Below are 116,073 nucleotides of genomic sequence, written 5' to 3' on the forward strand. Positions count from 1 at the left end.
TTCAAAATTCTTAGTCTCAAACTTCTGTGATCAATGTCGCCTTTAAGCACACCCACTGTTCAAACAGAACAATGTTCACTGTGTGATTTTGACAAGCAAAATTAACACCCACGATTATCCCTTGGAACAGTTATTTGGGTAGCTCTCGCACTTCATTATTTCTTTTTCGAAAGTGCGGTAGTTTTGGATAGATAAGAACGTTAGCAACAGACTCTCTTTTGGGAGACATAAAGCCAGGATTATGATTTACAAGAAGAATTGTTACTTACACTCCACTGAAAAATTGCTTGAACAATAGATTTAAAGAATTAGTGGTAGACATTGCAGACGTTTCTGCCGTCTCTGTAGAGCAGTCATTTGTTGCAATGGTGCCATTGCAGCAAAATGCAACGCACGGACGAATCTCAAAACGTTGTGTACACGGCAGAAATTGATTCTTATTTTATTCGTAATATAAAGTTGAGAAACAGCTTAATGGTAAGAAAGATATAACTTATAATTAACAGCTCAGTTTCCTAACTCTTTCTGTTATTTTTATAGGGATCTTTCCGTGCTGTTGTGCTTCAAAAAGCGAAGATAGTTTTATAATACCTGAGTATCTTTTCAATGAGGAAGAGAGGGAAGCTTCTGAGAGAAGATACAGGGAATTGTTTCAGGATGACGATCCTCTTTTAAGTGAGGACAGCATCTCACTTCGTATTGCCAAGGAATCGGATGGGAGTTCATCAGACACCTCATTTTATAGTGCCTTTGAGTTTCTGGATTTCTCCAGTAACAAAAAACAGGAAGGTGACTTTTCCGAGGAAGACTGGAAAAACTGGATGAACGAATTACTTCTTAGGGTAGAAGAAAACTTAGGGGAAAGGAACGAGGCTGATCAGCAGCCACAGATCGACAATAATTTAGGAGAAAACGAAGAAGCGGCAGAGCCAGAAAATGAAGGCGTTATTGAGCCTGAATTAGAAGTTACTTTTTCAGAAGACTCTCCCGTTATTCACGAATATGTGTAAGTATTGTAAGAATTTCTTTAGATCATAATGAGTTTGGGATGTTAGTTTCATACTATCTGTGTTTTTTTGGTTGTAAAGACATCACCTGCACTGTTCTGAACAACGGAAAAATATTTGCCGTGCTTACAAAGATTGTGAGGTTGCATTTTATAGCAAAGAGCCCGGCTGTCATTTCTGGACCTTTACTTATTTAGTGAACATCTCTTTTTCAGTAAATGAAGCGCATTAAGAGACGAAACCTTTTCTATTTAAAAGTTATACAGTGAGAACCGCACCCGCATCCTATTTTATTCAACTGCAATACGCGCATTTGAATCTATGTTACTCTCACACACCAACAAATCTTATTTATTTTTGCTCTTGTAAATCTCAGTTTTAAGAAGAAATTAATTTATGTTTCCTTCCGTTTGCAGCGTCTGCAAGAAGCAGTTGGAGTCCGATCAAAAACACTACAGAGCAATGCAGAAGAAGGAGAAGCTACGACAGCAGCTCGATACGTTATATGAGCACTACACAGGGCTAAGGTTGCCTTGGATACAAACTCCAAAGGATTGGATCGTGACCCCAAGTGGACTTATAAAGAAGGAGGAGGCCACATTGTTCGAGGGCATCCGCTTTAGCCTCGTATTTTGGAAATGGAGACGCACCGAGCACATTAGCGTGTGCCCTCCTTTGGGCTACCAGAAGCCGTATTGAACTTATCTACTTCCATCCGCATCTGTTGAAGTGAGAAGTCAGGCCACTTTGTTGTGCCAGTCATAGAGAGAAAGAGGAAGAGAAAAGGCCAATTAAATAATGGAAACATAGTTAATTTAATGCAGTCATCTGAGTTTTGTTTGTTTTGAATCTTTTAGGATTCACTTACAAACGATTTGCGAAGATTATATTATTTTCTGCTGTAGAAGTCTATGACGTCTCCCCACCATACATTTCCCGTGCAGCATCAGTTCACGAATGGTTTCCTGGATTTTTTCCATTCCAGTATTTAAACACTCGAATGGCACGAGTCTTTTACTATTCTGCAACCAGTCGGTCTCTATACAGTATTAGCTGCCAAACGCACATGGACAACCCATCAGGAGAAACAGCCTTTTTGTGAATTCGATGGTATCAGTCTAATCGATGGTATTAGACTTCTTGTAGTCTAATACGTGTGCTTACTTGTCTAATGAGTTGAGTTGTACACCTAAAAATCCCCTGACCTTCGTGCTTTGAAGCATGCAAATAAAGGAATCTACCCATCATGACTTTGGTAATAACTGTCCGTTAGAATCAAATTCAAATTGTTTGACGAAGTTACTGGCACAGGAATTAAGTGTTTGTCAGAGACCAATACAATTTTAGGGCTGGAATTAAAAATTCAGAGTCGTCAATTGTTAGTGGAAATGTACGTTTATTAAGTAGTTCAATTTTTAAGACAAATCGAAATTTGTATATAACCAGGCATCATCACTATATAACAATATATTTTATACAACGATGGACAAAAAAATGAAAACACCAAGTTTTTCCTTGAGCGTCAGGTCATGTGGAAATGTGTGGACATGTGTTTTTGTAAAGGGCGGTTCCTAGAACGTCAGTTCAACTCCACCTCGTATCTCTGTGAAGAACATTATCCCTAGAAATGGACCAGATATGTGTGTGACGTAGGTTTGAGTGCATTATGTGTTTGTTCTGTTGTTGTGTCTGGCCGCTTGGCTAACCCGGAATCACCTGGACAGATGATTTTGGGTACTCGTCCACACCACTGCAAAGTGGGTCAGTCCCGTAGTGCTCGTACTTTTTCAATTCGAGACTCTGACCCACCTGATGTTGCCAAAAGGTGAGTCAGATTCCTCTGGAACCCACTCCAGTCGGAAAAAAAATGAAAATAATAAAATAAAATAAATAATAATAAAATAAAATAATGAAATAAATAAAGAACAAGAAATAAACGTGTATATATATTTTAAAAAATTTAAAAGGGGGAGGAAGTCTTCTGCCGTCTCCCACTTCAGTACTAATTGTTACTCTCAGAATCTCAGCGAACCACTTGTCGTCTTCTTTTAAATACTTCCTTAGCCAATTCTTGCAATTTCTGAAAAGTTGCTCTGGTGGAGAGAAGATCCTCTTTTTCCCCAGGATGGAAATTAGAAACACAGCCCTGCATTTGTAATTGTAAATCATCATAATATGGACAGTCATAAAGTACATGCTTCCAGTTTTCTACAGCTCCACAAGCACATAAATCTGTACGATAAAGTCCGAGTTGCAATAATTTTACATTGAGGGACCCATGTCCTGTTATAATATATGAAGTTTCCATTCCCATAGAAAACCATGTGCTTGTCGACTTATTTAGTAAATATGTTACTTGTGGTATAAAACTTCTTGTTACGACTCCCGTTGAGGAACTATCCCATCTGGTCCGCCAGAGTTTAATCAGGTTGTTCCAACATTTTTTTCTTCTCTATCTTTGGATTGGTCTCTAAATTGATCTGTATATTTAGATATATAGTTCGTATCTCCCTTTTAATTCTGCAGCATAATCCTCAGAAAATAACATATAAATCCAGTGCCATGGTTCCAGCTGATACTGCTCTGCAAGCACGATTGACGACAACTAATACTGATTTTTGTATTCAATAGTAAGAAAAAGTGGGTGGGACATGCTGTATGAAGTAATGACATTTTTATATGTGGCGTACACATGGTAAGAATATACCCAGATCTTTGACATAACGTGGCCTCGACAGTGTCCCCCTCGTACAAACTACTTGGACTCCCTCCAGTCACTATCTGGCAGAGTAGAGGTAGAAAGATTATACACTAGCTGATCCAGAAGCCTCCTAAAGAGTTACTAATAGGTTCGGTCCGGTGTACTAACTAGCGGCCGGCATGCGAACACCGTTTTAGAACTGTGCCTTCGAATGTGAGAAAGATTGGATCTCGCCATGATGTCCATCATAACCTCAAAATTCATCAGTCATACTACATGATGGATACCGATCCCGAACTTCAGATATCAAATTCCACCATTCTGATTGCCAACAATATCAGATTTTTGGGATTAATCCTGGGCATCAAGTTAAGCTTCTTTGAGCACATTAAATTTTTGCGTGCTGCCTGTCTCAAAAAGCTGAACATGCTAAGAGCTTTATCTGCCCTGTCTTGGGAAGCAGATCGTACGACTTTGCTGCTCTTATATGGAGCACTGATTCGATCCCGTTTGTATTATGGTGCTCCAGTTCATGATTCTGCTCGAAGAAGTGTATTTCGCTGGCTCTATCCTATAAAGCACAATGCACTGCAGATTTCACTTAGTGTTTATAGGACATCTCCAACTCATAGTCTATATATTGAAGCTCATTAGACCCCTCTATACCTCAGTAGAAGAATGCTTTTACTTAAATATGCAGCCAAAATAGAAAGTTTCTCTCCCCATCCCTTTCACCGAGACCTCTTTAATTCACCACTACTCAATCTCTGTAGAAATAAAATAAGTAAAATAAGACAAATAGGACTACGACTCCTTAAAACAACACAGAATTTGAATTTTCCTCTCCGGAATAGGTAAAGAATTACTCTCAATCACCTTGAACTACCCATTCTTAACTAATCCACGATACTTAATTTCTTCAATGGAGAAAGAATCGTCTACCGACTCTCAATGTGCAACAGCTCCATGCAAACCATATGCAAAACTATGGTAACTTCTTGCCAATATATACGGAAGGTTCCAGATCTCATTCAACAGTAAGAGCAGCAGAAGTGTTTCCCTCTGCTGTCATATCAGCTTCTCTTCCACCTGAGTACAGCAACTTTTCAGCGGAATTATATACAATACAATGAGCTCTAGAAAATTTGACTCTTCATCCATCTGCAAAATATTATTTTACACCGACTCTCTCAGCTCAATTACAGCAATGCAAAATCCCTCTCACAAGAATCACCATCTTTTAAATCAAATCAGGAGGTTGCTGTTGCAAAATGAAGATCGTCAGCAACTAGTGAAAATTTGCTGGATCCCAGCACATTCGGGTATAAAAAGGAATGAACTGGCTGATATACCTGTGCTAAAAATTCGTCAACTTTAGACTTAACTTCCATCTTTACTCCAGCCTCTGATTATGATATCATAATTCAAGAAGCGTGCCATGCAGACTGGACAGAGCAACGGCATAACCAAATGAACAATTAACTTTTCCAGTTGACACAGGACCCTCGAGCATTCAGACAGCATGGCGGGAAGAAATGGTACTGGCACGGATGAGAATAGGACATACTCATCTAACTCATCTCCATACTCACCAGCGATGATCCTACTCAGTGTCTACACTGCTCAGAACATCTAACAGTCAAACATATTTTGATTGATTATCCACACTGTCAACAACATTGAACTTAAAACTTTACTCTCTTGCCACACACACATTGATTTTTATTTATTGATATATGAATATATGTATATATGAATCTTTTTTAAAGATTACCAAGCTACTCACTTTTTTGAATTTTACCTCTTTCATGGCGCACTATAACCTTGTCGTTTTTTGGGCCATAAAAAATCAAAAACAAATCAAATCGAAAAAAATTTTGGCTTTATGCTCTCCAGGACGTGAATCGTAGTAGCGCCATCTGGAGACCAATTGCTATCTCCGTATTGTAGTACCTATACGTAGAACCATGGTAACATTCAGGTAACTGGGAACAGTTGCATTTTAAAAAGTGAAATTTGTTAGAAGTGAAAGTCTTCGAATGAAACGTGGAATTTTGTTGGCAGACCTTGAAATTTGCGCGAATGTGAGGACCGTGGCTTTAAAGGTGAGAATACTTAAAACATTTTCGTATAATTCTTCTTGCTTAAATAAAAAGACCGATATTGTCAAGGCACCCGGAAATGACTACAGAAACAGAATCATGGTATAAATTAATGAGTCGTATCCCGTTTTGGTAGTAACACGAAATATCCAACGGGGGGAGGTCAGGTTTTGCAGTGTAAAGTGATTTCCCTTAACTTTTGAAGGAGGTATTTTGCAGTTTAGTAGTAGTGTCTGTTGGCCATAAGTTTCAATTCAGTATTTGTATACTTTTGTTCTCTGAACAAAAATTATTCTTCTTTCAAGAAATGCTCTAAGGAGAATAATTTGAACGCTTTAACTTAAACCTATACACTTATACGTACTTCAGAATGGCGTGCTTTGTAAATATACAGTGCCTTCTAATTTTTGCTGTTGGTATTCAGTTTCCGTTCTGATTGTTCACTGCGTTCGATGTCAATATATCTTCCAGTGCAGTGGCCAGAATCGGAACCCCCTTACGAATTATTTCATGAACTTCAATGCAGACCCCACTGCTGACTGAGAAGAAAAGACTCACTGCCCACCTGACGCAAATATAACAAGTTAAGTGGGAGAACTCTGTCAAGGGAGAGATCACTAGGAAATTCCTCCCCAACGTAGGGAAATTACATCCAAAGACCCCGCTGTGGTTCTCACCGGGTCCAGATCCATCACATGGAGAATTCAAGACAAAACTCACAGCCCTGAGCATCACACAGGACCCTACATGCTGCTGTGGAAAGTCTGAGAGCTAGCAGCACCTCATGCATGATTGCCGGCCGTAGGATGACCTTCCCTGCCGGCTCATCTCCAGGATCACCTTCTTGCCCAGAGACAAAGGAAAAGCACCTACTCGACTGTAAAGAGGAATACATTGCATTCTCCAAATTCACAGAAAACCTCTACATGAAGAGACGCACCCTTATCGTACAACAACCAAACTGTGACCAACAACAATAAAACAAAACGGAAGAAACCTCCGAAGACAGGCCAAATTCAAGCTGAGTATGCAACAGAACTGATAACGACTAGGTGTTATGACCGCTGCATCGGGAGAACTTACCGACTTTACTAAGAATAAAGGACACGGCTTACATCCGTATGAATGACCTCAACCCTGGACTTGTGAAAGGAACACACCGACCTGGACTGTGTAGCTTCGCTGCCACCAAGCCATATTGGCGAACAAAATCGAGCACCTGACTCGATTACTTTAAACCCAAACCCAGGCGGGGAAAGAATCCTGACCCTGTCACCCCTCTCCCTGCCGACCCTCCTTTTCTATATGGTGAGGCATGGGCATGCCTCACCATATACCTTAAAGCAACGCGAATGGGGGGAACCCCTGGTGCCGCTTGACACCAACATACTCTACACTTTATATTTTCCAGTTTCTCAAACGATCTGCCGCAGTTTCCTGAAGTTCTGCTTTGTCAGATAAATTTTCCTTCTGTGTATTAGTGTCCGGTTTCTTGAACGTTGTCTCGACAATTCTAAGCATACTGTATTCACGTTCCAATTCGACAAAACCCTGCTCTGCGCAGACGACGTTTTGAATATCGACGAACATTTCCTTGAATGCTGATCCCCCAGCAAACTTCCAGTGGAGCGAAATTAACTAAGAAAACTTATCCCTTATTCTAAAATCCAATCCTGTCTTATATCTAGAAGTAAGTGTGCCCTCATGTCAAACAAGAAATGCGGAATTCTCTTTAACAACACTAAAATTTCAAATCAAAGTTCGTGAAATTTGAGTGCCTCTTTCCCACCCCCTCCCCCAAGTAGCAGTTATTAGTTCCTTTCTTATTTTTGTTCACATTACACAACAGTCCTCATTAAAATGTGTAATATATTGTACAACAATTTTCATTAACCTTCAATGATTAATGAATACTTTGTGAAATACATTAAAGTATTTTCAAAGTATTCATTTAATTTATGATTTAATTTAATTCATTTAATGTATTAAGGATTTCATTTTTAATTACACTAGTTTACAAATTTAAGTTTGTTCACTGGGGTTTGAATTTCAATAGGTCCTACTGCCGAAATATGTTGCTGTGGTTTCAAATATGACTTTGATTTTTTTCTCTCACATCACAATTTAAGAAATAAAAAAAGTATAGTTTTTTACGAAAGTATATAACTTATTGTATTTAGTAATGACAAATTGATAGGATTACATTTTCATATACAAAAAATACGTAAATACTAACAAGTGTTAATCAAAATTCTGAAACTTTCATTAATCAGACCTTCGTCTCTTTGTTTGAAAAGAACGTTTAATTGTTTTTCTTTTATGTGCCCCTCGACGTGGGCACCTGTACGTGGTGAGGGGACCTCCCAGTGACGCTGCTGGACTTCCAGACTAGCATCACTGGGATCTAACGCCCATACCTTGGTTCCAGGGTTACATCTTTGGAATCCGGCGTGTGCAGCCGTGCGCCGCGACCCGTGGAAGCGGAAAGGGGGATCCTGGTGGTTGAGGGGCCCAGCCTTAATACACCACTTTGGCCCCTGCTTCGACGAGACGGGTGGTCCCGGACCGGCCCGACTGGGATCAATCGGCGGGTGGTATTACACTGCTAGGGTCAACTGCGTTCCAATAAGTCTCCCTCCCTTTGGTCCTGGGACGGGATAAAGACCTATTGGAAACGTGGGTATGGTGTTCTAAGCGAACTCGGCGTCCCATTCGTGTACGCAGTACCTGCTAGTTCACGAGTGGGCGCCCCCTCGTAGGGCTCCGTGGTGGGTGAGGTACTTAGGCATCAGACACTTTTTCTTTACTCTTATGAGTAATTTAAATTCTATTTCTTCTGGGGCCCCAACAAGGCCCCTACCTAACCGAGACGAAACCACAGAAAATACTTGTGCAAAAAGAGCCAGAACTGAGGATACACCACCATCTGTCACACCGCTTTTCCTCATTCTCCATTCCACCGGAGAGCAGGCACTCGGGAAAATGTCACCCTTTTTCATCCAGAAAGGATTAGAAGGGTTGACAGGATCCCCAAAATCTGTCAAAAGGCTACGTTCTGGAGACATTTTAGTTGAGGCTGCAAGCCAAAAACATGCACAGCAACTACTGAAAGCCACATCTTTAGGGGGATTACCGATCATCGTTACTCCCCATAAAACCTTGAATTTCTCACGCGGTGTCATATCAGAGTGGGATCTTCTTCATGTTTCTGAAGAAGAGATCTGCTCTGAACTTAAAGAGCAAGGAGTGACGGCTGTCAAAAGAATATCGATGCGGAAGGATGGGAATCTCGTCCCTACCCGAGTTCTCATCGTAACGTTTAACACCCCACGGCCTCCAAGTTCCATAAAAGCAGGCTATTTAAACTGCCCAGTGAGGGTTTATATCCCCAACCCACTGAGGTGCTTTAAATGCCAAAAGTATGGCCACTCTCAAACAGCTTGTCGTGGCAACCCCGCCTGTGCTCGCTGTGGTGCTAAAGACCATGAGAGCAAGGAATGTTTAGCTTCTAAGCCAAGTTGTACAAACTGCCAAGGGGAACACCCTGCATACTCTCGAGCATGCCAGCGGTGGAAAGAGGAGAAGGAAATTCCAAAACTAAAAACAGAGCTAAACATCTCCTATCAGGAGGCCAGAAGACGCATCCAACCTATAAATAGCGCCAAGCCCTCATATGCCCAGAAAGCTTCTGGGAAAAGTACCATTGGTACTCAGACTGATATGAGTATTCCACCAAGGGAGTCTTTTACCCCCATTGCGCGCTATTTATTAAGTTCCGAAAAGCCCACCCAAAAATCACAGTCAGCCGCCACTGCTATATCCGTACCTCCTACTGCTCCACCACTTCCAAAACAGAGTACTAAAGAAACCAAGAAGAAAGGGGAGCAGACATCTACAATTCAAGAGACAATGGATGTCGAAAATAAGGAGGTACAGGACGACTCTGTCCTGGAACTCTTTGCGAAAGACGAAGAAGAAATGGATACAGGCCAACGTCCAGTCTTTCCAAAGAGAGATAAACCCAGGACTGAGAAAATGAAGCCCTCAGCCCTTCGGAAGCCACCAGACGGACCCAGTAAATCAAAATAATGGGTACATTTAAATTTCTCCAATGGAATTGCCGTGGATTTCGTAGAAATAGAGATGACATCAAGGCCCTCCTGAGTAAGCATGAACCAACTTGCTTTTGCTTACAGGAGACATATTTAACGGCAAATGAAGATCCTTACTTACGTAACTGCTCAGTTATTCGCAGAGACAGAGCTGGGGATGGACCTGCCCACGGAGGAGTTTCTATCCTTGTGGGTAACCACACCCCCTTTCAAGCTGTGATTCTTACCACTAATCTAGAGGCTGTAGCAGTTCGTCTTACAGTAGGGTTCCTACTAACTGTTTGCTCCATTTATTTGCCACCTGGGAACGACACCGCCCAGGCAGACCTTGATGATCTCATTAAGCAACTGCCACCCCCTTTCCTACTATTAGGGGATTTTAATGGACATAATCCGCTGTGGGGTAGTTCTGACATCAACAGAAGGGGTCGGATTATCGAGCGATTGCTTGAAAACAATGATCTGGCCCTTCTAAATGTGGGATCTAACACCTTTTTCCACACGGCTACCCGTACATTTACTGCTATTGATCTTTCCATCTGCTCCTCTTCCCTCCTGCCTCTGAGTACTTGGGAGGTTGAAGATAACCTTTATGGTAGTGATCACTTCCCCGTGTTATCCACCATTTCAAATGGGAGACAATGTCACCAGTCGAGGATACCACGTTGGAAGATCGATCATGCCGACTGGAATGCCTTTCGTCATCTGGCAACGTTTAATACCACCATAGTCAGCCAGGAGCCAATTAATGAGGCAGTAAAAAACGTCACAGAAAGTATAGTCCAGGCAGCAGCAGTTGCAATTCCCAGGACATCGTCCCGTTTTCCACGTTTTCCAAAACCATGGTGGAATGGAGAATGCACAGCGGCTAGGAAGGCTCAAAACAAAGCATGGGGATTTTTCCGCCGTTACCCCACCACAGATAATTTAATAGCCTTTAAACGTGCACGTGCCAAAGCACGGTACATTAGACGTCAGAGCCAAAAGGAATCTTGGATCAAATTTACATCTTCCCTTACAAGGGCCGCCAATCCCAAAGCCATCTGGGACAAAGTTCGGAAAATGAAGGGCAAATACAACTCACACCCTTCATCGATCCTGGAACATAATGGATGTACAATTGCAGATCTAACTGCAATTGCAAATACTCTAGGGGAGACATTTGCTAAAGTGTCTTCAGAAACAGCTTACCCCCCAGAGTTCCTCGCACACAAGCAGAGAGCAGAAAAACATCACCTAAAGCTGTCCTCTAACAATCGCGAGGAATACAATCAGCCCTTTACACAGTGGGAGCTGAAAGCAGCACTCTTACTCTCCAAGGCGAGTGCTGTTGGGCCAGACGACATCCATTATGAGATGATTAAACATCTTTCATCGGAATCCATGGATCGTTTGCTCTGTCTCTATAATAGAATCTATATTGAAGAGACATTTCCGGACTCGTGGCATGTGGCAACTATCCTTCCCTTTCCGAAACCAGGAAAGGATCCAAAAACACCAAACAATTACCGTCCTATTGCTCTGACGAGCTGCTTGTGCAAGATTCTGGAAAGAATGGTCAATGCTCGTCTCTTGTGGTATTTAGAAGCTAATGACCTCCTTTCCAGGATACAGTGTGGCTTCCGAAGGAATCGGTCAACACTTGACCATTTAATCCGCTTGGAAACATCTATACGTGATGCTTTCCTAAAACGTGAGCACCAGGTGTCAGTTTTCTTTGATATGGAAAAAGCGTATGACACGGCTTGGAGATATGGAATTTTAAAAGATATATATAACTTTGGTCTTAGAGGACACATTGCCCTCTTTATCAAAAACTTCCTTACAGACCGGTCTTTCCAAGTTCGTGTGGGATCCACCCTCTCCCGACCATTCTGCCAAGACGAGGGAGTTCCACAGGGATCAGTTTTAAGCGTTACGCTTTTTGCAATCAAAGTTAACTCTATAACCGAACAACTTCCTCCTACCGTAAACGGTGCCCTCTTTGTAGATGACTTTAGCATCTTTTTGCAGTCATGCAATATGAGGGTCATCGAAAGACAATTGCAGCATGCCATAGACCACGTCAACTCTTGGGCAGTGACTAATGGTTTTAGGTTCTCGCCACAGAAGACCGTTTGCGTACACTTTTGTCGCAAACGGAACCTTCACCCTGAACCAGAACTTAAACTCGGACAAGACATCATTCCAGTAGCACCTGAGACAAAATTCTTAGGGCTCATTTTCGACAAGAAGTTGACATTTTTACCTTACATTCGTCAACTTCGGACAAGGTGCACAAGAGGGCTGAATCTCCTACGCTCTATTTCCTCCAATAAATGGGGAGCAGACCGCTCCACTTTGCTCAGCCTCTATCGTGCACTTGTCCGATCTAAACTAGACTATGGGTCCCAAGTGTACACATCGGCTAGAAACAGCGTACTTAGATGGCTGGACCCAGTCCACCACCAAGCCATCCGAATTGCTACTGGAGCATTTAGAACATCCCCTGTCCAGAGTTTATATGTTGAAGCATCTGAACCACCACTGTCATTGCGACAAAAGCAATTGTCTTTAAAATATACTGTTAAATTAAAATCCCTGCCAGACAACCCTACGTGGACGTCCGTTTTCAAGCCACAATGGGAAAACTTATATAACACTCGTCAGACTGCCAATCGGCCTTTTGGTATCCGTGTCCAAGATCTGCTCAGAGAGCTCGACATCACGGTAGACAATGTTGCCCAATCACCAAGGCAATCACTTCCACCCTGGCATGCTCGCATTCCATCATGCGACTTCTCCCTTAAAAATTGGGGAAAGTCCACAACTCCATCTTCTGTCTACCACCAACTCTACGCTGCCCACCGGACCGAATATTCCGACTTCTTGCCTATCTTCACTGATGGCTCGAAGTCGGAGTTGTCTGTTGGATGTGCTGCTATCTTTCCAGGTCTTTCTATATCTGGAAAGATTCCCCAACAATGCAGCATATATACAGCTGAGTTGTATGCTATAGAGTTAGCCTTGGACCACATTAAAACCCATAGGTACCAAAAGTGTATGGTGTACACTGATTCTCTAAGTACACTGCAGGCTTTATCGGGTATGAGGTATAATCCTCATCCATTTGTGACCCGGATTCAGCAGACGTTGCATTCCTTGTTTGAGTGTTCATTTGACATTCGTTTCTGCTGGATTCCAAGCCACATTGGGATAGTGGGAAATGAACTGGCAGATGCTGCGGCCAGGTCACCCGAACCCCAAAACAGTTATTGCCTGTTAGTCCCCTATACAGACTACAGGCAGTTAATACACGATAAATTACTGTCCCAATGGCAACAATCCTGGCATGAGCAAGTCACAAACAAGCTCTATCAGATAAAGCCTGTAATCGGACATTGGCAGTCTAGTCTGCGCAGGAATCGCAGAGAGGAAGTTGTATTAGCTCGGCTCCGCATAGGACACAGTCATCTTACACATGCTTTTTTGCTGAGGGCAGATGACTGTCCTATGTGTGAGAATTGTGACACCTATTTAAGTATACGCCACATTTTAACCGAGTGTCCACGTTTCAGACACGAACGTGATTTTTATTTTACCGCTTTTAGTCCTCTGGCTGAGCCTTATACACTCAGTCAGATTTTATCCGACAATGACAATGTGTCTGCTGTTTTTAACTTTTTAAAATCAGTAAACCTTTTTAATCGAATTTAAAATTCATTTAGCATCCCTTTGTTCATATGTTTTGTACTGTTACTCCTTTTATATCTCGACATGGTGGCCTAACTACTTAGGTCACTGAATATTTTCACTTTTTATATATGACCGGTATTTGGCGCATTATAGCCTCAGTTGCTGATGCGCCAATAAACCCCAAACCAAACCAAATCTTTTATGTGCAGTGCCAGGTTTCTCTCTTTTTAGACACCAGCAGTAGTCGGCCATCATGCTTGTATTCCACCTTCCCTGGTACCTCTGCTCCATTTCCTTTATGTCCTGATGGAATCTCTACCCTTTTTCTTCGCTCATCTGTGCAAGAGTTTCGGGGGAAAAATCAAGGTGGGCATGCAAAAAGTGAATTTTGATGCTCATATTGCAACCTAAATTGCGAAGCTTTTCGAGCATATTTTGAACAATTTTCTCATAATCCTGTGATTTCATTTCCATTAAACTTTTAAAAGCAATCCAGGCTTCCCTTTCAATGTCAGTCATAGTAGTTTCAAACCGACAGTTTAAAACCAATTTTCTATTTTGGGGACCAATGAAGATATCCTCCTTAAGTTTTGCGTCAGATAAACCGGGAAATTTACTGCAACGGTACTTAAAGCAGCTGCCATTGTTATTCAATGCTTTAACAAATTGCTTCATTATGCCTAACTTAATATGCAGTGGAGGTAAAAGTATTTTATCTGGCTTCACCAAACTTTCGTGAACATTATTTTTTGACCCCGGTGTAAGATTGTGCCTCCAAGGCCATTGCTTCTTTGTCCAATGCAGCGCTTTAGCTCTGCTGTCCCATTCACAAATAAAGCGTGGCATTTTAGTGTACCCACCCTGTTGCCCCAACAACATACATAACACTTTTATTAAGTCTCCACATAGTTGCCATTCGTGATCTTGATATTTACGTTTCTCCAGAAGCAACTTTAGATGGTCATAAGTTTCTTTTAAGTAGACTGAATGAGCAACTGGCACAGATGCGTACTTATCTCCATTATACAAGAGAACACCTTTTAAACTAGTCTTAGAAGAGTCTATAAATAGTCTCCATTCACTAGGAACATATGATGGAGCTCCTAAGGCACTTGTTAAACCAGCGATATCACTGCAATGTACGAGAGGACCTTCTTGTGAAAAATACTCTATAAACTCCCTTTAACGATTTCTGTACCAGGAAAATGACGTACCTGGAGAAAGTAAGTTCTTCGCTTGAAGTCTGGATCCCAGAATTTCAGCAGCATACTTTGGAAGACCCAAGTCCCTTACTAAATCGTTCAGTTCGACTTGCGTGAATTGCTGTGGCGTTAAAATATTTTGTGGTTGATAACATTCCTCTTCACTAACCTCTTTAGCTTCTGCTTCGGTGGAAGAAGATGTGGACTCCAAAGTTTCTGGTGGAGGTTTTACAGGCAGATCAAGTCCATGCAGAACCGGTCTGGACGGTAGAACTGGATATTTCATAACCTTTCTTTTTATTTTTTGAATTGTAACCTTTAACGTCACATACACAAAAGTAACATTCGGCATGGCTTACTGGCTCGCGCCACACCATACGAATAGCAAACGGCAAGCACACCTTTTTTTTCTTGACTCCATTTTCTAGGATGTTCGACACATGTATGGCATACTTTATGCGGTACCCACGACTTATCCCGATCCCCTAGTTTTAGTCAAAGTATGCATAATACGAGTTTTTTAAAAAAATCGGTAATATTTCGCCTCTGCTTTACAGGAACAAAACAACCACACACGGTATGTAACAAAATATGTCGGGACTGTTTATGCACTTTGTGGTTGCCATCCTAAAAGAAAACTAACACACAATGAAAGCTCACGACGGATTTTACAGGAGTACTGTGACCGCATAAGGGATTGCTACTTATGTACGCTCTGTGGTTGAGTGGACTGTACAAACAAGTGAGTGCATGCTCAGACAAGTTTAACCCTAACTACACACAGGAGTCTCCCAGATTCCACTCGGAAAATAAAATTCTGGGAATAACAGATGGGATGGAAGAGCGGGGTGGGGGTTCGTGTACCTTCCTGGGTCAGGGTCGGCTACCTTGCAGTGTGTGTGTGTAGTTACAGGTTAAACATGCACAATCTGTTGTATTTGAGGCAAATATTTGATATGGTTTACGAATATAGGGGTATACCATTGCGAAACTATAGTTATGTACACATTTGCGTATAATAACTATTTTGTGAATGAATTGTGAAAAATCTTTACGTGATAGAAACAAACGGACTTCGGTTTAGTAATCAGTAAAGATGCATACTTAACTGCCACATGCTTTTACTCAAACCCCAGATAAACTGTAAACCAGTGCAATGTATGTTGGTTATCTAAGATGCTCGTGGAGCGTTTTCAAACGATGATTCATTTATTTTCTTGATTTGCCTTTGCAGTTCTGTATACTTCTCTTTCGCTGTTCTGCAGTCTTATTGTCTTCAACTGTGTCTGTCTGTCTGTCCGCATGTAGCAATTTGAGAATTTCAAGGAAATCCATCCACTGAGGTGAACGAATTTTCCTGGAATTTATATTTGGTTCTTTCAAAAAGATTTGACGTTCAGCAATTTGTTTTTCCCCAGACATTTGGACACCACTCGAAGGAAAAGTTGGTACCTGGGACGCCATCAATACCAATTACGATTCCAAGTTTCCCTCCCCGTATAGAAACAATGCGAGAAATTTGTAACATCATATATGATCCTTTTTAAAATTTCAGGACACTTAAAATATTCTTCCGTGCTTTGTACGTAATCTCCTGTCCACCGTTCTTCCCCACCTCCTAAAAGGGGAAGGAACCAACACAAGAGTATTGGTGCGGAAATCTAACGAGTTTAACCGAGGAAGAGAAGACCATAAGACTACCCTACACGTGGTGAACATAACATGGTGAGGTTTCGTTAAATGCTTCTTTGGTACATTATAGACGATTTTAGGAAAATTGTTCGATAACATTACGTAATTATTACCGTGAATGATTTTCGCAAAAGTAATATTGCGTTTCCTGCTCTACAACCTCAATACTGTCTGAGAGGGATGCTGTTTTCCTCTAGCCCCTCAACGTGGGCACCTGTACGTGGTGAGGGGACCTCCCAGTGATGCTGCTGGTTTTCCAGATTAGCATCACTGGGATCCAACGCCCATACCTTGGTTCCAGGGTTACACCATTGGAATCCGGCGTGTGCAGCCGTGCGCCGCGACCCGTGGAAGCGGAAAGGGGGATCCTGGTGGTTGAAGGGCCCAGCCTTAATACACCACTTTGGCCCCTGCTTCGACGAGACGGGTGGTCCCGGACCGGCTCGACTGGGATCAATCGGCGGGTGGTATTATACTGCTAGGGTCAACTGCGTTCCAATAAGTCTCCCTCCCTATGGTCCTGGGACGGGATAAAGACTTATTGGTAACGTGGGTATGGTGTTCTAAGCGAACTCGGCGTCCCATTCGTGTACGCAGTACCTGCTAGTTCACGAGTGGGCGTCCCCTCGTAGGGCTCCGTGGTGGGTGAGGTACTTAGGCATCAGACATTTTTTCTTTACTCTCATGAGTAATTTAAATCCAATTTCTTCTGGGGCCCCAACAAGGCCCCTACCTAACCGATCAGATGAGAATGACACCAATTCTGCCAAAAGAGCCAGAACTGAGGATAAACCACCATCTATAACTCCGCTTTTCCTCATTCTCCATTCCACCGGAGAGCAGTCAATTGGGAAGATGTCACCCTTCTTCATCCAGAAAGGATTAGAAGGGTTGGCAGGATCACCAAAATCCGTTAAACGGCTGCGTTCTGGTGATCTTATAATCGAAGCTTCAACCACAAAGCAGGCAGAAAGAATGTTAAACGCGACATCCATAGGGGGAATACCGATCAATGTAACACCCCATAAAACTTTGAACTCTTCACGCGGTATCATTTCAGAGTGGGATCTTCTTCATGTCTCTGAAGAGGAGATCTGCTCTGAACTAAAAGATCAAGGAGTGACAGCTGCCAAGAGAATATCAATGCGGAAGGAAGGGAATCTCGTCCCTACCCGAGTTCTCATCCTAACATTTAACACCCCACGGCCTCCAAGTTCCATCAAGGCAGGGTATTTAAACTGCCCAGTGAGGATCTATATTCCAAACCCACTGAGGTGTTTTAAATGCCAAAAATACGGACACTCACAAACGGCTTGTCGTGGTAACCCTGCCTGTGCTCGATGTGGTGCGAAAGACCACAAGAGCATGGAATGTTCAGCTTCTAAACCGATCTGTGTAAATTGCCAACAAGATCATCCTGCCTACTCCAGAGCATGCCAGCGGTGGAAGGATGAAAAAGAGATCCAGAAATTGAAAACGGAGCTGAATATCTCCTACCCAGAGGCAAGAAAACGCATTCAACCAATAAATAGCGGGAAACCTTCATATGCCCAGAAGGTTTCTGCGAAGTGCACTATCGGTACGCAGACTGAGATGACTGTACCACCAAGAGAGTCATTCACACCGATTGCCCGGTATTTATTGAGCTCACAAAAGCCCACCAAAAAAACGCAGTCAGCTGCCACTCCTATATCCGTACCTCCCAATGCTCCACCACTACCAAAACCAAGTGGTAAAGAGCCAACAGTAATAACAGAAACAATGGATGTCGAGCACAAGGAGGTACCGGATGAATCAGTCTTGGAACTCTTTGCAGAGGAAGAAATGGACACGGAACAGCGTCCATTCTTCCCCAAAAAAGATAAAGCCAAGACTGATAAAATCAAGCCCTCAGCACTTCGGAAGCCGCCTGATGGACCCACCAAGCCAAAATAATGGCTATATTCCTACAATGGAATTGTCGTGGATTCCGGCGAAATACTGATGACATCAAGGCCCTCCTGCAAAAGCACGAGCCAGTTTGCTTTTGCTTGCAGGAGACGTATCTAAAAACAAATGATGATCCCACCATGTATAACATCACAATCTTTCGTAAGGATAGAATTGCGGATGGTCCTGCTCATGGAGGAGTGGCTATCCTTGTGAGTAATCAGACCCCAGTTCAGCCCTTGCTAATTACATCCAGCATAGAGGCTGTAGCAATTCGCCTTACAGTGGGATTTTTATTAACAGTCTGCTCTATTTATTTGCCACCTGGGACTGACATCTCCCAGGAAGACCTACCTTGATGATCTTGTAACGCAGTTGCCACCCCCTTTCTTACTTCTTGGGGATTTTAATGGACATAACACCCTGTGGGGTAGTGCTAACATCAATGGAAGGGGACGGGTCATAGAGCGTATGCTCAATGACAATGCCTTTTCCCTTGTAAATACTGGAAAAAACACCTTCTTCCACATGCCTACCCGTACGTTCTCTGCCATTGATCTCTCTATCTGCTCCCCTTCTCTACTCCCTTCTCTCACTTGGGAAGTGGAGGAGAATCCATACGGAAGTGATCACTTCCCTGTGCTAACCTTGTTACACAGTGGGAGACCATGTCTTCCTTTTAGGTTACCACGGTGGAAGTTTGATCAGGCTGTCTGGAATGCCTTCCAACATCAGGCAAATTTTGACCTCAGTACAGTCAGTCAGGAGCCTATCAGTGACGCAGTAACGTACATCACAGAAATCATTGTCCAAGCAGCTGCAAATTCTGTTCCAAAAACATCTGCCCGGTTTCCACCATATCCCAAACCTTGGTGGAATTCCCAATGCACAGCAGCAAAAAAGGCTCAAAACAAAGCGTGGGGGATATTCCGTCGATATCCTACCACTGTTAATCTAATAGCCTTCAAGCGTGCACGAGCCAAAGCACGCTACATTCGCCGTCAGACTCAAAAGGAATCATGGATCCGTTTTACATCATCTATTAACCAGACTACCAATTCTAAGGTAATCTGGGATAAAATCCGGAAAATGAAGGGAAAATATACATCCCACCCTTCTTCAATCCTAGATTATAATGGATGCGCTATTGCAGATCCAACTGCAATAGCCAATGCTCTTGGGGAAACATTCTCTAACATCTCTGCAACATCTTCGTATTCCCCAGAGTTCCTGGTCCTGAAACATAAACTGGAAAAACAGGGTCTTAATTTTCAGTCTAAGAACATCTACTCCTACAATGGGTCGTTTACTATTCAGGAACTGAAAAGAGCCCTCACCCTTTCCAAAGCAAGTGCTGTTGGACCAGATGGCATCCATTATGAAATGGTTAAACATCTTTCACCAAAATCTATGGATTATCTGCTCTCTCTGTATAATAGAATCTTCATTGAAGGGCAGTTTCCGGATTCCTGGCGCAAGGCAATCGTTCTTGCCTTTCCTAAGCCAGGAAAGGATCCAAAAGTCACTAGAAATTATCGTCCTATTGCTCTGACTAGCTGTCTGTGCAAAATCCTGGAGAGAATGGTCAATTCTCGTTTAATATGGTACTTAGAATCGAATGACCTTCTCTCCAATATCCAGTGCGGCTTCCGAAGGAACCGGTCCACTTTGGACCATCTTATTAGACTGGAAACATCCATCCGGGATGCTTTCCTAAAACGCGAACACTTGGTGTCGGTGTTCTTTGACATGGAGAAAGCGTATGACACAACTTGGAGATTTGGCATCTTAAAAGATCTGCATAGTCTGGGTCTTAGGGGGCAACTCCCCATTTTTATTAAAAACTTTTTAGCCAATCGATCTTTCCAAGTTCGTATGGGATCCTCACTCTCTCGTTCCTTTAGCCAAGAGGAGGGAGTACCACAAGGATCAGTCACGCTTTTTGCCATCAAAGTAAATTCCATTACAGAACAACTTCCTCCAACCGTAAACAGTGCCCTCTATGTTGATGACTTTAGCATATTTTGTCAGTCATGCAACATGAGGGTTATTGAAAGACAACTGCAGAAAGGCATTGATTGTCTCAACTCCTGGGCACGTGCAAATGGCTTCAGGTTCTCGCCGGAGAAGACCGTTTGCGTACATTTTTGTCGTAAGCGTAACCTTCATCCTGAACCTGAATTAAGGCTCGGACAAAATTCTATTCCAATAGCAGCAGATACAAAATTCTTGGAACTCGTATTTGACAAAAAGTTGACCTTTCTGGATCACATCCGTCAACTCCGAACAAGGTGCACAAGAGGGCTGAATATTTTGCGCTCTCTTTCCTCTACATCTTGGGGTGCGGATCGATGCACCCTACTACGCATCTACCGTGCACTTGTACGATCCAGACTAGATTACGGGTCCCTGGGATACAATTCGGCCAGAGACAGTGTACTTCGTTGGCTGGATCCTGTCCATCATCTGGCTCTCCGTACTGCTATTGGAGCATATCGAACATCTCCAGTCCAGAGCTTATACGTCGAAGCAAACGAACCGCCGTTATCGCTTCGACGTAAGCAGTTGTCTCTAAACTACGCTTTAAAACTGAAATCCCTGCCAGACCACCCTACGTGGCTATCCGTTTTTGAGCCACGATGGGAAAATTTGTACAACACCCGTAAGACTGCCAACCGACCTTTTGGTATTCGTCTCCAAGGGCTACTCAAAGAACTTAATATCAAGATAGACAAGGTTGCACAAACACCAAAGCAACCCCTTCCACCCTGGCATGCTCATTTCCCGGCATGTGACTTGTCCTTTAGAAATTGGGGAAAGTCGGACACTCCATCGTCTGTCTACCTGCAGCTTCATTCAGCACACCGAGTTGAACATTCTCACTTCGCGCCAGTTTACACAGACGGTTCGAAGTCGGAATCATATGTGGGATCTGCTGCTGTCTTTACAGACACCACTACATCGGAGCAGATTCCCTCTGAATGCAGTATATTTACTGCAGAGCTGCACGCAATTGAGTTAGCCTTGGATCACATTAGTAAATGCCAATACCAACGGTTCATTTTATATTCCGACTCTCTTAGCATGTTACAGGCCTTAATATCTGTGAGATATAATCCTCATCCAGTTCTGTCTAGCATCCAGCAGAAGATTCACTTTCTCCATGAACGTGAATACGATATCCGCTTCTGCTGGATTCCCAGCCACATTGGGATTAGGGGAAATGATTTGGCTGACGCCGCAGCCAAATCAGCAATTCCCAATAATAACCACTGCCTGTCAGTCCCCTATACAGACTACAGGCAAATAATACACGAAAAGATACACTCCCAATGGCAGGACTCGTGTGGAATAGACAGACTGGGAATAAATTATATCGTATAAAGCCTGTAATTGAACCGTGGCAGTCAAGTCTGCGCAGGAATCGTAAGGAGGAAGTTGTTCTTGCCCGGACCCGCATAGGACACAGTCATTTGACTCATTCGTTTTTGCTGAGGGCTGATGACCCTCCTATGTGTGAGTCCTGTGGCACAATTTTAACAATAAGACACATTTTAGTTGACTGTCCAGATTTTAGCAATATCCGTTTTACCGCTTTTAATCATCTGACTGAGCCGTATACACTCTGTCAGATTTTATCCGACAATGACAATGTGTCTGCTGTTTTTAGCTTTTTTAAATCAATAAAGGTTTTTACTCGCATTTAAAATTTATACGTTATCGTTACTTCTTTTATTGATAAGCTTTATATTATATATCTGGACATGGTGGCCTAACTACTTAGGTCACTGAAAGGAGAAATTTTTATATATTACCTGGTCTTGGCGCATTATAGCTTTAGATGCTAATGCGCCAATAAAATTCAAATCAAATCAAATCAAAATCAGTTTTCCTCTAGAACTGTGGCAAAGGTTATCCGCAAATTATGGGCTAATTTTGGTTGAATAACAAATTCAACTTGAAATTCTGCCAAAGCAGTTAACTGTACTTAACTACCGTGGATATAATTGAACTTGCGCACTCTTCAAACGTAAATTGTGTGTTCTGTGGTCGATTTTATGTTTGCTGGACCAAAATCCTGCGGTTCCAGGAGGAAAAACCTTCTCCTGAGAAAAATCGCCCAGCCACGTTGTGAAAAAGACCATAGAAATTCCTCACGTCATCGACGGATTGGAACGGAAGTCTTTTCCACCCAGTGTGGGAGGACGGCGATTGTACCAGCTGTGCTACCCACGAGGGCTGTCCCTGAAATAAGCTATAGACCCCTTTTCCCGGGACCGACTTATATAATTATTTTTGAATGAATCGACAGGACATTGAAAAAAAAAAAGTGAGATTCCGATCAGGTTCGGTTTACAAGGGGCTAGGACCATTCCGAGTGGACTTATCGAACAATTCTAAGCCTACTGACCACTGGTAGAATTGGAAAGAAAACGCGCGTGATAATTGAATATGTGAAAGAAATTATGAAAATGTTTTAAATCGATTTATTTTTGTTTTCTGCGTGTTCCACATATTTTCGAATTTCTTACAAAGAAAACTAAACTGTTATTGCCGCAGGTGATGGTAAGCACAAACAAATGGAGGTTATTGATAACACTTGCTGATCGTATATAGAAGACATGTGGGTGTTACCTTTTTAATGTACCCACCTACAGATAATTCTTCTTCAAAATCTCTTAAACGGAAATGATTGGAGGGAAGGCATTCCTTGATTTTTTTTTTTTTTTTATACATTTTTAAATTCCAATTTAGGACCTTCTGAATGCCATAATTCAAGATGTTTGAAGGAAGGCGTTAATAATCTAAATACTTTTGAAAGTTATATGCGTTCTAAAAGAAACACGTGCAGTAATGTAAAGTAATATTAAATTCGCCCCAAAATGGGATGGAAATTATTTTTGATTAGGCTGCATATTCAGAATGTCACAATCCCCCTACTCTCGCAAGTATCACTGCCTTTATCAGTCTTAACTTCTTTGAATCACCGTTGAGAAACTTTTCTCAGTGCATTTATGTTTATTTGAAGCTTTATCGATCGGCGTTCGCAATAATATACGAAGTTTGAAATTAATTTGTTCTTTGACCCTGCTTGAATTTTGATATTTCTTAGAATCAATTGCAGATCTCTTTTTCTATTTTTACTGAAAACACTCCATCATCACTCGATATTTCAACTGCTTAGCGATAATAATCTGATAGTTGCGCCCTCGTGAGTAGCACAGTTGGAAGAATCGCCGTCCTCCCCACACCGGGTAGAAAATACCCGAGTTTGAGTCTCAGCGATGACGTGAGGAACGATTACGGGGTTTTTTTCACAATGTGGTTGAGTTAGTCGGTCTCAGACGAAGGTATCATTGTTTTTCATCCAGAAAACAGAAAATCGACCTCAGAACACACGCAATTTACAGGCAATATATACAAAACAGTATAACCTTAGTCGCTGATGCTCCTAAAACCCAACAACAACTGACAGTTATGATGATTTGCGTTTATTATTACATTTGATTGTATCTTAACTGCTTTCCTTTGGACTTAAAGCTCAACACGGCGCACCAATCAAACCCCCTCCTCCACTCGCTCTCTGTACATCCATTATCAGGCCGAACAATGGTTCTTCTGGTGCCTGGGGGAGGGGAATTTCTGCGTCCCCACGCACAATCAGCAATAGAGTATATCAAACGATTTGACCCTGGAAATCCCTTAGAACTGTCCCAGTTTCCCACAGATAACTTTCCCGACAGTTAAACCTGAATATAACCGTTTTTCAGTTGGATTTTTGGTCCTTGTACTTGCCATGAAGGCCTGTCAGTCATCTGGATTAAGATCCGAAGCCGTATGTCGGTACTCTTTCCATGTTCCGCCTAAAAAGGCACTGCCCCTCTCAAATCGCTGAGTTTCCTTTCTCCAGATAAGCAACGCATTCAATTCCTTTTGTCAAAGGCATTTACAGAGGTTTAAAAGGAATTCTACAGCAGGACTTGTGAAACGAGTTCAGTTGTTTCAGAATGAGTGCCGGTCTAGCTAAGCCACGAGGCATCCGATATTGTACCTGTAATCTACTTATATTCTACGAAATAATATCCAGTGCTTCAGTATAATATACGATATATGGATAGCCTATGTGTATGAAGAGGGGGGGTAAAAAAGAGAGATATTGGGGGATTTTCTTTTAGTTCGGTTTTAATGAAATTAGTGAAAGCGCAGTAAATCGTAGCAAACCAGCCAAATAAAACATTTTACGAAAATTCATCCACTGAGAGTAGACTTATTCCATGCGGATGGACAAAGAATTAATAATAGCCGGATTTTTATTGAACCGAATTTAATGAAATTTCGGTTAGATCAATTTTTTTTATGAAAGAGCCCAAATACAAAATTTATTGAAAGTCTATCCACTGGGAGTAGACGTACTACATGCGGACGGACCCTGGCGCTTCCATAACCCGGTGGGAAGAAGCAGCAGTGCGTAGCACAACTTCTTCATTAGACCGGGGTTCGAACCCGTACCCACCAAATACGGAGGATGCGGAAAGGTCAGGGAATGACCACCGCATATTCTCCGAGCAATATGGGTTGCTAATGCTCCTAAAAACCAAATAACAAACAAACAATAACAAGCGGACGGACAGCTATGAGGAAGACAATAGCATAGATGACAGCACCTAATAAAGTTCATCCTTACTTGAAACATACCGAAAATCATTTTTATATTTATTTCCTTTTGTTTGAGAGCATTCGGCAAGAGATACACCATCAGAAGAGTCCACGAAGAATCTACCATTTTTAACCGCTTCTCCACTGAGACATCGCATATCGCCATGGATACTATCAGGTGATTGCCGAGTACTTGATAAAAAAGACAAGGGTCATTCAAACAGGCGCACTCTTCATGAAGAAACAGCTCCGAGGAGGATATTAATTGAAGATAACGCGTTTCTAGATTTCCCAAAGGCCACTGAATACTTGAAACAGTTGTACATTTTGTCTTTTGATCGATTACTTCCAATGAGGGGCAGCTGTTAGATATTTTAACAGATTTCCTCCATCAGCTTCAATACAGAATGCTGCTTCTTCAACCAGTAACAGCAATGAGTGTAAACACGAGCGCTTTATCACACAGATAGCGGCTATGCAATAAGTGCTCGTGAGCTTAATTTTGGTCGAATTGAGCGAGGTTTTGGCATACAATCATAGATGGCAGCACTAACGGGAAAAGGTTTCCAAGCAACGCATACACATATCGTATTTGCTAATGGCCTACAACACGGTGATTATCCCCAAGCGATTGTTGTCTGGACGTATCTGAACCCTGGTGCACTTATCCTTCAAGTGGATTCCTCACCATAAGCTTGCTTGTTTGCATCTCGAGCATAACTATTCGACATCTTTTACCATAGAAAGAAACTAATCCAATAAAATGCAGAGAAACACGGGCAGCTCCATTATTGCGCATGTGCAGCGATTACGAAGAACAATTTTTTTTTGGACCTCGTGTAGCAAGTAGATGAAAACTTCGTTGAGGGCACTGAAAGACCTAGTAAAGCATGTCCTCAATACCATCAACAGCGATGCAACCGTTGCATTTCTGCAAGTGGAGGAGGAGAGAACTTTTAAGCAGAATATCATCGAGTCCATTTGAGCTGTGAGTTTGTTTCCTCCCAATTTTCTTTGTTCTTCCGAGGCATATTCTTGTGTACGTAAAGGGAATATGAAGTAGTACGTGTTTGCTACATTTTACACTCAGAAACTGCTAACGAATGCATGGTACATAGTTGAATAGTGCACGATCATTGTCCTCATAATTCCAACACATCCATGTCGTCTCGATTTCTGCGCTCCCTAAAAATTTCTAGTCGAAGCCGAACAAAGAAGTTTCAAAGAAGATGCAGTTAAACTTATCCGGACTTCCACACGTATTTGGTTGAAAAATAATTCCTCGAATTATTTCTCGCAACCTTCAGCAATAAATCCGGATTCGGTTCCCGTTGACAATGTGAGGAACTTCGAGACTTTTCGACCTTAACTCAGTTGGCTGTTTCAGTGCGAAGGTGAAGGAGTCTTCATCCCACAAACAAACGGCATTTAAAACGCGTCACCAAGAGCTTCTTGACCTAAATTACCATGCGGTAAACTAATCCTTATCTGCTTATGTATTCCTGGACAGATGTAATGCCAGAGGAGTTTACAATTATTTTCTATAGCAGCTGAACGCGACGGTTGTTACTGCAACTGACTCCGTGCGCGTGCATAATTCTCTACCTGTATGGTATCCACAAAATCCTCTACCAAGGGGATAATAAAGAAGATTAACACAGTCGCTCTTAGAGCTTGCGCATACGATTTGTATGATTCATACTTGTTTTCGCAGAGAAATAATTGCAAAATATGGCAGGGGAGGCAGCCCGTGAACTGATAGTATCTGTCAGTTATTTTTATCGAGTATTTCGTTCTGATATCCTTATCGGAACAGAACATTGCAGCATTCCTCAATGGGCTCAAATAATTGGCACCTGTTGCTTAAAGAAAAACAATTCCGATTCTGTTCGTAAACCGGTGTTACTGCGCTATCCGCACGGTTATGCAACGCGAGCTTGGAAAGGATGTTGTCACGTGCTGTTATGTTGCGTCATGTACTTCCAACTATCGCCAACAGCGCATGTATTGCGTCCGCAGATGAGATGACGCAGCTATCCCGGATAAAGGCTCATTAAGCGCCTTCTGTGTTTTCAGTGAATTCCTGTCGCTGTTGAGAGCATTTCGATAAATTTCCTCAGGCACGGAGTTCGAGTCCATCTCCACGATGGAACTATTCGAGATTGGCGTTCCTGGTTGGTTGTTATACGTGGTGCCGCTGTTGGCCTTGGTTGCTTCGTACTTGTAAGTACTCTTAGTGTGTAATAGTTAGTTCTGAGAGCATCGGCGTTTAATCACTTGTAAGACAGTCTCACAAATATACTTCTCTTAGAAAGAATGGTTGGTGGAAGCACTTCAGGAATAAAGAAAATCATTACGGAAATATTTCGATTAGTGGGAGTAAGCCTGGAAGTAGGGCATTTGAGGAATATGGTGAACAATGATATGGTATAGAAGTAGGTTAAAATTAAGTTCTCGACAATAGTTTAATCCTTCTATTACAACTTGAGGACGCGGCACTTCATGAATTTTGGAGAGGGCATCTGTATGGAGATGTTCAAAGGTATGGTCAGCAGGAGATCTGTCGATAAAGATGAAAGAGTTCCGTTGTTTGGGAAAAACAGGATGGGAGTTATGGACGTATGGGAAGAGCGAGTTTAAAGAGTAACACCGTGGTTGGGTCAGGTTTAAATTAGAAGGGCCTGACGTAGCCGAGTGGTCAGGAGCGAGAGTGCATAGCACGCGTTCCTTGAGTGGACCGGGGTTCAAGCCCGTGACAACTAAATACGATAAATATTTGCATTGACGATTTATTGTAAACTCTACTAACTTGGTTGTCGTGCCGGAGTATAAACAGAAAGTTCAGTTTATAGGTCGAGATAAGTGAATGAGGAGGAAATAAAGTTTCGCGCTAAAAGTTGAGTGTTGTTGTTGCTGTTCTGAGTGGTTGCTGTTGTAGTTCTAGGAGAGTTTCCAGAACTGGGTTAAAGAGAGACGTCTCAGTGTTAGGAGAGAAAGTATCGAAAAGAGTAAAGTAAAACTGTACTTCTTGTCCAGTCACTCCTCAAGCAGTAATGTTATTAGGGAAAGTTTAACTTATCTGTCGTCGGGCATCTTCCTTTGCTAGAAGTTGATCTGGAAGGTGGGTAACAAACCAAGACAGTCAGTGCCCCTGACTACTACTACTGCAGTGGCAATTTCCTTTAGTACTAACAGCCCACTGTTCCCAAAATAAGAGTACTGGAAGAACTACATGGCAGATTTTAACTAAGAAGAGAGACTTCACCGCACTCCCTGGAAGGAATCCGCACAAAGAGACCTTGAAAGAGAAGGAACAAAAGTCCTCTGAACTGTGTTGTATCGGAAATTATTCTACTCTAAAATAACATACAACTTTGTATATTATTTTAAGAATACTTTGTAGATTATAAGAAAAAATTAAGGGTGAAGTTGAAGAAATTACAAGAAATATATAAGGAAATGTTTAGTTAGTACTCGATTGGTTGAAGTTGTAAAGCTAATTGAGAGATGGAATTGTTAGATATTGAGTTAGGTGGTGCTGATGAAAATAAATAAAAATATATCACTGTAAAGCCTTTATTTAAAAACTATAAAAATACATTTATCAGGTGGCGCTGGCGTCGCACTCCAACGCCACTTGAGCGTTGCTATGGATACTACTTAAATACAGCTTCTTCCAGCAACACTTCTTTTGGCTTTTTCATTGTCAGTGTTTTTGATGCACTGCTTTTATCACTTCCCACATCGAATTTTAAAGAAAACTTCTTTATAGATTCATTTTGTTTTTTAATATCTAACGCAGTCTATTAAAAATACCAAATTATTCGGCAATTTCTTTTTCAGAAACATAATTTAAGTTGTTCTATCACTTTGAGCTTGTTAATGATAGTTAAAGTACCGTGTTCTCTTTTTATTCCACTTTTCAAATCTCGACATCCCAAACGCATGGTCCAACTCTCTCTGCGCAGTCAGAGTGACTCATCTACTTTCCTAAATCCCATGTTTTTCAAAGTACTCAACCCTGAACAGAATTTTTCATATTTCTATCCGGATTAACTATAACTGGATTAGAGAGTTTACTGTAATAGCATGTATTAAAAGATTAATGAGCAAATGACCGATTTAAATGTAAATGAATACTAGTTCTGTGTATATTTGTAAGCAGTTTTTTGTAATTCATCAGTTATAACGAGATATGTGCTATCTTTATAACTTTGCATGAAATTTCATTTCAATAATAGACTTGAAAGTAAGGCTAACCTAACTTAATCTAAACAGTGCATCGCGTGAGTAGTGACGTCATAGCTTCTGGCAGAAGAATAATTATCAAGTACGATTCCCCGTGGGAAAATTCAATCGAATTACAGTTCTGGTCGCCATTATAACTTTTCATACAGTTGTACGAATAGTTCTAATGATGGAAAATGTGGCTGGCCCTCCAAAAATGGTCTGGAGACCTTCTAGTTGAGATGAGTGAACATAAGCACTTACAAAGACTACTTAGAATATCTACATTTGGTGGAATTCCCACAAAAGGTTACCCCACATACCACCTTAAACTCCTCTAAAGGGGTAATAGCGGAGTGGGATCTCCTTAACGTTTCAGAGAAGAGATCATTCAAGAACTAAACGATCAAAATGTCATACATACGAGAAGAATAAACATCAAGAAAGATGGAGTACTTACTCCTACTCGGACAGTGATTCTCACATTCAGTACACCAACTCTGCCATTAACCGTAAAAGCTGGTTATTTGAGATGTAAAATTAGACCTTACATTCCTAACCCAGTCCGCTGTTTTAAGTGCCAGAAGTTTGGGCACTCCAAAGCAGTCTGCAGATGTGTTACCACCTGTGCCTCAAAAGAGTACATACACACAGACTGCACTACTGAAACGCAGTGCTGTCCAAATTGCGAAAGAAATCATTCGACATACTCAAAGGAGTGCACCCAATGGCAGAGGGAAAAGAAAATCCAAAAATACAGAGTTGAAAATAGTGCCATACCATGAGGCAAAGAAACAGTCCACTAAATCGCCTTATGCATCAGTTGTGCAAAAGCCACAGCGCTCTTTAACAGTACAGACTAATTGCTCAGTTTCTCCAAGCATATCAATATCTGACTGGGCAAGATCAGTCCTTTCCTCACTGAAAGAAAATTCTACGCAAAAGCAAAAAAGTCTTTCAATAAACACGCCACTGTCAATACCGCCAGATAAAACCTCTGTACAGCACCCAATAAAACAAAGTTCTGAAAGAGAGTCAAAAATCTCGAACCGATACCATGGACATCGATACAAAATGAAATGAAGATGATACACTTATCGAAATACATGCAGAGGAAGACATGGATATCAGTAGACCAATATTCCCAAAAAAAAAAAAAAAGAAAAAACAAGAATAGACAAGCGTAAACAAACTGCATCCCGTAAGCAAACAGATACACCTGATAATACTCAATAATACATAGAATTGTACAGTGGAATTGTCGCGAGCCAACTTAAATGACGTTTATGATCTTATTACAGAATATAAGCCTGCTATTCTTGCCTACAGGAAACAAATCTGACCCCCCCCCAAATATCTATAAGCATAAAACGTCATATAATGATTAGAAAAGATAGGAACAACTCTAATATAGCTCATGGAGGGGTGGCAATGGTAGTCAACTCCAGAACTCCTTTCAGACTTATCCCTCTGAAAACAACATTAGAAGCAATCGCTGCACGAGTCAGGATCGGGATAACAATAACAGTTGTTTCCTTTCACCCAATCGTTCCTACACTTTTGCTGATTTAGATGGCGCCTCCGTGGGCAGGAGCAGCAGTGAGAGCACAACCTCCTTGATTAGAACGGGGTTCGAGCCCGTCACCACCAAATACGGAGGATACGGAAAGGTCAGGGAATGACCACCGCTACGGAGCAATATGGCCTTAGTTGCTAATGCTCCTAAAAACCAAATAACAACAACAGCTGATTTAGATGATTTAGTCACTCAGGTACCACCACCTTTTTGTATCTTGGGTGACTGGGATGGGCACCATCCCTTATGGGGTTCTTTACAACTTGATATGAGAGGTCAAGTGATTGAAAAAATTCTTGAAAGGCACAACTTAACGTTGTTAAACAATGGCAGTCACACATATATGCATTTCTTCTCTAGGTCAACTTCTGCAATTGACCTTTCAATATGCTCACCCAACTTGTTTCCACTTATTGACTGGACAGTTACTGACAACCTACGTAACAGTGACCACTTCCAATATTATGCACATTTTCAACTAACTCTCCACCGCAAACTGAAATAAAAACAATCTGGAAGTTTGACAAAGCTAACTGGATGAAACATAAAACACTGGCACATTTAGATTTTCAAACCATTGAGACTCTCATCATTGATTCTGCGTTGAGTTACACCACTCAGAAAATAATGGCAGCTGCAGAATCTGCCATACCCAAATCATCTACCAAAGACAGCTCGCATCCAAAAATATGGTGGAATGAAGCCTGTAGGGATGCCAAAAAAGAGAAGAATAAATACTGGAATTTATTTCGTAAAAACCCAACCACAACTAATCTGATAAAATTTAAAAGAGCAAGAGCTAAATCTCGTCATATGCAACGTATAAGCAAAAAAGAGACATAGTCCCAATATGTCTCCACTATAAACAGAACCACTGACATCAAAACAGTTTGAAATAAAGTGAGAAAAATTAATGGAAAATACCCTGCTATAACTACTCCGATTCTACTTTAAAAGGGAAAGAAATCAGTAATCCTCTCGAAATTGCTAATTCTTTAGGTAAAACGTTTGAAACTCTTTCAGCTGCAACTGCATACGATCCAACCTTTCAGCCACATAAAGTACAGGCAGAAAAATGTAATCTAAATTTCAATACTACACGCCAGCTTCCGTATAACGTACCCCTTACTATGACAGAGTTAAGAAGTGCACTTTTACGATCAAAAAACAGTGCTGCTGGCCCTGATGGAATTTATTACGCAATGTTATGTCAGTTGAGTGAAGAGTCACAGTCTGCTCTTCTGAAATTATATAATAGAATTTTTCTTGAGGATTACTACCCTATTAGCTGGTGTTATTCCATTGTACTAGCGTTCCCAAAACCAGGAAAGGACCATTCTGATCCAACAAATTAGAGGCCTATTGCTTTAACCAGCTGTTTAGGAAAGACAGAGAAAATGATTAATACCAGGTTGACATGGTTCCTAGAGACAGAAAATATCCTAAGTCGAAATCAATATGGCTTTCGAAAAAGAAGATCAACACTTTACCTCATGGTGAAAGCTGAAGGAAATGCGTTTCTCAGGAATGAACACCTAGTGATGATATGTCTTGACATTGAAAAGCTTTCGACACAACCTGGCGATATCGGATTCTTCACGATCTCTATGAATCCGGTCTTCGAGGTCATCTTCCGAAATTTATCCGGAACTTTTTGGGCAATAGGTCCTTTCAAGTACGTTTTCTTTCTATTCTTCACAGACATTTGTGCAAGAAGTGGGGTTCCCTCAGGGTTCTGTGTTTACTGCCACGCTCTTCTCCATCAGGATTAATTCAATAACCACACGCACTCCTGACTCAGTGGATACATACCTGTATGCAGACGATCTGGCAATCTCATGTCACTCTCAAAACATGCGTGTAATTGAAAGACAGCTTCAAGGTTTGTACCTTGAAGCTGTCTTTCAATTAACAAGCTTGTTCAGTGGGCAAAAAATAATGGTTGTCGACTCTCAAAGCAAAAAACAACAGCAATACACCTTTGCCGTAAACTAAATCTACATCCTGATCCCGATTCGCAACTTGATTCTTATCCAATTACTTATCAACAAAGTATTAGATTTCTTGGAATAATTCTGGATAAAAAATTAAGTGTTTTAGAGCACATTAAGCATATCCATAGAACCTGTCTACGAAAGCTGAATCTACTTAGGGCAATTTCTGCTATGTCATTGGGTGCTGATCGGTACATGCTGCTACACCTATACCGTTCACTAATTATATCAAAAATAGATATGGATCTCCTGTATATGACTCAGCAAGACAGAGCGTTTTAAAATGGCTTGATCCTGTACATCACAATGCTCTCTGAATTGCCCTTGGAGCTTTTCGTTCATCACCAGTTCAGTCTCTATACAGAAGCACATGAACCACCCCTGTTCCTTCGTCGGCATGCTCTGCTATTAAGTTATGCAGCTAAGATCAGAAGTTTCCGACATCATCCTATACGGCAATATCTTTTCACACCAAAATGGTATAATTTGTATAAAAATAAACCTTTGCAAAATAAACTGTATAATAATAAACAAAATAAACTATAATAGCTGTACGCTATCCTGATGTCAATAAAGAATGTAAAGCAGTCTTCATACCCTGAAACCATAATTTATACAGACTCCTTAAGGGCTCAATCTTGCTTCAAGTCACCCCTATTTACAACAAATTCAAATAAATTTAGCGCAGCTTCATACAAACAAGCAAAAAATAATCTTCTGTTGGATTCTTGGACATTCTGGAATCTCAGGCAACGAAAAAGCAGATTTTTCTGCGAAGAATGCGAGTCCATTAACATCAGAAGAAAAAAATGGCTGTACATTTGGCAGGAGAACAAAACCAATAAATTTTTCAAAATTAAAAACGATCACAAACTGTGGACATCAAGCCTCAGAGGGAATAGGAAGGAAGAAGTTGTACTTTCTTCTAGATTGCGGATTGGGTTACAGTTACCTACTCACACGGAACGATCCTCCACTAAGCAGCAAATGTCAACCTTCATTCATAGTAAAACATCTTATTCCCGTTTGCCCATTATACTTAAGAGAACGACAAACAGCTTTTTCACATCTGTGTTCCTCAAATCAACCTACTTTACAGAAAATTCTCGGAGACTGACCTGATATAAACGATCTCTTTACCTTCTTGAGAACAATAAAAAAATTCCATCTAATCTAAATCCACCTCGCTATTTTGTTTATCAAACCTATACTAATTAATATTGTAATAGGTGCATTATGGCCTTAATAGTCCTTGCACCAATAAATCAAACCACTAACCAACCAACCAATCAAATATCATCTGTTACAAGTTTGAAGGAACGAAAATAGTGAGAGCGATCCGTGTGTTACGTGGTTCACGTGATTATTTACAATTGAATTATGAACATTTTTATGATTAAAATTATGAAGTAGCTGCAATTTAAAATTGCAGAATATCTCCATTTTCACCAAAGAACATTCTTGAGCGCTGTACATTTAGCCAACGTATTTAGACATTGGTAACACATTTACTCTATCTTCCTGAATATTCAGGAGTTATGGAAGGTAACGTTTAGGAAAGCTGATTCTTAAGTTTATTAGAATTTCAAATGTATTCTATCAGAAGTTTCTTGAACCTGTTCGGTGAGTTTGAATTTTTTAATTTAATGGAAGGTTTTTTTGACTTTTGTTCCTTTGTCTTTGTCCGATGGCTTTTATGAAAAACGGACCTTCAGGTTAGCTTCCTAAAAAAGTTGTATTTTTTTGTTCTATTGCTGTGCAAAAGGACCTGAATACATGAAGGAAGTCTGTGTTCACAGTTTGGAAACAAAGACAGTCTCAGATTTCTGTAGGAACAGCTGGTAGATGTTGAGGATGTTCTTTGTATTTCGTGCTCCGTGATGCAATCCAAGACAGGTGTAAAATTGATTACCTTGAGAATGGAATCGATTCTCGTGAAGTTTACTTAGCGATTGGTATCCGAATTAAAAAAGAGAGGAAAAGAGCTGGCAGCTTACGGCCACTCACAAGCCTTCTCTTTCAGAGCGTTAGTACCGAGTGGGAAGCCCAATGAGTGAACTGCTTCTTGTTTTTCTCTCTACTTTAGTCTGAGAAGGGAACATATACCCACTTTTCGGATCTAGCAAAGATTACCGCCAGTGGGGAAGTCTTGTTGCGTGTAGTAGTAATTAGTATATCCCAGATAGCTTATTATCTAACCCAATTCCAAGAAATCTGGCATAAGAAATAATATCGCCCTCTTTTGTATGGATTGTTAATGACATATGCCATCGTAGATCCGAGTGCCGAATTGCTTCCTCAATATCTCTGGATTGTAAAGTGGTGTTGTGTGTGACAAATGCGCCGATTGATTTTAAAGAATACGTTCCTGTATTTTATGTGATCTACCTTTTACCAGACAGCAAAATTAACAAAAATCATTCTGTTGCCAAATGAAAGATACTAATCTGACCTTCTAATTGAACATATTTATAATAAAAATTATGGAGTTTTTAATTTAAAAATTACAATTTAAAATTATGAAATATAAATAAGTAAGCTTTCGCCATTTTAATTCAAAAATGCTGCTGTTCATCGAAAATGGTAGGATCATTAAAAATGGGAAACATTAATGAAATTTTACCTCACAGGCATTCTGAATTTGCTCCTGAAAATTACAACTTTCGTAGGGATTCCTGTAAAAGTTTTCTCACATACCACTTCTCCTAAAACCAAGTCTTTCCGATCTCAATCAGTTCAAAATCAGAGAGAGGGGAAGGGCCCCTCTCCACCTGGTGAAAGGGCCATTTCCCCTCTGCAAGTTTTAAAGAATTATACGTGAAGTGAGATAAATGAAGGCTCTTATATATTGTATTTTATTTCAGTTATCTCACCAGGACACACAACTATTGGCAATCAAGAGGTATTCCGTGTCTGAAGCCTTATCCAATTTTTGGAACATTTCTAGAGGTATTTGGCAAGGTAAAGTACTTTTATTTTTTAAAACTTAAATACGTAAAAGTTGATCATTTATGTAATTACACTGAAAGAATACCCTGTACACTAGGTCCGTTCAATACATTGATTATCTCATCGCGTTGTAGGAAGTCTACCACGCTTCAGATGTCTAGACTTTCTGTCCTCAACTTGCAGTCCTTTCTTGTATTTCTGAAAAGACGAAATTGGAATTTTTCACCAATTTCAATTTTTAATGTTCAAGTTAAAGAAAATAATAATAAATAAAACAGCTTTTAGGCGATAGTTTCAATATGCTGTTGGTATTTCTGTACTCGGAAGACAGCCATCTAGATGGATAAATCTAATTAAAATTAAAAGCTGGTTGTAGTATTAGATTGGATTGAAACATTTATTTCCTTTTCATTTCGTTAACTTTTCCATCCATAAGATTTTCATCCCACTGAAATGTCAGCAGCAGTGAAACGGTGTCTGGGAAATGATTTTAACTTGAACTGCCGAGAAGTCCACAAATTACAGGTTTTAAATTTCAGCTGTTCAACACGCAAATTAACCCCAGGGGCTTTGCACACTCAGGGTCCTGAGCTGGATATCATCATTCTTCTCTTTCTTGGTTATTCCCTTCTACTACTTCTCTCTCTCTCTCTCTCTCTCTCTCTCTCTCTCTCTCTCTCTCTCTCTCTCTCTCTCTCTCTCTCTCTCTCTCTCTCTCTCTCTCTGTTGTTGGTTCAGAATTTCTTTTGGCATAAGCCTCAGGCTTCTTGTACCATGTGGCTAATAATAATAATAATGTAAGAACCATTCTTACATATTATATTACGATATTCAAATTTATCATTTTTTGATAAATATCATATCTAATGTTTAAAACAGACAAGCACTCAGCAGAATTTGCTTGCGCTGTGTACATTTCAATAGGGACCGGATTAGCGTAGCAGCAGGAGGGGGCGCTGACCAAACTGTAGTACAATAGGTAGGCCAATTTTGATGCGGTACTTGTTTGCAGAATGTAGGGCTGTACCGAACTTATGGCAGCAGGGGACAAAAGAACGCCCACACCCTAGAACGGTTTCGGACTCCATCCAAAGGGGAGACCCAAGATCAGAGAGCACACCTTGTTCGAGTGGTAAACAAAGTACAAACGGGCCGGCTTGGAAGGAACTCCAATAATTTCAAGGGCGGTGTCTCGAAAGGAAGCGGAACTAAAAGGTAAGTAGTAGCGGACAGTCCCAGATAAAATTATAGTGATGATGTAGCACCCAGATGCTCTCATCACAAAGAAGGCAGTTTGACCTACCAGAATCTGGTTAAAAACAAAGGAATAAGAAATGAGCGAATGAAAAAGAAGAGTGATGGAGGACTACCAAATGATTGGACGAAAAATAAGGGAGTGGAGGGAAACAAAAAGGTGATGCACGGAGGAGAGGAGAGCCCAAGAGTGAGAGTTCCGAAAAGGAAAGGATCCGGAGGAGAGTCCCGGGGACAGGCGCGAGAGAGTGGCGGAAAGATATTTTGGGAGCGCGGGAAACGCTTACGGAAAGTCCGATCATGCTAGTTTAGTGGGTAAAGATAATCGCGAAAGGCATAATGACCTGGAGAAAGTCCTGAGTGTGGGAAGATCGACGTGGAGGCAGAAAAGGGCTGTAAGCCTAGCGGATCGGAGAAGAGGCACCCTTGAAAGACCGAAAGGACCGGAAATCAACTACTCTTCCAGATAGAGTGGGAAGAAATCAAGTAAGTCAGTTTAGAGAATTTTACTAACGAGAACTGTGTTATAAAGAAATCCAAGGGAGAAAATTGGACAGGACAGCTTGAGAAGTATTGTAACGTGATGACTACTATATTGTAAGAATAAGATATAATAGAAATATAGAGAGAGAGAGTGAGTGAGTACGTTACTTATCTGTGATTAGAGGTATTGGTAAGAAACTTAAAGCAATGTGTTAAAAGTAAAAGAGTTGGGATCATTAATTGTCTAATTGCTATTAACAGAGTGAATTGTATTCGGTAGAAATTTCCTCCTTAGAGAATGTAAGAGAGAGTGAAAAATTATTGGAGTTATTCAGTATATGTTGGAAGGGATATATATATATATATATATATATATATATATATATATATATATGACCATATAAAAGTGTATAGGATAGAATATTTATTAAGGGAGGACACCATTGCATGTATAATAATAATTACTGTGTTGTAAAATTTTGATATCATGAATAATTTAGAATAATTGTTGTACAAATGGTAAATAAATCCTTATGTTAATACCCCTTGTTTCGTCTTAATAGAGTGACACCTCAGAGCTATAGTAAGTAATGAGAACTATCTAAACAAGGGAAACTAGTAAAGAGAAAAAATAATAAAATAAAGTCCTCAGTACTTGGATCTTCTGATTAACAAACAAGATAAAATTAACGGAATTAATATATTATGCAGCAGATTGCATGTGGGCCTTGGAAGGGAAGTGAAGATCCCCCCTGTTTAAAGGAATAAAGAAATAAAACAACAGCCTTTTGTGGTTCCAAGGTAAAGGGAAAATAAATAGCAAGGGATAGATTATAAATATAAAATATATAAAGAGTATAAAAGAGAATAAATAAGGATAAATAAGACGAGAAAATAAAAATCATCGTCATTCATTCTCCCCTCCCCCACAGTTGTCGAGCGAGAGAATAAATAATCATTCTTATCCCCCCCCCACAATAATAATAATAATAATGCCCCAAGAATAGTGGGTCTCGGCACTAGGAGGCTAATTGCAAGCTTACTCAGCTGGAAACTTACTTTTTTTCTTAAGAAATGATTTTATAGTGAAACAATTCAAGCGAGAAAAATGGTTTGTTAAAACCAAATGATTACAAAATTATTTTTCATAGAGTGAGTAACCTGGGGGGTCCTAGTATCGGGGTCATTTTCCCTTTCCTACGGTAGAATAACCGAAATCAGTAAATAAAACAACCAACGTTTTGCATATTATTTTACATTTGGCTACTGGCCTTTTGCGTATTCTATTCCTAACTGGTGCTGAATTAATCCACTACTGGGGGATTCATTAACAACATTTCTTCTTTAAGATTTTTCCGCATACTGAGAATTTCATTGTAATTACAGATAACTGTTATTTATTCGCCCTTTCAGACTTTTCATCTAAAACAACTCGAATTGTACCAGAAATATGGAAGAATGTTTGGGTAAGAATTATATATATTTATAAAAATAAATAAATTACTTTTAAATATAAATATTAATTATGTTTGCAAGGTAGAGAACATAAATATTGTGTGATTTTCTTGATAAATCTCTGCTAAAAATGGATGAAGTTGCTGTTTTATTGAAATTGGAGTATCTCATTTGTAATATCTAGTTTTCATATCACTGCATCTGTAAATTCAAGGACATGATTTTCATGCCGTGTGGCTGAAAAATCTTAGTAACTCCTTGTTTCAATTTTCCGTCTGAAAAGGAAAAAAATTTCAGATAAAAATCTTTCAAATAAAGGAAATAAAACTTTTAAAAAAATCTTGACATAAGAAAAATAAAAAATTCATGTGGCCGAGTTTATTTCCTCGTAGCCTAGCTGTCCCAAACCTATAATTTAAAAGGAGTACCTGTGATATTTGACATTTAACATAATAAGCCAATGATATTTCACGTTTTGCAGCTTGTTCTTTCTGTCCCAAAGAGTTGGAAAAAATAAAGATCGGCTTTCTTTTCCAGAAACACATTCAAAAGGATTCGGTTCAAGATAAATCGAATAATAATTTCAGTTATTTTATTTTTAATTGTTTTATTTATTTTTTATTCTATGCTCCTGACTGGATGATTTTGTAATAACTGAGAGGAAAGTGGAGGAGAGATTGTTGAGGATAAACATAAAAAAGGCACCTGGGGTGGATGGGATCTATCCAGTTATATTAAAGGAGGCAGCAAAGGAAGTATGCAAACCCCTAGCCATAATTATGAGAGCTTCTTTGGACTCAGGGGAGGTACCCATAGACTGGAGATGTGAGGCCCCGGGTGCCAAGCGAATTCGAGGTCAAGCGATTTCTCTGCGATATATAGAGTGCTCATCAAAAGCGATTAAAGTTTTTTCTAATTTTGTACGTTTCTATTAGCAGCATTATTTCTATATTGTTCTACACTTAAAAGCCACAAGTTAGAACAGAGAAAGGAAACTCACCTTTCTTTATTTTTCCATATATCTCTATTTCCACTAACTAACTAACACTTTAACCGCTTGGCCTCCTAGCGGCACTGCTCCTGCCTCCCCGTGGCGGGGCCGGAAATCTTGGCAAGTAAGACCACTTGCCAAGGGCTAAAAGGAGCAAACATGGCAAACACTGACCATCAGCAGGATATTGAGAACGAAAATCCAAAGAGACAAAAGACTGATCGGATGGAGCAACCTTGCCCATCGTTCTTAATCATCCACTCTCTTACTAGTCAGCCCATTAATAAATTGTCTCCGTTTGTCATACAAAAACATCTGGAGGGTATTGCAGGATCTCCCAAGATGGTGAAGAGACTGCAATCAGGAGACTTACTAGTAGAAACCACCAACCACAGACATTCTGAGAAGCTGTTACAGCTTACAAGTTTTGCTGGAATTCCAGTTAAAATATCCCCGCACACAACCTTAAATTCATCTAAGGGTGTGATATCCAGTTGGGACTTATTAAACGTTACTGAGGAAGAAATAACCCAAGAGCTGCAGGGACAACACGTAATTGAAGCAAGACGAATAATGATCAAAAAAGATAATATACTTACACCTACAAGAAACATTATTCTCACCTTCAATACACCCAACTTACCCTCCTCTGTAAAAGCAGGTTATTTACTTTGCCGAATCCGGCCTTACATTCCAACCCTTTAAGGTGTTACAAATGTCAAAGTATGGCCACTCACAAACTGTATGCAGAGGAGTTCCTGTCTGCCCTAATTGTGGATCTGCAGATCACATACAAAGTAACTGTACAGCTACAACATGAACTGCCCAAATTGCAAAGGTGACCATCCTGCATATTCCAAGACATGCGAAAAGTGGAAAACCGAGAAAAAAATAGTAAAATACAAGGTTGAGAACAAAGTAAGTTACCCAGAAGCGAGAAAATTAGTTTGCTCCAACTATAACCAAAAATATGACCTATGCCAATGCTGTGAAAAAATATCAGACAGTCTCCACTCAAACTGATGTAACAGTTCCCACTAACAAATCAATTTCTGATTGGGCTAGAAATGTTCTTTCTAAGCAACAATCCAAGTTCTCTGACCAAGCCAATAATACTCCTCTGACAATACCAGCGGCATCACCTACTCCAGTCATAGATACCATATCTCATAGTTCAAACGCAAATGTAGTAAAACATTTTCAGGACACAACCATGGACACAGATGGCACATCCATACAGGATGATCCCCTCTAGAAATCCATGCAGAAGAAGAAATGGACACAGGTCGACCAGTTTTCTCCAAAAAAGATAAAACTAAATTAGAGCGTCATAAGCCAGTAACCTTCAAAAAACAGTCAGATACAGCTCCTTCAATAAAACACGAATAATGCCTTGTATTTTACAATGGAACTGCAGAGGCTTTCGTTGCAACACAGATGATATCCGTGATCTAATTAGCCGATATTCTCCAGTTGCCCTCTGTCTTCAGGAAACTTACCTAACCTCGCAAATTTCTCCTTCAATAAAAAACTATTGTCTTTATCGAAGAGATCGTAACACAGCAAATGCTGCCCATGGTGGTGTAGCAATCCTGATAAACTCAAAGATCCCAACTAAACATGTTCCACTTCAAACAGAAATAGAAGCTGTTGCTGTTCATATAACTCTGAATATTTCAATAACAGTTGTTTCAATATACCTACCACCAAACCATACTTATTGTTTAAAAGATCTTGAAGATCTATTCATACAGATACCTCCACCTCTCTGTATATTAGGGGATTTTAATGGGCACCACCCCTTATGGGGCGATCCTAAACTAGACACACGTGGTCGACTCGTTGAAAGCTTTCTAGAGTCACAAAACCTCACCTTACTCAATACTGGTACGCACACTCACATACAACTCCCAACTGGACACACCTCAGCAATAGATCTCTCAATTTGTTCTCCAATTCTCTTTCCAACCATAGAGTGGTATGTTTTAAATGATCCAATGGGCAGTGACCATCTTCCAATCATATGCAATGTTTTAATGTCACAGACTCCATCAAACAAGCTCCGCAGGAAATGGAAATTTGTTCGGGCAAACTGGGCAAAATTTCGATCATCAATCTCTCTTGACGAGGAAAAAATCCAGCTCCAAAATATTGATAATGTAACAGACTACATCACATCACATCTCCTAAAAGTGGCCAAGGACACAATACCATTATCAAACCCCCCTGATCGCAAGCATTATAATTATTGGTGGAATGATGAGTGCACAAAAGCAAAGAAAGCAAAAATCAAAGCCTGGAATTTATTTCGGCGATGTCCAACCACAACCAATCTCATTAATTATAAGAAGCTAAGAGTAAAAGCACGATTTGTACAAAAGCAAGCTAAGAAAGAATCCTGGACCCGTTTTGCATCGACCTTTAACAGAAACACTGATCCGAAAACTATATGGAAAAAAATTAGACAGTTATCTGGTAAGCTTCCTACTATACCTTCTCCAATCCTCTCCTGGAAAGGGCAAGATCTATCCAGTTCCTTAGACATTGCTAATGCTTTGGGCGATACTTTTGCTGAAATATCAGCGGCATCAGCATATCCTACATCATTCCAACGAATTAAAAACACTAGAGAAAAGCATGCCATAAAATTTCAAACCGCATGTACTCTTCCATATAACAAACCTCTGCAATACTTTGAACTTCTGCATGCCATTAGAACAGCCCACAATGGGGCAGCCGGGCCAGATGGGATTTATTATGTCATGCTTCAACATCTCGATGACAAAGCTTTAAGCCTGCTTCTGGTTTTTTACAATCGTATATTTTTAGAAAACGTTTTTCCAACTTCTTGGCACCACTCTACTGTTTTGGCATTCCTAAAACCTGGGAAAGATCCAACTAACCCCTATAGCTATAGACCGATCTCTCTATCAAGCTGCCTGAGCAAAATCCTTGAAAAAATTGTCCACAGAAGACTCGTATGGATCATTGAGTCACAACATCTAATGAGCCATAGCCAATATGGCTTTCGTAAAAATAGGTCATGCTTAGATCTTATGGTCAAGGCTGAATTTGCCATTCGAAATGCCTTTGTTAAACGAGAACATCTTGTAATGGTTTCAATAGATATCGAGAAGGCTTTTGACACTACCTGGCGGCATGGCATACTTAGTGATCTTTACTCTCTTGGTCTGCGAGGCAACCTTCCTATTTTTGTTCAGAACTTCCTACGTACTAGATCGTTTCAAGTTCAGTACCAAGATGCCCTCTCCAAAACGTTTATACAGGAAGAAGGAGTACCACAGGGATCAGTACTGAGTGCCACTTTGTTTGCTCTTAAAATAGATTCCATCACCAATCAGCTTCCAAATACAGTTCAGACCTACCTTTCTGCAGATGATCTTTCCATCTCCTGCCATTCCCAAAATATGAGGTCTATTGAACGGCAGCTCCAGATATCACTTAATAAAATCCAACAGTGGGCAGTGGGCCAGCCTCAATGGATATCGACTCTCGCAGCAGAAAACAGTTGCCATCCATTTTTGTAGACAGCGCAAACTTCATCTGGATCCTGAACTTCAAATTTATAATGTCTCCATCCCGGTCACTAATAGCATCAGATTTCTAGGATTAACATTTGATAATAAGTTAAATTTTATAGACCACATTAAAAATGTACGTACTTCCTGTCTAAAAAAGTTAAATATACTCAGAGCTTTATCCTCCCAAACATGGGGCGCAGATCGTACATCTCTGCTTCGGCTATACCGGGAATTAATAAGATCCCGTCTTGATTATGGAGCTCCCATCTATGATTCAGCCAGATTGAGTGCATTGCGTTGGCTTGATCCAATTCAACACAGTGCCTTGAGACTTTCACTCGGTGCTTTCAGAACATCACCAGCACATAGTCTCTACATTGATGCCCATGAACCGCCACTAACTTTACGTAGGAAAACACTGTTATTGAACTATGCTGTCAAGATACAAAGCTGTGCCATGCATCCGACTCAGTCATACCTGTTCAATCCACCATTAGAAAACCTTTTCAGAAATAAACCAAGCGTAGTAAAGCCAGCTGGTCTTCGCCTTCTTGAACTGATGCAAATTTGGAATGTTTCCATCCTTTCCGTACAACAGACAACAACTTGTCCTCAACCACCATGGTTTCCACCACCTATACCGACCTGTGACACCTACCTCTCTCAATGGGGTAAGAACATTTTACAAACATCAAATATCAAACAACTTCACGAAGCTCACATTCAAAGATACTTTGACTTCTCTCCAATTTATACAGACGGCTCTAAATCTAATTCAAACGTTGGAGCAGCTGCAGTGTTTCCAAATACCGTTATTTCAGCATCCTTGCCATCTGAATTCAGTATCTTCTCAGCTGAATTATATGCTATCAAACTAGCTTTACAGAATCTCTCTTCTGACTGTGCTTTAAAATATGTTATTTACACTGATTCACTCAGCTCAATCTTGGCTTTATATAACTCCTTAAATAAAGTACACCCTGTTCTAGACGAAATAAAAAGCATATTACTGAAAATTGAAGAACGCCATCAACTGGTCACCTTCTGCTGGATTCCAGCTCATTCTGGCATTTTGGGCAATGAACTGGCTGATAAAGCTGCAAAAAATCCAACTAGCTTCGACTTAACTGATATTCCTGTTCCGCCATCAGACTATGCATTAATCATTCAGGCTGCATGCCTGTCAAAATGGACAGCAATATGGCACTCTCAAATTAATAATAAATTATTTCAATTTAAACATGATCCAAAAATTTGGCGCTCCAGTGTCCGCACATCAAGACGAGAAGAGGTAGTCCTTTCCAGGGTAAGAATAGGACATACTTACCTGACCCACCTTTATTTACTCACAGGGAACAACCCGCCACAGTGTCCACTTTGTAATGTAAATCTGAGTATTAAACACATTCTCATTGACTGCCCTTACTATGAACAAGACAGAACTTCAACCCTACTATCACTGATTAATCTTCGTAGACCAATAACTTTAGAGAATCTCATTGGAGATGACGCAGATATTTCCGAATTTTTCAACTTCTTAAAGCAAACTGGACTTTTTAATCAATTCTGAATTTATGAAACTTTATCATTTCTTTTTATTATAAATGAATAGGCGCATTATAGCCAAAGTAGCTTATGCGCCATCAAACCTCCATATCAACAACAAACAACTGGAGATGTGCAAATGTAACCCCAATTCACAAAGGAGGATCAAAGGCTGACACAAGTAATTATAGACCTGTTAGTTTAACTTCTGTTCCAGGTAAATTAATGGAGGCACTGGTTAAAGAAGCACTGCAGGATCATCTAGACAAGAATTCAGTTATAGCTCAGACGCAGCATGGTTTTGTTAAGGGCAGGTCTTGCCTGACCAATTTGATTGGATACTATGATGTAGTCACAAAAGAACTGGATGCAGGGAATAACTTTGATATTATATATTTGGATCTTAGAAAGGCTTTTGATACTGTTGCACATGGAAGACTGCTGCACAAATTGGAGCAGTGTGGCATTGGAGGCAAATTGCTGCTATGGATAAGGGGATGGTTGAGTGGCAGAAGACAGAGAGTGGTAATCAATGGACACTGCTCAACGTGGACTAATGTTATTAGTGGAGTTCCTCAAGGTTCAGTGTTGGGTCCGTTGTTGTTTTCGGTGTTTATGAATGATATTGATGATGGGATATCAAGTTTAATGTCCAAGTTTGCAGATGATACAAAGGTTGGCAGGGTCGTTAAGGACAATACTGACGCTATGCTGCTGCAACAGGATCTGGAAAGGTTGAACAGATGGGCTGAGAGGTGGCAAATGAGGTTTAACATCGACAAATGTAAAGTGCTGCATATGGGAAACAGTAACCCCAGAGCAACGTATCAACTCTGCGGTACTACACTGACAGTGGTGGAGAATGAAAAGGACCTGGGGGTAATTGTGCAGGCAGATATGAAGTTCTCTGAGCAGTGCAGACGAGCTGCAAGAGTAGCTCATGGTGTCTTGTCAATGATATACAGGAATTTTTCTAGCAGGGATAAGGAGGTGATTATTCCCTTGTATAAGGCAATGGTAAAGCCACATCTTGAGTACTGTATACAGGTCTGGAGGCCTCATTTCAAGAAGGATGTAGAGCTGCTGGAACGGGTACAGAGAAGGGCAACAAGATTAGTAAATGGAACAAAGGATTGCTCTTACGAAGAAAGGCTTAAGTTTTGCAAATTACAGAGTTTGGAGACTAGGCACCGGCGAGGTGATCTGATAGAGGTGTATAAGGCTTTGAATGGTTTGAGCATGCTCAATGCCAATGGGATTCTTCATCTTTCTCAGAATAATCACCTCAGAGGGCATAAATTCAATTTGAGGAAGGACGGATGTCGGATAGATGTGCGGAAATTTGCCTTTGGCCAGCGGGTGGTTGGTTGGTGGAACCGACTTCCATCACTTGTTGTTGAAGTTGATAGCCTAAACAAATTTAAAGCTCAACTGGACAGGTATTTCGAACGAACGGAGGGGTGAAATGGGAGTGGGTTTTTTTTTTTTTTTTTTGGCTGATGCTGAATAAGCTTGCTTTCTTGCATCATATGCCTCTGCTAATGCTAATGCTAACGACGTTCCACCGGAGGAGTTTACTAGAACCAAGAGCATCACCGTATTTCGTATTATCATAGATTCGAATACCCAGTATCAGGGTTCGACAAATTTTAATAGTCCGGTTTCATCCTTGACAATTATCCTTTTAATTGTGCATTGTGGACTGTGAAAACATCAAAGGAAATACGTATTAAATGAAAACCACTGTATTGCGATACCATAAACTGCATTTAGAAATATTAAAATCTATTTCGTGTTCATAAATACTTCGTGCTAAGCAATCTCTCTTCATAGCAGCGCGTACCACGTGAATCTCGTGTGTGGTTAAGCGCTTGAAACAGTTAGAAAAGTAGTTTTATGTGGGGCCACATAAGTGAAAGAACGGAGAATGAAAATGGCTGAAAATGTTATGATGAACGATGGAATATTTCCTTCTACAGTTATGGAGAAACTTTCCTTGTCTGAAATGTGTGTGTGTGTTCTGTCAGCTAAGAGGTTGTTTCTGTGCGAAGCATTTCTGACTTGTGCAACTGGTATTTCTTTCCTGCATGATTGTAATACTTTAGGTCTGTAATTGCTAGTTGCTCTTATTTACTTAGAAATGAATTGCAGAAGAGGATCTTCGTGCCGTTCCTCAAATTCAAGTAAGCAACTTAGTGATTGCGTTTATACTAACTGCTGCTGGGAACATCATCTTTATATCACGGTCTACTATCATTGAAACTGCGCTATTTACAGCGCAATGTTAGTTAATTCTGATCATACTTTTGACTTTTTACTTGTCCCCATGTTTGATTTACTCAGACGTACCCTTACTGCATGCTATTCGGGAAACGCGTTCCCGATTTAAAACAGCGGCAAGTGGGGGATAAAAACCCTAGACATATCAAACTATGAGGACAGTGGGCGGGGAAAGCAGCGTGGCACCTGCCAATCACTGCTTTTTTCCTGTTCGTTTGTTGAAATATGGACTAATATCGTTCTGGAATTTTACCGAAAAATTAATTCTTATTTTTATTGGTTTAATACCTCGAAATCTCTGTAGAAACCACACAAATTTTGGTTTCGGTCTGACGATTCATTTTTTTCTTTTTTTCTTTACTGTGCCGAATGAAGTTGAAGTGGATAAAGTAGAATACATATCAGTGATTCTGTTCCTCTTTCTGCAAGGAAAAGAATCTAAAACAATCCACGAAGAAATGGTCGCTGTTTATGGAAAAACTTCTAAGGTTACAGTGTTGTTGCACATCAGTTTAAAAAAACTGAAATGTGGAAGAACCTCAGTGCATGATGGAGAAATCCCAGGACGCCAAGCAACTGCTGTAAACAGAAAAGGGCGTTGGAAAAATCGAAGCATTAATCGTGGAAGATCGCCGTATTAGCGTCAAAGAACTAGCAGCAGAGTTCCAAATTAGTGAAGGATCTGTGAGGAACATCATCCACCAGCAGTTGCACGTGAGTAAAGTTTCTACTAGATGGGTTCCCAGATTTCTGACCACTTTCCAGAAGAAGGAAAGAGCACGAAAATGAAATACTATTGATATGCCAGGAAAAACTAAAATAGTGTCGCATCCTGCTTATTTCCCCCGACCTTGCATCCTCGGATTTCTTGCTGTTTCCTGCCCTGAAGTCCTTTCTTCGTGAAAAACATTTTGCTGCTGCTGATGATGAGATGATTTCTGCTGCTGAGTTGTGGTTTGAAGGACAGTCAGGAGACTTCTACAAAACTAGCCTGCAGAAGTATATTGAATGGCAGCAAAAATATGGCATTTTGTCTGGTGACTATGTTGAAAAAGAGCAATGCGTGGTGTTTGTTCCAGCCTTCTATCACACCTACTTGTAGGTGAATACGAATGTTTTTGAACCCCCTCCCCTCGTACTACTTTTGTGTAGGAAAGTGGAAGGATCAGTTACCTACGTCTAGGAAAAAAACTGAAATTTCAAACAAAGAAGACTCGACTGGATATATGAGATTTAACAATAAATTAAAAAATAAAATAAATAATAAACGCATCTAGTAACCGTTAGAGTTAAGTAACCTTCAAAGTACTCTCCATCGGACTTTCTAAGCACACTGCATTTCTGCTATTTTTGAAAACGTTGCTCTAAATATCTTCAAATGATTCAAAATGAAGTCCGTTGAAGGAGTTCTGTTTGGAAACGCCAAATAGTCGCATTTGGCAAGGTCAGACAGAATGGTTTTCCAGTCAGTACTTGCCTTTCAGAAATAGTGGGAAAAGTGCACTATCCAAAGAGTTTAATTGTGAAGTCAAAGATTCAGTCTTGTTCGTTGACCTTCACTGCCAGAAGGTAGTCTTCTGTGACAGTATAGTGTTTCGTTACTCGTTTGCAGAGGTCTGAGTACGATACCAGTCTGCAAGGCTGTATTTAGCCAACCTCAGAGCAGAGGGAGCAGAAATTTTCCCTGTGAGTTATTCCTGGTTTTTCAGTCCTCACGACATACAAATCTGCCCTAGAACGCACAGTTGTACAAGTACAATACACATTGACGCAATATGGTCTAACTCACTAATACGCTTGAAACCCAAAAAACAGCAGTCAGGTTCTAAACCTTTTTAAGAAAGAGTTTTTGGTTGACTGTTGTGGGATGACAAATTAATGGGAAATTTCTTTGTTATCGATAAAGGATATTAGGATGGTTAAAAGCAATGTGACTGCACTGCTCTGCTGAAAGGAATTACAGAAATTAAATTCCAGCAGTGTTTCCAGTTATGCTTAAGACATTGAGATGTGTATAAATTCAGAAGGAGAAGAGGGATTTGAGGGAGTCTATGACTACAAAAGTCTGTGGCAAAATGCTTTTTTTTACAGAAATAGTATATGGTTACTTTTCTGACCAGAGCTTTCGGTTAGTTTCCTTTTTGTCATTTCTAAATTGAAACACAAGATTTTCTTGCATATTGACATCCAAAAATATACGGCTCACAGATTTAAATTTTCAGTTTTGTTTTGATCATAAAACTTTTCAATATTTATTTTTTTTTATTTCTTTCAGAACGTACGAAGGCACCCGACCTACTCTTAACCTTGCCGAACCCGAACTCCTTAAACAGATCTTAGTCAAGGACTTTCCGTATTTTATAAACAGAAGGGTAAGTTAAAAAGGCGTTTTATTCGTTTCAAACTACGAAATGTCAATTGAGACGTGAGCGAAAGATGCGAATTCGATGTAGCACATCAGAATAGTTCTGCCCCTTATAATCAAAATATTCTGACAGTACTTTTTCAATAACGTGTATATTTATTCAGAAAATTAATAATGTAAAAGCGAAATTTTGGACTTAATGCTAGAATTGCAGTACCACTTGTAAGAATAATTTAATTTGATCAATCTTCCTTGAAAGCAGTTAACTGCAGAGCGTGACCCGTTGAGGAATTGAGAGAAGGGTTGACCTGTTCTGATACTACTTGAATTCTAACCCGACTAATTCTATGAATTCTTTGGGTTTTGGGATGACTCCATTTCCTATACGAAACACATTCAACTGACCATCTTGCTATTCCGTTTGTCAGTATAATCGGACAGAAGAAACAGTGTACTGGTTTCGTCTGTTCGAAATATATTTAAGCTAAAATACGTATAGTGTAGCTCAAAAAATCAGACTGATTTCAACCTATGTGTCTTTTTATTCGGTAAAACTATCTAAGAACATGATTAAAAATTGAGCTATTACTTAAAATGCAAAATTGTTTCAAAGTTTGTTTGCAGACTCCTAATGGACTTCTTTAAAACCTATTTAGAGATTTCTTAATTTCAACTTTGATTTAAATAACGAGAATCTTCATCAGAATTTTTCGCTACACACAAGATCGTGTGTTTCCTGCTACGTGGGAGTGTATTGGTCATTACTCCCTACCTGATCAGACAAATTGGGGAATGCACGTGCCTTATGTCTGTGCAAGTGTGACCCTTCTAATTTGCGAACCTTCCGAAAGAAACCCAAATAACTCCACTGTGCGGACCTTAACCCACCACATGTGATTGTCTAACTCAGTCTCCATTGAAAAGACATTTGAAAAAAAAAATTCCTTAGTCAGTGACTGGATTCCAACCGAGACCTGGCCAATCGAGTGGCAAGTGGTGAACTTGCTAAGAGAACACTTTCACAGAAGACAATCGGATTACTGTCCTTCTATTAACAGTTCTGAATGAGCAAAATAAGCTCTTTATCTCTCATGCTGGATTATCGGGTGCCGTGAAGTATACATTCAGATTGTAAGTTGATCACACTTTTTTTACAACTATCTATTAGTTTGGCGATAAATGACCATAAAGCTCAAGGCCTTTTATCCAAATCATGAAGTTACGATCATATCAGTAAGATAAGATCGTAACTTCATGTGGTGTTATCCGACCACTTGGTAATCGGATAACACCACACGAATAAAAAGCAGCAGCTCTGTACCTGGCAAAGAGATGGCGTTTACAGTGTTCGGCGTAGCATAATATTTTCTAACGCAAGTTCAGACTACGTCAGTAACGTTCTTCTCTGTGTGATGAATTCTCTGCTTGATGAATGACTCGAGGTGCTGCTGATGAATTCGCCATCCTGGCTGTTCAGTTTGCATAACTGGTCATTCGGTACCCGACATCCTACTGTAAAACAGTAGAAGGCAAGTTTAAAGAGTCTTCATTAAAGAGAAAGAATACGATGTAAATAATTCCTAATCTAATTCCTTTACCTTAATGAAATTAAAAGAATGGTTTTAAGGACGTTCGTAAATTTGGGGGCATTCGTCACCCTCCCCAATAATGGTCCTGTTTTAAAGGGTGACGCGAACAATGTGCATAATTGTAGAATGCCATCAGCGAGTCCGTTTGAGAACCAATGCAGCGAAGGAGGGAAGAAATCCCGCATAAAATTAAATAAGTTTGCATGACTTTAATCAACATCGAGAATATCTTTGTTTCAACTATTAAAAGTAACCCATTATTGGTGCAGGAAAGATCACACAAGATCTACTGTACAGCATGTAGACCATTGTTAACGCTATAGAGTAGAAGGTTCTCTTGTTGATAAATATCACAGAATGCAGAGACGTCAAAAAGTAAAGTGCAGCCATTATCAACCCACTGCAGGGTGGAAGCCTCCTCAACAATTCATGTTGAGGGAAATGGACCATAATCTGCCACGCTGGTCCAGTGCGGGTTGGCAGATCGACCGTATTCAGCAGTCAGGGGCTTGAACCCCGGTCTACTCAAAGAGCGTGTACTACTGCACTCCCGCTCCTGCCCACTCGGCTACGGAGGACGTCAACGGCTCAGTAACCCATTTGATGGCGGTTGTTGGGCTAATATGGTCACGTGTGAAGTGGTTTACTCGAGAGAAGAGAACGGTTGGAGAACATGATTGTATACTTGTCATTTCAGTTTTCTTGTCATTTCAGTTTTCCTGAAGAGGAGTAGCCTTGAAATCATACGTGCGGCTGGTTAAATCAGTGCTCCGCATTATTGTGTTTTTAAGTGGTGATCTCTGGCTCCATAGTATGGAATTTTTATACTGATAGAATCCAGATGTCATGCATGATCCAATTCGAGTGCCTTCTGATGTCTAGTATGATCAGGTGATTTCTTATATCCATATTTGTTTCAAAATTTTCTATACGGAAGTTCGCATTCCTTCAACATGATAAGCCTGCAACTTACAATAGCAGTTGGAATAAATGCCTGAAGGGTTAACGTGCGAACGAAGACACTCTACGTTCTTGCACCTGCAACAGAGATTGACCTTCATTTCACTGTCCCTTTGAAGAATAACCCCGTTCCCACAGGGAATATTGTTTACTCCAGGAAAATACGTATCAGCCGATTACAGTGCCTGAGGAGATTTCTTGACATTCGTTCTAAGAAACTGAACATTGGAAATTAGGGAAGAAAAAAAAAAAAAAAAAGTATTTAATCAACAGTGTAAGTGCTAAAATGTATTTCCACAAGAAGACTAACCTTATTGGAGTGCCTTGGTGAGAAACCTTTGCTTTTCTTTTGGGATTTACGCCAGATACTAGCGTTATTCTCTGTTTTCCTTTGTTTGCGAGACTGTATGGTCACCATGCGGCTCGCGAAGGGAAAATAGAGAAGTGCTCCGGTATAACGCGGCTGCCGCGCTAGGATCTGGCCCTTGACTGGGGAAGGATCCCCCAAATAGTGTGTACCCTGGGCTGAACGAGAGCCCCAACTTTCTTGCGACTGAGTAAACCTTTAATTACAAACTATGCGTTCAGTGACTGCCCTCCCCCCCCTCTCTGCCATAAACTTTCATGGTGAAGTGGAACTTCTCTCTCGTGCATTTCCCAACTTTTTTGATCTTTTCATCTGACCATCATCTTTAGCGTCCTCAGAAACCGCTAAGGAAAAATTTCCCATCATCCTAGGGGAATTTCTACCCTCGGCTGTTTCCCCCCATGTGTTTCGGTGGGGGAAGGAAAAACACACACACATAGTAGTATACTTCTCCAAATTAACGTACGGACTCGTGTGAGGCATCTTTCAGCGACTCCCGAAGAGACCTGTGTAGGAAAACTGCAGCACCTCGATAAACCAGAAAATTCCGATTATCCGGAAAACAAATAAAATGCATGAAAACGACATGGAAGTCATTGAGATTGGTACCCTCAGCCAAACTGAAGAGAAACAGGAAGAGGCCGAGGATCATAGACCAATTGCCAAAAGAAAAAACAAAAATGGAACAATACCAAAATCTGACCGGAAAACCCGGAGCACCAGCCAAATAAAGGATCAGCATGACCACCCAGGAGGGACAGATGACCAACCCAAGCCTTCAGAAAATGCTAAACTCGATCCAACACTACCAAAGGGAACCGTTCCAGAGCAAACATTACTGCTGCGAACGGCCTTAGAAAATCTGATGAAGGAAAACTGCAGCAAAATAACATCCGTATTACGAGCAGAAATCGTACACCAATGGAATAAACTTGAAGCCATCTTAATGAACACATTCGGCCAACTACAGAAGGCAGAGGCAATATTGGAAGCACGAAACATGGATGGAGACAAACAAATGCTACAGCGCGCTCCGTCGTATGCACAAGCGCTGAGGACACCAGCAAGTGACTCGATAGTGGCCGGCAAAGCACCCGAACTCGAAAGAAAGATCCTACCTAAACAACCACACTTAGTGGTCCTACGACCAACAAAACCCCACGACAACCAGTCCAGTGAACAACTCAAATCCCAAATAATGACTAACCTAAACGAAGAATTTAAAACAACAAGAATAAAGGCCGTAAGGAAAACAAGGAATGTCGGACTACTGATAGAAACGGAAACAAGAGAGGAAGCACAAAGAATAATAGAAAATCCGAAAATACCTGAACTAGGACTAACCGCTGCTGCGCCCAAAAACCGAGGCCCTTCAATCGTAATATATGACCTGGCCAAAGACCTTACCCCAGATCACCTATCAGAGGAGCTATTCCAAAGAAATCTACAGGCCATTTTTCCGGACAGGAATAAGGAAGACCTAGTGACTCCCAAGTACATAACCAAGTCAAGAGACGGAAGCCGCCAAAACTGGGTTGTCGAGCTCGCGCCCATGGCATGGAGGGCTTTAAGCACCCAGAACAGAATCTATGTTAACTGGGGCAGTCACCGCTTTCGGGAGCATGTGACTGTGCCCAAATGCTACAGGTGCTGCAAATTTGGGCATACAACCCACACATGCACCCAGACAATTCCCACGTGCGGGCATTGTTCGGCAAAAGGTCACGCCTTCCGTGACTGCCCAAACAAAAACACCGACCCAACCTGTGCAAACTGCAAGAGCTTAAAGTTAGATAGCGCGCATTCAATCAGAGATGGTCAATGTCCTACATACCTGAAAGCAAAGAGTTTATTCCAATCAAGACTCAACTATGGGAACACATCCTAAAAAATATAACATCACAGAGGTTAAATTCATGCAGATAAATGCACATAGAGCCAAGGCTGTCGCCGACCAAATCCGCAAGAAGGCGGAAGAAGAAAACATTGATGTAGTAATATTACAAGAACCATATGTACATATGAAGGCTGTCAGGGGCTATCCCATAACATACAAAGTAGTCCAAACGGGAGATGACACCCCATGGGCAGCGATTTTGGTAAGAAACCCAGATATAACGGTGACCAAAATCACTCAGCTATGCACATCTTGGGCCGCATGTGCCCAACTCACTACGGCATTGGGCGCGTTTTATGTCATAGCCCTTTACTGCCGTCCGGGTGAGGACATCGACTTCGCAGTAAGGTACCTAAGTCTGGCTAGTGATATGCTCCCAAATGCAAAAATCATCGTGGGAGCAGACGTTAACTGCCGGTCGCCAATGTGGCACAGCCATACTCCAGATAGACAGGGTACCAGAAACGGGACCAAGTTGGAAGAGTTCCTGGCAACCTCAACACTAACTGTACTAAACTTACCCAACAATCTGCCTACATTCTGCAACACATTATGGGAGGCCACTATAGACGTTACCATGGCAACGAGGAATGCTGCCAACAACATTTCCAAATGGACCGTCCGTGAGGCTTGGACAACGTCTGATCATCGCGCCATTACGTTCAGTCTAAACAAATCACTGGCCACAGTACCTGTGAACAGACAAACTGCCCATAGATATGCCATAGCAAAGGCAGACTGGGAACTCTTCCAGACCACCCTACGGAATAGCATACAACAACGACAGAGAGAACTCCAACGTATCCAGGACCCAAGAATCCTCCAAACTAAAACGACTGAAATCATAAAACAAGCCAGCGACACAGCCATCAGGAAGAAAAATCCAACACCAGGGAAAGTGCCCTGGTGGAATCAAAACCTCCAGCGACTCAGGAAGGAGGCACAGGAAAGAAGAAAGGCCTTCCAGCGAGCCAGACGCCCCTGGCCGATGGCGGAAATTGAAACCCTACGACAGAGCTACAAAGAGGCAAGAAACGCCTATACAGCACAAATTAGAGAAAGCAAAAACCAATCCTGGGAGCGCCTGGTCTCCACCACTGGAAACAAGGACCCTTGGGGACTTGTATACAAGATCGTCACCAACAAACTTCCCAGAGGGGAAGTAGTTGAAGCCACTAAAACACCTGAAGGAAACTTGACTATCACTTGGGAACACACCATCAACAATATCCTTGACGCTGCCTTTCATCCAGAGATACAAACAATGACAACAGAACAGAGCCGAGTTTGCCAAGCCAACGAGACTCATCAAACGGCAACAAAAGAGCACCCTTTCACCATGGAAGAGATCAGCAATGCAGCAGACCTAATAAAGGGAAATAGATGCCCTGGACCGGACCTTCTGGAACCCGAAATTATCAAAAAAACGGTAGAGTACGCTCCGAACTTAATACTAAACCTATATAACCTCTGTCTCAGAGAAGGTATCTTCCCGAATTCCTGGAAGATGGCAAACGTTAAACTCATCCTAAAGAATCCAACAAAGCCACCACACCTTCCAGACTCCTATCGGCCCATTGCACTTTTGACAGTTATCAGTAAGCTATTTGAACGACTACTTTACACACGGATCCAACATTACTATGATGAGGCAGGCCTGGCCTCAGCAAACCAATTCGGCTTCAGACGGGGAACCTCCGCCGTGGATGCCTTAACTCACCTCCTGACCAAGGTAAACAGATGTAATACAAAGTACTTCCTAGTGATAGCCGTCGACTTCGCTGGGGCGTTCGACTCACTTTGGTGGCCGAGCGTCCTGGCGAGGTTGCGCGAAGCCAACATGCCGGAAAACCTCTATAACACCATCAAAAGTTACCTAAGCAACAGAACCATCAAAGTCACCGCCCCCTATGGCACACTCTCCAGGCATGTCCATCGGGGCTGCCCTCAAGGTTCGGTCCTTGGCCCACTACTGTGGAATATTGTCTTGGACACCTTTCTTAACATCGATCTCAATGAAGTACAATCTCAGGCATTTGCGGACGACCTCATTCTCACGATACAGGCAAACTCAAGAGCTGCGTTAGAGGTCCTCGCAAATCGGGCCCTGACCACTCTCCAAGAATGGGCAAACCGAAATCAACTCAAAATATCCTCCACAAAAACAAACTCCATCCTACTAAAGGGACGCCTTGATCTTAGGCGGCCTCCGCAAATAAAAATTGGGCAGGAAACAATCAAATTCTCTAACCAACTGAAATACCTAGGCGTGATATTGGACCAAAACCTGTCATTTCAGGACCATCTGAAATATCTCCGTAAAAAAATAAGACGCTACGCAGCCATGGTTGCCAGGGTCACGCGTAAAGAATGGGGCTTGAAAAAGCGAGTCCTCAAACTGTTCTACAAAGCTATCTTCACTCCGATCGTCACCTACGCATCCGGTGCATGGTTTCAAAAAACTACAACAGCAGTAAACAGACGTATCACGGACCAAATTCACAGATCCATCCTCCTAACCATCACTCGCGCTTGCCGCACGGTGAGCACCCACGCCCTGCAAGTGCTCGCAGGCACTCTCCCGCTGGACCTAGAAATCATACAACGCGGCCTACTATACTACCTAGAAAAAGGCACCCCACAGACTTTTCTGGGGTTCACTATTGACCTAGCCAGCAACAGAAATGTGGAAAAGAAGAGGATACAAACTCACCTGCAGCAGGCATGGCAGGAAAGGTGGAGCAACTCTCAAAAGGGAGAGATCACAAAGAAATTTCTACCCAATATTGAACAAAACTACCCAACCTCACCCAACTGGTTCTCCCCAGGTCTACAAGCAACGTACCTCTTAACTGGACACGGAGCTATAAATGCCAAACTGTCTCTACTTGGGATTCAGGTTGATCCAACTTGCACTTGCGGGGGGCTGGAGAGCTGGCAGCACCTAATGTATGACTGCAGGCTCTATGAAGACCTACGTGGTGTTTTCCTCACCAGAATCCACTACTTACCACAGGGACAAGAACATCACCTCCTAGACACGAAGGAGGAGTATCAAGCCTTCTCGGATTATGCACAGGCACTGTTCACGAGGAGGAGGACGAGGAGAAACCAAATGGCCGCAGCCCACAACCCACTACCATTATAACCAAAGAACATCTGTTCTTCAGCTCACCGGGCTCCCTTGCCTGGTGCCTTTCCACCCCCTCCCCTGCGCCGGTGGTGGGACGGTCCCCCCGGCGCCCCCTACTTTCTCCTGGTGAGGCATGGGCATGCCTCACTGACTTCTGGGGTTGCCTACTCTATCATCCCCATATTTCTGCCTTAACCCCCCCAGCCTTCAGTCTCCCACCCACTCTATCTTTATGCTAGTGAATGTCCCACACACAAAAACATAATTATGTCAAAATTCCCGTTCGCCCATTCTTTCGGCCTTTATTATGCAAGCATTATCCCCCTCACCTAACGATCATCAAACCGACGATGATGGATATATGTCTCTGTCTGTACATACGTGCATATAAAAGAGCGCGCGCGTTTTTTTTTTTTTTTTTTTTTAAGGTCCTAGCCTCTGAAATCTCAGGAAATTAAGTGGCAGGACCTGCCAGAGTGAAACTAAAACTACTGGGTTCCTGGTCTGCCTCCACGGGGCGAAGGTGGGGCAACGTTGGGCCTCAGCAGGGGTCCAGCGGCTAAACGACCAGATGAACAACGGTACACGACATCACACAGATACAAAGCCCACACACTTTTAAATCTCTGGCATTTCCCAGTGAACTGGTACACCCACAATGAAAGCAACACGGAGATGGGGGAAACCCCTGGTGCCGTCTGACACTAAATACACCTTACACCTTACACCTTACACCTTCAGTTTTCCTGCTATAGGGAAGATAACAGGAAAGGTACTTCATTCTAAGCATTTATTACAGAGAAAAAGTATGTGATTTGGTCGTAGCTCATAGAAACGTTTAAGAAAGTATATTCCAGTAGATCTACTTCAGAACCTTTGTCTTTTTTCGTTGAATGAACTCCAGATTTCAATTCTTCTGATGAAAAAGGAAGGCAACGTTGAAGTAGGGGTGAAATTGATTCATTTAAACTTCTGATTTCAGCCTTTAGAGGGGAGTCAAGTATTGGATCGTCCTGTGGGATGAGTTTCTGTAGTATTTTATTGACTGTATTGTTCATTTTAAAAAGTCTTCAGTATTTGTGATAACTCTATTAAGGATATCGCTTGAATTTATTTTGTTTCTGAAAAATTTCTAAATCAGAAGCCAAGGACCCTCGCTACTAATAGTTTTCACTAAGATTCCAACTTACTCTTTTCAATTGTTTTTACGACGATTAATTTCTTAGTATTTGTAAATGCCTTGTATAGTCTTGAGAGTTCTGATAGTATGATATTGTTGTTTTTTTTCTGCATTTTGAAACGTTTTTCTAGCATGATGTACTTTAGGTCTTAGTATTAAAATTTGGACGACGCACTCTAGAAAATAATGTCCTTTGGGTATCCGCTAGACCCAAAACACGGTTATAGCTCGTAAGTTGCCACTCCATAACAGACCTTTCCAACTTACCTGGAACTCACCACGATAGGTTGTGCATTCAGGCGAGTTATACATATCATCACTTGCTAGGATGTTCGGTTTGTGTGCTGGAGTCCTTTCGCAAAATTCACTGTTAGCAGCTCCTAAATATTGTCCTTGTACTAATATTCGTTCCTATATGTGATCCTGAGTGACTTATTCAATGACTAATGGAATCTACGTACCACTCATCAGGGCGCCATCCAGTCTGTTTCCATCAAATTTGCAGTCCATCCGAATGTTTCCCGACTGGGTTGCACCATGACGTTTCCCTTTGGTGATTATCAGCCACTGTTTATCTAGGGTTTCGTAGTTTTTTGCTGTCATGGCACGAACACATTTATTTGTATGGCATCCTATGATGACTCTCTGTTGAAAGTCGCAAAGCTGAACGCTATGATCCATTTGTTGTATTTCTTCAATCAGCATACATTTATTGTGAACACAGTTGCTTTTACACCTATTTCTAATGCATGGATGGTAGGTGCAATTTATTTTTCTAAAATCCCCGGTGTGCCAGGATATTTTGGCAGTATAGCATATATTCCTTTACTGCTAAACGCAAAAACCAAAAAAGTGCACAGTGCTGGAAACACAGATTTAACTAGTAGGGCTAGTTTAAAAATATTCACAAATCACAGCAATAGCAAACAATTAAAAAATTAAAAGTACACTGGCTTACTTAAATTCTGTCGACAAAAAAAATCACTGAACGAAAGAGCTGAATAAATTAAGTTCGACAGACATTATGTCAGTGTTCACAAAATATCTAACTTCATAATCCTTGATATGATAGGAATTCTAACACCAATTATAAGCCCGACCTTGGGATTGTCCAGCCTATGTAGTCCAAAAAAAACCGAATGACCCACTGCTGAACAAATGTCTATCAGGATAGGTGATTTTTCTCATCTGTTCATCGATTCTGCCTTACTAGATTAAAACTGAATTATAAGAGATTTCTAGAAAATACAGGTAGCTTTCGCAACTAAGATTGACCATTTCTTAGTGCATCAGAATGTACAGTTCTGCCCTAAAGTCTCTTATGAAGAAAGATTATCCCCATATTTGCATTATAGAAACAGTGGAAAGACATTGGTAACGGTAAATCTTCTTGTCAGAATATTGGGGAATTTTTACAATCCATTTACAATGAGAGGTTTTATTTATACGATGTACGATGGCATTTTTTTGTAAATAGAGTATTTTAAATTTAAATAAAATGTCTTTATTGCTGCTAAGTACGGTACAAGTACTAAAAACAATAATTCTCATCACGGCGACATAGCCAAGAGTTTTACATTTGGAAAAGTTTTACAATAAGGAATGAATATATTGGGAAAATGAATAGTTACATGGCAAATTATAAGTTACACAAAATTAAAACATGTAAAAATGGAATTATAATAAATAGGAAATATAAAGAGAAACAGAAATGAACATCGTAACACAATTTGGAAGAATTTAATTGAAGTTCAACAGATGCGATCCACTCGATGAGAATGCGACGGTATTTGTACTCGGTGGCCATTATCTGCAGGTTAATTCCAAGACGGAGCAGCGCCTGAATTTTGGGGAGTGTCTGGACAGGCAGGAAACGAGGGATCCGACCTCAAGGACAAGCGGGGTATTGTGCCACTGACAGAAATCCCAGATGTTTGGGGCGTTTATCATGCCTGTGTACATTTTTACTGTAGTAATTAAACGCCTGCTGTCAATTAATTTGGGAGCCTGGGTGTATTTAGCTGCTCAGCCATACCAGTTCTCAATTAAAGGGGTCGGGGATGCTTATTTATGGCCCATTTCTGGGTCCAGTATTCACAACGAACACCGGTTTTTGAAGTGAGGGCAACACAGATGCCCAAATTTCACCAGCGTATAAAATAACCCAATAAACAGTGGTTTGAAGTTTTCTAGTAGTGGTTGCAGCATCGTTGCAATGAAGTAAGTGGTGCTTCCCTCTCCAGTGTAGAGTGATAAATCGCTTCCAGAGGTATTCTGTGTGCGCATCAAATCAAAATAGACACCAAGGTCCTTATGGCAGGTAACCGCTGGGATGAGAGTGTCAGAAACTGATGGTTGAATTACTGTGGTTTCTGTTTCAATGAATAATTAATTATTGCAGATTTTTAAGAGTTAAGGTTTAACCCAAACGTCTTCAAGTTAAGTTGAAAGAGCGATCAATTCCCTGTGATTGAAGGCGTAATTGCCTTTGGGTTTGCAGATGGGATTAAGGTCAGGAACTTTATATCATTGGCTTATATTAAAACATCATCACGGGGGCGGATTAAAGGAATTAGAATGGCTGAGAAAATGAGGCCAGACAGAACGCCACCTTGTGGGACTCCTGCATTGATTTTCCTTCTAAAGTGGGTTTTCTTCATTGCAAGGTGGACAATTCTATTACTCAATAAAGCGGTGAGGAAAGCTAGTGGTCGCCATTAATCCAGAAGAAGGATTGCAAAAAACTGAGAAGGGCTGTGATGTCTAGGCTGTCAAAAGCAGCTTCAATTTCGGCATACACAATAATTTATATAGTGTTATTAAAAGGCTTGGACAATATAGAAGTATATAAAAGCTGTTTGTTGTCAAAAATTTTAGATAGTAGAAACCGGCCTCCCATTTTTTCAACTAAAAGGGGCTAAGTGGTTGATATATATTTTCAGTTTTAGATTTTAGCATTGTTGAGCCACTGGCTCAGGTATATAAGCTGGACTCTAGCTTGAAGAAGGCAGTACCATCTCGAAGCAGATTGATGTTCTTCCAATAATTCATATTCGAAAAAATAATCACTTGAAAGTGAGCAGTAGAAGAGGCATCCAATTATGAGTAGCACAAAAATTTATTAATAAAGTCGGGTCACTACAGGCGGGAATTACCTTAATGAGCAGCCTTTCATTTTATTTTTGGCCATCGGCAAATATCCCAAAGTTGAATAAAGAAAATTTCAACCGGTGATAGCGAATTTCACTCGAATATAAAGTAACTTTCTTGACCAAACATTTCATTTAAAATTACAGTAAATTTTAAATAACACTAATTTAATGAACACGTGATTGCAGGGTTGCCATATTTTGTTATTCTACGTGAACTATAAAGTAGCTTACTGCTGTAACATTTCTAAGAAAACCAATTGTTAATTTAATGATTACCATTAGTTTTCAGTTGCTTAGCACCACTCTTTATAAATATATATTTTTTTTTTTTTTTCAGTTTCTCAAGAATGTTACCGTAATATAACATATTACGCTGGTGTGCAAATTTTAAGGACCAGTCAGGTTTTCACCTGTAGCTTCTCATGAGAGTGGCTTGGGTATAGAAAAACATACCAAAGGAGCCTTGTGAGGTACAGAAATGATGAACGAAACAACAACGGAAACAAAACGGTACAGAAGGACTTTATTCAAAAATGGCAACATATCACTGGCTGCCAAGATACAATGCATCACTGCCAAAGATGGAAAAAAGGGAAGAGATGGTCCTCAGTAGAATATATGACCACCCCTAATGTCGATGCAGGCTTTGCACCGCCTAACCATACTTAGAACAATGTTGTTGATAGGTTCTTGCGGTAACATCGTCCATTCCTCTGTCAGCGCCATCTTCAGCTGGTGAACATTTTCTAGTGGGTGTGGACGATGTGCTCGATGGGATTTAGATCGACAGAAACGGGCAGGCCAATCCATACGAACAATGTCGTCACTTTCCAAAAGCATATCAACAGCTGCAGTGGGATGTGGTGCGGCGTTATCATCCATAAACACGAACTCGGGGCTAATAGCACTTCGGAACAGACGCACATGGGGAAGGATTACCTCAGTACAGTAGCGTGCACCGGTTACAGAACCACCTTCCAGTATCTGGAGTTGTGTACGTCCATCCAAGATAACGCCTCCCAGAGGAGAACACCTCGACCACCATATTGATCCCTCTCAGTGATGTTTGCGGGGTGATACCGTGTGCCAACCTCTCATCAGATTACCTGACGTCCAGAATCGCTCTTGAGACTGAATCTACTCTCGTTAGTAAAGAGTACCCTAAGTAAAAATTTTGTGGTTGTAACCTTTAGAAATAGTGTTGGTCGTTACGTTTTTCACACCAGTGTATGTTTTTTTAAATCAATAAGAAGTATCTTTCTGAATAAGTTATCAGCTGTAAAGTACTTCTAATTTTCATAATTTCTATACTGTAATTTGATTTCAGGTTGTTTCGTTTGGGGATAAAACTATAAATAAGATGCTTTCTTTGCAAGAAGGTGAGCAATGGAAGAGAATACGAACTATCATGACCCCAGCGTTCACAACAGGAAAGATGAAGAGGGTAATGCCATTCCTTAAATATATATTTTCAGATTGAGCTCTTTTTGAATAATAGATTCGTGGTGAATTAATATTGGAGCTTCAATATTGAAATTGATTTAGATATAGAAACTGATAAGTGATTTAGTTTAATTTTTTTTTCCCTTCATTTAGATGGCAATGGTTATTTGCGACTGTAGTGACACCTTAATACAGAATTTCATGAAAGCGGCAAAGGAAAAGAAGTCAGTTGACTGTAAGAAGTAAGTGAATCATTAACATATAACTTATTTTCAGAGCCTATAAAGAAAAAATCTAAATCGCGTAACAGGAATCTTTATTTTTATATTTTCAAATGAAAACCTGTTTTAGATCTGAAGTAATCTATGAAGGTTAGCACGCGGTGAGCCTAACAAGGTCACACATCTACTTGGGATTTTCTTCTTTTATTATTTTATTTATTTATTATTATTTTTTTCTGATTAAACATTATGCCTAGCGCCGCATTGCTATCCCGGTAAAAACAAAAAAAAACACAATGATTGGTGGATTTACTGCTTGTAGTATGGGAAACAGAATGCCGCAGTTCATGGTCAAGAATGAAATCTGTCGAAATGACACCACCATCTTACCATACACCATCTTAGCTGTAAGAAATATGCCAATCAGGGTTATTTAAGTGCACAGTTCTAATTATATTTTAGAACTAAATTGTGATAGATCTGTGCAAACTGTCTGAACTAATTTTTATTATTATTACTCCTCCTTCTTTAGGTTATTCGGAGCGTTTACTATGGACGTTATAAGCAGCAGTGCCTTTGGTATTAAGATCGACTCCCACAATGATCCTAACAACCCCATGGTAACAAATGCTAGGAAATTGTTCAGTAGGGATGTCTCCGTATCCTTCTTTATTGGATGTAAGTGTGTGTATATATGTCACATCATGTTTTTATATCATATATCCCCCTTTAAGATTCAGAAAAGCTACTTGTCTTCAGAGGGTAAGGATTCATCAATATTAGCATAGTGGCTCATTGACGAAACTCGTGTTTGAATCCCGATAAAGATTAGTGAAATTATTCCTGAAGTTCTGTCAGAATATTTTGAATGATTTCTCATGAGAAAAATCTACAGCGAGACAGATGAAGTAAAGGTTACAAAGGAAAACTCGATGATTGGACAGAATATGTACATTAATGGCAGCTGCCAATAACCAAACAAAATTTCCACACGGTAGCAGCAAAATAATTTTAATTTCCATTTTTTATTATTTATTATTACTTAAATTAAAATTAAAATAAGACTGGAAAAAGGTATAATTGTTGGTCGCTTTAAAACTGTAATTTAAAGCGACCAACAATTTTTTATCTCTCATGTATGGTAATTACAGCGGTTTGATTTCGTTTGATTTGAATTTTAATGGACGAAAACCAGTACGGTTATTAATGTTGCTATCGTAATAAGGTTTCAGGAGCATTAGGGATTGAACCCATATTGCGCCATATATATACTGCCTGTAAGTTTGGTGTGTTCTGTGATCGATTTTCTTTTACTGGAAGAAAAACCCGAGTTTTCGGGAGAAAAAATCATGCACCTTCGTCTGAGACCGACTAACTCAGCCGCGTTGTGAAAAAGGCCCATAAAAATTCCTCACTTCATCGACGGGATTCGAACTCTGGTCTTTCCCACCCGGTGTGCAAAGGGCGGCGATTCTACTAACTGTGCTGCCCACGAGGGCAGAGTTATTAATGCGCAGGACAAAATTACAATGGTCAACCTGAAAAGAGACGACTTGCGTCTCACCTTACTTTGCTGGTATCTGAAAACTTCAAATGCAACGAAAAATCGATTGAGTTCTTAGAGCTGACTCGCGTTTAGGTTCGGGAATAATAATTTTGATATCAATTTGGTTATTTGGATTGCCTTTGTCTTAGTGTCATTAAGGCAAAGTGACTAGACGTCCAGGATTGTTCCGGAAAGTCCCGGATTTCAGTCTTTTGCTACGCATTGCAAACTGGCCCGGATTGGACGGGTAGCCTCCATACTTAATGGCATAATGCAAATCATTTTCATGGCTTGCAGGGACCAATTTTAACCCCTCCTTGTCTTGGGGGTACGCCCGTGACGTCTATCCTGCTTCAATTTAGGCAATCAGGACAATAATCTGACCCCTCGGAAGTCAGGGATTTTAGGGCCCCGGATTAGGGGCAATAGATCACGTTGTGTTTTTAATGGAAATATCGCTTAGCATCTTTCCATCTCGCAAAATCCATTTTCTTAGTTTGTATACCCTGGTGTGGTTTAAGATGTTGACAGAGTGAATGCGGTATGCAAATAACACTTAACGACATTTATTATAAACAACAAGGTCATGTACATAATCTGCTTTCACACAGTAATAGACAATGAGTAAAGTCTGGATCAATTCTAAGTGCAACGATATGCTAATAGTAAGACATAGTTAAAGCTACAAAATTCATTGGGCGCCTCCGTAGCCAGGTAGGCAGGAGCAGCAGAGCGTAGCACACGCTTCTTAATCAGACCGGGTTCGAGCCCGTCACCACCAAATACGGAGGATGCGGAAAGGTCAGGGAATGACCACCACATATTCCCGGAGCAATATGGCCTTAGTTGCTAATGCTCCTAAAAACCAAGTAACAACAAAATTCATTGGTCTCGCGACTTCAGGCGATTGTACACTTCATCCTTCCAAACAAATCCTGTTCCTTACTTCTGACATCCTCTAAACCAGTGCTTCTCAAAGTGGGCGATATCACCCCCTGGGGGACGTTTGAATTATCCATGGGGCGTTGGGCATGAAAGGGGACGATAGGGGGGGAGCGATAGGCATGACAGGGGGCCGATGGAGCACCATCAGAGATTGGCCGTTACAAGGGTTTTATGGCTTATTTAAAAAATGCTGTGCCAAATATTATTACTGTTCATTGTGGTTATTCACCGTCATTTAGTTGCGAAAAAACTTAGTGATCAACTGCACAATTCTCTACAAACTGTTATTACTGCTATAAACAAAATTAAAGCACATTCTTTGATTAATCGTATATTTCGAAAGCTTTGTGATCAAAACAGTGAAGATTTTGAACTGTTGCTACTTCATTCCGAGGTTCGGTGGCTGTCAAAAGGCAACAGATTTTATGAACTCTTTGATACTGTTGTCGAGTTTTTTGAAGATAGGAACAACGACCTTAGTAATGACCTCAAGAAAATGAAAACTGATATTGCTTATCTTGCAGATTTATTTACTAGATTCAACCCAATGAACTTACATTTACAAGGACAAGATGTAACTCTTATTAAGGCGGAAACTCGAATTTCAGCATTTATTTCAAAATTAAAGCTTTTTATGCGCAACGTAGGACGAAGTGAATTGTATCAATTTCCAAATCTGTTGGAAATAAAGAAAAAATAGCTGATGAAACTCTAACTTTTTGTAATCATCTAGAAACGTTGCACAGAGATATGCAGGAAAGGTTCGAAGATCTCCTTAATTTGAAAATTCCAGATTGGGTTATAAATCCTTTTTTAAATAATGACGATGGTGAACGTTTTGTAGAAGAATTGATTGAGTTACAAAATGAAGTTGAACTGAAGCCAAAATTTGATTAATTTAAGTGACTATAACTGACTTTATTTATGTAGTTGTAATTTTTTATGAAGAAGGAATAAAGTGCCGTAAATAGTTTTCTTTATAATTCACACACATACATGAAGGGTTGCATTTATGTTTTTGGAGGCAAACAGACAAATATTAATTTCAGTTATTTAGCTTCACCTAAACAAAGCCCTGGCGAGGGCTTTTTTTTTTTAGGGGGCGATGATCCACAAAAGTTTGAGAAGCACTGCTCTAATCAATACTACAATGTAAACTATTAAACACATTATTGAATTAATTCTAATTTCCACATATAAAAGAAAACGAGAAAGGAAGCATTGAGTTTAAAGTATATTTGGCTGTTTCACACATGTTCATTTATACATAAGAATGGTTTGCTTACCAGGTTAAGTTGATTTGTCCTGGAGTCTGTTACGAGGCTTCCTTCTATAGTGGACTGGACTGTGGTCTTCTCTGACCATCACAATTCTACCTCTTCAGCCAGACCGGATGGTGCGGCTAGCTACTGAAGAGGCTTAGGCGAGAAGCCGATGGCGACCAGCATCGATGACCGCAGGGATTCGCTAGACGACGGCGAACCGGCAACGGCTATGTTGATGGTGGTGAAGATATTCCGAGGAACATAGGAGAAATGTTGACCAGAACTAACAGTGTCTTCGGCGGTGGCGACGGAGACACCCCTTTGGTCTCATTTTGGGCCATTTTATATTCTGTGCTCTCCTTTGTCTTCTAGAGTAAAACTCTCTCATTGGCCATTGGAAGTCACAAGTTTCCTGCCCAAGACGGTCCAGGGATGACTCATGCTTCCCAAAGGTTCCTTTTTCTCTGGTTCGCTTATTTGGGCACTATGGTGTTGGAGACATTGATAAATAAAATCCGCCCACCTACTTTCTCACGCTGACCTCCCTTCTTGCCAACCTCCCACGACTTCCGTTCTGTTACCCCGGTTGTAGAATCTTTTGGGTATCGCGGCTGGCCAAGCGGGCCTGACCTATTGCATTCTTTCATTGTAGATTAATTGATGCAATTCTAGATGTAGCCCTGATTACATTCTCTCGGGTTCTCTGTATCCCATGTTCGACATATGCTGCGAATGTACTGCCCTTTAACCCGGGTGCTATGATAGTTTTCGGGGAAGTTTTTTCTTGCTTGTCTAGTTAGAGTCAGAGATTTTCACGTTCCTTGGGATACAAATTTTGTCTATCTGCAATGGCAATTTTTTTCTATTCTTTCAACTGGCAATAGGTACCCACAGTTAGACAACTCAGGCTTGACGTTGCTCCATTACAATATTGATAACCGAGTATTAGCAATACTACAAATTAAGTGCAATTTTGCTAATTCTTGTGAAGAATTTTACGAAGAAATAGCAAATAATGAAAAATTGTTAAGAAACATTCACTCGGTGAAAAAATATATTTAATTATATTATTTAATTTCTCTTGTTTTTATTGTTAAAATAAGTATGTATTTTTATAAAATATAAAATATTTAAGTGCAAAGGTCTCATGCTACGAGGTAGAATGACTAACATGTAGGTTAGTTCAAGGGCATCATTTTAACGTAGCCATCTAGCAAAGTAGTTAAATTAATTAATTAAATTGGCTTCGTTTTGGTTATATCTCATATTGTGAATGCCCACACACTGAAGAGAAGACAACAAGCTTTGAAACGGTGCCATCTGGATGGTGGTGGTATCCGCTGAGAATAAATAACAATAGTCTTCTCCACTGGTGAAGTGTTATTTATTCGATGTAGTACAATACCATGGCAACTCGTTGTGAAGGCATTCACAATATGAGATATAACCAAAACTATGGCAATTTAATTAATTAATTTAACTACTTTGGTAGAGGGCTACGTTAAAATGATGCTTTTGCACTAACCTACATGTATGTAATTTTATTATTAGAATTATTTCACAGAAAAACATAACCTTTTTTTCAATAAACAAATTGAAATTGATTAAAAACATGACCCCTCCAATAAGTGTTTTTTTTTTTTTTTTTTTTTTTTCGTTCTAATTACAATTATTATTGTTCCCATTTCTCGTCCTTCACGCAACCCTCTGTTCGTTACGTAGCGTACCATGAGGGTTACGAGGGGTACCATATACGGAATTTCAGCCTTTCTGTAGAAAAACACAAAAACAAATATCCCACTAGATCTCCCACGTTGGAATACCTAAGATCTGGTCACTTTACATTAAGGGAAAAGTCTCCTTATTTTTTCCCTTTAAGCGAAGTATATTTAAAGTAGAAGTAAAAATTTAAAGTTTTTTTACGTTTTTACCAAATTAAATTGACTATCATTACATAGTTATAATGAAATTTCTTTGTTTTTACTTAGTTTTGTTTCCAATGATTGGAAGATTATTTCGTCTGAGCTTCTTGTCGAAGAAAGAAACGGATTTCTTCCAGGACATAGTTCGGGAAGTAGTTGACAACAGAAAGCAACAAACCAAGGTAAATCCTACATTGGGTATTTTTTCACAGTTCAGTGGCTTTTAGTAATCGATTTGTTAATGTACAGACTTCCTCACGGTTATAAATAATAAATGCGTTTTCATTAAAATGTTACTGTAATGAACAAAATGATACACAAAATCCCTCTAAATGGCACCTGTACGTGGTCAGGGGACCCCCAGTGATGCTGTTGAGCTTCCTGATTGACTTCACTGGGATTCAATGCTTATATCTAGGATCCAGGGTTATATTATTGGGATCCGGGTTGTGCAGCCTTGCACCGGGACCATTGTAAACTCGGAAAGGGAGGGAGACCCTGGTGGGTGAGACGCCCAATCGTAATGCGCGAGTCTTGCCCCTGCTTCACGGGTTCTTATTGTTAGGCTCAACTGCATTCCAATAGGTCTCCTTCCCTCTGGTCCTGGGACAGAGACAAAACTTATTGGAAATGTGGGTATGATGCTGTAATAACTAACTTGGCGTCGCATTCACACTCAGTATCAGCTAGTTCGAGTGGACGTTCCCTCGTAGGGTTGCATGGTGGATACTTAGGGCATCAGAAAATTTTATTTTTCTGATGAGTAATTTAAACCCTTCTGTTTCTTCTGGGGACCAAAAAGGCCTCTACCTAATCGATCAAAAGTGTTGTCTGCTTCATGAAACGACATCAGTCAGGCAGGCCTTGACGATTTCATTATTATTAGTTTCCCCTTAAGCAGCATCATAACAGTTTTAGTTGTAGATATCCATAGCTTATGCAGATCAGTCCATAACACTAGACTTTCTAACACCTAGGCCACTCTTATTTCAAGCACAGACCTGGATTTAAAACCAAATCATCTGCATAAGCAATCTTATGCAGATTTTCAATTGATTGTTCTAGCCATAACTTAAGTACTAAGTTAAAAAAAAAAGTGGACCCAATACAGACCCTTGAGGACACCCTCTCGAAAGATTCCTATTAAACTGTAGATGCTTAGCTTTAAGTATCATTTTCCTACAATACAAATAACTCTGTATTGTCCTATACAATAAGTCTGGACATTGCATACCCCTTAATGCAGACAGAATACTCATGCCACACCATGTCAAAAGCGCCAGTAAAATCTATAAAGATGGCTTAACACTTACTTATCCTCTGCCTGGTTGGTGAAATTCATGAGATCATTAATGGCACCCTCCGTAGAATGCCCTTCCTTGAAACCATACGGATAGGGCAGGGTCAGACCAATTTTATCCATGACTTAGTTCAGTCTTAAAAATAACAAATCTTTCAAAACTTTTGCCAAGATTGGCCAATAACGAATGCGGACGGCGATTACTTAATGACGGTTTCATTAGGTAAGGTAAGGTGTGTTGAGGGTCTAACAGCTCCTGGGGTTCCCCCCATCTCCGCGTATTTTCTATGTTTCGGACAAGCCTGAGATTTTTTTTTTTAAAAAATGTATGGTTCATGTGCTATGTGGTGTGTTGTGCCCTTTGTTCATCCGGCCTATTAGCCTTCAGGCTCCTAGTGAGACCTGACGTTTCCACACCCTGCCACGGGGAGGCTGGCCGGGTGTAGCCAGTGAGGTTATTTTACTCTGGCAGGCCCTGCCACTTACTTTCCTGAGATTTCAGTGGCCAGGACCTAAAAAATAAATAATAATAATAAAATATATATATATAAAATAAAATAAAATGGAGAAGTCGCGAGCGTAGTTTAGTTAGTTAAGGTTCTTTTAAACATCGTTTGGAGTTTACACTGAAAATCTGTAATTCCTAAAAGGTCGGGCATAAATTTAGAATGCTGGGTGATGAAGCAAATGGTCGATAGAGAAGATGACCCCTCGTTTTCAGTGGAGCATGCCCATGCCCCACCACCAGAGGAAAAGAAGGGTGGCGGGGGGGAAGAGTTTCTCCCCCCTGCGAGGAAATGGGGTTTAAAGAGATCCTGCAGGTGCAGGATCTGAGAGCCAGATTGCGCTTTACTCTAGCTCTGGGACGTTTCAGTGTTGGTCTCTTTCGGGAATTGTCACTGTGAGGAGAATTTCTTGTCTGAGGTAGTTTTCCTCAAGATAGTTGTTTTCTCATTTTCCTGTGAGCAACTTTGATTAGTCTTTTAGGCACTAATGGTGCATTTTTTCTGTACTGTTGAATTTTCTTCTTTGATTCTGGTTTGTTTGAATTTCCTTGTTCTGGTTCATCCATTCCTTCTAAGTTTAGGCTGTTTTATTGAGTGATGTAGTCTTCCTGCTGGATAGGTTGTAGTGCAATAATTGTTTTCCTTCTTGTAAATAGTTGAGTTGCAAAGTTGGTAAACCTACAAACTCTTCTTGTGTATTCAGGAGTCGGGATTCTTAGTTAATTGGATTGTACTGGATATTTGTAATGAGGCTCGCTCTTATGTCGTCATAATTTTCACATTCATGCATGATATGAGTCCATGATTCGGGTTCTCCCCAAGTACAATTTCTATCTTCTGTTATGCCTAGCATGTATAGTTTTTCCTTAAACGGGCCATGGCCCGTTAGTAGATACGTAGTGTTAAGGCCCGGGAAGAACCACGGTGGGGCTTTCGGGTGCATTTTTGTCACTATGGAAGAAATTTATGGGTTATTGCTCCTTTGGTGGTTTCATTCCACCTTTTTTGCCATATTTCTGTTAGGAATTCATCTATCCTTTTTTGTTCCTTCTTCCAGCCACTTGTCACGTCGAGGGTTATGCCAGAGGTTGTAATTGGGATCGCTTTTTTGTGATTATACATTAGTCCCGCGCGAGCAACTTCCAGGTCAAGGCGTAGTGCACCTGCAATGACCTGGAGCCTCGCCGTACTAACTGTGCTACTCGCTCTAGTGATTGTAAGTAGTATGTTCCTCTCAATTGTTTCAAGAATTTTCGTCTTTGTTACTGTGCTGGTTTTCGTCATCCATACTGGCGATCCTTACATAATTACCGGGATGAAGAGGGTCTTTTTATTTAACCCCAGTCCTTACGCGTGATTCTTTCTTTAAGTGCTGGTAATATGCGTATCTTCTTCCTGCGGTATTTTAAGTGCGGTTTAAATGAGAGATTGCTGTCAATGATAATTCCTAAGTATTTTATCTCGTTTGATAATTTTACTGTTATTCCTTTTACTTTGATTTCTGGTGGCCTGTTTAAGTTTAGTTTCCCTTTCAGGAGGACCGAGTTGGTCTTTTCCGGTGCTAGTTTTAGGTTATTTAAGGTTGGTACTTGAATCAGCCGCTGTGATTAGAAGGAAATCATCGGCACAGGCCTGGGCCCCAACCTCCCCCAGGTCCTTGCAGAGAAAGCCATAGAGGACAAAGTTCCACAGGAGCGGCCCCAGGACAGTACCCTGGGGGCAGCTTCTGCGAACTGCACGCGATAGGCTGAAAAAGGCCGCAAGGATCTGCACTTCCCTGTCAGTGAGATAGGACTTTACACTGTCAAATAGATTTTTTGAAAGGGCTGCAGCACGAAGCCTCGCCAGGACGCTCGGCCACCAAAGGGGGTCGAACGCCCCAGCGAAGCCCACCCCGATCACCAGGAAGTACTTGCTGGTACATTGTGCAGCTCTGTTAAGGAGATCTCGGATCACATCAATAGTAGAGGTTCCAGATTTGAACCCATATTGTTTTGAGTTGCTAAGGTTTGCTTCCATATAGTGCTGTTCGATTCTCTTTTGTGATAGTCTTTCCAGGATTTTGCTCACCGTCGATAGCAAGGCAGTGGGTCTGTAGGATGTAGGTAGCTCCCGCAGTTTTGTAGGGCTTTTTGGTATCAATTTTAAGATGGCTTTTTTCCATTCTGTTGGAAAGTGACCTTGCTCCAGGCAGCTATTGTATAGTTGTAGGGGACGCATTCAGCAGTCTTTTTAATCATCTCTGGTTCAAATAGATCTAAACCTGGGCGTTTTTTGTTCTGCCCGACACTTCTTGGAGATCCTCGAGAGTAAACGGCGGTTCTTTGCGGGTGTTTATGTAACTTTCATTTACGTGGCATATCTCCTCCTGCTCCACTGTCAGTTCTGTTGGCGGTTCCACGAATATTGCTGCAAGAATATTTGCAACTCAGTTTCTCCACGTTGTGGTCAATAAGCCTTGTGGCGTTTTTGTTGCGACCATCACTTCTCCTCTGGGGAGCTTGCTAGTTATGATTTTGAACACCACTCCCCAGGGATCGGTGTTTCCTGTTGTTTGGACGAATCTCTGCCAGCTTTCTCTTTAGCTCTTTTTGATTTGCTCCGTGTAGAGATTTGCTCCGTCTAAACTGGCGGTACCTGTTTTTTCATTAGCCAATCGCCGTCCACTTTTCTATTACATACTACGAATTTTTTTATATATGAAATGGTTTTGGTGCATTATAGCCATACTTGCTAATGTGCCAATAAAATCCAAAATAAACCAAACCAAATCTATTATTAGGACATTTCAATAGAAACGATACTCTTTGGGTGATGCTACATCAATGGAAGGGATCGGAATATTGAGCGAATGCTTGAAGACTTAAACTGCCCAGTAAGACTGTCTGTACGTCCCAAAGCCACAGGTGTTTTTCATGCCAAAAGAACGACCACTCGCAAACAGCCAGTCGAGGCTCCCCTGCCTGTGCTGTAGGTGGTGCCAAAGACCACGACAGCAAGGAAAGTTCAGCTTCCAAGCTGATCTGTACAAATTTCCAAGGAGTGCACCTTTCATACTCTTGAGTGTGCCAGCGCTGCAAAAAGGAAAAAAAAATTCAAAAACTGAAAACAGAGCTGAACATCTCTTATCATGTCGTATAAAACGCATCTAACCAATAAATAGCGGCAACCCCTCATATGCCCAGAAAGTTTCTGCGAAGAGTACCAATGGGACACAAACTGAAATGACTACTCCAAGAGCGGGTCAATTACTCCCTTTGCACGCCATTTATTGAGCTCACAAAAGCCTGCCCAAAAAAATACAGTCAGCTACCACTCCAAAATCAATACGTCCTGGTTTAAAGTTTTTATTTAAAGTGCCATTAGCTTTGCTTCATTGCGAAGGCTTTAATTTCGTTCAGAAAATCATTTATGCCACTGGAAGGCTTTCCCACTGATTGGAATTTTACCTTAAATTCCACTTCTTTCATGGCGAAGGTTGTCCTGCCTGTTTTCTCCAGTGAATACAATTAAACGGCAGCTTCTTGCACGGTCGGACTGGACTGAGAAAGTCCCGAGAAAATTTTTTCGACTCTTAGCCTCCATTAGAGTTTTATCAAGATCCACTGTATACTTTATGATAGATCCAAGCACAATTGTTTTTCGTTTCGTTTGCATCATGGCTCGTGGTTTTAACTTCAAATCTAAGTTGTGCAGTAAATACGTGCACTCTACAGATGGTCCCCTAGAACAAATTTTGAGCGACGAAATACGTTCACACATGCATTGTATTTAGTGGTCTTATTTGAGTAATGAAGAGCTAAATTGACCAGTTATGTTGTTTCGTGTCCTGAGTTAAGTTTTATGCATTCTACACTTGCCATGCCTATTGCATCATCTTAAGAATCTGTTTATACCAGTGCAATACGGCCTAAGATTCTGTTGCGATAATACTCACTTAATAATAATTCTAAAGTAACTTGACCAATTTTAATAAACTCCAGTTAAAATATGCAAAACTTAAGTGCGTGTTCATTGAATCCTGATGTGTTGCTATTGAAAGGGTTATTTAAGGACTGGAAAAATGCTCAATGGAGATGCGTGCAAATTTTCAAAGAGAAATGCATTGTGAACGGAGATCTTTAAAATAGTTATGAATCAAGAATTCAATTGCTGAAGAATTGGAACTGCTGAATAAAATGTTGTCATTTATAGTATAAGCCTATAAATGGCTGCATTTAATTTATAAGCTTATTTATGGTACATTACTGAGGAAATTCGATTGAATTTTAACTGAATGAGATGTTTGATACTTATATAAATCTAGTTTGCTTTTTTTAGTGCAGAAATCAGTATAATTAATAAATTTGTTCTAAAATTGTTTTTCAGCCTAGAAATGACTTCCTGCAGATGATGATGGACGCAGCTAAGGAGACACAAACTGAAGACGTCGAGAACGCCGAAAATGGAACTGACAACGTTAAGATGTTTCGTTATAAACCGCACTACAAAGGTAGAATATGGTCATCCCAGTTTTCTAAAGAGAATACATTTCTGCAACAGAATACAAACATCTTTTAAAAAAACACATAAGAAAAATATTGAATGTTCTTAAATCTTATAAGACGGCCGCGTCTTGTCAAGTAAAGCGCAACATTTGGTTTCTTCGTTTCACATTAATGTCGTTAAAAATAGGATCTGATAACACAATTAGAGATTTTAAATTCAGCTGACATAATTTGTTTTGATCTATTGATTTTGCGGATTGGTTTTTTATGTCTTAAAAATTTACGTATAATCTTATTTCCGAGCCCTAAGTCAGAAAGCATTTCTCAGTCTGTAAGTTATAAATAAATATGCAGCCATTATCAAACCACTGCAGGATGGAACCTTCCTCAATAATTCACGTTAGGGGAAATGGACCATAATCTGCCACGCTGGTCCAGTGCGGGTTGGCAGATTGACCTTATTTAGCAGTCAGAGCTTGAACCCCCACCTACTTGAAGAGCGTGGGCTACAGCACTCCCGCTCCTGACCACTTGGCTACGGAGGCCTCTTTCATGATTCGATTCTGTGATCTGATAGACCGTGTATTGTCAGTATTTCGTGTTGAAAGGCACGAGTATTTTCTATTAATTTCAATTAAAATTCGGCACGTAAATATTGAGCAAACCTTGTCCTTCTTTGATTCTAAGTAATAACTGAGAAATTATGCACGATTATGACAATTCGAACCCAATGTGTTTTGTTTAAGTCGAGACAGTTCGGGTATATTTAGACTTCGGCAACCGAATTTCTGTCTGAACCAATGTTCTTGTGTTGCTGATGTTGCGTACTTTTCCCATGGCACACTTTTAATGATTCACCGGCGCTACAGCCCTTATTACGAGCCTGTCGAAGGTGGCACAGCATGTCTCGGGCTGTTTTATTTGTTTATTTATTTTATTTTTTCTAATTTTACTAATAAACAGTTTTTTTTTTTTTTTTACTGATATTCAGGAATTGAGTTTTGTCGAACTTTTCCTGTAAGTTGGTTGTTATTTAATGTACTTTAGTAAGACTGGAATTTATCCATTTGTGATAAAAAAATAAAAAAAAAACCACTCCACTCCTTGCATTGTACGTTGTAAAATAGACTGACACCACACTGTCCTCTTACAGAACTGACTCACGATGAGTTGCTTGCTCAGTGTTTTCTGTTCTTCATCGCTGGATACGACACCACTGCATCTACGCTGACTTTTGCTTCTTACCTCTTGGCCTTGAATCCTCCTTGTCAGGAGAAGCTTATAGAGGAAGTGGACAGGACCTTCGAGGAATATGTGCGTATCTTATGATTTAGCCTTTTATTTATTATTATTTTTTAAATATTTGTTTCCTGTTGCAATCAAATACAAACCTCCCGGCAATTGGACATTGACTCACATTATAGCAAATAAGTAATACTTAAAAGGAATTTTTTGCATAAGTAATTTGTACGAAAATACTTGCCTATCTTGCAACTGGATGCAAAGATTGAACTAGTAAGTTTATATTTATTTAATATGAATATAAACTTACTTTTATTTATTTTATTTTTATCGATTAGTAATTGTAAAATTCTAACTAGCAGCATTTATTGACATCTTAAAAGTAACTTAACGTAGATGCCACAGTTTCCTGTGCAATAAATATGTGTACAGGAAACTGTTGAAACTTCAATGGCAATATATGTGAACTATTTCAGCGGATTGCGCGGATACAGTGAAACGGTGTGGCATCCTGAAGAGATACCGTTGATATTCCTTAGATATACAGAGACAACCTCTTCCAAATTCAGAAACCTACCCAGTCCGGGGCCGTTACTGACACGGACGGGAACTTGTACTCCCTGATTACCTGAGCACCAGCTTTATATTCTTCATTCAAATTCTTTTTACTTTCCTACTCCTATGATTCTTCCACGCTCTGAGCTATTAGTGCACTACGTGGGCAGGAGTGGCTATTACTATCCTAATTATCTTCCTAACTTCGCCTCCCATTAACTAAACAGCCAGACATTGACTGCTAATTGGAACACACATTCATATTAAATAAATAAATATATATAATTCATTTATTAGGATTACCTGACTCAATAACTTCATCCATCTAGGAGAATTTTGTCCATAAATTGCTTGTGTCCTGTGGTCGCTTTGCTTGTTTTGCTGGAAGAAGAACCCAAGTTTCGGACGAAAGAGACAGAAGCCTTGCTACCTCGCCTGACACCGGCTAACTCAGCCACAGAGTGTAAAAAAACTCATAACCTCTATGCGTCATTAACAGAATTCTAAGTCGGGCCTTTTCCACTCGATGTGGTAAAGATGGTGATTATAACCATTATGCCACTCTTCAGAACGCTAATACCTCTTTGCAGTCGAGTTAAGTTCAGTTGAGATAGAGAGAATTGTCAAAGGACGTGTGGTACATGCATTTCAGTTGACCACGTGAATAAATACTGCACCGTTCTTGTTTTCTCTATCTTGCAAAGAATTCTGGCCTATGTGACTGTCTCGTAGTATAAACATAATTAGACTTATAAGGTATCCATTCGCCGGGATCTGTCTTGAGCGTGGATACGATATGGTTTCTTACCTATTGCTATTCTAGCATTGATGTGTTGAATACTTCCCGCGCTCTTTAATACATTCGTGTGCAAAACCTATGGACCAACACTATTTCTAAAGGTTATAACCACCAAAACTTTACTTAAGGTACTCTTTACTAACAGAGTAGATTCAGTCCCAACAGCGATTGTGGACGTCAACTAATCTGGCGAGAGGATGGCACACGGTATCCCCCCACAAACATAACTGAAAGGGATCGATATGGCGGTCGAGGTGTTCTCGTCTGGGGAGGCGTTATCTTGGATGGACGAACACAACTCCAGATACTGGAAGGAGGTACTGTAATCGGTGCACCCTACTGTACTGAGGTAATCCTTCCCCATGTGCGTCTGTTCCGCGGTGCCATTGGCCCCGAGTTCGTATTTATGGATAATAACGCCACACCCCATCCCACTGCAGCTGTTGATATGCTTTTGGAAAGTGAGAACATTGTTCGTATGGATTGGCCTGCCTGTCCCCCCCCCCCGACCGATCTAAATCCCATCGAACACATATGGGACGCTCAGGGGAGATACCTAGCAGCACGTCCACACCCACCAGAAAATTTTCAACTGCTGAAGATGGCGCTGACAGAGGAATGGACGATGTTACCGCAAGAACTTATCAACAACGTTGTTCTAAGTATGGACAGGCAATGCAAAGCCTGCATCGACATTAGGGGTGGCCATACCTCCTACTGAGGACCACCTCTTCCCTTTGTTTCATCTTTGGCAGTAATGCATCTGTATCATGGCAGCCAGTGCTATGTTGCCATTTTTTAATATAGTCCTTCTGTACCGTTTTTTTTTTCCTTCACCATTTCTGTACCTCACGAGGTTCGTTTGGTATGCTTTTCCCATATCCAGGCGACTCCTATGAGCAGCTACAGGTGAAAACCTGGCTGGTCCTTAAGTTCTGCTCACCAGTGTAAAAATTCCTGTCAGCCATAGAGCCAGACAGCTTCTGTTTGCTTGTGAAGTGCTTATTTCTAATGAAAGCAACGCTTCAACTGGGACCCACCAGCCCCTTGATCTTGATGGCAGTTACAGTTTTGTAGCAGAGCAGAATGCGATGGAATTGGACACCTAGTAATGAGGGCGGCCGAAAGATCGGCGCTATATTAGTGTAAACCATTCCAGAGAACACATTCTAATCGGAGCCAGGATGCATTTATAAACTTCGAGTAATTTAAGTGGGTCTCAGCATTTGTTACAGATACCCTACTCTGGAGTCTTAAACCTAAGAGATGAAATTCAGGTCTCATTTGTTAGTCGGGTGAGGCGAATTTTGACAATGAACGATCATTCTGTGACCGACAACGAACCCCTCAACGTGGGCACCTGTACGTGGTGAGGGGACCTCCCAGTGACGCTGCTGGGTTTCCAGATTAGCATCACTGGGATCTAACGCCCATACCTTGGTTTCAGGGTTACATCTTTGAAATCCGGCGTGTGCAGCCGTGCGCCGCGACCCGTGGAAGCGGAAAGGGGGATCCTGGTGGTTGAGGGGCCCAGCTTCAATACACCACTTTGGCCCCTGCTTCGACGAGACGGGTGGTCCCGGACCGGCTCGACTGGGATCAATCGGCGGGTGGTATTATACTGCTAGGGTCAACTGCGTTCCAATAAGTCTCCCTCCCTATGGTCCTGGGACGGGATAAAGACTTATTGGTAACGTGGGTATATCTTGGACCAACTGCTGCCTAACGATGATCTCACTATTGACACTTCACACCATCTATCTATTCGTGATTTAAACCAAAAATACCTTCCTTTAGAAGAAACAAGTCCATTCACTGCAGAAGAACTTACTTCAATCTTGAATAAAATTCAGTCAAACAAATGTCCTGGCGATGACCTGATTGACAACATATTTATCAAACACTTTTATGACCTAAGGCCCAAAGTTCTACTTAAATTATTCAACAACTGCTTAAATACTGGGACGTTTCCCAAACCGTGGAAACACGCCATTCTTAAGATTTTACATAAACCTGGTAAGCCACTAGATAATGCGAGATCCTACCGCCCCATAGCCTTGCTCTCTCACCTGGGAAAAGTGTTAGAGAGATTAATTGCCAATAAAATAACCACACTGCAGGGAGCCACAAGCTCCACATCCTCTCTTCAATACGGATTTAGGCAAGGGCTTGGATGCGAAGACGCCTTATTAGAACTCCACCACCTCATTGACTGCTCCACTTCCAAGTACGTTATGGCAATCTTTATCGATTTTGAGGGCGCTTTTGATAATTTATGGTGGGAAAGTGCCCTCAGCAGACTCCGTTCCAATCACTGCTCTCTTCAGCTTTATAAACTTGTTAGAAACTATTTTGCTGATCGCACCGTCACCGTCATCACTAAAAGCACGAAGATTAACAGATCTGTCTCCCGTGGTTGCCCCCAAGGATCTATTTTAGGTCCCTTGATTTGGAACCTAGTTCTCGATGATTGGCTGCTTAGGACTCCTGAATTTCAAAATGTGCGACAACTTGCGTATGCAGATGACATTATCATTTTAGTGAATGGAAACTCAAGATCTGAATTAGAACTCTATGCCAATAAAGTACTCTTTGAACTATCGTCCTGGTCCTCTAAGAACAAATTAAAATTATCCCCAACAAAATCGAAGATCATGATTTTTAAACACAAATTAGACTATCGCAGACCACCAGTTGTTAAACTTGACAAGAAATCACTTCCACTTGTCCGAAGCACCAAATTTTTAGGAGTCATCATCGACGACCGCTTTTCCTTTACTGAGCATATTCAACATCTGTCTGTCAAAGTTAAGAGTTTTACCGCAATGCTGCTCCAAATTACCAGACATGACTGGGGACTGAACACTAAAACCCTACATCTATTTTACAATGCTGCCATAATCCCAATTACAACCTACGCTGCCAGCCTTTGGTTTAGACGTACTGCACTCAAAACAGTACAAACCAAGTTATCCACTATTCAACGTTGCTTTCTCCTCAGCCTACTTCACGTTTGCCGAACAGTATCAACTCCAGCTTTACAGACTCTTGCAGGCACCATACCACTTGACTTGCATGTTGTGTTTAGAGGGCTTTGCTTTTACATCCGCAAAGGCATTTCCGTGGAATTTCAGGGAATCATTGTTAACCCTCAGACTGATCCCAAAACTGAGCGAACCAGATGCTGGAATTTGTTAGTGAATACCTGGCAGAATAGATGGAATTCTACCGAAAAAGGAGCTATCACCAAAAACTTCGTTCCCGACGTAACTGCACTACTTGCATCATCCACCAGAAAATGGTTTTCACCCTCACTGTTTACCTCCTACATACTAACTGGGCATGGTTCGCTTAACGCAAAACTCTACCAATTCAGACTTTCCAATACAGTCTCCTGTCGATGTGGGCTACCGGAAGACTCTCCTCACGTACTTTTTGAATGCTCCATTTACGATGATCTAAGATCGGCTCTTAAGGCAATGGTACCAAACTTGTGTCCCGGAGGTGAGAAGATACTCATTTCTGTCAACAATTTCCAGGCCCTTCAAACCTTCTGCAATGCTGCTTTTAATCGCAGGAAGGCTCTCAACCTCAATGTTAATTCAAGAAATGAAACTGAAAATGCATCATAAATCATAATACAACTGTGCGCTGCCTCGTCGTCCTGATGACGTCATATACAAAATTGTTGTGGCTTTCAAGAACACACAAAGATTTTGACAGATGCTGCACTTCTCTGACTCATCCTTTATCAAGACTCTCTTCAACTAAACCTCTGCTCAGTGATACCGTCATCTACCAGAGACTTCTGACACCACTCCAGATTAACAGAATTCAGAATTATATCTAGAACTTGTTCCTGCCGATCATGATTGAATGACATTACAACTTCTGTTTGACAATACACCTTTTCTCTTTGTGGACCACTTTGGGCAGCACTGCATACAGATGTGGGCAAGAAATGGATAAAGATTTTATTTTTCTTTTTTTTTTTTTTTTTTTTTTTACTTTATGCTATTCTCATCCTTATTTCTTCGTCTTCTGCTGTCCTTTCTCCTGGGAGTGTGTGTGTGTGTGTGTGTGTGTGTGTGTGTGTGTGTGTGTGTGTGTGTGTGTGTGTGTGTGTGTGTGTGTGTGTGTGTGTGTGTGTGTGTGTGTGTGCGTGCGTGCGCGCGCGCGCGCGCGCTGTTGCCGGCTTGCTGGCGCGGGGTTCTTTTGAATGGCTCCAAATCCTCTTTGGACATTCAGTACGTGACTGTTGAGGTTGGCCATGGTTCTTGCGCAGTTGTGGCCTACCTCCCCGTGGTGTAGACGGACACTGGGCAGGCTTTCCAGGTGATCGCCTGCCTGGTGACAAAACGGCCAGAAACAACTAAACAACACAACAACACACACACTGCACGAACATAACGTTACACACATTTCTGGCCTGTTACAGTACTTTCTGTAACCATCACAGTGTACAAAGACGGAGATGAACTTTCGTTCAGGTGCCGTCCTACATAAGATACTATACATGTCTACATGTCTACAACGTGGGTATGGTGCTCTAAGCGAACTCGGCGTCCCATTCGTGTACGCAGTACCTGCTAGTTCACGAGTGGGCGTCCCCTCGTAGGGCTCCGTGGTGGGTGAGGTACTTAGGCATCAGACATTTTCTCTTTACTCATATGAGTAATTTAAATCTTTCTTCTGGGGCCCCAACAAGGCCCCTACCTAATCGAAATGATGACGCAGAAAACACCTCTGCAAAAAGAGCCAGGACTGAGGATACACCATCATCAGTGACACCGCTTTTCCTCATTCTCCATTCCACCGGAGAGCAGTCCATTGGGAAGATGTCACCCTTCTTTATCCAGAAAGGATTAGAAGGGTTGGCAGGTTCACCTAAAACTGTAAAAAGACTGCGTTCTGGCGACCTTTTGGTCGAAGCTTCTACCACCAAGCAAGCGGAAAAAATCATAAAGTCTACATCCATAGGGGGAATACCTATCGTCGTAACCCCTCACAAAACTTTAAATTCTTCACGTGGTGTCATATCAGAGTGGGACCTTCTTCATGTTTCTGAAGAAGAGATCTGCTCTGAATTAAAAGAACAAGGAGTGACAGCTGTCAAAAGAATATCAATGAGAAAGGATGGGAATCTCGTCCCTACCCGAGTTCTCATCCTAACGTTTAACACCCCACGGCCTCCAAGTTCCATCAAAGCAGGCTATCTAAACTGCCCAGTGAGGATTTATATCCCAAACCCACTGCGGTGTTTTAGATGCCAAAAATATGGCCACTCACAAACATCTTGTCGTGGTAACCCTGCCTGTGCTCGATGTGGTGTGAAAGACCACGAGAGCAAGGAATGTACAGCTCCAAAACCCACCTGTGTCAACTGCCAAGGTGAGCACCCCGCCTACTCAAGAGCATGCCAGCGGTGGAAGGACGAAAAAGAAATCCAAAAATTGAAAACAGAGCTGAATATTTCCTACCCAGAGGCCAGAAAACGTATCCAACCAGTAAATAGCGGGAAACCTTCATATGCCCAGAAAGTTTCTGCTAAGAGCACTATCGGGACACAAACTGAGATGACTATACCACCAAGAGAGTCATTCACCCCGATTGCACGCTATTTATTGAGTTCTCAAAAGCCCACCAAAAAAACACAGTCAGTTGCCACTCCTATATCCGTACCTCCTAGTGCTCCACCACTACCAAAACCAAGTGGTAAAGAGCCTCAAGTAACAACAGAAAGAATGGATGTAGAGAACAAGGAGGTACAGGATGAATCAGTCTTGGAACTCTTTGCGGAGGAGGAAATGGACACGGGACAGCGTCCATTCTTCCCCAAAAAAGACAAATCCAAGACTGATAAAAGTAAGCCCTCAGCACCTCGGAAGCCGCCTGATGGACCCACCAAGCCAAAATAATGGCTAAATTCCTACAATGGAATTGTCGTGGATTCCGGCGAAATACTGATGACATCAAGGCTGGCTCTCCTGCAAAAGCACGAGCCAGTTTGCTTTTGCTTGCAGGAGACTTATTTAAAGGCAAATGATGATCCCACCATGCATAACATCACAATCTTTCGTAAGGATAGAATTGCGGATGGTCCTGCTCATGGAGGAGTGGCTATCCTTGTGAATAATCAGACCGCAGTTCAGCCCTTGCTAATTACAACCAGCATAGAGGCTGTTGCAATTCGCCTTACAGTGGGATTCCTATTAACGGTCTGCTCTATTTATTTGCCACCTGGGACTGACATCTCCCAGGAAGACCTTGATGATCTTGTAACGCAGTTGCCTCCCCCTTTCTTACTTCTTGGGGATTTTAATGGACATAACACCCTGTGGGGTAGTGTTAACATCAACGGAAGGGGACGAGTCATAGAGCGTATGCTCAATGACAATGACCTTTCCCTTCTGAATACTGGAAAAAACACCTTCTTCCACATGCCTACCCGTACTTTTTCTGCCATTGATCTCTCTATCTGCTCCCCTTCTCTACTCCCTTCACTCACTTGGGAAGTGGAGGAGAATCCATACGGAAGCGATCACTTCCCTGTGATAACCTTGTTACACAGTGGGAGACCATGTCTTCCTTTCAGGTTACCACGGTGGAAGATTGATCAGGCTGACTGGTTTGCCTTCCAAAATCAGGCAAATTTTGATCTCAGTACCGTCAGCCAAGAGCCTATCAATGAAGCAGTAACGTACATCACAGAAGCTATCGTCCAAGCAGCTGCGAATGCAGTTCCAAAAACGTCTGCCCGGTTTCCACCATTTCCCAAACCTTGGTGGAATTCCCAATGCACAACAGCAAAAAGGGCCCAAAACAAAGCATGGGGGATATTCCGCCGATATCCTACCACGACGAACCTTATGGCCTTTAAACGCGCACGAGCTAAAGCGCGCTATACCCGCCGTCAGAGTCAAAAGGAATCGTGGATCCGTTTTACATCATCTATTAACCAGTCTACCAACTCCAAGGTAGTCTGGGATAAAGTCCGGAAAATGAAGGGAAAATATACATCCCACCCTTCTTCAATCCTAGATTATAATGGATGCACTATTGCAGATCCAACTGCAATAGCCAATGCTCTTGGGGAAACATTCTCTAACATCTCCGCAACATCTTCCTATTCCCCAGAGTTCCTGGTCCTGAAACATAAAATCCAAAAACAGGCACTTGACTTCAAATCCAAGGGCCTCTATCCCTACAACGGGGAATTCACTAGAGAGGAACTGAAAAGAGCTCTCACTCTTTCCAAAGCAAGTGCTGTTGGACCAGATGGCATCCATTATGAAATGATTAAACATCTTTCATCAAAATCTATGGATTATCTGCTCCTTCTATATAACAGAATCTTTATTGAAGGGCAGTTTCCGGATTCCTGGTGCCAGGCAATCGTTCTTGCCTTTCCTAAGCCAGGAAAGGATCCAAAAATCACCACCAATTATCGTCCTATTGCTCTGACTAGCTGTCTGTGCAAAGTCCTGGAGAGAATGGTCAATTCTCGTTTAATATGGTATTTAGAATCAAATGACCTTCTCTCCAATATCCAGTGCGGCTTCCGAAGGAACCGGTCCACTCTGGACCATCTTATTAGACTGGAAACATCCATCCGGGATGCTTTCCTAAAACGCGAACACTTGGTGTCAGTGTTTTTTGACATGGAGAAAGCGTATGACACAACTTGGAGATTTGGCATCTTAAAAGATCTGCATAGCCTGGGTCTCAGGGGACGACTCCCCATTTTTATTAAAAACTTTTTGGCCAACCGATCTTTCCAAGTTCGTGTGGGATCCTCACTCTCTCGTTCCTTTAGTCAAGAGGAGGGAGTACCACAGGGATCAGTTTTAAGTGTCACGCTTTTCGCCATCAAAATAAATTCCATCACAGGACAACTTCCTCCTACCGTAAACAGTGCCCTCTATGTTGATGACTTTAGCATATTTTGTCAGTCATGCAACATGAGGGTTATTGAAAGACAACTGCAAAAATCCATTGATCGCCTCAACTCCTGGGCACTTGCAAATGGCTTCAGGTTCTCGCCGGAGAAGACCGTTTGCGTACATTTTTGTCGCAAGCGTAATCTTCATCCTGAACCTGAATTAAGGCTCGGACAAAATGCTATTCCAGTAGCAGCGGACACAAAATTCTTGGGACTCGTATTTGATCAAAAGCTGACCTTTCTGCACCACATCCGTCAACTTCGCACAAAGTGCACACGCGGGCTTAATATTCTCCGCTCGCTCTCCTCTACATCTTGGGGAGCAGACCGTTGCACGCTTCTTCGGCTTTACCGTGCACTTGTGCGATCCCAACTTGATTATGGGTCCCAGGTATATTCTTCAGCCAGAGACAGTGCCCTTCGATGGCTGGATCCTGTCCATCACCAGGCTCTTCGTATCGCTACTGGAGCATATCGCACATCTCCTGTCCAGAGTTTATACGTCGAAGCAAACGAACCACCGTTATCGCTTCGACGTAAGCAGTTGTCTTTAAACTATGCTCTAAAGTTGAAATCCCTGCCAGACCATCCTACGTGGACATCCGTTTTTGAGCCACGTTGGGAAAACTTATATAATACCCGTCAGACTGCCAACCGACCTTTTGGCATTCGTGTCCAAGAGCTACTCAGAGAGTTTAACATCATGGTAGACAAGGTTGCACAAACACCAAAAGAAACTCTTCCACCCTGGCATGCTCATACTCCATCGTGCGACTTTTCCCTTAAGAAATGGGTAAAGTCTGAGACCTCATCATCTGTCTACCAGCAGCTCTTTTCTGCACATCGAGCTGAGAACTCCGACTTCCTGCCCGTCTACACAGACGGCTCGAAGTCTGAATCGTTCGTTGGATCTGCTGTTGTGTTCCCGGACACTATAATATCTCAGCAGATTCTTCCCGAATCCAGCATATACACTGCAGAGCTGCATGCTATAGAGTTAGCCTTGGATCACATTCGAATTTCTCAATGCCAAAGGTCAATAATATACTCTGATTCTTTGAGTGTATTACAGGCTTTATTATCTTTGAGACGCAGCTGTCATCCAGTTCTCTCTCGGGTTCAGCAGAAGATATATTCTCTTCATAAATATAAATTTGATATTCGCTTCTGCTGGATTCCTAGCCATATTGGGATAAAGGGAAATGATTTGGCTGACACTGCAGCCAAATCAGCAGCTCCCACTAACAATCGTTGCCTGTCAGTCCCCTATACAGACTACAGGCAAATAATACGAGAAAATATATATTCCCAATGGCAAGAATTATGGCATAGAGAGAGAACAAATAAATTATACCAAATAAAGCCTCTAATACAAACATGGCAGTCCAGTCTGCGCAGGAATCGGAGCGAGGAAGTTGTTTTTGCCCGACTCCGCATAGGACACAGTCATCTGACACATTCGTTTCTGCTGAGGGCGGATGATCCTCCTATGTGCGAGCAATGCGACACCATTTTATCCGTTAAACATATTTTATGTGACTGTCCCAGTTTTAGTAATGCTCGTTTTATCGCTTTTAACCATCTGACTGAGCCTTATACACTCAGTCAGATTTTATCCGACAATGACCACGTGTCTGCTATTTTTAGTTTCCTGAAATCAGTAAACCTTTTTAACTATATTTAAAAAATCTTTTTATTTTTACCTTGTTTACTGCTATTCGTCTTTTAAAATATATACGTGGCTTTTATACCCTGACTTAGTGACCTAATTCGTTAGGTCACTGAAAGATTTTTATCACTTTCATGACAAGGTTTTGGCGCATTATAGCCTTAGTTGCTGATGCGCCAATAAAACTAAACCAAACAAACAAACAAACCGACAACGAAATCCTTCACGATGGTGGGACTATTAATAACCGTGGGTATTCCACACGTGCAAGGACAGATAAACTGCACCTATTACACTGGAAGTGGCCAATCAGATCTGAATCAGAGTAATCAGAGAACAAGGTATGCGTTCACATCGCGCAGAGAAATTCTGTTCCTTTGTTTCATCAAGCTTATCATAGATGGCTTTCTTCGTCTATTTTGCTCTGTGTTTATCTACCTCTACTTTCTTTATCTACCACTACTCTATCTGTTTATTGGACGCTTGAAGTAGTAAAAACCATGTTCAGTCTTCAGAGAAAAGCTCTAACACCCCTCCCCCAGCTGTAGAATCAACTACACACTCGCAAAATGAACTTTTCTTCATTTATCCTTCTACTTCTGTTATTTCGAACAACTTTCCTTTGCGCGTATTTCCCGAAAATTACAATCCACAGAAGGCCAATTTAATGTGAACAAGTACTTTCTGCTCTCTCAACTTTTAAGCCATGCAATTTACTTAGCGCTATGATTTCTAATACCTTTCGTGCTTGAGGGATTTTCATTTAAAAAAATTAAGTTGGTTGTAGGAGCTGGCAGGAATAGGACGATCAAGTCAAGGGCAGATGTGAATGAAATTTCGTGCCGTGTTTATCTAGCATACAATTAGTAGATGACAAAAACTAATCCTGTGGAGGCAGTATGCCTTAGTATCTTCTCTTTTAGTTTAGGCAGTTGTGAGAATAAATTTTGTGTGAAATCTTCCCTGAAGGCAAATTAAGAAAACAGCTTTCAATAGCCCCAAAATCGAACTCCCCAAAACTTGCAAAAATTATACAATCACTAAATATTTGAAATCATTTCTGGGGCAGTTTTTTGAAGTGTATTCGAGGTTGGCAATTCACACCTTTCTCCACTTCCGTACTCTGAAAATAGTTATGGGATCAAGAATCTAAATACGCGACAGAACTAGAAATGTTAGTAGTGGCGACTGATGCAAGAAAGCATAAGTCAAAAATAAACTTCCTACATCACCTGCCCTTCCCCTCCAATAATTTGTTTAGTTCTTCCTTGAATTTATTCAAACTGCCCACTTCCACAACAGCAAATAGGAATTTGTTCCGACAATCAGCCACCCGTTGGCTGAAGGAAAACCCCCTCACATCTATCTATCTATTCAGCAACCATCCTTCCTCAGTTTGAATTTGTGTCCCCTCACGTGTATAGTCCGAGCAAAAGGAAGAATTCAATCAGCACTGAGCTTGTTCAATACATTCAAACCCTTAAACACCTCAATCAGATCACCTTGCAGGTGCCTAATCTTCAGATGCTGCAATTTGCAGAATTAAAGTCTTTCTTGGTAATAGCACCACTTTGTTCCCCTCTCTAATCTCCTCTACATTTTCTGCACTTGTTCGGGCAGATATACATCGTAAGATGATGTCTCCAGACCTGTATACAGTACTCAAGATGCGGCCTAACCATGTTGTAATTATCTTTTCCTACCCAAATTTTCTGTTCGATTTGTTTGCTTGACCCAAACATGTACTATGCATTTGATTTTAGATATATTTCAATCATAAAGTTTAAAACTTGTTTTTTCCAAACACAATGCGGAAAAGTCTTTTGAGTAACTCACCAAAATATCTTATTTAGAGTTATCTTTAAATGTTAAGAATTTATCTTGTTTTTTTTTAAGTCTATCTACTGTTTTGAAACATGCACAGAAATTTAAATTTCGGTTTTGTCCTTTCACTAAATATATACTTTAGTAGATTAAAATTCTAATCATTTTTTCTATTGCTTTTTTTTCCTTTGATTTTGAATTTTTTGCTAATGTGTTTGATTTTTTATTTTTTTAAAAATTAATATAATTTTAATTTTAAATGTTTAATTTCCATCAGGGGGAACTAAGCTACGACACCATCAGCAATATGAAATATTTGGACTGGGTTGTTTCAGAAACTCTACGAATATTCCCTCCTGCAATAAAGTATGTATTTTTTTTCGAATGTAATTTTTTATTAAATAATTAAAATAATTAATAATAATTAAATATAGCAATGAATCGCTCATCATTATAAGTTATTGAAAATGCTGTTTTTCTTTCACTTTAAAGTTGAAACTTAGTGCCATTTATCAGTTGATATTTTTTTGGCGCACCCTGTCTCCACTACGAAAAACAGTTGTGGGAGTAAACGTAAATTCTGTGTGAAATCTTCCCTGAACGCAAATTAAGAAAATAGATTTCTATAGCCTGAAAATCGAACTCCGCAAAAATTATACAATCATTAAATATTTGAAATCATTTCTGGAGCATGGGGACTTGTCTACCGTAAACAGGAAAAATTGCTCAATCGACGATCACTCGTGTGAAGGCACTATGAGTTGCTCTTTGAATGCCACAGTCAATAACATCTTGGCCCACATTTTCCTTGAGGATGCGCATCCTGCTACAGCGCATCAAATAGGAACATGCACCCCCAATCAAGATGACCACTCTTTCCTCGCTGTACAGGACAGTTTCATCGCACAAGAAAGTGTTCACGAAAATTAGGAGCAACCCGAGAATCCAAACCAACTTGATTTCAGCTCAATCTGAAGATTAATACCCAACTCGACAATCTACACGAACTTGACTATATAATCATCTAACCCACAGCGGGTAGAAATTCACCTGTATACCTAGTTGTGGAACAGATGGAACCGTCGTCTTCGGATGACCCATGCCATTACGGAGCTCATCTTTGTGCGGCACATTAGCCGTGCAATCTTTTATCCTTTCCGTGGGTCTGGGCGGGCTCGCTTCCCAACCCAGGGACATCTGAACTCTTCGCCCCTACCGCCTCACTCATTAATGGATACCCTCTTTCTTTGTATTCCCTTCTTATTTTACTTTCCTCTCTCAAACTGTTTCTCACACTCACTTTAATTTCCTCCTTTTTTTTCTTTTTCTTTATTTTTTAGGAATCCCTAGAAAGCTCAGGTGACGCCGTGTATTGCCTAGCCAGAGTTCTTTCCCTCTATTGAACTATCTGGCAACGTGAGGTCCCACTAGGAGCCCCACAGCAAACGGCCAGAAGAATAACAGAACCCAACACTACACTTCATTCACAACCTTATCCTTACACATTCTGGTTTTTACAGGAAACTGTATGCATCACAGAGTTTTACGCCGGGCTTGAGAGAGTTTCCCCTTGCCGCCAGACAATAAACATGTAAGTAGGGACGTGGAAGAATCATCCGCGGTCTGCAACAGTGAAATTTATCGATCCCAGATTTCTGAAGGAAAAAGTATTGTACCAATTTCCTTGGACCACGTGGCCCTTTGCTTTCAAAGAGTCCGATGTTAACATTAACTCGAAACGATAGGCTAACACTTCGAAACGCCTGAGCACCAAACATAAGCGATGAGATCAAGTGAGAGAAGGATTCAGGCTGTTTTTCGAAAACGCGCGCCTTCACGTTGCCAACTGGATTCAAACCTTACCTCAAAAAATGAGCTTGTTGGGGGTGGGGGAGGAACTGAAACACTCCGCGTAGAAGTAATTTTTCATCCTGCGACTTTCTTGTTTTGTTCTGTTAAAGAAAGCTCTCTTTTAAGGATTATATTGACTATTATAAAGGTCATGTAGCGATTAAATATTCAACTTCTAATTGCTTACAAATGACTTTTATAATTTATTCAAAACCAAAATACTTGGTTTTGAATAAATTAAACTAAAACCAACTCCAGAGAAGAGGCACAAACAATTTTAAGTAATGATAATATGATTAAGTACGGTTTAAAGGCAGAGGCTCCCAAGAAAAAAGGACCCTCAATTGTCTTATTTGACATACAGCAAGGTGTAACCCCAGAAGAACTCAAAGAGGAAATTTACCACAAAAATCTAAGTCTGCACCTACCTGAGGACACTGTGGAAGAAGACGTTAGCCCAAAATACAGTACTAAATCTAAAACACATTCAAATGTCAATTGGGTAATCCAGCTCTCCACGCGAGCATGGCAAATCTTAGAAACACAGAGTCGCATTTTCATAGGCTGGGGAAGCCATAGGTTTAAGGAGCATATTTCAGTTACGAAATGTTACAAGTGCCTTCGCTTTGGCCACACATCACACACATGCAACCAGCGTGATTCAACATGTGGCCACTGTGCCCAGAAAGGGCACAAGTACAGTGACTGCCCAGCAAAAGACCAGCTCCCAGTCTGTGCAAACTGCAAAGCAGTGAAAGCTCCTCATCAACACTCAATCAGGGATGGGAACTGTATGGTATACCTGAAAGCCAAAAGCCAATACCAAATGAGAATCCACTATGGATAGAGGCCCCTCTATAAACTGCCACCATGAAATAAAAATAGTTCAACTGAACGCACAAAGAGCGAGGCTGGTAGCTGACCAACTAAAAGTGAAAATAGAAGAAAACCAAATTGATGTGGCCTTATTACAGGAACCATATGTTCGCTCAGGTGTGGTCACAGGTTACCCTGCATCCTATAAAATGGTCTACTGTAAAACCGAAACCCCATGGGCAGCAATAATCATCAGAAACCCAGAAATCAGCACAACAAAGATTACACCACTCTGCACTGCAAACAGTGCCTGTGCACAAATCATAACTCAGTTAGGGTCTTTGTTCCTGTTAACAATATATACTCACCCTGGTGAAGACATCACCCCAGCGATCTCAACCATTCAGACGGCTCTTGAGACTCTCCCGGGAGGACGACTACTAATAGCCATGGATGCAAACTGCAGATCTCTGCTCTGGCACAGTCGCACCCCTGACAGATCTGCACAAAGAAATGGTGCAAAACTAGAAGAATTCTTCCTAGCCACAGGCCTCCAAGTAATAAACCGACCAGATCAACTTCCAACTTACAGCGGCCCCCTTTGGGAGAGCACTATAGATGTTACAGCAGCCACCCCAGACATTGCCAACAAACTAGCCAAATGGACTGTACAAGAAGCCTGGACCACGTCGGACCACAGAGCGATATCATTTTCTCTGGTTCGCTCTGTGGAACGGACCCCTCCGATCCCACGAGATGTGATACGGTACAATTCAAAAAAGGCAGACTGGCAACGTTTTCGGACTGAGCTAACAAGAAGACTCCCTGAAGACACTCCACTCCCTGAAGCACTCCCTTCAGATGATTGTGTACAGATTATTACCACTGCCATAAGATCTGCATGTGATCTCTCCATCCCACGCAGAAGGCCCTACCGATATGCAGTTCCCTGGTGGAATCCCCAACTACAGGATCTCAGAAGAAGAGTCCACCATGCAAGAAAAATGTTCCAGCAGGCTCGATCAAGGCTACCTCCCCATGAGGTAGATGCCGCCAGGGAGGCTTATCGCATTGTCAGAAATGAATACACAAAGCTAATTCGTAAAAGTAAAAAGCAAACGTGGCAAACCCTGGTATCCACTTCTGGGAATAAGGACCCCTGGGGCATAGTTTTCAAGATCGTAACAAACAAGCTGCCGCGAGGAGAGGTACTCGATACGACACTAAAGATGGATGGCTCCTCTACTTACACCTGGAAGGATAGCATTAACAATATTCTAGACACCATTTATCCCATTGAAGCTGCAGCTATGACTCAACAACAACAAGAAATAGTAGATGAAAATCACAACTATCATCCTGCCTCTGTGGAATCCCCCTTCACTAACATTGAGATGGACTTGGCAATAAACAAAATGAAAGTAGGAAAAACACCTGGTGCTGATCTGCTGGAAGTGGATGTGGTTAAAAAATTTGCAGAATGCTATCCTGTTACTCTCCTAAGCCTTCTAAATAGGTGCCTGACAGAAGGCACATTTCCAACATCCTGGAAAACGGCAACCTTGAAATTTATATTGAAAAATCCCGACAAGCCACCACAAATTCCAACCTCCTACCGCCCGATTGCCTTGCTCTCTGTAATGGCCAAGCTACAAGAACGCCTGCTCCTATTTCGCTTAACCGCCAGATATGAAGAACAAAAACTTCCAAGTGACAAGCAATTTGGATTCAAAGCAGGTAGCAGCACAGAAGATGCCATTAACAGTTTAATCACTCAAGCAACTCACACAGCCTTTAAGTACTCCCTTGCAATCATGGTAGACTTCGCTGGGGCCTTTGATCGACTATGGTGGCCCAGTGTTCTTCGGAGGCTTCGGCAATCAAATGTTTCCAACAACCTATACAACAGTTTAAGGTCATATTTAACTGGTAGAAAAGTCCAAGTTACCAACAGATTCCAGACAGTGACTAGGTACATCGATCGAGGCTGTCCGCAGGGCTCTGTGCTTGGCCCTTTCCTCTGGTCTATTGTCCTGGATGAGTTCCTGGGCATGGACCTGGAAGGTGTTGAGCCCTTGGCCTTCGCGGATGATCTTGTCCTTTTGGTATGTGCTAACACCAGGACGAACTTAGAGAAAATGGCAAATGGAGCACTGGTAAAACTTCAGAACTGGGCAGCCCTGCACAACCTTACCATTTCAGGAGAGAAAACAAAGTCCATACTCCTTAAAGGCAGACTACAAATCACAAGACCACCTACAATAAAATTAAACTTTATGCCCATACGGCTGCACGCTGAAGTCAAGCTCCTAGGTATCTTCTTAGACTCGGGGCTTACCTTCCACCACCACCTAAAGTATCTAGCCAACAAAATTCAAAGGTACAGTGCTATGATAAGGCGGGTCAGCAGGGCAGACTGGGGGCTGAAGCACAAAGCTCTTACTCTGATATACCAAGCGGCATACGTGCCAATTGTCTGTTATGGTGCCTCCATCTGGTACCGAAAAGCCATCCTAGCAAGAAATAAACGTAAGCTGGATTCAATCCAGAGGTTCATGCTCCTTTCAATTTGCAGGGCATGCCGCACCGTCAGCACCCCTGCTCTGCAGGTATTAACTGGATGTCAGCCACTATACTTAGAAGTGGTTAAAAGAGGGCTTTTTTATCACTTAAGGAAGGGAGTTCCAACCCAACTGCTAAATTTTCAACTTGACACCACAAACGGCACCAGGCAGGAAAGACAACGGATAACCAAACATCTACAAGAGATATGGCAACATGACTGGGACACTACAACAAAAGGGGCCATCACAAAACGATTCCTTCCATCCATAAGTTCAACTCACCCAGAACCTCCACCCTGGTTTTCGCCTGGCCTCCATGTGACCTTTATCATCACCGGCCATGGATCCTTCCAACAAAAACTGACCGCCATGGGAATCGAGAATGACCCACGTTGCCACTGCGGCGAAGAGGAGTCCTGGGGGCACCTCATGTATGAGTGCCCCAGCTACGACAACATTAGGCTTAAATTCCTCACCACAATACAGAGAAACCCTCGCAATCAAGAATTCACTCTGCTACTCGAGGAACATACCTATAAGGCATTAACCACCTATGCGCAAGAAACATTTGCACTTAGGCGAGCTAAGATTGCAGAACTCAGAGCCCAAGAACTAAACCGGGCCGGCGTGGGATAACTCTCCATTCCCCCGGAAAAAACGCAGACATAATTATGCAAACCCTAATAGGGTAAGATCCACTGCAGGCACCATCCAAGGTGCGGGATGCTGGCACTCCTCGGAGTGCGGGATTTAAAAGTCATCGCAAACCCGAAATGGGTAGGATATACTGCTGGCACCGATCTAGGTGCGGGATTGCTGGCACTGACCTCAGTGCGGGATCTACAGGCACTATGCCATTGACAATTACACAGGGGCACCTGTCCCCTGTGACTTTTAAACCCACACTCTTTCCTATACTTCGCCTAAATTAGGGTGGATTTATTCTCCCCTGTCAACCCACCCAAATTCATTCTCCCTCAAATCCTCTCTTTTTCTATGCTCCTCTCTCTCTCTTCCTTTTTTTTTTTTTTTTTTTTTTAATCTGTTACTTTATTTTACTTAATTTTTTAAATTAATTTATTTTTTTTTTATTTTTATTATTTTTTTTTATTTAATTTTTTTATTTTTTTATTTTATTATTATTATTTTTTTTTTTTATTTCTTTTTATTTATTTATTTACTTATATTACTTTTTATTTTTATTTATTTTATTTATTTTTTATTTTATTTTTTATTATTATTATTTTTTTTTTTTTATTTTTATTTTTATTTTTATTTTTATTTATTTTTTTTTTTTGGCTCCGTCAGGAAGCTCAGGCAACCCTGGCGGAGGCCAGCCAGAGTATAATGGGCAGCCTGGCTCACCTCCCAGTGGTGGTGGCGGGCAACGTGGGGTTCCCTTAGGGGCCTTGCGGCTAAGCAGCCAGAGACAGAACAACAAAACACAGCACAACTCTGTCACAAACCAGACACCACACTTTTTCTGGCTTTTACAGAGATTCTGTAAATTCTTCACAAAGTACCATGGCGCAGATGTGGGAAACCACCGGTGGCGCCTTCCACAAAACACTATGCCACTATGCCACTATGAATCCTCGTATTTGGAAATGTGTGTGTGGAATTTCGCCAGCAAATCAAATTAGAATTTCGTAATGTTTAATTGTGAACATTTCCCACGTAATTCCTGAACAGTGTTTAATGCATCATGTACTGCATTCTATTTATTTTTTTTTTTTTTTTTTCCTTTTGTGCAGCTTGGAGCGGAGAGTCGAATACGACTATAAATTAGGAGATACGGGTCTCGTGCTCCCTAAAGGAATGATTGTGTCTGTTCCAGTGTATAGTATGCATCATGACCCAGAATATTATTCAGAACCAGAAGAGTTTATTCCTGAAAGGTAAGAACTTCGTCTTTGAATGGCCATGAAGGTCCACTGTAATTAGAAATAAAATTGAATTCACCAAGTTTTTAACTTTTTCACATAACGCAAAAATTTATTAACAAGTGATGACAATTTTGAGGATCGCATCTGCCATTGATTCTGAAGAATTTAAAGCATTTGTTTCCATCCCTCGTAATGATCCCCTAATGTCACAAAGGACTCCATCGAACAAACTATATAACAAAAGAAAAGTTGATTATTTGGTTGAATCAGTTGTTGTTTCTGAAATAACCACACGATAATCCACTTGTAAGTTTTTAAACTATCTTTATTTGAAAGTAATTTAAATGAAATAAATTGTTTTTTCATTTAAAGATGGGCGCCTGAAGCCAAAGCCAAACGATTGCCTTTCACTTATTTGCCTTTTGGATCCGGGCCGAGGAGCTGCATCGCTATGAGGTTCGCACTGATGGAAGTCAAACTGTGTCTGGCAAAGGTGTTACGTCACATCAAGTTCTCGAGGTGCTCGGATACAAAGGTAATATTTGGACAATTGTTTACAAATTTAATGTCGCATATTTAAGAATATTGTTCTGATCTCTGGTCTTGTGTTTAATTCGTGGTGCTTCAAAAGACTCAACTTGCCTACAATGGCACGTTTTAGAAATTTATACACACACTGTTTAAAGCAGGGGTTTTCAGTTGATTTTCGCGAATGTCTTTCCCACCTTTCCTGATTCGTGCATCCGTATGAGTTTTTTGAAGCTCATTCGTTAACACCGGTTGAACAATTACGTCATACATTTCTTCTATTTCTTTTCAGTTGGCCTTGACAACGGCTTCATTTTTCTTATTACGTTATTCGGAAATAATTTAATCTTAAAATAACTAAGACAGGATCCTTAGAAGATCAATTTTTCATTCTTAGAGTACTCTCAATGTTTTCTTTTTGGAACCTTTTTTGAAAATTTTTGATTACTAGTAAGATTAGCCTTTGTGGGATTTGTAAGAATGTCGTAGATATGAGAAAATGCTAAAGATTTACGAAGAGCTGGACAGCATATAATGTATTAATAGCATGTTTTGTTAGAATATAACACGTTCCAATATTAATAATGTTTTGTTTTTTGCTAGGTTCCTCTGGAATATTTCACTTCTGGTCTTCTGCAGCCGAAAGCGGTGCAATTAGCAGTGGAGATTAGATCTGATGTGCCATCAAGTCAGGAAACAGAATTATGATGCCCAGATAAACAATGGAAAACTTGAAATTGAAAGCTCATTCCAATCAATCGATAAAATTATACTTGGTGTTTTAATTTCCAGTCAGTTTTTGTTTGATTTTTATGCCTTCTCCTTTTGTTCACTTATAACACTCTGATTTATACAGTATGAACCAAAATTGCGCACAAGTCAATTGATGCCAGAGGGTCATCATACTGAACAGGTCTTTGTTAAATATATTTTTAATTAGGGCCTGAGGTTTAACGGTTATGTACAAATAGGTTTCTATTTCCCATGTTCTAAATCACACAAATGTAATAAATTGTTTCACTGGCCTTTTTTGTTGTTCTCACTGCATAATTCGGGATTTCCGTCCATATTCTGTAAAATTAATAATTTACGCAGTGTCAGAAAGTAAGATTGCACTAAACACGGGTCTGTTTTTCCACTCCGATGAAATGGCAACTCCACTGAATCAATAAAATTTCTTCTCGATATGGAACTATTTATATATAGTGCAATACCAATGCAACCCTTTGTGATATCATGGCAAGTTTCAACTCTAGCAGGGCAGGCAACAGAACTGAAGAATTTGAGGTCTTTTCTTTAAAAAATATAAATGGATCCGAATATTAAATCTCTTATGGCGTGATTTTTATATGAATGTTCTTAAATACCAACTCATAAAAAGCTAGCATGCATTATTTTGTACTGTACTATAAAATTCTCATCACTTGTATTCTATAACATGTATATTTAATAAAAGTTTTTATATATCGCCAAGTTTGTGTTTCTCTAATGAATAAATACGAGTCTGTTATCTTAACTGTCAATCATTGTCCAGTGTTTCCCTAATGTTTTTTGTACCATTAAAGAAAACATTGCACAGATTATGCAAATGAATATGAGGGGAGGAATCTTCTAGGAAAGGTTTACTGGAAGTGTTCTCAGTAAAAAATAGCAACCGCTTTGAAAATTACTGCTCGGTAGTCACCAAATGAATTGTCATTTTAGGCTAAAGTGAAGTTCCATAACAGAGAAATATCGTTTTAGGAAATAGTCTTAAATCGCACCAAACTGTGAATCTTTGTTCATTCGGAATTCTGCTAAAACATTAGCAGTATCTTCTGGCTACGTGAAATTTGGTCCGAAATTTGATGGCACAATTGCAACTTAAGCTATTAAGTGCTAAATTTAGGGAAAGAAACTAAATCAGTGCTGTTCAATGTTTTTATTTGAAGACACTCTTAAAAATATTTTCGAAGATTCTCATAATCCTTCCTTACATATATAGGAACAGTCATGATTACAGTTCTCATATTCTAAGGCAATTGTCCACCTAAGGAATGAGCACATAGTCTCCAAATTTCGAATCTACTTGTATCAAAAGAAGCAAAGAGACTTAAATGGAAAAATGTATGTAAGGTTTTAGGCCCATCAGTAACTTTCGGCCATATTTTGTTGTATATTTGCCTGAAAATTTCTTGTATTCTAAGAACGATTTGAAGGTTTATAGAGGACAAGGCCGAGCTCTCTGGAGAAAAAACCAAGCTATCCTCATATGAGAAGACTGACCAACTCATCCGCCTTGTGGAAAAAGGACCCATAATAATTCCTCGCGTCATTCATGGGATTCAAACTCTGTTCTTCACTTGGTGTGGGGGAAACCAGCGATTCTACCAGCTGTGCTACTCACGAGAGATGATATTACAGACACGAGCCATGCGGCCCATACGATGATCCACATGGGATGTTATCTGCGAAAAAGAGGTGATTGACGGGTACCGGTGGAAGGGTGGTAGTATTACAGAAACTGAGAATCTTGTGGACCCTTCCCGAAGAGCTGCAGTTAAGGTGTTCCAGAAGTGGAAGGAGAGGAGGATAGAGCAGTCAACTGCCCAATGAGGGGCGCCCATGCCTCATTGATGGTCGTGGTGAACGTAAGCTGTTCTGCTCTATGCGAGCCGATAGACGGAAAGCAATGGTACTACTAAACTTGGACTTTTCCCTTAGACTTCTGGGTGTGAAGGGCTTGTACAACAGTAGGGTTAATTTTTTTCTCATTGTACAATAAACAGTATTTATTTAATCAAGCGATGACCAGCGAGATTTCCAAAACTACTATCCAACAAATCCCTCTCCGTATGGGTCACCGGAGTATGCGACTGGTCAGGGTACCCAAATTAAAGGCGACACATCGTCAACGATGTCTATAGTTTTCATCTGAATGACGTCATTGGACTGTTGATAATAGGGGGGAAAAGTCTTATTTTCCGATAGATGCTGTTTATGTGCCTTACGGAAAGTAGGCAGAGGACACGGCAAAAAACTGCGGAGAGGAATCTCTCTGATGTGCTAGTCCAACAGAAACAGGTAGGTGGCGGCAATGTTTTGGGATGGCGGATGTTTTCCTCGGAATCCCTTGGCGCTCTCATACCCCCAGAGTGCCCTCGGAATGCTAAATCCTACCTTTGCATAGAGTGGAGATGAACTGACGTTCAGGTGCCGTCCTACATAAGATACTATGCTACTACTACCTCTGCATAGTGGCTGATCAGGCACCCCTTCATATTCACAGTGACTGACTTCTTGGATGGCGCAAGTGTGTTGCAGCGGGATAATGCACCCTTCCAAGTTGCTAGTATCGTTCGAGTGTGATGACGACTGAAATTGACCTTCATGTTCATCGACCGTCCTCGGCAGACTCCGCACCGCCAACCTTCCAAACAATCTTTGACTGCATCCAAAGCTACCTTTCTCAGGAAAATCATAGTAAGAACTCCCTACAGCCAGGTCTCTGTCCTGGGGCCCCTCCTGTGGAATATTGTCCTAGATGAATTCCTGGACTACGATCTTCGAAACTTAGATTCACAGGCATATGTGGATGATTTGGTACTCACCCTTGCAGCGGAATCTCGACAACAACTAGAAGCAATGGCCAACAGAGCCCTTACTACCCTGCAGGAATGGGCAAATCATAACTTCCTTCACATTTCATCAAAAAAACTAGCTCCTTACTGCTCAATGGGAACCTAAATATTAGGAGGCCACCACAAATAAAAATACAGGGAACAACAATCTGCCTAACAGAGCAAATGAAGCACCTGATGATTGTCCTGGAGGAACCTGACATTCACTCCCTACTTAAAATACATCCAAACAAAGATCAGAAATTACATGGCCATGGTCAATAGAATCACCCGAAGAGACTGGGGCCTTAAACGCCGCACACTGTCCTTGCTCTATAAGGTTGCCTTTATGCTAATCATCAGCTATACCTCCAGCATATGGTACCACAAAGCAATAACGGCGACGAATAGAAAGAAACTTGACACGATACAGCGCTCCGTACTGCTGACTATATCTAGGGGGTACTGCACGGTCGGTACACACGCCCTACAAGTGCTGAACGGTGCCTTCCTCCCTGACCTGGAGATTGTCCGGACAGGCCTAATGTATAACCTCACAAAAGGGAGAACAGTAACTTGCCTTGCCTATACCACGGACCCAACAAACACCCTCACGATGGAGAAAAGACGACTTGATACTCACCTAATGCGGATATGGCAGGACCAATTCCACAAATGGAAACATCACCAGGAAATTCATACCCAATGTCGAAAGGACCTACCCAAAGTCGCCACATTGATTTTTCCCAGTTCTACATGCTACCTTCCTGCTAACAGGACACGGACCCATTAGGGAGAAACTCTCCATCCTAGGCATCACTAACAATCCATTATGTCACTGTGGACTCCCTGAAAGTTGGGAGCACCTAATGTACAGATGTGAATTATATGAAGATCTCAAATGCCAACTAATTACAAAAATATATTACCTGCCGTTAGACCAGGAACATCATATCCTGAGTGATGAAAGTCACTACAATGCCTTCAAGATATTTGCCCACGATCTCTTCGAGAGACGAAAAACCTTCCCGCTCAATTAAGAGATAATTCTGACGTTGAATGTCCCTCCAGTAGCAACCGAGGTATACATCCACCCATAACCAAACTAAGCCTGGCAACAAAACTGATAGTACAACTTGGATGTGACCTGTGTGCCAGGAACGATGTCTTCATCGGATACAACATTTACGTGATCTGGACAGTCACCGACCTTGACAACCTGCCGCTCTGCTGCCAGCGCCATCTGGCGATTTGTATCACGCTCCCTTGCGTGGTACCTGTAACTCCTCACTCATGGCGGGGAAAGGAGAGGAGATCTGTCTCCTTCCCCCCACTTCATCTGGTGAGGCATGCCTCACCATGCTTCTGGTGAGGCATGGGTCTGCCTCACTGACTGATTGGGGTCGCCTTCCCTAACGACATCATACTTCTGTCTTTTCCCCTCAGTCTTCAGTCTACCTCCCCACTCTATCTGTATGCAAACGAATACTCCACACGTCTAAATTTAAACACGTCAAATTAATCGCGAACTCCAGTTTTTGCCTTTTCCAACTTCAGCGTTCCCCTACTTTTTTTTTTCTTTTTTTTTTTTCTTTTTTTTTTTTTTCTTTTTTTTTTATACGTCCTTGCCACTGAAATATCAGGAAATTTAGTGGCAGGACCTGCCAGAGTAAATAACTATAATAATGGTGTACCTGGTCTGCCTCCACGGGGCGCAGTGGGGCAACGTTGGGTCCTATTAGGGGCCCAGCGGCTAAATGACCAGAGGAACAACAGTACATGACACTTCACATTTACAATATCCATACACTTTTAAACCTCTGGCACTGACAGTGTTCTGTTTCACACCTACAATGCATAGTACGCGGAGATGGGGGAAACCCTTGGTGCCGTTTGACACTAAACACACTCTACACTAGTCAAACACGAAGGTCAGTCAATTCCAGGCATTACCTTGTCAGCTGAATTCACTGGATATGAATCCCACAGAACAGTTTTGCGATTACATGGATCGCCGAATCTTGCCTTTGGATCCTGCATCACAGACGGTTAAGAGTCGGTACTGCTGAAGCCCATATGCACTAAAAACATCCACAATTCTTTTAAATTTTGACTGTCCCAACTATGATACCAACAAGGATAGTGTGGAGAGGACGATGATTATACCAACTGTACTACCTAAGAAGGCAACAGATAAAAGGCCAGCAGAGCTGGGGTTGATGCCGTACTGCAGCCCCGACACATCGTCGTAAGTTCAAACTGCTCAGTGGAAGATAACTTATTTTGCACAGTGACTTGACAGGTATGCAAACCATGCACCAGCGTCGCAAATACAAATGGGGATGAATACAGATTTATACACCGGATATAGAGAACAAAAATTCAATCTCCAAGATTGTTTGAAAATGCAGATCAACATAGATATATAAGTGTGGTGTATCTTTCACGAAGATACGCCAGATGTTTCATAAATTTGATATTGGAATCAACGACAATACCCAGAAATTAATGAGCGGCCTCCAAGCACAGTAAAAGTAATAGCCTGTGGCTTCCTTGCACTAAGTGACGAATACTGTGACTTATTTGGAAATTTAACTATCGAAGACTTGACCAGATCTTCCACAGTGCCATGATCTGGGCGAAAGCCGTACTGTTCAAGAAGTCGTCTGCGCGGTTGCATAGTGGTTTCATCACCGCCTTCCCACACCAGGTAGAAAAGGCCCGAGTTCGAATTTTTTTTTTTTTTTTTTTTTTTGATCAACAGAGGTGATTTATCTACAAAAATAAAAGTAAACTTCTTTGAAATTAACCGTTCAAGAATTGCGTGCCTAAATGGGACAGAAGGGCAATGGACTAATGGACTGTATTATTTTGTTGCTGTTGCATCAGATAATTTAGAATTAGTTTTAGCAAAGAAGACTTCCAACTTGATGGAAATGTGCCTTCATTCAGATATTCATTAAATAATGTTGGGAAGACAGTCGTGCACAGAAAACATAAGGAATCAGAAGAGAAACCGGAATTAAGAGACGCTCCAAAAATTTCGCTACAACGGAAAGCTTCGGACACTTTGAAGAGAAACAATAAATCTGCTCTCATTGTAGGTTTAAGAGAACCCTCGGAAGTGGAACAGTGTTTGAGTACCTATAGTTTCCCACATCTGCGATGTTAATACTCTTGTGATGAATACAGAACCTCTGTAAAAGCCAGAAAAGTGTTCTGTTGTACATTGTCCCAAAAGTCACTGCATATTTTGGTGAAACAGTGTGATTTTCAAATAAATTTAATTATGACAAATATATTTATTCTTTTTTACATAAAACAAGTATTTGTAACGTGCAAGAGATGTTATTATAATTTTTATTAAACTTTTAATGGTTTCTTTCTTGAAAATTTATCATAAATCGTGATGAATGTTCAAGAGCGAATTTTTGTTGTAACATCCCACATAAAAGGAATGAAGTTTTGTGAAATTAGGGAAAGATTTTCAAGGAGATTTCACAGTGTGGTCCATTAAGCTGTTATTTTGGATTTGATCGACAAGTTCTGCAAACATTGCTGCTCAACGTGGATAATCTTCATGCAGATCATGCAAAACTTGGATGTACTAGGTCTTTTTCTTTTCAGCATTTCAGCAACAGCGCCAGCACCGATTGCCATTATGGCTGGCTTATGCAGAAAGCTCTGCGGTCTCATTGGGCTGGTTGGAATTCAGCTGAACAGAAAGTCACTCATAAGGCTGTGTCTCGTCCGGAGGAGGTCCACATATCCGGTGTGCACTTTTCGTGGGTTAGGTCCGGTTGGTGCGATCCTCTTATCATGTTTTTTTTTTTTTTTCTGAGGCAGTTAGTTGTTGGTGTGTATTGTTTGCTGTCATAGGTTATTCATTTCATGGTTGTTGCTGTCGTGGTGGTGGATGCGGGAGAGTCCGCCTTCTTGTGAAGATGTCTTGCGCATTTTTGAGTGAAGGCACTATAAGTATCTTTTTCAGTTAGTATCAGATATTCCTGGTCTCGTAGCATTATTTGGGTGGTGGTTATAAACGACAGCAGAGATCCTCGTACATGAGCAGTCGTACATCAAGTGCCCCCATGTCTCGCGTAGACCGCAGTGGCATGGGGGGGGGGTGTCACTCAATTCGCATCCATGGACTTTTTCTCTTATGGCGCCATGGCCGGTCAACAGGTAGGTGGCGAGAAGTCCAGGAGAAAGCCAAGGTGGATAGTTTGGGTACACCAGTTGGATATCAGGAATAATTTTTTTAGTGATTTCACCTTTGGTTGATGTCTGCCAGCGGTTTTGCCAGCTCTGGTTGAGATGTGCGAGGAGACGTCTGCGTTCCACTTTGTGGTCAGTTTCAAAGTCCACGGTGAAGTTCAGGTGGTTAGCCTCTCGTCCCATGGAGAGTTGATATGTTAGGCCGCGGAAGACTATTTCCAGGTCTAGGGGAAGGGTCCCTGTCAGGGCGTGGAGAGCGTGTGTGCTTACAGTATTGCAAGCTCTTGTTATTGTAAGTAATATATACCGCTGCGTGGTTTCCAGTTTTCTTCTGTTGACGGCCGTGGTAGCCTTCCGGTACCACACGCCAGCGGCATACGTTATGGCAGGCAGGAATACTGTTTTACAGAATAGCTTGAGGTCTCTCCTCCGCAGGTCCCAATCCTTGCGGGAGACCCTCATGAACAGAGCAGAGTATCTTCTGATCTTTTTCTGTATGTAGGTCAGATGAGGGTGAATGAGAGGTTATTATCTAGGACAACTCCGAGGTGTTTTAGTTCCTTTGTGAGCTTAATTGTAGTGCCTTGGATGCGGATTTGGGGTGGTCTCCTGATGTCCAGGGTACCTTTTAACAGTATTGAGTTGGTCTTGGTTGATGATATGCGGAGATTGTTTTCGTCAGTCCACTTCTGTAAGGTGTCAATGGCACGAGTAGCAGAAGTTTCTAGCCTGGCTCTGCTGTCCTCTCGCAGTACCAGGGTCAGGTCGTCCGCGTATGCCTGAGTTGCCACACGACATAGGTCTAGGTTTAGGAAACCGTCGAGAACCATGTTCCAGAAGAGCGGACCCAAGACTGAGCCCTGTGGGCAGCCTCTGAAGATCTGTCTGGAAACAGAACGATATGGAGTTTCTACGACAGCCATTCTGTTGTCAAAATATGTTTTGACGCATTGGTATAGGTTGGCCGGGATGTTGGCCTTCCGGAGTCTGCGGAGTACGCTTGGCCACCACAGGGTGTCGAATGCCCCGGCAAAATCTATTGCGATTACAAGTAGATATTTATGGTTTGTTGTTTCAGCAGCTCTGGTAATGTTTTCCAGGGCATCCAAAGTGGAGCAGCCCCTTCTAAAGTCGAATTGATTCTGTGATTGTAGGCCTGCAGCCATGTAGCAAGTTTCGATTCTATCTTTGAGGAGGTGTTCAAAGAGTTTACTTAGCACAGAGAGAAGGGCTATCGGTCGGTATGACTCCGGAAGGTCCTGTTGCTTGTTTGGACTTTTCAGGATTAAGCGCAATTTGGCAGTCCTCCAAGCTTGTGGAAAGCATCCCTCATTAAGGCAGTGATTAAAGAGAGTGAGTATTACATCTGGAATTGTCTCGACGGCCTTCTTGACAATTTCAGGCTCCAGTAGGTCGATACCCGGTGATTTCTTGTTGCGCAGTTTTGCTGCAGCAGTGTGAAGTTCGGTGATGGTCAGCGGTTCTTCCTTATTGGTGGTAGTATAGGTATCATTGTCTTGACATAGTTGTTAATGTTCTGGTGTAGTGGGAGTAATATGTCCAGGAAACATGCTGTCCAAGATTATTTTGTTGATATTATCCTACCAGGTCTTGGTATAAGTGCCTAGCGGCGTCTTTGTTGCGGGATGACTTCTCCCCTTGTGGAATTTGTTTGTCGTTTCCTTGGTGGCCTAACTAATTAGGTAAAGTGAGAGCTTAAATTTTATATATTACCTGGTCTTGGCGCATTATAGCCTTAGTTGCTAATGCACCAATAAAATCCAAACCAAACAAACAAACAACCAGCTTTTAAGTTCACTGGCCGTTGTAAATAAATCAAATTTAGGCATTTGAAATCTACGGCTGAAAAATTTTAATATAATCGCGTCGAAATATTTCTGAAACTTTTATTCCATCATCTAATTTTGATGTCAAATGTCGCCATTGTAGTAGAGATAATAATAATAATAATAATAATAATAATAATAATAATAATAATAATAATAATAATTTATTTATCCCTATTTTGTGTTACAATTGTTGGGAGTTAACAGCAAGAAGGGAGGGAGAACACATAAGCCAGAGGCTTTTTAGGGGGTGTTCCCTTTGAAAAAGATAACAATAAAAACAGATACATCATGAATCGGACATGTTTCTACATTCCATTACAGAGACTTCGTAAACCAACCACACATGTCGCGTGGTTAACAACAGTACATACTTATAATTACATTGTGAGTACTTTTACAATAACAAGTATGAAAGAAAAAAATTATGAAATAATTGCGTATAGAGTTACAAGCTTTTTGATAGCTATTCTTTCAACTTGTTTACATAGTTTCCAAGCTGGTATGCATTGTGGAAAGTTCAGTGGAAGGTGATTTATATCAGACATTCCTGGTGATGTGTTCAGTTAGGAGCTTCTTGAACCTGTTTAGTGAAATGGCATTTTTGATATTTTCAGGAAGATTATTCCAGGTTTTTGCGCCTCTGTATTTTATATTTTTTTGACCTATGGCTTTTCTAAAAAGCGGAACCTTCAGGTTCGCTTCGTTTCTTAAATTATATCTTATTCCTTCTTCTTCTATTGTTATAAAAAAGGATCTAAAGAGAGGAGGAAAGTTTGGTGTTTTCAAAGCATTGTAGACAAAAACCGCCTCAGCTTTTTGTATCAGTTGGTAGATGCTTAAGAGTCTCGCTTCCTTATATCTCGAAGTCACCGATGCATTCCAGGGAAGGCCCAAAATTGAACGAACACATCGATTGACGATTGAATTGATTCTCCTAAGGTTATGTTGACTGGTCGTACCCCATGAGATGATTCCATATGTGACGTGAGGCTGTATTAAGGAAAGGAATACTAGTCTGAGAAGGGAAGGAGGTACCCAGGCAGAGGCTCGGGCGAGTATTCCTGCTAGTGACGAAGTCTTCTTTCGTAAGGTGATCATTTGTTTATCCCAACTCAGCTTGTCATCTAGCCAGATTCCTAGAAACTTGGTATCATTCACCCTTTCCAGTTGTTTTCCTTTATATGTTATTTCGAAATCAATATTTAATGGTTTATTTTTCGTCCTAAACACCATATATTTGGATTTTTCTGGGTTTAGTATCAGCTGATTCTTTTGAAGCCAACTATGCATTTCAGAGAGCAGGGCAGAGATCTTGCATTGAAGTTGGTTAGGGTCTTTATCAGTGATTAGAATAGAGATGTCATCGGCATACGCTACTAGGTGGGAAGATGGAAGATGAGAGAGAAATTCATTAATGTAAAGAACAAATAGGATAGGTCCGAGAAGTGAGCCTTGAGGTACTCCCCTGGAGAAATAAGAAATGTCTGAAAAGGACTGGTTTGTTTTGACGACAAATGGCCTATCAGTAAGGTAGTCTTCAATGAGAAGGTTAATTTTTCCTCTCAAGCCAAGATTGTTGAGCTTGTTGAGTAGGATATTGTGATTTATGCAGTCAAAAGCTTTTGATAGGTCTAGAAACAGTGCTATTGCATAGTGACCCTTTTCAAGACAGTCCGTGATCCTAGAGCAGAAGTCAACAATTGCCAGGTCAGTTGATCTTTTTGAACGATAAGCATACTGTTGTTGATGGATAAGCTGATTGACTTCCAGGAAGCCCATGAGTCTGCCGTGAAGAATTTTTTCGAATAATTTTGCAAAAACTGAGAGAAGAGCTATTGGACGAAAATTTGTGATAGAGTTACAATTTTTTCCCTTAGGAACAGGAACAATGACTGCTTTTTTGAAGTGAGACGGGAATTTACCAGATTGAAAGGAAAGATTGTAAATATACTTCAGTGGTGTTAGAATTGAGTTAAGGACCTTTTTCAGCAGAGCAGGAGATATTTCATCAAAGCCAGGGGCTCCCTTTTCTTTTAGTTGATGTCCTGCTTCTAAAATATCTTGATCTGAGAGCGGAGCGAGGAAAAAAGAGCTCCTCATTGAGTGCTTGACAGATTCACTCGTTGCATTATCTCTAGAGTCAATTTCGTCTTTAAAAAGGTTATTCACACTTGAGATAAAGTGATTACGGAAGGCTGCGGCTTTTTCGTGGTCATCCGAAATGAGTACCTCGTTCTCAACTACATCTCCAACGTAGCTCTGTGATTTCGTTTTCCTTCCAGGTAGTAGCTTGTCCAAGACTGTCCACTTTTCCTTGCTTGTAATGACGCCTTTAAGTTGGGAACTATAATAATTCCTTTTCTCCGACCTAATAGTGTCGGTGACTTTGTTTCTGTACGTTGTGTATTTGTTTTTATCCGCCTCCTTTCCTGTTTCTCTAGCAATTCTTGCAAGTTTGTCCCTTTTCTTTAGCATGTTACAAATTTTGTTTGACATAAATGGGCATAATTTCCGTCTTGGCCTAGTGGTCTTTTTAATCCCTGGGATCCTGATGTATGATGCGCATTTTTCGTAACTATTTAGGATATGCTCAAAGAAGACGTTCGTCGCAATTTCAGGATCATCTGTGCTAATCACCCCATCCCACGAAGACTGCTGGAGATCATAACAGAGCTGATTGAGAGAGCCTGGAGTCACAGATCTGTAATTGTGCATGATCTCTTCCACAATTTCTTCATTTTCAATTACCATTAAGATGGGACGATGATCAGAAATGGTTGCATCCAGTACTGCATAGGTTAGTGAGCATTCCCCAATTGCGAAGTCAAGAAGGGAATTGTGGGACTCTCCCATTCTAGTCGGGATAATTCCGTCAGTCAGAAGAGAAAAACCATTGGAAGAAATGACATCTAGGAGGTCTTGCACTTGAGAGGAAGAGCTTTGAAGTATGTTAATATTAAAGTCTCCCATCAGCAGAAGACTAAGGGATTTGCTTGTGAAGTGAGATAGAATATTGTCGAGAGTTACAAAGAAACTGTTGACTGAAGCTGAGGGAGGTCGATATAGACACCCAATCACCAGAGAAGCAATGCGGATAAAAGTGATTTCACAAGCTTGATCAGGCAGATTTGTGATAGGAAAGGCAGAGCATCGCAGATGATTGTGAACGTAAATAGCAACTCCACCCCCTTTAGAATCACATCTGCAGCTGTGAAAGAGAGCATAGTCTTGAAATCGGACTGAAACTTCAGGAGAGAACCAGGTCTCAGTAAAAACCATCAGGTCTGGATGGAGATTCCACGATGTCAGTTGAGCGAGGATTTCATCATTATGTTTTACAAGACTGCGTGCGTTCATATAGAATACAGTAATTGCATCTTTTGATGCTGTAGTGAGGCATAAGTTATTTGGTTTAATTGTTGGCAAGTGACATGGCAGAAAGGTATTTTCGCAAGAGTTAGAGTCATTCAAATTCTGGTAGGATGAAGAGATTGATGAATCATTTATAGAAGTTCTTTCCAGTTGAGATTCCAGAATATCTGAAAAATGCTCGAATTGTCAATCCCGTTGACCAGTTTCGATAGCTAAGTCACTGGCTGATGACCCAGTACGAGGAAGAGGGGGGCGTCCATAGAAAGGCCGAATGATGGCTCCCTCAGGCCAGCAGTGATCCTTTAGTAATAGATCAAAATCCGTTTGTTGACACTGAATATAGAAAGAGCTGTACGAATCGTGTTTGGAATTCATTTTTATTACATTTACTTCTATCTGCAGTTGAGTTCGGATATGCTGCTGTACTTCTGTACCGCCCAGTTGGGGTTCGAGTCGCGAGACGAAAATACCCTTGGTTGAACTTTTAGTTCTAGGGACTGCTCTGATTGAAGAGTTGGTAGCTGTTCCCACAACAGCAGGGGTGTGTCGATGTCTTCCTGTCTGATTAGAGGCAGATTGATTCCGTTGTCCTTGGATGTGATCTGCCTGCTTCCTGGAGAAAATGACATCTTCTAGGAGTGGATTGACAGATCTATTGCCATATTTACACGCTTTCTGAGATTGACTAGTAACTGGAGCATATACTGGAGGATGTGGAGGTTGCCTTACAATAGATGCATAAGTGGCTTCTGCTATAGGAGTCGGTTGAAATGTGGGATTTTCTGTAGATTTCGCCAAGTTTCTTGTAGGACTGAAGGATCTACTGGAGTTTTGAATAAGATTTGTTAAATCCAAAATTTTTTGTAGTAAGCTATAATTTATTTCGCGAAGTTGGGCGTTTTCTGACCTGATTTTTTTAGTTTCGTCAAGAAGAGAGGCCATCAAGGATTTTTGAGTGTCCAGGATTTGAAAAATCATTTTCGTGGTCATCTCATTTGGCTTTTCAACTTGTGAGACTTCGTGGTTAAGAAGGTGAGAGAAGGAGCAACTTGTCTGCTCTGATACCACGTCATGAGGTATGTCCTCGGATGGCCCACTATGTTGAGTGCCATTTGACAATGAGGTGAAACTCAGATAATTTATTCATTCATTTTAACAATCAGTTTTATGAAAATGGGAAGAGAAGGAATTGTTTCCGAGATTGTTAACAAAAAATAGTTGAAACTTTGTTGGTTCCTTCCAACAATTGCAGTTCATCATTTCAGTGTTTACTGCTGACAAGTTCAGAAGCGAATATTATTTTCTCAGAGAATATTTAAAAGACGTAAGACTGGTGGGTAAAGAAGATTATAATTATACAGAAAAGTATTAAAAGTTCTTGACATTCAAATATATTGACAGACTAACGACAGGAACTCACAGAGGTCCAGAGCAACTTCTAAAGAGAGAAAGAATTTCGAAGGGCCAAAGAAAGAGAACCAACGACGTATTAAAAGCATCGTTGAGAAATCAGGACAGTGGTAGAGAAGACCGATAAAAGGTTCTCTACTCATCAACAGGCGGTAAAACTACTTAATCGACAGCGATACTAGGAGCCCTCCACATATTGAGGAGACTCAACTTTTTTAGAGGCAGACGTTGTAATTTCCTTCAAGGAAAAAACTACAGGGACTTAATTTTTGAGGAATAGAAACATTGATTGAAAAAAGCAAGGGATTTGAGCTATACAGTGCCGAGCTTTCATTTATCGTTTCACTGACGTAAAAAGGAAGAAGAGCCAATTTCCAGTTTGAAAGAGAAACGGCAGGACATTAAAAGTAACAAAAGAGTTTTGATTTGATACTGAAAGAGAACGCTCTATAGAAGACTTCTAAATAGAGTTTTTCGCGAAAGAAAGAATCACAAGAGATTTGATTTTATACTGAAAATACTGAGAGAGCGCCCTATAGAAGACTTGTAAAGAGGGTTTTTCACTATATCGAGAAACAGTGGTAAAATTGCTTGATATTGAGCGGTAGTGAAGACTAACTCATCAAATTTATCGAGTTACCTTCGAAACAGAAACACATGAGTCCCACTGAGGGACCAGAAAAATACAGAAAACTTCAAGCTGTTAGGAGACATAGTGCCGAGTGCCTAGTGCAGAGACATTTCGTCTTATATTTGAGCAGAAATAAAAAAAAGAAAGAAAGCGACATTTGAATTAAAATGGGAAGAATTAGGAAGATAATCAAACGTAAGTTGTTTTTCTCTTTGTCGAGAGATGTTGAATCCATTAGTGCTATCTATGAAACGACGATTCTGTTTTAATGTTTTTAAGCGCGATTCTCTTTTCGACACGCAATTACTATTTTTAAAATTTTTATTGAGGGGCTTTTGGGATAAATTTGGGAGACATTTTCAAAGGTATTGGCGGTAAAAATTTAAAAATATCCTCTTTCAGAAAAAGGGCTCCGTCGGAATGAAACTATTTTGGAAATTTCTGAACTTATTTGAAATATATGTTTAAAAAATGTATTAATTATGATTGCCTACAACAGTGCAGCAATTTTTAAAATTTTCTTTAATAGCCAACCGCTAAGTATGGATTTTGGAAATACCCCTTTAAAAATTCTTAGTCTCAATCTTCTGTGATCAATGTCGCCTTGAAGCACACCCACTGCTCAAACAGAACAATGTTCACTGTGTGATTTTGACAAGCAAAATTAACACCCACGATTATCCCTTGGAACAGTTATTTGGAGAACTATCGCACTTCATAATTTCTCTTTCGAAAGTTAGGAAGTTTTGGGAAGATAAGAACGTTAGCAACAGACTCTCTTTTGGGAGAGATAAAGCCAGGATTGGGATTTACAAGAAGAATTGTTACTTACGCTCCACTGAAAAATTACTTGAACAATAGATTTAAAGAATTAGTGGTAGACATTGCAGAAGTTTCTGCCGTCTCTGTAGAGCAGTCATTTGCTGCAATGGTGCCATTGCAGCAAAATGCAACGCACTGGACGAAACTCAAAACGTTGTGTACACTGCAGAAATTGATTCGTATTTTATCCGCAATATAAAGTTAAGAAATAGTTTAATGGTAGGAAAGATATAACTTATAATTAACAGCTCAGTTTCCTAACTCTTTCTGTTATTTATATAGGGATCTTTCCGTGCTGTTGTGCTTCAAAAAGCGAAGATAGTTTTATAATACCTGAGTATCTTTTCAATGAGGAAGAGAGGGAAGCTTCTGAGAGAAGATACAGGGAATTGTTTGAGGATGACGATCCTCTTTTAAGTGAGGACAGCATCTCACTTCGTATTGCCAAGGAATCGGATGGGAGTTCATCAGACACCTCATTTTATAGTGCCTTTGAGTTTCTGGATTTCTCCAGTAACAAAAAACAGGAAGGTGACTTTTCCGAGGAAGACTGGAAAAACTGGATGAACGAATTACTTCTTAGGGTAGAAGAAAACTTAGGGGAAAGGAACGAGGCTGATCAGCAGCCACAAATCGACAATAATTTAGGAGAAAACGAAGAAGAGGCAGAGCCAGAAAATGAAGGCGTTGTTGAGCCTGAATTAGAAGTCACATTTTCAGAAGACTCTCCCGTTATTCACGAATATGTGTAAGTATTGTAAGAATTTCTTTAGATCATAATGAGCTTGGGATGTTAGTTTCATACTATCTGTGTTTTTTGGTTGTAAAGACATTACCTCCACTGTTCTGAACAACGGAAAAAATTTGCAGTGCTTGCAAAGATTGTGAGATTGCATTTTATAGCAAAGAGCCCGGCTGTCATTTCTGGACCTTTACTTATTTAGTGAACATCTCTCTTTCAGTAAATGTAGCGCATTAAGAGACGAAATCTTTTCTATTTAAAAGTTATACATTGAGAACTGCACCCGCATCCAGTTTTATTCAACTGCAATACCCGCAGTTGAATCTACGCTACTCTCACACACCAACAAATCTTGTTTATTTTTGCTCTTGTAAATCTCAGTTTTAAGAAGAAATTAATTTATGTTTCCTTCCGTTTGCAGCGTCTGCAAGAAGCAGTTGGAGTCCGATCAAAAACACTACAGAGCAATGCAGAAGAAGGAGAAGCTACGACAGCAGCTCGATACCTTATATGAGCACTACACAGGGCTAAGGTTGCCTTGGATGCAAACTCCGAAGGATTGGATCGTAACCCCAAGTGGACTTATAAAGAAGGAGGAGGCCACATTGTTCGAGCGCATCCGCTTTAGCCTCGTTTTTTGGAAATGGAGACGCACCGAGCACGTTAGCGTGTGCCCTCCCATGGGCTAACAGAAGCCCTACTGAACTTATCTACTTCCATCCGCATCTGCTTGAAGTGACAAGCCAGATTACTTTGGTGGGCCAGCCTTAAAGAGAAAAAGGAGGAGAAAAGGCCAATTAATTAACAAAAACATAAGGACAAAGTTAATTTAGTGCAGTATCTGAGTTTTGTTTGTTCTGAATCTTTTAGGATTGACTTACATTGATTGGCGAAGATTATATTATTATCTGCCGTAGAAATCTATGACGTCTCTCCACCATACATTTCCTGAGCAGCATCAGTTCATGAATGTTTTCTTGGATTTTTTTCATTCCAGTATTTAAACACTCGAATGGCACGAGTTTTTTACCATTCGGCAAGCAGCCGGTCTCTGTACTGTATTACCTGCCAAACACGCACGAAGAACACACCAGGAGGAACAGCCTTTGTAGAGAATTCCTTCGGTTTGTGAATTTCTTGCCTTTTCTAGAAGGGTACCATATCTACCTTTGTAGAGGCACAGGACAAATTCCAGTTGTATACCGATGGTGTTAGACTTCTTGTAGTCTGATACGTGTGCTTACTTGTCTAATGAGTTGAGTTGTACACTTAAAAATTCCCTGACCCCCACGCGCTTTGAAGCATGCGAATAAAAGAATCTACAAAAATCTCTTTGGTAATAACTTTTTTTTAGAATCAAACTCAAATTGGCTGACGAAGTTACTGGCACAGGAATTAAGTGTTTAATTCCTGTGTCAGAGACCAATAAAATTTTAGGGCTGGAATGAAAAATTCAAAGTTGTCAACTGTTAGTGGAAATGTATGTTTAATATGTAGGTTAATTTTTAAGACAAATCGAAATTTGTACATAAACAGGTATCATTATTATATAATGATATACGATATACAACGATGGACAAAAAAATGAAAACACCAAGGTTTGCATAAAGCGTCAGGTTAATCCAGATTCCCTGCCTATGGCAGGAACATTTAAATCTGGCTATTAGACGTGTAGAATTCAGTGACACTTAGGCCACCTCGATCTCCATAGGAGACCAACGCTTGGCTCTCTTGCTTTGTGTCCTTCCCCAACGGGGTATATCACTTCCCCCCTTTCGCTTGATGGAGCTCATGGTGTTAATGATTTTCATGGAGGATGCCTTCCCCTACATCCTCCTCTGAAACAGGTGGAGTGTGTACTCCACACACTCCCCCTTTTATTTTTGTTCCTTTATATTTTTTTAACTTGGTCTCTGTCCAGAGAGCTCACGCGACACTGGCGGAGGCTAGCCAGAGAATAATGGTCAGCCTGGCTTACCTCCTAGCAGTATGTACGGGCAACGTGGGAACCCATCAGCGGCACTGCGGCCAAAAGCCAGAACAGAACAGAACCTAGAATAATACTATTCACATGCAGCACAAAACATTTTTTCTCTGGCCTT

General features: G+C 40.9%; 1 protein-coding gene across 1 annotated transcript; it reads left to right on the forward strand.

The window, feature by feature from the left end:
* The first annotated feature begins 27,054 nt into the window (after nt 1-27,054).
* Nucleotides 27,055-98,727, forward strand: LOC150085917 (cytochrome P450 3A8-like). The gene is made up of 14 exons (XM_090374298.1): nt 27,055-27,300; nt 35,739-35,835; nt 38,974-39,026; nt 49,649-49,745; nt 63,344-63,460; nt 63,613-63,701; nt 64,213-64,358; nt 69,425-69,540; nt 75,533-75,656; nt 76,805-76,965; nt 89,960-90,048; nt 96,668-96,811; nt 97,172-97,334; nt 97,931-98,727. The coding sequence occupies exons 1-14, from the start codon at nt 27,224-27,226 to the stop codon at nt 98,033-98,035; spliced, it is 1,578 nt and encodes a 525-aa protein (XP_090230424.1). The 5' UTR covers nt 27,055-27,223; the 3' UTR covers nt 98,036-98,727.
* The last annotated feature ends 17,346 nt before the right edge of the window (nt 98,728-116,073 follow it).

This window comes from Mastigoproctus giganteus, chromosome 5 (genome assembly GCF_048544385.1).
Source record: "Mastigoproctus giganteus isolate SK-2022 chromosome 5, ASM4854438v1, whole genome shotgun sequence".
Lineage (NCBI taxonomy): Eukaryota > Metazoa > Arthropoda > Arachnida > Uropygi > Thelyphonidae > Mastigoproctus > Mastigoproctus giganteus.

Bases quoted from the DNA above. Each gene is read 5' to 3' on its own strand.
- LOC150085917 (XM_090374298.1), top strand. From the start codon at position 27,224: ATGGAACTATTCGAGATTGGCGTTCCTGGTTGGTTGTTATACGTGGTG. The intron at 27,301-35,738 runs GTAAGTACTCTT...ATTTTATTTCAG, and splicing joins GCCTTGGTTGCTTCGTACTT to TTATCTCACCAGGACACACA. The intron at 75,657-76,804 runs GTAGAATATGGT...GTCCTCTTACAG, and splicing joins TTATAAACCGCACTACAAAG to AACTGACTCACGATGAGTTG.